The 114,605-nt window shown below is 43.8% G+C and overlaps 1 protein-coding gene across 1 annotated transcript; it reads left to right on the forward strand.

Annotated features, from left to right (window-relative positions):
- The first annotated feature begins 8,655 nt into the window (after positions 1–8,655).
- Positions 8,656–113,109, forward strand: KBTBD12 (kelch repeat and BTB domain containing 12). Its single transcript, XM_060180288.1, has 6 exons — positions 8,656–8,877; positions 26,577–27,747; positions 31,279–31,555; positions 34,371–34,521; positions 76,715–76,912; positions 112,632–113,109. The coding sequence occupies exons 2-6, from the start codon at positions 26,684–26,686 to the stop codon at positions 112,811–112,813; spliced, it is 1,872 nt and encodes a 623-aa protein (XP_060036271.1). The 5' UTR covers positions 8,656–8,877; positions 26,577–26,683; the 3' UTR covers positions 112,814–113,109.
- The last annotated feature ends 1,496 nt before the right edge of the window (positions 113,110–114,605 follow it).

Below are 114,605 nucleotides of genomic sequence, written 5' to 3' on the forward strand. Positions count from 1 at the left end.
TATATACTTGCCAAGTAAGGTGGAAACAGAATGTGACATAGAGAGGGTGGAGAGAAAAGTGACTGGTGAAAATCAGAGTGTGACAAGGAGGGGGCAGATTAGGCGAGAATCCTATCACTGAACCACAAATGCCCTGGAGAGAGGGTGGAACTTGTTAACAGTGGTTATGTAAATAGAATGAGGTGGTTATGTAAATAGAATAGTGTTAAGCAGGGGGGATTTAAACCAAATGAAACAGAAGGGGTCTCATGCTTACCAACACTCTGTGAGCACCATGTGATGGACTCAGCAGGCAACGGTGCTGAGTCCTTCAGATGAGAAGAGCCAGAATGGACAAAAATTAAAAGCACTGGGACTACTGAAATTCTCACCCTTCCACACCATGGGACATGCTTGTCCCCAGTGTTCTAACATCCAAGACTGATTCTGTGGCATCCCTAGAGCAGCCAGACTGAATCCTTCTGTCTGCAGCTGGCAACCCTGACCCACTCACTGATTCCTAAATTCAGTGCGTAACCTGGCCCTTACAGTGCACACAGCTGGGGTAAGAATGGAAGAGACCACATATAAAAAGATGTAAGACAGCATTTGACCCTGCGACATCACGGAGCCACTTATATGCAGACTTTTTTTTTTTTTTTTTTTTTTGTAATGCCAAGGAATGGACCGAGGGTCTGACACAAGCATGATACTGCCAAATGACTTCTCTGTATTATTACTGTTGTTATTATCATTATTATTTATTTAGTTATTCCCTTTTGTTGCTCTTGTTATTTTACTGTTGTTGTTATTGATGTCATCATTGTTGGATAGGACAGAGAGAAATGGAGAGAGGAGGGGAAGATAGAGAAGGGGAGAGAAAGATACCTGCAAACCTGCTTCAACACCTGTGAAGCAACTCCTCTGCAGGTAGGGAGCTGAGGCTCGAACCGGGATCCTTACGCTGGTCCTTGTGCTTCGCGCCACCTGTGCTTAAGCCGCTGCGCTACCACCCGACTCTGAAAGAGTGATGTCAATGGTGGGGGAGACATCAAAGCACCCTTCTACCATCCCTGGAGTTCCCTTTGATGCTGTCCACGGTGCTCACAGGTGATGCTGGGGATAGAACCTGAGGCCTCACGCATGGCAAAGCCAATGCTCTGCCTGCTTTACTAGATACAGACACAAAGTATAGCTATCTCCCCAGACCCGTGTTTTCTCCTTTGATGTCCATTCTTTAAATACAAATAACATCTACAGTGTCCTGTGTCACGTAAGACAATACTGGTATAGGTGCTGACACAGTTAATCTTGTAAAGATGACATAACTTAAAATATTAATACAATACAGTACCACTAGACAGATGTTTTCTTCCTTGTTATTTTAACAGCACTTCCTTTTCCCTGGCTTCCTTTACTGTAATAAACCCACATGTGGTACATGTAAAATACAAAATGGGTGTTCATTTTGCCTTTTGCTAAGGCCTTCTGGACAACAGAAGGTATGAAGAAGTCAAGTTTGGGGGAGTCAAAAATCAAATGTGAATCTCTGACTCCTCAGGAGGTAAGCTGGGTCCCTCACCCCACAGAATTCAAGGATAAACAGCTGTACAACAGAACATTTGGCTCCTGTTTCATATTTCTCTATTTCAACCTATTCCTTGTTGCCTTCTGAAAGTTGCCTTCTTCTTTTGGAAGAAAAGTCTCAACGTGCCCTGTCCCCCGTAGGGTGGCACACTGCTTCTGATACGGCTGGGATGTTGCGTTACGTCAGTCAAAGCACCCATCATTCGCAATCTCAAACTTCAGAGCTGTATCTGAGTCCTGGCAGAGGATGTGTTGCCAAGGCCCTGGAGTCTGGTGAAGGGGCCTTCTGATGAGCCGTGCTGGTCATCTGTGTACACTGATGCCCGCACAGGAGGAGCCCAAGGTCCCTAGGTCCTTGGTGTGGGGATTTCCCATGTACCTGTTTGTACCTGTCACCTGCTCGGTTACTCTTTCAGTTTTGGCCTTGGGGACATGCAAGTCTCTGAAATGCCAACTTGTAGCTCTCTCTGTCTACATGGCAGGGAGTCATTTCCCCTCTCTGGGTTCTGGCCGCCTCCCTGGGGTCCTTCCCATCTAGGAAGACATTCCTGGCATCCCCCACACCTCCCCGCACTTAGGCCAGCCATGTACAGCAGGAAATGCTCTTATTCCTCACTGCTTCTTCAGACACTCGTTCTCCAGAAAGAAACCTTATGGCTCTAACTTGGGTTTTCTCCCAAATAAAGATGTTACACAAGCTACTAATTCATTACTTTCCTGAGAGAGTCTAGGTTCTATAGCCAGAAAAGAACATTTCTTCCACTCTCCCATTTCCTGTTGTCCTGATCTCCCTCTGAGGCAATCAGAGGGAGTTTGCCTCGTTGAAATGGTGCAGAGGCACAAAATACCATACGGAAACCTGTGGTGAAGAGAGAGGGTGTGAAGAAACAGCTGACAGAACTGCAGCAGCATAGTAAGGATGAAGACATGAAAAGGAAAAGGGAGCAAGCTGACATGTGTCACTGGCAGGTGCCCATCACCACTTCGTGGCTGCTTCTGCGGAGGGGCTGAATAAACTTGGAAGTAATCAGGCTGCTTTTCCTAGTCAATGGACTGCTGAAACCAAGTTGTAGACACAACTCAAGATTCAGAACCCAGCTGTGCTGTCTCAGCAATGGCATTTCAGATGTGTGCCCTCTCCCTTTAAAAGGTGGGGATGACATGGGTGGGAGTGGATGTGTGTGTGTGTGTGGGGGGGGGGTGAATGATGGCCGTCTCAATGAAAAGATGCCTAGAGGCAAATCACAATAAAAGGGAGCCAGACATCGGAGACTGACTCCAAGGGAGCAGAATGAAGGAATAAATTAAACCAAAAATGGAAAAATCTGCCCAAAGGGATAGAAAAAAAAAAAAAAAACAACTCAATGCTGTAAGAAAGTGAGCGCTGAGAATGAAGCTTTGAGTAGAAAGAAAAGGGAAAAGGCCACAAAATGGGGGAGGGGGTGTAAAGCAAGAAGCAGCAGCAATAGAAAAAGATCAAGTAAGCTGCTGATGAGCAAAGACATGTCACACATAACATACTCAAGAAGCGTATGTCGCTTAAAACACATTTAACACAAGACAGCATATCTGATCAGCATTAACATTTCATTCATTATTTAGCAAATGGATATTTTGAGAATTGACTCAAGACATTTAGTAAGAGTGCAGATTATTACAACTCTGTCTTTGAATCCTAAACCCTAGCTCTTCACACTATGGCCCACTTCTTCCTAAAACAAATTAAAGAGTGAAATAAAGTAGTCCAACAGGAGATCAAAGCAAGTTGCTAGCCATTAGCTTCGCACAAACATCTTATAAACAGAGCTAGAAGCAGGAACAGAAGCATCTGAATGGAGCTGACAAGTCAACAAGTATTTGTGGGAAAGAGAGAAAGGAGTCTTTCCACAGAGCTGTAAATGCCTACATGTGTGTGTAAATGCTTTCTAGGTATGCATTACGGAACTGATACGGAGACCTATACTGTTTCAAGGGGGTTTACCTCCCAACAGGAAATGTGTTTTGTTCTAGATGTGTTGTGTACAGACACAATGGAATATCATTCAGTTTTTGAAAAGTAATGAAATATTGGCGGTGTGGATAAACATTGAAGACAGCATGCTGAGCAGGTAAGGCAAGGATCAAAGCAAAGACTGTATGACTCCTTTCTGTATTAGGTACCAAGAATAAGCAAATTCATATATAGAGGAGAAAGGAAGTCACCAGGGGATAGGGTTGTCTGGTGAGGGTGGGAGAAGACTGGAAAGCTATTATTCAACAGAGACAGTTTCTTTTGGAAAGTACTGAGAAAAAAAAAATCTGAAAATGGATTGTGGAAATAATTGCACACCACTGTGAATGTATTTAATATTACTGAATTGGATACTTAAGCACAATAAAGTAGTAGTTTTTTTTCTCCAGGGTTATCAATGGGGCTCGGTGCCTGCACTACAAATCCACTGCTCCTGGAGGCTACTTCTTCCCTTTTATTGCCCTTGTTGTTTATCATTGTTGTTGTTATTGCCGTTGTTGTTGTTGGGTAGGACAGAGAGAAATTGAGAGAGGAGGGGAAGACAGAGGGGGAGAGAAAGGCAGACACCTGCAGACCTGCTTCACCGCTTGTGAAGTGACACCCCTGCAGGTGGGGAGCCGGGGGCTCAAACACGGATACTTACGCTCGTCCTTGCGCTTTGTCCCATGTGCACTTAACCCGCTGCACTACTACCCCGCCCCCAAAGTGGTAGTTTAAAAAAAAAAAATAGAAATGGAAAGCAGAAAATAAGTTTCCAAATGAAGGAATGTGAGAAAAACTCAGCTCCATAGTTCTGGCTTTGAAGATGAAGGAAGGGGCTATGGGTTACAGAATAAGGACATTTAATAAAAGCTGTCAAAGGCAAGAAAACAAATTCTCTCTTGGTATCATGCTCCCTGACTTCAGTTTATACTACGAAATAATGATTGTTTAAACAGTGTGGTACGAGAACAAAATGGGCATTAGGACCAAGGAAACAAAACAGAGTGCCCAGAAATAGACCCACACATATATGGACACCAAATGTATGACCAAGGGGTCAAAATTATTCACTGGGGGAAAATATGATTTTCTCAATAAATGGTGCTACAAAAACTGGATAGTCACACGAAATAAAATTCCCTTAAGACTTAAAAAGGCAATCCAGCAAATGGGAGAAGATATTTTCACATTATATATCCACAAGATATTGATGCCAAACATAGATAAAGAAATAGTACCAAGGGGCCCGGTTATGCACACACACTGCAGTGCACAAGGACCCAAGTTCAAGTCCCTGATCTCCACTTACAGAGGGAAAAGTTTCACGAGTGGTGAAGCTGGGCTACAGGTGTCTCTATGTCTCCCTCCCTCTTCCTCCCCTCTCAATTTCTCTCAACAAGAATGGCCCAAAAAGTGGACAAAAGGTAGGAATAGACAGTTTTCAAAAGAAGATATACAGATGCCCCACAGACAAACAAAACAAAAATGTTCCACTTCACTTATCATTAAAGAAATGCAAATTAAAACCACAATAAAATACCAACTCACACCTGTAAGAATGGCCTACATTTACAAGACTGTGTCTGGTAAAATAACAATGATTATGCAAATTGTCTCTCTTTTTTATTTTCATTAGACACCAGAGCACTGTTCAGCTCTGGCTTGTGGTGATGTGGGGAATGAAACTGGGACCTCAGAGCCTGAGGCACGAGCGTCTTTTGCAGAATCATTAATTATGTTGTCTCCCCAGCTCTGAGAAAATATTCACATACCTGAGGTATCAAAGGTCCCAGGTCCATTCCCTGGCATCACCACAAGCCAGAGCTGAACAGAGCTATGGTAAAAACAAAAATAAATAAATAAATAAATAAATACCCCCCAAAAAAACACATAATAGGAAATGGAAATAATATGGGGGGGGGAGCTCTGTTACTTTAGGAATATAAATTGGTACAGCTCCTTTGGAAAATAATATGGTTATTAAACAAACAGAAATGGAAACATCTTATGATCTTGTAATACCATTCCTAGGCATATAAGGTCATGAAAACACTCGTGCAGAGTGGGGGACATAGCATAATGGTTATGCAAAATAAAAACAAAAACTGTCATGCCTAAGGCTTTAAAGTACCAACTTCAAACCCCCATACCACCATAAGCCAAAGATGTATAGTGCTCTGGTAAAACAAAACAAAGCCACTAACTCAAAGAGACATATGCACTCCTATGTTCATAGCTGTTTTATTCACAATTGCCCGAGAGTGGAAGCAACCTAAGTGCCCATCCACAGATGACTGGATGGAGAAATGATGGGACATACAACTAGTGGAACACTACTTTGCAACTGAAAAAAGATGTTTTTGCCCTGTAGGACAAAATAGATGAAACTAGAGGTGGTCATGCTTATTCGTGAAGTAAGGAAGTAGTTCTTTTGCTCATATGTGGAATAAAGAGAATTGAAACAATGAACTTGAAAAAAAAAAGTAGCCAAAATGTCTAAGATTGCATAAGAACTAAGGTGGTTAAAGGGGGAGGAGAAAGATAGAAAGATTATAGAACTTTGGTGGGGGGGGTAGGCATGGTGTAGAATGATAACCCGATCATTTTATAATCCTGTAAACCATTACTAAATCATCAAAAACAAGAAGATGATGATTATTATGATAATGATGTTATCTTTCTTAGAGCCTCCAGAAAGGAACTGAGCCCCACCAACACCTGGATTTTAAACAACAGAAATACATTTTATATTTCTCATCTCCAGACCCATAAGAAATAAACTTGTGGGGAGTCGGGCGGTAGTGCAGCAAGTTAAGCGCACATCGTGCAAAGCTCAAGGATCGGCATAAGGATCCCAGCCCCAGCTCCCCACCTGCAAGGGTGTCACTTCAGGGGGTGAAGCAGGTCTGCAGGTGTCTATCTTTCTCTCTCCCTCTGTGTCTTCCCCTCCTCTCTCCATTTCTCTCTGTCCTATCCAACAACAACATCAATAACAACAACAATAACTACAACAACAATAAAAAGGTAAACAAAAAGGGAAATAAATAAATAAAAAAATAAAGAAATCTGTGTAAGATAATAGATGTATTACTGACACCCAAAATATAGTTTTGAACTAGCTGGCCTAATACTACTGATTTATTCACAAAGTAGTCTGTTCCTTCAAGGGAACATTTTTCATGTCTGCTCCACTTCCAAACCTGAGCATGGCTGTCCATTCAGGCTCCTAAAAATATAGAATCAAATGGCAAGAAACAACAAAAGGCCTACTCCCCCACGCCAAATATGAATTGCCCACACAATTATTTGGATATGCTTACACCAAACATTAGTTATTTGCTGAAATTCACATTTAACTGGACATCAAACTTTCCATCTAGCAACCTTATTCCCAGATCATATTCAATGAAGCTACACAGGTATAATTTTCACAATTAAAAAGAAAAAAGTCAAATGGGTGGATTTATCATTTAAAATTTTTTTAAATATTTTTATTTATTTATTATTGAATAGGACAGAGAGAAATTAAGAGGAAGGATAGAGAGGGAGAGAGACACTGAGACACCTGCATCTCCTCTTCACCACTTATGAAGCTTCCCTCCTGCAGGTGGGGAGCAGGGGTTCAAATCTGGGTCTTTGCACACTGTAACATGTGTGCTCAACCAGGTGCGTCACTAGCCGGCCCCCTTAAAATTTTTTATCTTTATTTACTTATTGGATAGAGACAGCCAGAAATTTCAAGGGAAAATGGGGTGATAGAGAAGGGAGAGAGACAGAGCAACCCAGCTTCACCACCCACAAAGCTTTCCCCTTACAAGTGGGGATCAAGGGCTCAAGCCAGGGTCCCTGCACATTGTAACGTGTGCACTCAATCAGGTGTACCGCCACCCGGCCCGGATTTATTTATTTATTTTTTCAATCCAATTGCCAGATTCTGTTAAAAAAAAATCTATAAAGGGAGCATTGGTTTATACCATTATATGAATTTCAACTGTACAGCACTGTAGTTCAACTTCTGTAAACACTACTTTATAATTATTACCAAAATTCTAGTTTCCAACCACACTAACCATTGCCACTGGACTTCCTGGTCCCCTTTACTCATTTCATCCAAACCCCAAACTCATATCCCTTGGATAGGCACCAGCCTCATTTCTGGACATCAGAGCTCAGTTTCTGTTTTGTTTATTTTCATAGTCTCTCTATGAGCAAAGCAAAAATAAAGCGAGCAAGACGACATCGAATTAAAAAGCTTCTCCACAACAAAAACAAAGACAAAACACTATCAACAAAAAGGCGACACACCGAATGTGAACGGTATTCACAAATCCTACATCCCACGAGGAGTGAGTTAGCCCATCCAAACTATATTTAAAAAACAACACAGTGCAACACAAGATGACGATGTCAACAGCCAAGCAAAAACACACCTAGCGCTTTTTCTGTTTTGTTTTGTTTTTCTTACCAAAGCACTGTTGAGCTGTGGTTTACGGTGGTGCAAGGGATTAATGTGGGGCTGGGAGCCTCGGGCACCGCACTGTTTGCATAACCTTTCTATCTGCCCTGCCCTCAAGCTGGTGTCTGTCTGTCTGTCTGTCTGTCTGTCTCTCTTCCTGGGCAGAAGACCTGAGTCGACACTTCCGCAGGGGAGACACGCAGATGGTCCACTCGACACAAAGAGATGTTCATCCTCGCAGCGGAACGCAGGATCCACCCCCACCGCTGACGCCTCCGTCCTGCCCGTGACAATGGCCGCCGGGGAAGCAGGCCTGAGTGGCGGGGCGAGGTGGGGACAGAGGCGGGAAAGTAAACCGCCCCGGCCACTTTGGAGAAAAGGGATGCGGATTCCTCCCCCAAAATAAATTTAAAAGAGAGAGAGAGACAAGTGGTACCTGAGGCAGCTCCTGCACACCGGACTCCGGGCTGAAGCGCGACCTCGCCAGCTCCCGGGCGCCGCCATCACGCCCACAGCACGTGGGTCCTGCAAGGCCGCGCAGGCGCACTGCGGCCCCGGGGAAGGACCGCGCAGGCGCAGTGCGGCCCGGGGAAGGACCGCGCAGGCGCACTGCGGCCCGGGGAAGGACCGCGCAGGCGCACTGCGGTCCGGGCCGCCCCGGCACCTGTCAGGTCAGCCGGCCGCCTGCAGCTCCCGCCTCAAGCTCAGGCTTGGGCGCAGCTATTTATATCCTTCAGCCGGCACAGACCCATATTGGGTTGTGTGGGACAGTTTAGCCCTCTGGCGCGCCACCCAGCCTGGCCCTGCACCCTCCCCACGACGCCATGCCATCGCGGGCAGCCTCCAGCCGGACAGCTGCTCTGTAAGTAACGGGGCAAGGAAAACGGAAGCCCCCGCCGCCCGGAGTCTGCTTGTGGGTGCTGGAGAAGGGTGGCATGCATGGCATGCATGGGCAGGCAGCCTGCAGGGGCCCTGATCTGGGAGCTCCTCTGTGTTCGCGGAGGTTGCCATAGGGTCAGCTCCGGCTTCTGGGAGCAGCTGCCCGGAGCCGCGGTCTGGGTCACCTCTGCCCGGCCTGGGGTGGGGCTGGGGGGTCCCTTCCTCCTCCTGTCATGGGGTCTGGTTGACCAGGCTTCATGGTAAAATTCTCCAGCTTGCCTGACTGCCTCAGCACTCGCTTTCGGCTCTAGACGGGGGGGCCCCATAAAGAAAGGGACGGAGGGGCCCTTGTCGTTCTGTGCCCGGGTGCCTTCCCAGAGCCTCCATTGCTGCCTGACGCTTGAAATTAAGCTTCAGGAAACAGGGTGTGCCCACAGGCCACTCTCTGGACTTGCAAACGAAGGTTCTAATTGCCTTGCATTTTCCCCTACCTGCTTCTTAAGAGGAACTAATGAACTGTCATGCGTTTTGAAAGCTACTTGAGAAGTATAAGCCTAGGGTGAGTGCAAAAGCATTGTGCACTCCTGGAAAGAAAGGCCTCGTGCAGGGGGGGAATTAATGCTGTTAAGTGAATTCACTGATTTCCTGGCCCTGTGGGAGACCCAGTGCATTTAGGTTAGTGCAGGCGTGTCCTGAGCCATTGGCAAGGTGTGATGCTACAAGATAAGTGCATTTAGGTTAGTGCCATTGGCAAGGTGTGATGCTACAACAAGATAAGGTATAGGGAGCCCAGTGGTCAAAACTCGGTGTTGTAAGCTTAACCGACTGTATATTGATTCTAGGGCAGGGCTGGGCAAGGCCACTGCATAAGGGTTATAGATGCTGACTGAGACTCGGGGCTCAATTGGGGGGGAGGGGGGGATAGGGACCTGGGAACCCCAGGGTAGCTGCTCCCTCTGAAAGGTGGCACATGTCTACTCAGGGCCTGGACCTGTTGCCGCCGTGGTGACTAAGGACCCACCGTTGCCATATCTAATGGGTTTTTGTTTTTTACCAGCTGCTAGAATATTTCAGCTTGGCATGTTGACAACAGTTTTTCTGTGTGTGTGCGCGCGCACACACACACACACACAAAATGCCTTTGAGTTGCCAATTTGTAATTTTTGGCTTCAGCTCTCTAAGAATGGGGGGCTAAATTCCTGAGAGCACATGATGACTAGAAATTAATCTTGAGGGAAGCAGTGAGAAGGGGGTATCACAAATGAATGATTCTGAATGATTTACTGACTTGGACAAAAGGACAGCAATTGGAAGCAATAAGCAAGGCCTTTATATATAGAAAAAAACTGGAGGCCAGGCCTGGTTAAGTGCACACATTACAGTGTGCAAGGACCCAGATTCAAGCCCCCACCTGGTCCCCACCTGCAGGAGGAAAGCTTCACAGGTGGTAAAGCTGGGCTGCAGATTTCTCTCTGTCTCTCTCCCTCTCTACCTCCTCCTCTCCTCTCAATGGCTGTCTCTATCCAATAGTAAATAAATAAATAAATAAATAACATTAAAGAAAGATCTTAGGCTGGGGAATTAGCATAGTGGTTATGCAAAAAAGATTTTCATGCCTGGGGCACCAAAGGTCCTAAGTTCAGTTCCCACACCACCATAAACCAGAGCTGTGAATAGTGCTCGAAAAATAAGGAAGAAAGAGAAAAAGAAAAAGAAAACCTCAAGATAGTGGTTTCATTGTCATGTATAAAAGAAAACAAAAGATTATCACAAATTTGTAAGCTGGGACTAAGCAAAGCATTCATTTAATTGCAAACTCATATGAAATGATTCCTATGTGCTAGGAATTCTCACAGACAGATGGTAGAATTCAGAAATGACTGAAACTTGAATTCCCCTATCTCAAATGTGCTTATCAGGGAAAGGAGAGTTAACCATGTATATACGTGAATTACAGTAAAAGTGCAATAAAGACTAAGCTTAAGGTACAAGCAAGAAAGGGCAGGAAGGACTTGCTGAAGAGGTGATATCTGAGCTGAACTTTGAAGAGGCAATTACACCTTTTAGATGGGAGGGAGAGAAGCATATTCCAGACATGGAAAACAAGATGTGTAATCATATGTATGCATTAGAATTGTTAGTGATTAAATACTACTAAAAGGATGAAAAATACAAGGAAGGAAGGTCAGGAGATGAAACAGAAAAAAAAATGGAGATGTGCCAGATTGTGAAAGATGTTGTAATGCTTGAAAGAAGAGTAGTATAAGTGAAAATAGGCTCAGGATTTAAAAAAAAAAAAAAAAAGGAAGGAAGAATAATGTGGGACTGTGATATTAGGGATATTAGTCACCAAAGTTAGTGACTAACTTGAAACTGGGACAGCATTTTCTTGTTACAGTATTGACCCTCCCTAACTTACCAACCAAAGTCTATAGAAGTTTAAGGCAAATTTGAATTTAGGACTCTGTCCAAGTCACTTCTCAGGCATTCCTTTTTTTTTTTTTTCATAGATAAAACATAAGGTTTTAATGTCTTACTGTTTCATATGATTTACAACCTATTCACCATGCTGAACTTTTCTAAGAAAAAAAAAATAATAATAATACACGTGAATTCAGGAACCAAGTAACTTCTCTTCCCACCAAAGTAAGAATTAGAAGGAATTAGTCTGTCCTTCCCCTTCATATAGATTGATGCCAAAGAAATTGAGGAGGAGGAAAAGTGACAACCACAGGCTTTTAAAGCTGTTCTCACTCAGACTTAATAAATAAATCATAAGTATACATATTTTCTAAGCACTCATAAGCTGACCTGCCTACTCTTTGACAGGTTAAAGAAATCATACTGTGTCTGTGTATCTTTCTTTCTCTCTAAAAACATACATATACACATGAATATATACTGCCTTTGGAGTTTCTGATCTTAATCTTGATCTCTTTTGCATATTTAAATCATGAAAAGGCATCAAGAATAATGAAACATATATTTAATACCCGCCATACAGCTGATGAATTAAACACTAATTATATAGTTGAAAAGCTTGTCACCCTTCTCCAATTACATCCACCTTCCTCCACACCTCCAAAAGCAATCACCACCCTAAATTTAGTCTTGATAATTACCCTTCTGTTCTTTATACTCCATTCTAGCTGTATGTATCTTTAGAGGATATATCATTTCTCATGTTTAATTTTGACATAATTTCAAACTTACAGAAAAGTTCTAAGAACAGTATTTTTAAATGCTCCCATATACCTTTTACCAAATCCACCAATTGTTTCTATTTTACTTTGTCAGAAAATATAATTTACATGTCCTCTGTGAAAAATATATATTGTTTTGACTATCTAAAGCATGCTGCCTGCCATGTATGGGTGATAAATTTTCCTACAGTCATCTTCACGTGTGATTATGTCTGTGAAATTCAGCCGTGCTGACAAATGCAGCTCTGGTCCATTTCTTCATGTTATATGAAGTGAATGTGCTTTGGTCTCTCTCTTCTTTTATAAGTGGATTTCCAAGTTTTTGCTGTTTCAGACAATGATGCTGTCAATTTAAAGTGTAATAGTTGTGATTTCAAAACAGGGATAATTGTCAGAGAGTGAAGGCATGACATTTACCACTCACTTTTTAGAAAAAAAGGAACAACTTTAAAGATTATAAACTAAACATTATAGAAGTCAAATATTGGCAGTTTAAGCAAATTAACATTTTTATTTCACAGTTATAACAGCCCATTTCTCAAAACTAAATGTAATGGGTATAAATGCATTTTGGATTGGCAAAGTCATTAGGCTTTCTTCTTCAGATTTATATTTATCTTTGTACTCATTTTTTCTATTATAATTGGTACTGTTAATATGAATGCACCAGTTAAGCCTTCTATAAATTGAAGCAGAGAATAACTTCCCATTGATTTCATTGAGAACATCTATACAATTTTGTTTTGCTGATAAAATGAGCCTGTTGCCTGTGCCCTCATTATACTAGAGAAAGTTGCTGTCAGCTCTCTTATTTATGAGTTGTGTCTGTACCCACAGGCAACTTAAACCCTTGTCACCTTGTAGCATGGTTATTATATGAAAAATTATTTTTACAGGTGTACTTGCTCCCTACTAAGTACAATTTACCAAGCAAATTACATACTGTGCATGTCTGACCTTATTTAATTCTCCCATCTACTCTTACACGATTCTTCAAACTAATCCCAGGTACAAAACTCAGAAAGGGTAAGAAGCTTAAATCATGTTATTACATAGTAAAGTAAGGCTCCAAACCCAGGTTTTGCTAAGCCAAACCAAAGCCTTTTTTTTATTAAATTTTACTTATTTATTTGTTTGTTTATTTATTTATTTATTTTGGCTAGGAGCAGAGAGAAACTGAGAGGAAAGGGGAGCTAGGGATAGAGACAGAAAGGCATATGCGGCACTGCTTCGCCGCTCCTGAGTTTCCCCCATGCTGGTAGGACCAGGGGCTTGAACCCTGGTCCTTGTGCACTGTAATGTGTGCTGTACCAGTTAGACGCACCACTGCCTGATCATCCAAAGACTAACTTTTTTTTTTCTTTTTTGCCTCCAGGGTTATTGCTGGGGCTCGGTGCCTGCACCTCAATCCACTGCCCCTGGAGGCTATTTTTTCCCTTTTGTTGCCCTTGTTGTTTATCATTGTTGTTATTGTTGTTATTGATGTCATTATTATTGGATAGGACAGAGAGAAATCGAGAGAGGAAAGGAAGACAGAAAGGGGGAGAGAAAGATAATCTCCTACAGACCTGCTTTACGGGCTGTGAAGCGACCCCCCTGGAGGTAGGGAGCCAGGGGCTCAAACTGGAATGCTTAGGCCAGTCCTAGAGCTTTGTATCATGTGCGCTTAACCCGCTGCGCTACCACCCAGCCCCCAAGACTTTCTTCCTTTCTTCCTTTCTTTCTTTTTAAATATTTATTTATTCCCTTTTGTTGCCCTTGTTGTTTTATTGTTGTACTTATTATTATTGTTATTGATGTCGTCATTGTTGAATAGGACAGAGAGAAATGGAGAGAGGAGGGGAAGACAGAGAGAGGGAGAGAAAGACAGACACCTGCAGACCTGCTTCACCGCCTGTAAAGCGACTCCCCTGCAGGTGGAGCCGGGGGCTCCAACTAGGATCCATACGCTAGTACTTGCACCTGGAGCCACGTGCGTTTAACTTGCTGTGCTGCCGCCAGACTCCCAAGACTAACTTTTTGTTTTTATAAAAAAGAAACATTGACTAAACCATAGGATAAGAGGGGTACAATTCCACACAATTCCCACCACCAGATCTCCGTATCCCATCCCCTCCCCTGATAGCTTTCCTGTTCTTTAACCTTCTAGGAGTATGGACCCAGGGTCATTGTGGGATGCAGAAGGTGGGAGGTCTGGCTTCTGTAATTGCTTCCCCACTGAACATGGGCATAGACAGGTCTATCTATACTCCCAGCCTGTCTTTCTCTTTCCCTAGTGGGGCAGGGCTCTGGGGAATCGGAGCTCCAGGACACATTGGTGGGATTGTCTGTCCAGGGAAGTCTGATTGGCATCATGCTGGCATATGGAACCCGGTTGAAAAGAGAGTTAACATACAAAGCCAAACAAATTGTTGACCAGTCGTGGACCTAAAGGCTGGAATAGTGCAGATGAAGAGTTGGGGGGTCCTCCATTTTGTAGATAGCTAGTAGGCCTATTTTAGTTATATTCCAAAGGGCCTGTGGCTATACTAGTGATTGTTTGTTTTACTTTTGTTGTTGTTTTGCATGAGCCTGAAATCTGATATGCAGGTGGATCCTAATTATTGCCTGGAGAGGTGATGTCATGGCTGGCAGAAGGACCAGAAAGCTGGATCAGGGAAGAGAGAAGCTCCCTAATGTGGGAAAGGTGTATAAATAGTGTTGACTATAAACCCCATAGATTTGATGGGATCTGGGGCCCATATTCAGCTTAGGAGCCTATGTGACCTCTGCAATTCTGTAGATCTGAGCTCACATTCTGTGGTCATCAGTGAGAACATTCCAAGCTGCCCCAATATCAGGACCCATCTTCCTCAGATGTAGCATAAAGTATATTGTCCAGCCTCCCTTCGGAGGATGGAACATTCTCTACCTTTGTTGATCCAAGTTGAGGGCAAGGTCCTATGAGGGCCCAAATTCCTGATAGGAATGACTGGTAACAATGGAGAGAGGGATTCATTTGAGTTCTAGGCCCATCATGTCTGTTTGGGACTCTCAGGACTCCCTGATTAGGGCCCCAGCTAATGGGGTAGCCTGATAGTGACTAAAGAGTCATTGTTAAAGTCTGCCCTTACTCAGCTTTTGCAGTCCTTGCTTTGATGAGATTAGCCTTGGAGTGAGTGAGAGAACTGTAATAGGAAGTAGGTGAGGAGGGTATCTAAGTCTAAGTAGACACTATTTCATTATGAACTTGATACTGACACACTACAGACTGTTGTGTATTTCTGCTTTCAGGTATATATTTTGCCCTAATTTATGGATACATGTGAATATATGCTCTATCTTACAGGACCTGGTCTATATCTAGGTTTTGGGATTTTGTTAGGAAGTGAACCTCCTAGAATGGAATTTAAGGATACCAGGAAAGGGGGAGAAGGGCGGTAGTGCAGCAGGTGCAAAGCGCAAGGACCGGCGGAAGGATCCTGGTTTGAGCCCCTGGCTCCCCACCTGCAGGGGAGTCGCTTCACAGGCGGTGAAGCAGGTCTGCAGGTGTCTGTCTTTCTCTCCTCTTCTCTGTCTTCCCCTCCTCTCTCCATTTCTCTCTGTCCTATCCAACAATGACATCAGTAACAACAACAAGAACTACAACAATAAAACAAGGGCAACAAAAAGGAAATAAATATATATACATTACCATGAAAGGAAAGGAAGGTCTCACTCGAGTAATGAGGGTGAAGGGTTGACATTCCATGCCTGACCTCTCTGGACACAGTCTAAGTGAAGCATGCTGAGGTGGTGCTCTTTGCGTTGACTGGCGGATGGGATGTCATTTGGTATGAATTGAGAGAAGCATGCAGGAAAGTGCGCCCCACCTTAGAGGTTCCAGGACTGGGGGAAATATAGGCTCTAAAGAGGAAGAGGGAGGATCCTGCTGTCTTAGGGTTTAGGATGACAATAGATAGTTATTACTATAATCACAGTTGGGTTAACTTTGAAATATCCCTTTGTTAGGATTTGCTGTATCATACACAACATCACCATAATTTATGTCCTTTGGCATTATTTGCATATAGCGGTGCCACCGGTTGCTTCTGTTCTCCCTGGTCTAAGCTTTTAAGACAGTCAACATATCAAAGACTCGGCCTATGTATTGAAAAGACTCAGCCAAGACTAACTTCCTAACCTCTGAGCCACACTATGTGTTTACTGAATGGTTGAAAGCCAAGGCTAATCTAACTTACTTCATTTGTCTGTATTTATTTCCACCTCACAGATGAAGTAACCAAGATTCATGAGTTAAACAGCTAAACTAGGATTCAAACCCAGAGTTTATTTTTATTGTTTGTTTGGTTGGTTAGTTCATTCTGTTTCCACCAGGGTCATCTCTGGGGCTCGGTGGTAGCATAACTCCATTGTTTCTGGTGAACTTTTTCTTTCCTTTCCTCTCTCTCTCTCTCCTCCTTTCTTTTTCTTTGTCATTTAATAAAGGATGGGAGACAGAGAGAAATAGTCTGCTTCACCAGTTGTAATGCTCCCCGCACCTCCTGCCTGCAGATAGGAAGAGGGCCTTGAACCCAAGATCCTCAAACATGGTGACATGTATGCTCCACTGGGTGCACCACCACCCAGCCCCCAAACCCAGGGCTCTGTTATCCCAAAGCCTCCATCTGCAATGCCATTATATCCGGGGTGCTTTTTATGTGAAAGAAACAGTGCTGAGAATGTTCTTTGAAGCACAGTGTCTAGTTTAACTGACTAGGTATGTTTCAGAATTTCTGTCAGTAACTTCATTTGGTCTGACTTCACAGCAATTCGAGTAGCTTCCAGAAGTTGCATAAAAGCCAACTGGAAAGAATTAAAAGCCTTACATATATATGGATATGAAAAATAAATCATAATTGTTTCTTTCAGAATGCTTGAAAGTTCTTTCTGCTTTTAAAGTATTTTTGTTGTTGTTGAAGTCAATGTCTGTAGCTGAGAAAGTGCAACTAAATAAAACATTTTAAAAATAATTTTAATTAAAAAATTAGGAACCCTGGGGCCAACCAGATGATCATATAAAAACAAGACTGTAACTGTTTCCCTTCTTAAAACTTAAACCTGCAGGGGTATAAGTGGAGAAAAAGAGCTTAAAGTATCCGTACACTAGAATGTCCTACTCATAATCTGGAAAATGAACTTATTTCTAAAACAAGACCAGGAGTCAGTGACCTGCTTTTTTTATTTTGGATGAGCTAAAAGTTAATTTTACAATTGAAAATGGCTTCTTAAAAGAAAAAAAAAGTTTAGCTGAGCAGTTGTGCCCCTAGTATATATTACAGTGCTCCAGGACCTGGGTTCGAGCCCCCGGTCACCACCTGCAGGGGGAAAGCTTTGCGGATAGGGAAGCAGGGCTGCAGGTGTCTCTCCGTCTCTCTCCCTCTCTATCACCCCCTTCCCTCTCTATTTCTGGCTGTCTGTATCTAATGAATAAAGATAATAAAATAAATTTTTAAAGAAAAGAAAAAATGTATGACACACAAAGATATATGAAGTTCCAGTTTCAATAGCCATAAGACATTTATAGGAATATAGGCACATTCATTGGTTTACTTATTGGCTATAGCTGCTTTCATGCTACAATGGTAGAATTGAATCTAGTTGTTGTGACAGACACCAGATGGCCTACAAAGTCTAAGATATTTGTTCTCTGGCCCTAGTTTATAGTGCCTTAAGAATAGAGGCTTCAGGGAGTCGGGCGGTGGCGCAGCGGGTTAAGCGCACGTGGAGCAAAGCGCAGGGACCGGCGTAAGGATCCCGGTTCGAGCCCCCGGCTCCCCACCTGCAGGGGAGTCGCTTCACGGGCGGTGAAGCAGGTCTGCAGGTGTCTATCTTTCTCTCCCCTCTCTCTCTGTCTTCCCCTCCTCTCTCCATTTCTCTCTGTCCTATCCAACAACAAAGCAACGTCAACAATGGCAATAATAACCGCAACGAGGCTGCAACAACTAGGGCAACAAAAGGGGAAAAGTGGCCTCCAGGAGCGGTGGATTCATGGTGCAGGCACCGAGCCCAGCAATAACCCTGGAGGGGAAAAAAAAAAAGAATAGAGGCTTCGGCGTAGGTGGCGCAAAGCACAAGGACCAGCATAAGGATCCCGGTTCGAGCCCCTGGCTCCCCACCTGCAGGGGAGTCGCTTCACAGGCGGTGAAGCAGGTCTGCAGGTGTCTGTCTTTCTCTCCCCCTCTCTGTCTTCCCCTCCTCTCTCCATTTCTCTCTGTCCTATCCAACAACAATAATAATAATAACTACAACAATAAAACAACAAGGGCAACAAAAGGGAATAAATAAATAAAAATATTTTTTAAAAAAATCTATAAAAAAAAAAAGAATAGAGGCTTCGGAGTCAGATGAAACCAAATTTCAGCCTCAGCTCCTGCACCTGAGCAAAATGTTATTATCATTTAATGAGAAGAGGTAAACACAGAGAATGACTTATGATAATTGCCTTCTATCGAGAAGAAAAGAAGTAGACTTTTCTTTTTTAGTTCTGTCACTTAACAGCATAATAATAGAAAATATAAGAATTTGGCAGAAGTGAAATTTTATATAAAGTATTCCAATTAAACAGGCAGCTGTTTCTCAGCATTTTTAAAAATTTATTTATAAGATGTAAACATTGACAAGACCATAGGATATTTCTCAGCACTTTTTAATATACCATTTACGCTAGGAAGAACTGAAGTGTAAATAATAATAATTACAATTTAGACTATCTTTATCCCATTTTATTAGAAGAGTACTTGTATATAGCTCCATTACCCAGCTCTACACCATGGGTGTCTGCAAAATACTCTCACCTTCAACTCCCCCTTCAAACTCTCTTCCGATCCTTTCCCAGAGTTCCTTGCTTTGGTGAAGTACCCCACCTCCAGTCCAAGTTTCACCCCGTGCTCTCCCTTTCTGACTGTGTTCAAGTTTCAGCTATGAATGCAGTCAACCAGCATTCCTCCTCCTCTTCCTGACTCATTCCACCCAACACTTCTTCAGGTTCCAACCAAAGTGAGACAAAGATCTGGATTTTAGAGAAAAGAAGGAATGAGAAGGAAGGAAAGACCTTGAAGTCATTATGTAGGTGTTGAAGCCAAGAGATAAGTCTGGTAGTAAATATTAAGTTGCCTATAATGTGTTTACCAAAAAAAAAAAAAAAAAAAAAAACCTCATACTATACTAGTCATTCCATTTCCTGTCTGTCTTTTAGATTAACGCCACTTGTGTTTCCGTTAGATGAGCCCTGTGCCCAAAAGTTTTTTCTAAGTCATTTGGCTACTGCCATAAGGATACAACATCCTTTTTAAATTAAGTATGATGTTCTCACAGGTGTTAAGTATACCTCATCATTGTCTTTATTTGCATTTCTCTAAGAGTCCATGACTTTGAGCATATTTTTCTGTCTTTTGGTCATCTGGATCTCTTCTTCTTCTCCTTCTTCTTCTTCTTCTTCTTCTTCTTGTTTTTTTTTCTTTTTCGTTTTTTGCCTCGAGGGTAATTGCTGGGGCGTGGTGCCTGCTACAAATCCACTGCTGCTGTGGCCATTTTTTTCCTTTTTTTTGGATAGGACAGAAAGAAATTGAGAGGGGAGGGGAAGACAGAGAGGGAAATAGAGAGATAGACACCTGCAGCCTGCTTCACCACTGGTGAAGCAACCCCGCTGCAGGTAGAGAACCAGGGGCTCGAACCGGGATCCTTGAGCAGGTCTTTGCGCTTTGTACTACATGCGATTAACCTAGTGTGCCACTGCCGGGACCGTAGACCTCTTCTGTAATAAAAATTCTCCTCATGCCCTCTGTCCATTTTTAAATGAGAGGTTGTTTGATTGGTTTTGCTGAGTTTGGGATTTTTTTTTTTTTTTTTTTTGGATTTTGGTTGTCAGCCCCTCCATCCAATATGGTGTAAACAGATCTTAGAGAAATTCAGTTGGATGTCTTTCTGGTTTGGTGATAGTTCCTTTGACTATTCAGACAGAAACAAGTGCTGGCAAGGATGTGGGGAAAGAAGGGCGCTTCTTTCTTGTCTTTTCTATTTATGATTAACAGTGGCTACAGGATTGTAAAATTATAGGGTATAGTTCCACACCATACTGTCCCAAAGAGGACACTTCTGCATTCTTCATGGGAACGTAAATTGGTTCAACCCCATGAAAAAGTCTGGAGTTTCCTTAGAACATTAAAAATGGGTCCACCCCATGATTCAGCAGTGCCTCTCACAAAGATATATTCAAATATAAGGGCAAGAGACTGGCTCACTTAACAATGGCCTTTTTGGTCAGTATATCACACCACCCCATCATCTAAGGCCCTGGTTAGGGAACCCTTGAATTCCTACACATATATGATGGGCCTAGACCTCTGTGGATCCCTCTCTCCACCATCAATGGTCACTTCCAACAGGGACGTCATCATAAGCCCTATTGTGGGCCTTCCCTGGACTTTGCCCTCACCATACAGCAGCAAAGGTAAAGACTACCCCACTCTCCGAAGGGAGGCTGGGTCTCCTGCCCTGCCACTTGAGGAAGACTGGTCCTGAAATGAGTGCAGCCTGCAGTATTCCCAGATGTGGCCATGAACTGTGAGCTCAGACCAATAGGGACTCAGAGATTATACATGCTCTGTGTTAAATATATATGGGCCCTGGGTTGGGTGGATGGATTTTTTTTTTTTTAAGAATGGGAGCTATTCTCTGCCCTAATCCAACTTTCTAGTCCTTTTCTCTACTCTGACAAAATCTTCTCTGACAGTATTTTTATCCAAGTCCATGTTAGCTATCAAACTCAAGCAGAAAAAACAAAACAAACAAAAAAAAACTCTATAATAGTCCTGGGCCCCTAGGAACATGCCTAAAATGGACTTCCTAGCTGCTTTCCACCCTAAGACTCTTATTCTCACCTGCTCTACTCCTACTTTTTGTTTCATAGTCATTAATCATTTTGTCCCACTTGATATCTTGCCACCTTTCAACAACCAAGTTGCAGAGGCTATCTTGATTCCCCGGACAGATGACCTCACCAATGTGTCTTGGAACCTCACCTCTCTAGAGCCCTGTCCCACTAGGCAAAGACAGAAACAGGCTGGTGATATGGACTGACCTGCCAATGCCCATGTCCAGCAGAGAAGCAATTACAGAAGCCAGACCTTCCACCTTCTTCACGCCAAAAATAATTATGATCCATAATGGGGAGAAACGATAGGGGGATGATGATGAGAGGGCTCTGAACTCCCACTCCATCAGGGACTGGAGAGAGAGGAGAGAGAGGAGAAGGACATTTGGATGTAGTAGTAGGTGTATGAGTGGCTTGGGAAAGAAGACACGATAGGACCTTTAAAAAAGGTGGGCAAATCCCACCTGCAGGGGGTCGCTTCACAGGCGGTGAAGCAGGTCTGCAGGTGTCTGTCTTTCTCTCCCCCTCCTCTCTCCATTTCTCTCTGTCCTATACAACAACAGTTAAAACAATAACAAGGATAAACAACAAAAGGGGAAAAATAGCCTCCAGGAGAATTAGGTTCATAGTCCAGGCACCGAGCTCCAATGATAGCTCTGGAGGTAAAAAAATTTTTTAAAAGGGCAAATACATACAAATATAGAAAGATAGAAATAATAGCTGCACCCTAGGGAGAACTGATGCAGCTTACAATGAAGGGACTGGGGATCCAGTACTCTGGTGGTTCAGAGTTGTTCCCCGTTATCTTGTAATTTTGTAAATCAATATAAAATCACTGAGGGGGGGGGGTCCTGGGAGATGTTGCAGTGGCTAAGGCATTGCACTCTCAAGCAGAAGGTCCTGAGTTCAGTCCTGGGCAGCACATGCACCAGAGTGATGCCTGGTTCTTTCTCCTCCTATCTTCCTCATTAATAAATAAATAAAATCTTAAAAAGAGAGAGAGAGAGATTAAAAAATCACTCAGCCAAGGGAGTCAGGCGGTAGCGCAGCAGGTTAACTGCACGTGGCGCAAAGCACAAGGACCGGAAGAAGGATCCCAGTTCGAGCCCCCGACTCCCCACCTGCAGGGGAGTCGCTTCACAGGCAGTGAAGCAGGTCTGCAGGTGTCTGTCTTTCTCTCCCTCTCTGTCTTCCCCTCCTCTCTCCATTTCTCTCTGTCCTATCCAACAACAAGAATAGCAATAAGTACAATTTAAAAAAAAAGAAAGAAAGAAACAAGGACAACAAAGGGGAATAAATAAATATTTTTTAAAAATTAAAAAAAAAAAACACTCAGCCAAAACGATCTATGTACCTTATCTTCATAGCAGCACAGTTTGTAATAGCTCAAGCCTGTTAACAGGCCAGATGTCCAATGATGAATGAGTGGTTAAGAAAGTTGTGGATAAAAATGGATGACAGAGGACCTAGTGGGGGTTGTATTGTTATATGGAAAACTGGGAAATGTTATGCATGTACAAACTATTGTATTTACTGTCGAATGTAAAGCATTAACTCCCCAATAGAGAAATTTTTAAAACAGAAAGAAAAAAGAAAGTTGTGGATATATGCACACTATTCAGCTATAAGAAATGATGGAATCATCTCCTTTTCCATATCTTGGTGGAACTTGAAGAAATCATGATGAGTGAGATAAGCCAGAATGAGAAGGATGAATACTGGGTGATCTCATTTATAGGTGGCACCTAAGAGACAAAGCAAAGGTGAAGCTGGAATTGGGTGTGGCCGACTGCAGTAAATCAAAGGACTTTGGACTAGGGGAGGAAAAGGGGTGGTATGTAGAGTACCCTGGACACAGTGGTGAAAAGAGACTTGGGTTGGTGATGGAGTGGCATGCAGGCACCTGTCATGGGTGTAATCTTGTATCAACAACTGTCCTGTAAAACATTATGCCCCCACGGCCAGGCAGGCAATAGCTCAGTGGGTTAAGTGCACACGGCACTGAGCACAAGGACAATCCCAATTCGAGCCCCTGCTCCCCACCTGCAGGGGGGGTCGCTTCATAAGAAGTAAAACAGGTCTGCAGGTGTCTGTCTTTCTCTCCCCCTGTCTTTCCCTCCTCTCTTTATTTCTTTCTGTCCTATCCAGCAACAATGACAGCAATAACAACAATAATGACAACAACAATGATAAACAACAAGGGCAACAAAAGGGGAAACATGGCTTCCAGAAGCAGTGGATTTATAGTGCAGACACTGAGCCCCAGCAATAACCCTGGAGACAGAATAATAATAATAAATAAATAAATAAACATTATGTCCCCAATAAAATGTTTTGGGGGGGGAAATACAAAATCTAGAGTAGTGATTACAGTCTGTTAGCTTTGTCCTAGTATTATCAAGATCAATTTTTTCTAGAACTTGAGTCAGAACTACCTGTTTTAGATCTAGTCTGGAAACTTCATTTGTTCTTACTGCGTGCAACTTAGAGCCAAGTAGGATCCAGAAGGATGATAGAGACTTGAGATCCAGTCCTCACATTAATTAAGGCTTCTGACTCTAGGCATCAAATCAGCTAATTAACTTCCTTCAAACACCCGTTTGCGGTCCCCGAGGGAAAGGGAAGATGAGCCTTCTAACATTGTAAATATTAGTTTTCTTAGAGGAACTACTGTATATCAGTACAGATGGCATAGTAGAACTTTGAAAGACTCATTTTTCCTTATATGAACGCTTTTATGCTTCTCAGCTTAAAGTAACAGTTATCATCTATAAAATTGATTGATGTGTTTTGTATAAAGAAGCCTACATAATGATTTGGACTAGTCATAATGTGTTGTAGGAGAGTTCAGAAATATAACGACCTCTTAATTACCCATAATTGGGTCCCTTATAAAAGTTAAAAGCAAACAAAAAAGGTTTACCTCTGACCTGCAGACCCTCACAAAGAAAATCTTACGGCTTTATTGAAATAAAGCCAAATCATTAATGCCAGGAAATCCACCAAAGAGGATTTTATTCCTATTTCAACCTGTGGGTTCTAAGATTGGCATTCTTATTATGCCTCACACTGGTTCCTGAAATGAACTTTAATTTCACACACACACACACACACACACACATCTCATCACTACACATGAGATTTCTCATACTTTATAGAACTATAGAAATGCAGAAAATTTCTAATCTCTACAGCTAACAAATTTTGTCTTCATGTTCTTAAAATTGCCTCCTCTCCCTCATTTCTTTATTCGTAGCACTGACTTTTTACCATCATCATTTGTTCTTACTGCGTGCAACTGAGATCCAAGTAAGACCCACATGGATGACAGAGACTTGAGATCCAGGCCTCACATTCAGGCTTCTGGCTCTAGGCATCAAATCAGCTAATTAACTTCCTTGAAAGACCCGTTTGTGGTCCCCTGGGGAAAGGGAAGATGAACCAACTAGCTTAAGGAGACTTTTAATTAGTCGAGTGCCTTTTAAGGTGAGAAATTGTTTCATTTCTGCCTCTGTGAGAAAGTGAACAGAGAGAAGCTGAGGAAAGAGAAATAGGTGGGTTTTTTTTTATGCATTTGCTAAGTTTAGGATGAGTTAGTCTAAGTATTTGATTTCTTCTTCACCTTTTTCTTCTCCTTCTTCTCCTCCTCCTCCTCCTTCTCCTCCTTCTCCTCCTCCTCCTCCTCTTTCTTCTCCTTCTTCTTCTTTAGTTGGGGGGAATTAATGGTCTACAGTCAATAGTAAATACAGTTTTGGTAGATGTGTGAAATCTATCAATTTTCTGCAAAACACTGTCACCCCAGCCCAGGTCCTCCTCCACCATCATGCACCTGAAGCCCCTTTGCCCCCAGTCCTTTATGTTTCCCTTCTGTTCTTATGCCTCAGCTTCTGTCTATGAGTGAGATCATCCCATATTCTTCCTTCTGTTAATGGCTGATCTCACTTAACATAATTCCTTCAAGTCCCGTCCAAGATGAGGTGAAAAGGTGAAGTCATCATTCTTTGTCGCTGAAAGTATTTTATTTCGAGTATAGTGGATTCTCAGGATAGCAGACTTTGTGCTTTCCAAAGCCTAGGAGAAATAATCTTTGTATTAGCTACTGTCTTGAATTATTGACCCACAGCTCAATTTGAGTAGACTTTTTTGTGGACTTTTTCCCCAGCCATGATACATGATAGAGTTAGAGGTGCACATAACTTTGTGGGCGATGTAACTTCTGTTGGTATGCATCTGGGTTCTGCTTGTGAAGCCTTCTGTTTTTATCATCACATTGGGTTTTTTTTTATCATTCACTTTGTGTTGCTTGTGATGTGTTCTGTTTGTACGTCTGCTGTTGGCTGGCCACCCCCCTGCCTCCCAGATATTGGTTTGGTCCTCGCTCCCCCTGCCTCTGGGACATTTGGTTTAGTCCTCACTGGTTCTCGCTTTTTCCTTCTCCCTGCCCCTATAGTTTGTTCCTGACTCTTCTGCCTGAGGAGAGAGGTAGGAGAGATACAGGACAGAACTGTGTTGTGATTAGAAGAGATTAGATTGTTGGACTGCATCCCCACTCATGAATAAAGATTGAACTGCATCCTCAGCTCAGCCATGAGTCCCTGGTCATCTCTGTCTCCCGCCTGCGAAGCTAATCCGGCAAACTTCTAGTTGAGAACATTTACTTTCTCTGCCAGTGGGTCAGGTGTATTTTGTAACTGGGAATCAAATTGCAAGATCTGCCACATTGATTACTTTTCTCTTCACCTTAGAAATGAGGGCTTCCTAGAGAGGCCTCTGCTGCGGTTTACTGTATCAATAGTTAATGATTTAAGGTCTATATAGTCAATAACATTTTTGCCCTGACCAGCAGGGCGGTGAACAAGGGCTAGGAACCCAATGAGACCTGAAATGATAGGGACACGAGACACGAAGAATGACAGCAAGACAGGTTTCTGATCAAGCTGCAAAATTTTATTGTGAACACAGGCATTATAAGGCTTTAGGGAAGGAGAGGGAATGCTGGAGGAGGGGGGAGGGGGAGCAACTTCAAAGCAGAATGTTCCTTGCAACAAATGGCGGGAACCAAACTGTGTGTTGACTCACTTGTGTTGACTCACTTGATTACTGATAAATGGTTTACCTAAGGGGAAATGGCCTGCCCAGGGGGGGGGAATTAACCTTGTCTTGAGGGGTTCCGTTGTCTCAAAGCTTATCATCTATAAAGCAGAGAAATGGCTCCTGACACATTTTTAGTGGGAAAGTAATTGTCTTAAAGTTAATGACATAGGGCCTGGAATATAGCAAAAAGACTTTCATGCCTGAGGCTCCAAGATCCCAAGTTCAGTTCTTTTCGACACCATAAGCCAGAACTGTGTAAAAAACAAAACAGTGATAATTCAACCAGTAGAGTGTACATGTTATCACATCTAAGGAATTATAGGATTCTTTGTTTGGTTATTTGTTTGTCAGCTCTGGTTTATAATGGTGTAAAGGATTGAACCTGGGACCTCAGAGCCTCAGGCATAAGGACCTGTTTGCATATACATTATGCTATATCCCCATACCTGCTTTTTCTTCTTTAAAAAAAATGCTTTTTTTTCTTTCTTTCAGGACTATTACATAACACCTCTGTTACTTTGTGAGTAATCAGACATGCAAATAACCCCTCGTGGATTAAGTTAAACCTAAGAGAGTTAGAAACATTGGAGAGCATTATCATGGAGTACAAACTGGAAGGGAAAGGAAAATGCCAACATAGCATGAATTTACTTAATACAATCAAGAGTATGAAAGAGTTGGAGGAAATGATTGATGTGGTGCTCATAGCAGAAGGGGAAAAATTTCCTTGCCACAGACTGGTTCTGGCTGCGTTTAGTCCTTATTTCAAAGCTATGTTTACCTGCGGGCTACTCGAATGCACCCAGAGGGAAGTCATACTCTATGATATCACAGCAGAAAGCGTGTCAGTGATCTTAAATCACATGTACAGTGCAACTTTGGAGATTAACCATGCCAATGTACAGACTGTAGCTATGGCCGCCTATTTCATGCAAATGGAGGAAGTCTTTCAGGCGTGTCAGAAATACATGATGGACCATATGGATGCCTCCAACTGTGTTGGTGTCTATTACTTTGCCAAGCAGATTGGAGCTGAAGATTTGTCCGATCAGTCGAAGAAGTATTTATATCAGCATTTTGCAGAGGTGAGCTTGCATGAAGAAATACTAGAAACTGAAGTGCACCAATTCCTCACACTCATTAAATCGGACGACCTAAACATATCCAGAGAGGAGAACATTCTGGACTTAGTTCTGAGATGGGTAAATCATAACCAACAATCGCGCACAGAGCATCTTGTTGAGCTTTTGAAGCAAGTCAGATTGGAACTGGTCAATCCTTCTTTTTTAAGACAAGCTCTGAAAAGGAACACAATGCTGCTTTGTGATGCAGACTGCATTGACATAATTCAAAATGCATTCAAAGCCATCAAAACACCCCAGCAGCACCCTATGAATCTTCGTTATGGGATGGAAACTACTAGTCTTCTACTTTGCATTGGCAACAATTCTTCCGGAATCAGATCAAGGCGCAGGAACTATGGGGAGGCCAGTTTCTGTTATGACCCCGTATCACGGAAGACCTACTTCATCTCGTCTCCCAAATATGGAGAGGGTTTAGGAACTGTGTGTACTGGGGTTGTCATGGACAACAACACTATAGTTGTAGCTGGAGAAGCAAGTGCTTCTAAACTCTCCAGACAAAAGAGCAGGAACATTGAAATCTACAGGTTTGTATCTGGCACCATATTTGTACATTTGTTTTCTGCACTTTGCTTTGATGTTTGCAGTAATAGGAGAAATACTGATTAGAAAGTGGCCACGCCTTAATTTACAGTTAGACCAAATTACTCCATAAAGAATATGGAGTGGTCCGGGAGGTGGTGCAGTGGATAAAGCACTGGACGTTCAAACCTGAGGCTCCTGAGTTCAGTCCCTGGCAGCACATGTACCAGAGTGATGTCTGGTTCTCTCTCTCTCTCTCTCTCTTTCTCTCTTTCTCCTCCTATCTTTCTCATTAATAAATAAATAAAATCTTTATACGTTGAAGATACTTCTTTGTGCACAAAACCCTAAATGATGGTGAATATGTAGCACACATGAAAAATTCATAATGAAATCATCCACATTTCTAAGTGATTTTCTCTCCTTTTAATTAAGAAAATACAGTTGTATTTGCATAAGTTAGATATGCTTATATTAAGAGTCCATTATTAGTTTTCATTATTTATCCACTTGACAGCATCATACATTGTTTTGTTTTTAAGGAATTTCAGATCACTTTTAACAAGAAGGAAATTGTGTTAAGACAAGCTCCTTCAAACTAATTCTTAGCTCATAATCCAAAGCAATAAGTAATTTTTTTCTTGACCAAAACTTAGTAATCATCTGTCATTTTCCACTCTGTATTCTTATTTTATAGATCTTTGCTAAACTTCCAACAGTAAAATGTTTATAGTGTAAGACTACTTGGGAAGATGGAGTGGGTGGTGGCACATACATTACCACACACAAGGACCCAAGTTCAAACCCCTGGTCCCCACCTACAAGGAGGATGCTTCATGAGTGATGGAGCAGTGCTGTAGATGTGTCTCCTTATCTCACAGGGAAAAATGATTTCCAAGGGTAATGTTATCATACAGGCTTGGAGTCCCAGTGATAACCCTGGGGAGGGGGAGGGGAAGAGCTTTAGGGTTGGAGAGATAACTCAGCCTGTTAAAGCACCAACTTGGGCACCCGCAACCCCAAAGGACACAAATTCAATCCTGGATACCGTCTTATGCCAGAGATGAGTAGGGCATGGTGCTTACACTGAGGGCTCAAACCCAGGTCCTTGTACATAGTGAAGTGTGTGTTCCCCAGATGAGCTATCTTCTGGCCTCTCCATATTTGTTAAGATTAAATTTTTAAGTATTTATTTATTTTATTTCATAGGACAGAGAAATTGAGAGGGGAAGGAGAGAGAGGGAGAAAGAGAGACACATAAATCACTGCTTCAGCACTTGTGAAGCTTCCTCCCTGCAGGTGGGGACTGGGGGCTTGAACCTGGGTGTTTCTGCAGGGTATTTATTAGGTGCACTTGGCTGGGCACATCCCCTCCCAGCCCCCTCATAAGTTCTTTCTGGTTACTTTCTACGTTTTTTAGTTCAAAATATTAAAAACCAGATTAGCCAGTCTCCCAACAAGGACACATTTCTCATCTTTCCCAGAATATATTTTGTTCTTGGCCTATTTTCTTAAATTATGTCTCAGAAAACCAAAGCCTTTTTTTTTTTTTTTTAGTTCTAGTTGTCTATTTGTTAATTTGTTTTAATTTAACAGTCCCTAAATGTAGATACTTCTCCTCCTTTCTCTTCTAAAATTAAGTACAATTAAAAAGAGTGATGAGAATGTAGTCAGTGTCCCAAGGGTTTAGCTTTCCTAGCTAGAGTTACATAGAAAAAGACTGTCACAAAATTAAATGTCTGCACTCAGTTTGTGACAAGCCAGACCTGCCATCTAGTACAGGAGCAAGATCTTTCAACTCCCCTGTCAAGTCCGAAGTAAAATGCTATCTCTGGGGCAGAATGGAAGACTCAGCCCAGACTAATGGAGAAAGCTTCTGTAATAAGTTTAACTGTGAAATGTCTGATGCAGAATAAGAGTCTGTACTTAAAATTGTACCCTGGGTAAAACACACATACCATAATTTCTTCATTTATTCCAAAACAGAACCACTTTGTTTCTGATTTTTCCTGGCTTTTTGTATATATATTCTAGGCATTTTTCCTGGGTTTTCTGAAATAAATCTAATTTCATGTATTTTATCCCATTATTTCCGTAAGTACTTCTGTCTGCCTTAGACTAAGTGCTCCCAAGTCATCATTAGAGGAAACAGACTTACCATTATCATAACAGAAAACAAAAGAGAGTCCAAGTCTGGCCCAGTGGTGGTACAACCAGCTGAGTGCACATGTTACCATGTACAAGGACTTGGGCTGAAATTCCCGGCCCCTCTCAAGCAGTGAAGCAGGGCTGTAGGTTCTCTCTCTTTCTTTTCCTTTCTCTCCCTCTCTAGCTCCACCCTTTTCAATTCCTCTCTGTCTTATCAAAGAAAAAAATGAATGTCCACAGCAGTGGATTCAGGCACTGAGCCCTAGCAATAACCCTGGTGACAATAAAACAATAATTATAAAAGAGAGAGCCAGCGTTATAGTGACCATACACACACACACACGCCCCATTTAATGTGTTAGACTCTAAGGCCGTATATCCCGGGGTCCCTACCCGCCAGTACTTTTCTCAGACTAGCATACATATTCATGAAAGCAATTATTGAAATTACCACACTTAGTAGACTAAAAAAGATGCTAAATACCCAGTCGACACCTACAGGTGGCTTTTATACACCTACAGATACTCTTGACTCTATTTGAAGCTAGTCAGAACTAGAAGATTTTTTTTTAATTGCCAGCCCTTTGAGTCCACCGCTCTAGTGCCCATCTTTTCCTTTCTTTTGTCTTCCTATTATTATTATTATTATTGTTTTCTTTATTTGACTGGACAGAGAGGAATTGAGGGGAGAGGGGAAGACGGAAAGGGAGAGAGAAACACCTGCACCTGCAGTACTTGCTTCACTGCAAGCACCCCCTGCAGGTAGGGAGCAGAGGCTTGACTCCAGATCCTCGTTCCTGGCATCACATACACTCAGCCAGGTGTGCCAGCACCCAGCCCCATAATAGCAACTCTTAAAACTCCACATATCCTGTGCAATCCCATTAGAAGTCTGGTTTTTGTTTGTTTGTTTGTTTGTTTTAGAGTCTCGGCTCTAGTCGGATCAGCGTAGTGCCAAAGTCCTACTTCTGGTCCATTTAATGCAGCTTTTCTTCATTTTCATTTCCTTTCTTACGATAAAATGACAATTTTCTCAAAAACTTTCCTAATTGTTCTTCTCCTCCTCCCCCCCACAACCACCTCCTTTATTTTTCATCATTTGTCTTCCTACGACTCTAGGAAATAAAGACTAACTCTGAATCATCAGCATTTTTTCGTTTTTCCATGTTTGCTTTTCTAAACATTCTGTTGATATCTGGGGTCATTTCTGTGCACATTCATCAGTCCTTCAAGAAATGCACACCTGTACTATGTTTTTATATCAATGTTTTTTCCTCTCCATTTATAAAAATCCCAAACGTGTTATCTCAGTTGGAAAAGGAACTTAAGTGTGACTCTGGGCAAGTCAACTTCGTGTTAACTCTAGATTTCTCTCTGCTGACCTACAGGTACCATGATAGAGGAGGCCAGTTCTGGGAAAAGTTATGCACCACTGAATTTCGAGAGCTCTACGCTCTGGGCAGTATCTGTACTGACCTCTATGTTATAGGAGGACAGATGAAAATTAAAAACCAGTACCTTATTACGAACTGTGTTGATAAGTACTCTGTAGCACACGACAGCTGGCAAAGGGTGTCTCCACTTCCACTGCCATTGGCATGCCACGCCGTGGTGACGGTGAAGAGCAAGCTGTATGTGGTTGGCGGCTGGAGCCCTCAGGTTGACGCATTCCCTGTATACTTGGCGTGGCTGTGCTGGGTTTGGCTGATTTTTTTTTTTTTTTTAACGCGGTTGTGGAATACTAAAAGTGCATGGCTTGCATTCTGGTAAAATGCTTTCTCTATTATATACGGCAAAAGTTGAGGTTTTCAAGTCTTAAAGCAGTTTTAGGAGGATGAATGCTCAAGTGTGTGTCCATTCAGCGGCCGAGTTTCGTTCTCCATAATCCTCCCAGTTTTGCTAGTTATCAAAGACTCTTGTGTTGAGGGGTTACTTGCAGGGAGCGTGGAAATAAGTGGCAGAGAAGCTAGATTCTTTTTTTCTTTCTTTCTTTCTTTCTTTCTTTTTAGAACAATGTTCTCAGTTTATCGTCCTCTTCATTCTTTTTTTTTATTTTTTTAAAATAATTTTCATTTATAAATGGAAACACTGACAAGACCATAGGAGGTATCTTTTAAAAGGTACAATTCCACACAATTTCCATTCCCAGAACTCCGTATCCAATCCCCTCCCTTCATAGCTTCCCTGTTCTTTAACCCTTTGGGAGTATGGACCCAGGATCAGGATCATTATGGGCTGCAGAAGGTGGAAGGTCTGGCTTCTGTAATTGCTTCCCTGCTGAACATGAAGAAGCTGGAGTCTTATCCCAGCTCTGTTTGCTTAAATACTGTGTCGCCAGAGGCAAGTAACCCTTTCGTCTTTTCATATTTAAAATTCTTACTCTAAGTGGGCACATCAGAGTATTCACCCTGTACTGGCGCACTCTCTCTCCACATAAACAGACTGTGACTTTAAATATCTTAGGTCTTTTCTGAGCATCAGCAGATAGAGAAGCCAGAAGACTGCTTATAGCAAAACCTGGAAAAACGATAGCCAACCCATGACCCTTTCTCTTCTCTTAGGGTGGCCCTCCTGTGCCTTGGCACTCTCACTGTGTGTTTCCTGTCCCTGAATTCAGCCTTGCCCATCCAGTACTTCATATTAAAAAGTAGTCTTCCTAGCTCTGTCCATCCTGTAACATTAACTATTTATTTTTTTACCTGATTTTCTTCTGTTCTTCAAATTCGCTTCATGATAAAATTGATTTTGGGCTTTCATTTCATTGGCTTGGGCTTTTGGTGTTTATAGCATAGTAAGCCTTTATTTGAAATTTAAATAGCACAATGGTTATGCAAATTGTATGCAGAGATTCCCAATGGTTATGCAAAGAGACTCCCATGCCTGAGGCTCCAAATTCCCAGGTTCAATCCTGCCCCACACCACCATAAACCACAGCTGAGAAGTGTTCTGGTAAAAAATAAATAAACAAATTAAATTAAATATAAGTTAAACTTAAGCTTCACATTGAATACATTTAAACTTGTGTGCTGTTCTCAACTGACTCCCTTGCCTGAGGCACCAGAGCTCACAGGTTCAATGGCCAGCACCTTCATAATAAACCGGAGCTGAGCCCTGCTCTGGCTAAGAGGGAGATTATTATGTAAAATGTTATGCAATGCATCAAAAAGTATCACAGCTTTAATCACAGCTAGCTTGTAATTAAGCTTTCCCAGAACTATCCATTACATAATTTTGTATGAATAAATTCCAAAAACAACTTAGAAGCTCTTCTTTGCCTTTCTCCCCGTCAAATAGAGAAGTATTTAAACCAGAAGGAAAATTAAAACTATAAAGTTAACTGTGTTAATTTGTAAATGTCTATGAGCTGGTGGCACTTGAGTATTTATTGCATAAGAAAAGTATCAGTTTGAACCTGATAAGTGTGTGAGGTGGCAGGGTAACGCAGAGCTGTGTTAAGGAACTGTATTAAGCATACTCTTAATGCCTTGAAAGTTCACTCGAATTAATTGCATATAACCTGCAGCCAAAATAACAAACAAAAGATACCTAGGCACCCCTAGCATCAAGTCATTAAAGTTCCCAATGCATTGTGCACAGTAAAGCAATACTTCAAGTGTACGAATAGCGGAAGCCACACACGCCTGTGTCAGGCTGAGCAGTCATTCTATTTCTACCGTCTATTGTCATGAAATATATGTATGAGTACATAAGAAATACCATTTGCCTTAGAAGATATATCTGCAAGATCGAATTCAGACCATTCCTATAGAGGCTATAATTACAGTGTAGAAGCATTCTAACTACTAAAACACTAAAAACGTTTCTGTAATTTTGTTTCATTTGAATTAGAAAATATTATAAAGAAAAATACCTTCTACATTACTAAAATTAGTTTCCCCAAAATCTTATTAAAATCCACCATTATAAACCTAGGCAAAGTAAAATTACACTGTAAATCCTGTTCAAGAAAATGTGATTGAGAGCCAGGTGGTGGTGCTCAGTTAACTGCACATATTACAGTGCACAAGGACCCTGGTTCAAGCCCCTGGCCCCCATCTGCGGGGGGGGGGGGTGTCTCAAAAGTGGTGAAGCAGGGCTGCAGGTGTCTCTCTCCCTCCCTCTCTATCGCCTTCCATTTCAGTTTCTCTCAGTCTCTATCCAGTTAATGAATAAATAGATAGATAAATAATAAAAGAAAATACGGTTTTATTTTTAAGGTTTCGCAGTTGCTAAGATCACAGCTTGTTTGCTCTGACCCAACTCCTTAGCTTCATTACTACAGAATATAAATTTCTCTGCTGTCGGCAAGGTACTTATAACCTCAAGCCCTGGGATGTGGTGTGTCTCTGAATATGAGTTACAGCAGTTAACCCCTATTTATCTCTCTGACTGTCTGCTTTGATTAATTGCGCTTATAGCCTCATAAAGATCTCTAAGTGGTATGTCATCACATTGGCTGTCATATTTCCCCCAGATGGATCTCCCGGATGAAGAACCGGACCGATTAAGCAACAAACTGTTGCAGTATGACCCCAGCCAAGATCGATGGATGGAGCGGGCGCCCATGAAGTACTCTAAGTACCGATTCAGTACAGCTGTCGTCAACAGTGAGATTTATGTTTTGGGTAAGAAGCAGCAGATTGCTGAAAGAATATAACTACTTTGTTTTCCTCAGTGGTTTGCCTCAGTACAAACAAAATATTTCACCTTCATCTCGCATCCCAGTTCAGTATATGTATAACAAGACCGGTTTTCCCTTTTCTTTTCTAAAGCACTGTAAAATAAGATAAAATGAAAGTTCTACTTAACAAAAAGAAAGAAAGAAAGAAAATTACTTGTATGGACTCTTTAAATCTTTTGGGATGCAAAAACAATAGTGATACATCCTTATGTATATGCCACGCAAGTTATTTTGAAATAGGAATAAGCCTTGAACCACCTTTGGTTAATGCAACCTGGTGGCCTTTTGCAAGCAACTGTAATTTTCTGTGCTGATACTAGATAAACTCACCATGGGTAAGACATCACCAAGCATAGTGCCAATCCTCTCCAGTTTTTCTCATCCATCAGATTTCTCGGGGTGTTACTGATTTTCGTGAGTGCACTTTTCCTTATCTTTGGAATATGTCTGGTCTTAAACTAACCAGTGGGGAGCGGTGAAAGGCAGGGTTGTTTTCATTCAAGTGGGTCAAACAATTCCGACCTCCCCAATGTTTTCTTGTTTTTCCTCCTTTACTGTGTCCTTTGGTCTTCTAAGCACATTCCATTTTCCTAACATCACTGCCTATGACCTTGTCCTCTCCCCCATAAATATGGGAAGGAAGGAGGCTGGGATAAGGAGCTTGACTAACTGGACTCGTGAAGTGATAACTATGCCATTTTTCCCCATATGAGGCAATGAGTGAACTCAGTCTCACATATGCACAGTACTGGTGAGTGAGTGACCTCCCTGGCCAAGCCTTTATTCTTTAGTTCTCGGGCGGGCGAGGAGAGGCACCCCAGCACTGTGCCACCCATGGAGCTCCCCTGGTGTTGTCTGTGGTACTCCCGTGCGGTGCTAGGGCTCCGACTCAGCTGTTGTCTGTGGTACTCCCGTGCGGTGCTAGGGCTCGGACTCAGCTGTTGTCTGTGGTACTCCCGTGCGGTGCTAGGGCTCAGACTCAGCTGTTGTCTGTGGTACTCCCGTGCGGTGCTAGGGCTCAGACTCAGCACGGCATATAAAGAGAGGTGTATGCACTGCTAGGTGAGCTACTCCCCAGCATTTCCAACTATGTTGATTTTTTATTTCATTCCATCTGCATTAGTTTCTAACTGGCAAAAACACAGTGAAATGATGGAGAGCAGAGATGGCAAAAATACTGATATACTGGATGAAAGCAAACCAAGCATTCGAAGAGATTACTTTCTTTTTTTTTTCTGTTTTTTTGTTTTGTTTTAAGTTTTTTCTTAACTTTATTTATTAATTCCCTTTTGTTGCCCTTATTGTTTTATTGTTGTAGTTATTATTGTTGTTATTATTGATGTCATCATTGTTAGATAGGACAGAGAGGAGGAGAGAAAGACAGACACCTGCAGACCTGCTTCACCGCCTATGAAGCGACTCCCCTGCAGCTGGGGAGCCAGGGCTCAAACCGAGATTCTTGCTCTGGTCCTTGCGCTTTGCACCACCTGCACTTAACCTGCTGTGCTACCGCCCAACTCCCAGAGAGATTACTTTCTTTTACTAGAGGAGACTCATTATCACTTGGCTGTCTACATAGCATGAAATAATTAATGTACTCAAATATTAAAAGTGTTATGATTTTAAGAGCATGAACATTATGGAACATAATTTATGACAAGGTCAATTATGATAGTCACTCATAATCATAATTACTTTTTTCCTCTGGATATACATTTGTTACATTGTTATAACCATATGCTGTGTCACATGTCCAGAAGAGACATGGTGTGAACTAGGACAGATGTGTAACTCAAGGGGATGAAAGGCTCACCCACCAATAGAGTGAGAGCCAGTCAAAAGTGATGTGTCATTCGAACCAAAGACTAACATGTAGCCACACTAGATTAGAAGTGGAATAATACGGAGTTGGGTGGTAGTGCAGTGGGTTAAGCACACATGGGTAAGGATCCCGGTTCGAGCCCCCAGCTCCCCACCTGCAGGGGAGTCGCTTCACAGGCGGTGAAGCAGGTCTGCAGGTGTCTGTCTTTCTCTCCCCCTCTCTGTCTTCCCCTCCTCTCTCCATTTCTCTCTGTCCTATCCAACAACAATGACATCAATAACAACAACAATAATAATTACAACAACAATAAAAAAGGGCAACAAAAGGGAAAACAAATAAATAAAATTTAAAAAAGAAGTGGAATAATAATGGTGATTTAAAAAACATATTAGGTAGGGAAAGGCACCTTAGAGACATTCCTGGGAACTCCTATTTTGTGACGTGAACACGTGTCTACTGAATAAATGAAAGGAATATTTTAAAGAAGCTGTAAATTTTAGAGAGGTGCAATAAAGAAAGAGAGAAAAGAGGTAGGGTCAGGTGGGCAGGGAAGAAGAAATGAGGAGAATGACATAAAAAGGATGGGTGACAAGAGTGAAGTGGTGAGCGTAGAGGAGGAGAGGAGACTGAGCAGTTGGGCCATTGTTGGAGAGCATCGCGTTTTATAGACCTGCTGATGAATGACTACGAGACTCATAGGGATAGTGAGAAGCTACACAGAGGCAATCTTATTAAGCATTGTTTTAGGAAGACTGGTGAGGCTTCAGTTTCTTGGACTGTCTTGCAGAAGTTGCCACAAGAATAATGTAGAGGGAGTTGGGCGGTAGCGCAACGGGTTAAGCGCATGTGGCTCGAAGCGCAGGGACCAGCGTAAGGATCCTGGTTCGAGCCCCCAGCTCCCCACCTGAAGGGGAGTCACTTCACGAGTGGTGAAGCAGGTCTGCAGGTGTCTGTCTTTCTCTCCCCCTCTGTCTTCCCCTCCTCTCTCCATTTCTCTCTGTCCTATCCAACGACGACAAGAATAATAACTACAACAATAAAACAACAAGGGCAACAAATGGGAAAATAAATAAATAAAAAATTTTAAAAACCCTCATTTATTAAAAAAAAAAAAAAGAATAAGGTATGCCCAGAAAAGGCTAATATTAAGATTGGTGTGCCTACCTGAGTTAAGAGTAAATGAAACATTATGAAAAGCCGTGCATTGTAAGTGCTGGAACACTATTATAACTACTGCTTGTTAAGACCCTATGTGGTACAGGCACTTTGTTGAATTCTTTTCCACAAACAACTTTATGTAATGATCATAAAAAAAAAAAAAAAGTAATACTAAGGGAGTCGGGTGGTAGCGCAGTGGGTTAAGTGCACATGGCACCAAGCAGAAGGACCGGGCGTAAGGATCCCAGTTCAAGCCCCCAGATCCCCACCTGCAGGGGAGTCGCTTCACAGGCAGTGAAGCAGGTCTGCAGGTGTCTGTCTTTGTCTCCCCCTCTCTGTCTTCCCCTCCTTGCTCCATTTCTCTCTGTCCTAACAATGACGACATCAATAACAACAACAATAACTACAACAATAAAAAAAAGGGCAACAAAAGGGAAAATAAATAAAAATTAAAAAGTAATACTGGCAAAGTATTAATTCTCTTCTCTATGGCTGACTAGATACTTAGACTGTTTCTCCCAGTGAACACACACACACAAAGTTGGGTTAAATGTTTTTTTAAGGGTGGAGGAGATAGCATAATAATTATGCAAAAAAATTTTTTTTAAGTTCTAGAATATTTGTTATAGCAGTAAAAATTTAGCAAGCCAAAAGGCTAAGTAAAAACAGAAGACTTCCAACTAGGGAGAATTGGGGGGGGGGGGGGAATCAACATTCTTTCCCTAAAAAGTAACGATAAATTTGTATCTCTAGAAATCAACCAAAGACAAAAGACAAAATAAATTGAGAAGAGCTTTGTTTCTCAGAACTGATGAACTGGGAGTAAGTCTTCAGGCAATGGGTGACATTCTTGAGGTTACTTACATCTTGCTTCCTGGCCGAGCTGATTCAGCACGTAAGTGCTGCAGGAATGAGGCTAGCTATGAGAAGTCATAGCTTTATTTGCTAGTCGGTACAGCCACGTTTGAGAGTAGAAGCTAAAAACCACCCCCCAAGAACACACACACACACACCACTGACCAAAAAACAAACAGAAAAGATTGCATCACCTCTAGCCTGAGCCTCTAGTCCTAGTAGGGACAGCAGCAGGCCTAAGAATAAATCAGGAATTCAACTCAACAGACCAGGGAAATAAGTGTTGTAAAGGAGTTTGGTAAATTCTCCAGAGAGCCCCGGATGAAAAGTTGCAGCCACCCCCTGGCCAAGCCCCCGCTCTGAAAAAACATATCCAAGTACTTTGCACATTCCTGGTTGCTTGAGATGGTCGGACAGAAATTCAAAGTCATGGGAAACTTGAAAACTATGTGAACTTTGAATTTGCTCCCTAACCCACACAGAGATAGTGGAAACCTTTCTGATGTTTGAGTACAAATAGTCCTTGTCTAATCGCCGAACTATGAAGAAATAAAAGTAATCCCTGGACTGAAACATTTTTAATGAGAAGTTGTTTTGGTTTTTTGTTTTGTTTTTCCTGGAATGGGGGCACTGTACAAGAGCAGCTTCTCTGCTGGGTTGCGTTTTCCACACAGAGAAAGAGACACCACAGCTCCCCCGCCCCATGCTATGACACCTCCCATGTGGTGTCAGTACTCAGATTTGTGCCACACACAAAGCATGTGCCCTACCTGACAAACTATCTCTCTTGCCCAATAGTGTGTGTGTGTGTGTGTGTGTGTGTGTGTGTGTGTGTTTGGAGGGGGGAGTTGAGATTTATTTATTTGAGAGAGAGAAAGGAAAACAGAGCATTCCTCTGACACATACAATTTTGAGGATCAAACCTGGGACCTCATTATTGAGTGTCCAACACTTTATCCACAGCGACACTTCCTGGACCACCCTAAGATTTTTCTTAATGGAGAAGACAGCAGCAAGTGACAGGACAGAGAGAGAAAATCCAGGAAAGTTACTTAAAAACAAATAGCAACAGCAATCAGCTCCCCACCACCACCCAAAAAAAGTCTCCAGGGAAAAAAATTAGAATCAAAGTCAATATAATATATTTTTATGACAAGTCAATAAAAGCTGTCTTTGAGTGGACCCAGATGATGGACTTAATAGGCAAAGACTTCAAAGCAGCCATAAGATATATGTTCAAAACAGTAATAAAGTGAGTAAATTTGTTTAAAAAGTAAAGGATAGGGAGTCTGGTGGTAGTGCAACGGCTTAAGCGCACATGGTGCAAAGTGCAAGGACCGGCGTAAGGATCCCGGTTCCAGCCTCCGGCTCCCTATAAGGTAGTCCCTTCACAGGCGGTGAAGCAGGTCTGCAGGTGTCTATATTTCTCTCCCCCTCTCTGTCTTCCCTTCCTCTCTACATTTCTCTCTTGTCCTGTACAATAACAACAACAATAATAGCTACAACAATGGAAAACAAGGACAACAAAAGGGAAAATAAATATTAAAAATAATTTTTTAAGTAAAGGACAGTATTACAATGACTCCACAATTACATCAATAAATAAATAAAAATTATGTAAAAGAAAGGCACAAATGAAAAAATGTTCGAAGAAGAATGCTCACTGATTCTTTCAACATCTCTAATCTGCTTTTGAGCTCACTGAGTACATTTTTCATTTGTGCCTTTCTTAGAAATCATACAACCTGAAGAAAAAAGAGGAAATTAGAAAAATTAACAAGACCTCAGAGACATATGGAATAATACCAAGCCTACCAGCCTAGGTACAAAGAGAATCCCAAGACAGATGAGAAAAAGAGGCAAGAGATTTTCTTAAAAAATAAATAATGATCTTTCTCACACTGGTGAAAAACACTGCAGGTCCAAGAAACTCATCAAACCTCAAATATGGGAAAGTCACAGAAATCTTAGGAGAAAAAACGACACATGTGATAGAGGAACAACGGTGAGTTCCACAAGTTTATCATCATCAGAAAGAATGATGGTAAGAAGGTACTGAACTAAGACATTTAACATATTGCAAAGAGAAAAAAAAAAGTCAACAATTTTATGTGACAGGGGTACATAGAATAATGGTTATGCAAAGAAACTCTCATACCTGAGGCTCCAAAGTCCCAGGTTCAATCCCCCGCAACTTAATAAGCCAGAACTGAGCAGTGCTCTGGTAAAAAATAAGATAAGAAAATAATAATAATTGGGGGTCAGACAGTAGCGCAGCGGGTTAGGCGTATGTGGCGCAAAGCACAAGGACCCAAGTAAGAATCCAGGTTCGAGCCCCCAGCTCCCCACCTGCGGGGAGTCGCTTCACGGGCGGTGAAGCAGGTCTACAGGTGTCTGTCTTTCTCTCCCCCTCTCTGTCTTCCCCTCCTCTCTCCATTTCTCTGTCCTATCCAACCACGAACAACATCAACAGCAGCAATAATAACCACAACAAGGCTACATCAACAAGGACAACAAAAGGGGGGGAAATGACCTCTAGGAGCAGTGGATTCAGTGGTACAGGCACTGAGCCCAGCAATAACCCTGGAGGCAAAAATAATAATAATAATAATGACAATACAAAACATTTTAAAATTACTTTCAGGAAAAAAAAATCTTTTGAAAAATGAAGACAAGGGCTGGGGATATGCTGGTTGTTCGAAAAGACTTTCATGCATGAGGCACCAAAAGTCCCAAGCTTAATCTCCAGCACCACCATCAGCTAGAGCTGAACAGTGCTCTGGGATAAAAAAAAATAATAATAATGATGAAGATGAAGGCCAGATCAGAAGATGGTGGCAAGCAGACAGGTCTATCTTTGTTAGCTTCTAGACAGGTGTGATTATAACACAGGTAGAGTCGGATCTGAGCAAAAAACAGTCAGATCCAGAGGTGCAAGGATGGCAAAGGAATAAAAGCAGGGAATAACATGAGACAACCCTACAGTTTTTCTCGAGGAACAAAGATAAACATTTGGTTGAATAAAGGAAGAATACTAAATGCCATTCCTGTGTAGCTGGAAGTCCCTGAGTACCACCTAAATTTAGATACACAACGTTGCCAGTTTGCAGACTAAGAGAACTAGGGAGCAGGCGCAGAACACATTTGGAAGTAAGCCCCAAACTCACTCTGGGATCCCAGCAGAGACAGAGTCAGTACTTCTCCACATCAAGTGTCTGCGTGGGAGGTGTCAAAAAGATAGGAACAAAGCCTGGAGTCAATTCCCCACACTTGAAGAATCTCCCCAAACACACACGCACACGCACACTGCTGACCTACACACCCAAATTCATGAGTAAGTCTGTGCTTCCTGGGTAAAAAGGACTGAGTGTACACAGATCTTTTTGGATGGATGTGTTGGGTTCCTTAGGATCTATCCCCAGGAGGGGAATTGCAGGGTCATAGGGTAGGTCCATTTCTAGCCTTCTGAGAATTCTCCAGACTGTTCTCCACAGAGGTTGGATCCATTGACATTCCCACCAGCAGTGCAGGAGGGTTCCTTTGACCCCACACCCTCTCCAGCATTTGCTGCTGTTACCTTTTCTGATGTGTGACATTCTCACAGGAGTGAAGTGATATCTCACCAGCAGTGCAGGGATAACTGTGAGAGAGGTTGTTTTTTTTTTTCAAGAAATATTATTTATTTATTCCCTTTGTTGCTCTCATTTTTATTGTTGTAGTTTTATTGATGTCGTCGTTGTTGGATAGGACAGAGAGAAATGGAGAGAGGAGGGGAGGCAGAGAGAGAGAGAGAGAAAGACAGACATCTGCAGACCTGCTTCACCGCCTGTGAAGTGACTCGCCTTGCAGGTGGGGAGCCGGGGGCTCGAACTGGGATCCTTACACTGGTTCTTGCGCTTCGTGCCACGTGCCCTTAACCCGCTGCGCTACCGCCCCACTCCCGAGGTTGTTATTTTTACCCACATCTGCCAGCAGGGTAAACACACACTGGGACAATCTGACCTGCTCTGTGGAGGTGTTGTTTATGAGCAAGTAGGAGTATAGTTGTGCTTGTATGACCACAGCCTGTGATCCCCAGCTAAGGGGTCTGGAACCCCCTAACCAGCTTGGTTTGCCCGAGGCTAGGGACCCAGCCCTAATTCAGAAAGTCCAAGCCCTCTTCCAATACTCCAAGTCCAACATATTTTTTAAATAGTTTGTTAAACAGTTTGTTTATCCATTTGATTATTTATTTATTGAATAGGGACAGAGAGAAATTGAGAGAGAGAAGAGGAAAATAAAGAAAGAGAAGCACATGAAGCACTGGGCGCCACTCTCAGAGCTTCCCCCCACAGGTGAGGACTACGGGCTTGAACCCAGGCCCTCACATACTATGCCGTGTGCTCTCCACAGGGTGCGCCACTGCCCCCCCCCCCCCCAGCAATGTCTTCTAAGGAAGTCGTGTCCGTACCTCCTTGTCAGTCTCCTGGAGGGCAGAAAGATCAGTGTTCCCACAGCTGAAGTCACACATTCCTGGAATTAAAGAACCTCTATTTTCCCATGGAGCTTAAGACACAAACAACCTCTACTAAAGTTCTAACCATTCCATCTCTCTTCTATTTTTGGGGGGGAAAAATTCTGCCCGCTGCTAAGCTAGGCTCTTTGACCTTCTGCATCTTTTCCAATTAATGCTAAAGCTCATCTGGTGGGCAGCACCATGCATCCTGGATGTCTCTGGGATTCTCAGGGTCCCTCACTCATGCACCTCGTTCAACACTGACATCTCAAGTTACCTGACCCCCCAAAACCCGACCCTTTCAACATCTCATCTAATACTAACTGCACTACTCACCAACTGCCAGTCACAGCCACCATGTCCTCACCTCCACACTTGTGAGACATCTCCATACTTATCCAGCCACCACTAAGCCTGATCCAGGACAACTAACTCCAGTCACCAGAGATTAAAAGTCTAGAAATAACCAAACTCAATCCATTTGTAGCAGAAGAAATCTCACCCTTAAAGTGAGCTCATTTTGGCCCATGTACAACCAAGTTGAGGCCTCCACTAAAGAAAATTGGCAGTAACCAAAATACCACCCTCACTAGAGGCCAAAACAAGAACCCTAAAATAAAAAAAACCCAAATACATAGGAGATAGGTAAGACCCCTGAAGAAAACTATGCAGCAATAGTCCACATGCTATTCGCTGAGCTATTGAAATTAGTAGAAGTATTCACCAAGAATAACAGAGAAACAACATGTAATAATTCAAGAGAAATCCTAACACAGACCCAAGCAGAAAACAAAAAGCTAAAGGCCAACGTGACCAAACTAGAGGCCACAACAACTGAATAAAAATGATGAAATAGCTGCACTAAAGGCCGCAATGGAAGGACTTATAGGAGCAGGAGTACAAAGCAATGTACCCAAGGGTGAAGCAGTAGAAACTAAAAATAGGGGGCCAGGTGGTGGTGCAACTGGGTAAATGCACACATTACAGTGCACAAGGACCCAGGATCAAGTCCCTGGTCCCTACCTGCAGGAGGAAAAGCTTCATGAATGGTGAAGTAGGTCTGTAGGTGTCTCTCTCTCTCTCCCTCCCCTCTAAATTTCTGTCTCTATCTAATAAATAAATGAAATATTCTTTAAAAGAAACTAAGAATAAAGCAATAGGACAATTAAAGGGAATAAGAGATGATGAGGACAACACCGGAGACCTTTGGGGCAATGTCAAGCAGAACAATATTTGTATCATAGGTCTTCCAGAAAGAGAAGAGGGGCAATGGGGAAGACCACATTCTAGATCATATCAGACAGCTTTCCCACTCTGAGCAGCATCAGAGAGATGCAGATCCAAGAAGCACAGAGATTCCCCAATAAAATTATGACAAGGCGTGTCATAATTTAGCTAGCAAATATCAAGATAAAGAAAGGATCTTGACGCCAGAGAGAAAAAAACCAAAATGATCTACCAGAGAACATCCATGAGATTGTCAGCAGATTTCTCAGAAGACACTATAAAGGCCAGAAGAGACTGGTGAAATATTCAGTGTTTCCAACAAGAAAGGGTTCCAATAAGAAAATACTCTACTTTGTTACACTTTAATTTAGACTGGATGGAGGGATAAAGACCTCTTCAGACAAGAGGCAGCTGAAGGGATCTATCATCATTAAACCTGATAGTCAACAAGTACTAAAGGGACCCCTAAGAGAGTTGGGAGGGGGAGGTTCAGAACAGTTAATACCTGAATCATTTAATGACCCTGAAATATCTTAGTTCCATACGTTCACTGATGTCAATGGACGAAACTCATCCATCAAAAGGCACAGAGTAGACGTTCAGATCAGGAAATACAATACAGCCAGATGTGGTTTACAGGAGTCCCACCTAATTTGGCAAGACAGACACAGGTTCAAAGAGAAAGGCTGGAAAACGATCACACAAAGCTAGTGCACCTCACAAAAGGACAAGGACAATTATTCTCATATCTGACACAAGACTTTAAGATAAGTAAGATAATAAATGATGGGAATGGGCATTATATAATTCATCAGTCAAGAGAACCCAAGAATGATCAACATCTATCTAAAAAAATAAAGATGAAACAAAAAAAATTGCAGAAATTTGCTGAGAAGGCGTGTTTAGCAAACTTAGAACAAAACAATAAAGGAACCCTATAGAAATAGTAACATTCTTCAGATTAAAAGGAAATACTATCAGTCACTTGAATCCACAGGAAAAAAAATAAAGAGCACTGGATGTGGTGAACATGATGATAAATACAAAAGGCTATATAAATACATCTTCTTGTTAAATGCTCTTAATATATAAATCAGGGAGCTGGGCAGTAGCACATCGGGTTAAGCTCACATGTCACAAGTTGAGTAAGGATCCCAGTTCGAGCCCCCAGCTCCCCACCTGCGGGGTCGCTTCGCAAGCGGTGAAGCAGGTCTGCAGGTGTCTGTCTTTCTCTCCCCTTCTCTCTCTTCCCCTCCTCTCTCCATTTCTTTCTGTCCTATCCAGCAACAACAGCTATGACAATAACAACTACAATAAGGGCAACAAAATGGGAAAAATGGCCTCCAGGAGCAGTGGATTCCTAGCTCAGGAACGAGCCCCAGTGATAAACCTGGAGGTAAAAAAGAAAAAGAAAGGAAGGAAGGAAGGAAGGAAGGAAGGAAGGAGAAAGAAAGAGAAAGAAAGAAGAAAATATAAATCAATAATCATGAAACCAGGCTTCATAATTGCTAGGATATATGGCAGAACATAGAAGAGAAATTCTATAGGAACTCAATTACTATATTTCATCTTATTTATTTATTTACTTTTGCCTCCTCCATGGGGGTTCGGTTGCTGGGGTTCGGTGCCTGCACCACAAACCCACTGCTTCTGGAAGCCACTTTTTCCCTTTTGTTGCCCTTGTTGTTCTGGTTATTATTATTGATGTCGTTGGATAGGACAGAGAGAAATGGAGAAAGGAGGGGAAGACAGAGAGAGAGAGAGAGAGAAAGACACCTGCAGACCTGCTTCACCACCCATGAAGCAATACACCTGTAGGTGGGGGGTGGGGAGGGCTCGAACCGGGATCCTAAGCCAGTGCTTGCGCTTGGCGCCATGTGTGCTTAACCTGCTTCGCTACAGCCTGACCCCCAAATTACTATATTTTAATGAAATTAACTATTATAAACTTGAAGTAGTTTGTGACAAAGTAATATTTATATTGGAATTTCCAGAGCAATCACTAAGAAAAAAATGTTAAATAGCTTAAAATTAAAAGAACTGAAATGATGTATTTTTGAGTGTTAAATAGAAAAAAGACAGTGAAGCTGAAAATAAATAATATAAGGCAGAAAAGAAATAGCCAGATCATAGATCTCTAACCATATCAAAAATTGTATTAGGGCCACTGACAAGACACGTTTGCCAGTAATTAGTTATTCTGGCTTTTGATGGTCTGTAAGTGGCTTTATTTTATCTTCATTTTTAAATAATATTATTAAATAATAACTGGTTATAGAATTCCAACTTGTCAAGTTATTTTTCTTGTGACATTGAATATGTCAGTCTGTTGCATCTAGTTGTCATAGTTCCTGTCTAAAAAACAAATGTCGCTTTCATTGTGGTTCTTTTAAAGGAGACTTCCCCTGAGTTACTTCAAGATTCTCTCTTCACCTTTGCTGTTAGCATCTATGCACAGGGGTGACTGTGAGCTGCTTGAGTGTGATTTATTTATTGTTATTCTACTTGGAGTTCACTGAACTTTTGAAATTTACAAATGTAAGGAAATTTTAGGGCCTCTATCATTTTGAATGTTGTTTATATTTTATCCTCTCTCTTCTTTTTTTGGTTATTGTTGTTTTTATGAAATTCCAATTTGTTGTATGTGAGACCCTGAGACATAGAGAGAGAGAGAGAGAGAGACAGAGACAGAGGGGAAAGAGTGAGAGAGGGACCATTTCGTATAGTACTAAGAATCAAGCCAGGGGCCAGGCAGGTGGTGCACCTGTTTAAGGCACACACTACAGTGTGCAAGGACCCAGGTTCAAGCCCCTGGTCTCCACCTGCAGGGGGGAAGCTCTGAAAGTGGTGAAGCAGGGCTGCAGGCGTCTCTCTGTCTCTCTTCATCTCTATCTCCCTGCCCCCTCAATTTCTCTCTGTCTCTATCCAATAATAAATTTTAAAAAAATTTTAAAGAATCAAACCCATGATCTGATGCTGACTCACCTCCATGACCCCCTGATTCCTTTTTTATTAATTAATTAATTATTTTATTTATTTATTCCCTTTTGTTGCCCTTGTTGTATTGTTGTAGTTATTATTGTTGTTGGATAGGACAGAGAGAAATGGAGAGAGGAAGGGAAGACAGAGAGAGAGGGGGAGAGAAAGATAGACACCTGCAGACCTGCTTCACCGCCTGTGAAGCGACTCCCCTGCAGGTGGGGAGCCGGGGGCTCAAACTGGGATCCTTACCCCAGTCCTTATGCCAGTCCTTAAGCTTTGCTCAACGTGCACTTAACCCCCAGCACTACCGCTATCTTCAGGTTACTTATTCTGTATCCTACTGAGCCCAAACTGCTGTTAACTTTTCCTAGGAGTTCTTATTCTCAGGAGACTTTTCTTTTTCAATTCTAGAATATTTGTCTTATTCTCTTTCATAGATTCCAGTTCCCTGGTGAATTTCTTCATTTTTCTCCTGTCTTTTCTCCCACCTGTTCTTTGGCATTTTTAGTAGAAAACTGCCATATGTCAGAGATCACCCTTTTCAGAATCTCTATTTTACAAACTCATACCAACTATCCAAATTCTTCTGGCTTCTCTTTTCAATAATGTCCCTCTACTGTACCAAATCCAATTATTACCTTGTCAGGAATTAGCAAGTATACCAAAGGCAGAAAACATCTTAAGAAGGACTCTTCCTTCTCTTGAATTTTAGCTTATCTTATTGTTACCATACTTCTCTTCAACACTTTTTAATTTTTTTTATTAGTGATTTAGTAATGATTGACAAGATTGTGGGATAAGAGGGGTGTAATTCCCACCACCAGAGTTCCTTATCCCATCACCCCCATTGGAAGTTTCCCGATTCCTTCTCTCTCTACGAGCATGGACGCAGGATTGTTACGGGGAGCAGAAGGTGGAAGGTCTGGCTTCTGTCATTGCTTCTCTACTGGACATGGGCATTGGCAGGTCGATCCACACCCCCAGCCTGTTTCTATCTTTCCCTAGTGGGGTAGGGCTCTGGGAGGTGGAGTTCCCACTACCCAGTGTCTTTTAAAAGATTATCTTTTCAATTTGTTCACTTTTCTAGTTGCATTAGATTCATTAACCAACCATAACACCTTAGCAGGAAATGGAAAGACAATTCCTTACCAACTCTGTGGAGCTTTTTTGGACACAATTCTTTTTGTGTGATAAATTTATTTAATAATTTATAAAGGGAAAAGAGAAGAAAACAAAAATCTCAGGTTAAAATGCTTTATTCAAACTTTTATTAAGTGGCAGGCATTGTTGTTAAAATTTCGGAGGCTCTGGCCGGCTGGCTTGCTTCACGGGCGGGTAACAGAGACGCGGAGACAACGGCTGGGCAGGGAAGCTGTATTTCTTTATTCAGGAACAACGATTCATAAACTAAGACAAACTAATCACCAAACAGAACTCCGCTGTCTCTTTGCAGCGGCACAAGCACTCTCTCTTACTCTTGAACTCAGGAACTCTCCAACTCTGGAACTCTGGAACTCTACTCTGGAACTCAGGAATTCTCGAACTCTCGTACTCGGGAACCCTCTGAAACTCTGGCACACTGGAACTCTCTCTTACTCTGTAACCCTGAAACTCTCGAACTCAGGGACTCAGGAACTCTCTGACTCAGGAACCCTCTCTCCGGGTTTCTTGGGGCGGGGCCAAGCAGGCCCGCCAAATTAACAGGACTCATCCAATTCTCTTGGCGGGGGAGGGCTAGAACAAACCAATGTAAAGCATACGACAAGGCATCTCAGTAGTTAGAGCCAACCATCTGGCTTTTGTTCATATCACGGTTGCTGGCTTTTGTCCAACCAGCCATCCTAGGTGATGAATTAGAAGCCCCTAGGGAAATACCAAGGCATAAGTATTTACCTTGAGTTGTCTGAAGGTGGAAGAAATAACCCCAGTGAGACAGACATTGGATGATGTTACCCCTACACTCTGCCTTCAAGATGTGGGCTTCAGGGTTTCAATATTTTCTTATCTCTTGCCAAAGAGCATAAGCTAAAGACCTCTTCAAAGGGGCCTCCTGGGAGTCGGGTGGTAGCGCAGCAGGTTAAGCGCAGTGGCTCAAAGCGCAAGGATCTGCGTAAGGATCCCGGTTCGAGCCCCCAGCTCCCCACCTGTAGGGGAGTCGCTTCACAGGCGGTGAAGCAGATCTGCAGGTGTCTATCTTTCTCTCCCCGCCTCTGTCTCCCCTCCTCTCGTGATTTCTCTCAACAACGACATCAAGAACAATAACAATAACCACAACAAGGTTAAAACAACAAGGGAGACGAAAGAGGGAAAAAATAGCCTCCAGGAGCGGTGGACTCATGGTGCAGGCACCAAATCCCAGCAATAACTCTGGAAGCAAAAAAAAAGGGGGGTCTCCGCTGATTTGCAACTAAGGAAACATACAAAGTCTGTAATATTCTTCCATTATTACCGGAAAAGTAGGGTGCAGCACAAACTCACATAGCCCAGCCAAATGCACAGAGTTAATAGGATGTGTATGGCCCAGTGACAAAATCCAGCTGAGAAACAGAATGGAGGAAAATTGGAAGTTAGGCTTCTACCTGAGTCGTTAAGAAATTCTCACTCACAGAGGCCAAAGCTAGTGTGGTCTCTACTTCTTTCCATCACTTGCATTTTAGTCACTACGCTACTGATGTCTAAGCCAGATGGTGAGCCAGAGAAAGGAAAGAAGAAGAAAATCGAATTAGCTAATTCTGTCCTCTGACTTAACGACTTTCATAAATGGATTTTCAGCACAATTGCTAAGCTGCGGCTAGGGTGAAACATGGACTTTTATTATCTATGCTTTTCTTTGTTCTCTCTCTGCATGAGAATTTTTTAAAAAACTGACTTTATCATTTGACCCATTGGATTTGGATAAGAATGTAATATAATTTCTTTTGCCATTTTAAATTTTGTTTGTTATTATCTGGGCATGGCATAAGAAAATTTTCAATGTGTATGAATATGAAACTACAGACTACAGGTCCTTTACCAGCTGTGTGATTTGCAAATATTTTCTCCCATTGTGTGTATTTCCCTTTCACTCTAGGTTAGTTCCTCTGCTGTTTATAAGTTTTCAATTTAATGTAGTTCCACTTCTCCTTCTTATTTTTCTTTTCCTTATTGTGTATGTGTGTCGGATCCATAAAATAACTGCTAAGATCACTATCATGAGGCTTTTTTACTTATGTGTTCTTTTAGGAGCAGTACAATTTCAGTGTTTACATTTAAACACACCTAGTGTATTTAAATTGGATTTTTGTGCAAGGTATAATAAAATAACACTGAATTATCCTTCTTTTTTTTTTTTGCCTCCAGGGTTATGGTGCTGCTCATGGAAGCCATTTTTCCCATTTTTGTTGCCCTTGTTGTTTATCATTGTTGTTGTTATTATTGCTGTCATTGTTGTTGGATAGGACAGAGAGAATTTGAGAGAGGAGGGAAGACAGAGAGGGGAGAGAAAGACAGACACTGCAGACCTGCTTCACCCCTTGTGAAGAGACCCCCCTGCAGGTCGGGGAGCCGGGGGCTTCAACTAGGATCCTCACTCCAGTCCTTGCGCTTTGCACCATGTGCGCTTAACCCGCTGTGCTGCCACCCAGCCCCATTCTTCTTCTCCTTCTCCTTTTTACTTTTTTGCGTCTCAGTGGTAAGAATGTAGAGAAATTGGCATCCTTGCATGCTGTTGGTGGGAATGCAAAAAAAAAATGCAGTATAGTACAGTATAGTACAGTACCATTTAGTACAGGAAAACAGTACAGAAATCTCCCAAAATTTAAATATAGAAATACTATGTGGGGATGGGACGGTAATGTAGCGGGTTAAGTGCACATGGTGCAAAACGCAGGTACCAGCTTAAGCATCCCGGTTGGAGCCTCCGGCTCCCCACCTTCAGGGGGTTCCCTTCGCAAGCGGTGAAGCAGGTCTGCAGGTGTCTGTCTTTCTCTCCCCCCTCTCTGTCTTCCCCTCCTCTCTCCGTTTCTCTCTGTCCTATCCAACAAAAACGACATCAATAACAACAATAATAATAACCACAACAACGATAAAACAACAAGGGCAACAAAAGGGAAAAATAGCCTCCAGGAGCGGTGGACTTGTGGTGCAGGTACCAAGCCCCAAACAATAACCCTGGAGGGAAAAGCAAAGAAAGAGAGGAAAAAAGAGAGAAAGGAAGGAAGGAAGGAAGGAAGGAAGGAAGGAAGGAAGGAAGGAAGGAAGGAAGGAAGACTACGATCCTGCAAATTCACTGTCTGGGTATTTAGCCTAAAATATGAAGTTAGGGTCTCAAATAGATATTAGCAGGCCGGCATTTATTGCATGACTATTCAGAGGAGTAAAAAGAGGTAGAAATAGCTCAGGTGTACATCAGCAGATGCGTAGGGGGGAAAGTAGAGCATGTGTGTATAATGAAGCAGCATTCATCCTTAAAGAGAGCGACACAGAACTGGCAAAATAGCTCACTTGCTGCATGTGCGACCCAGGCTTGAGTCTGACTTGCGCCACATTGAAGGAAGGTTCAGGGCTGTTTCCTTTCACCCTCTCGGTCTCTCTAACTCTGTCTCTAGCTAACAAAAAAGCAAAATTAAAAGGCTATGTAGTAAACACTGGGTTGTCAGAGAAGTCACAGCAGATTTTTCTTTTCTTCTCTTTTTCTTTCTTCTTTTTTTTTTTTTTGCCTCTAGGGTTATCACTGGGACTCAGTGCCTGCACTATGAATCCCCCCCCAGCACTGCTCCTAGCAGCCATCTTTTTCCCATTGTTGTTGTTGCTGCTGTTGGATAGGACAGAGAGAAATTAAGAGAGGAGGGAAGACAGAGACAGAGAGGGGGAAATATAGACACCTGCAGACCTGCTTCACCCTTGTGAAGCAACTCCTGCTGCAGGTGGGGAGCCCGGGCCTCGAACTGGGATCCTTGCATGGATCCTTGCGCTTCATGCCATGTGAGCCCAGTGAGCCACTGCCTGGCCCCTGTCACAGCATATTTTTCTAGACAAAAAAAAAAAAAATGCATCGTGACTTTTCCAACCACCCAATAACAATATAGATGAACTTTCCGGATATTATGCTAAATTAAAAAAAACCAGTCACAGAAATATCAATGATTGATTACGTTATCTGAGATATCTAAGATAGCTTCATTGAATCAAGAGTGACATGATGGTTAGGACAGAGGGAAATTACTAGTACAATGAGCATGGCGTCTCAGTTGAACAAGATGAATCAGTTCGAGAGAGCTGCTGTATGTATACCTGTAGTCAGCTGTACACTGTATATTTTATTTTATTTTATTTTATTTTATTTTATTTGCCTCTAGGGTTATTGCTGGGCTCGGTGCCTGCACTATGAATCCATTGCTCCTAGAGGCCATTTTTCCCCATTTTTGTTGCCCTTGTTATTGTTATTATTGTTATTGATGTTGTTGTTGCTGGAAAGGACAGAGAGAAATGGATAGAGAAGGGGAAGACAGAGAGGGGGAGAGAAAGAGAGACACCTGCAGACCTGCTTCACCACCTGTGAAGCGACTCCCCTGTAGATGGGGAGCTGGGGGTTCGAACCGGGATCCTTGCACCAGGTCCTTGTGATTCGGGCCATGTGCACTTAACCCGCTGCGCTACCACCTGGCCCCCTCAGTTGTACACTGTATATTGAACCTATAGTCAATAATCATGTCGAAAACAAATGTCTAATACAAATCTCATCTTAGTGTTTCCACCATGATACATTTTTTTAAAAGTAAGTAAAATTATAAATAATAATTGCCCTGGTAATAATAAAATTACAAATAATAAATGCCCTAGTAATAATAATAAAAAAGATGTAAAGGTATAGAGGGAAGCACATATCCTAGGGAAAGAAAACATGGTATAGAAATTCAAAATTATTGGGAGTCAGGCGGTAGCACAGCAGGTTAAGCGCAGGTGGTACAAAGCGCAAGGACCGGCATAAGGATCCCGGTTCGAGCCCCCGGCTCCCCACCTGCAGGGGAGTCGCTTCACAAGCGGTGAAGCAGGTCTGCAGGTGTCTGTCTTTCTCTCCCCTCTCTGTCTTTCCCTCCTCTCTCCATTTCTCTCTGTCCTATCCAACAACGACGACAACAATAATAACTACAACAATAAAACAACAAGGGCAACAAAAGGGAATAAATAAATAAATAAATCTCTAAAAATGTTTTTTAAAAAAGAAATTCAAAAATTATTACAGTGAAGGAAGTGGATAGAAGGCAGTAGCAAGGGTCTTGAGCTCATAGAAAAGTAGTAGCATTAAAATTTTATTTATTTATTGGATGGAGACAGAGAAGTTCAGAGAAGGACAGAGACAGAGAACCCGCCACCCTGCTCCACCGCTCATGAAGTCATCGCCCCCCAGAGGGGCTGCAGGGGCTGGAACCTGAGTCCCTTACATGAGGACGGGTGCACTCAGCCAGGTGAGCCGCCACCCGGCCCTGAAAAAAGAAGACGTATTAAGAGATTTATAAATGGACACAGTGGCTAGAAGCTATTTGAATAAAAATGAGCAGAGTTTGGCTTCTCAGAATTGAGGTGGAAAATATTTTAGTGGAGGGGCTGGGTGGTGGTGCACCTGATTGAGCTCACGTGTTACAATGTGCAAAGACCCAGGTTCGAGTCCCCGGTCCCCACCTACTGGGGAAAGGCTTCACAAGTGGTGAAACAGTGTTGTAGGTGTCTGTCTGTCTCTCTTTCTCTCTATCCCACCCTCCCTTCTCGATTTCTGGCTGTCTCTAACCAATAAATAAAAATAAAGATAATAAAAATTTAAATAAAAGGAAAAATGTTTTTAGAAAATATTTCAGTGTAAATTAAGCTTTTTTAAAGAACAGGTAAAACTCAGTTGTCAGATTGACTAATAATTTATGTGAAAAACATACTGTATTTTCTTGTGCTGTAATTTGATTCAGCAAATACGTTAAGGGCCATATGATGTCAAAACATTGTATCAGATGATGTTAACACAGAAATGAAAGAAATATTCAGACTCAGAGAGTCTACAAAAGGCATACTCTAGACCTCACAGATCAGGACAAGATACAGTTAAGTGAACACTTATGAGGACATGGAGGAAGAGTCAGTGAACATGCTCTATGGGAATGAATTAATCAAATGAAGAAAAAGGAGAGGGTTTTAACAATTTAAGTCAAAACATGGTAGAGAAACTAGACTGAGTTATGTTAATAATTTAATATCTTTACCTCCCTCGTGAGAGCATAGTAATTTACTCTGTTTCCAAATTAAATATCAATGATTGATAGCTTGGATCAGGGCACTACTCATCTGAACTTTAAAAGATGAATTCCTTGTTTAAGGTACAAGAATTTTTTTTAGCAGAGCTATAATTGAACTAAGCCAGCTGATAATCTTATATAGGCAAGAGTTTATTTTGGATTAGTGCTGTTGACAAAGGCAGGCGTTGGTTGCCGTTAGCCTGAGCTGCAGTGACTTGTGTACATTCTAGAAGCCGGAGTGGGTCAAGTTGGTTTTTTCACAGGATTCAGTGGAGCGGGTGAGCTGCTGTCTGGCTGCCTTTCAAAGTCTGTGGCTCCTCCATTTGACTAATTGGCTCCTGAGGCACAGGCACATTCACTGAAGCAAGTTGCCACTGATGGTGTAAAACTAATTCTGATGTTGGCTATAGAACAGTTAGCCTTTTCCGAGGAGTGTGGGACTTTGGTCTGCTCTCACTTCCACTTTGGTCGCCCACCAGGGAAGAAGACCATGAAGTTATTCATTGTGGTTGATTCTTCTTGGAGACAGGTGTTTTTTTGTTGTTGTTGTTGTTGTTGTTTCTAATGGGTTTGGTTTTAAATTTACAGGTTGATCTGCAGGAGTTTATCCTACTTTTTTCTTTAAGTCATTTATTGAAATGTATTAAGACAGTGGTCTACATAGATGTAAGAGTCCAGATAAGCAACTCAAGCTGTGAAATGTACAAACAAGTCTAACAAAATCTTATGAGAAGAAGGTTCGAGGCTACTATGGTTGCATGATCTCGGTTTTCCCAGGTTTGACCCTGAACATAAGTCCCAGCAATGTCCCAGGCCTTTCTGAATCATCAGCTGGTCCTCTCTCTCTCTCTCTTTCTCTCTCTCTCTCTTTCTCTCTTTCTTTCTTTCTTTCTTTCTTTCTCTCTCTCTCTCTTTCTTTCTTTTTAATATTTATGTATTTCTTTTTTGTTGTTTTTTTATTGTTGTAGTCGTTGTTGGATAGGACAGAGAAATGGAGAGAGGAGGTGAGAAAGACACCTGCAGACCTGCTTCACCGCCTGTGAAGCGACTCCCCTTCAGGTGGGGAGCCGGGGGTTTGAACCGGGATCCTGACGCCGGTCCCTGCGCTTTGCGCCACGTGCGCTTAACCCGCTGGGCTACCGCCCGGCTCCCTGGTCCTTTCTTTTTACACAGACATAAATTGTTCTGCCTCATCTATGGTCTGAGTTCAGGCCCAGTGTTACCAATGCCACAGACTCTCTTTGGTTAGCCAAGAAAGACCTAAAGCCAGACTAATTGCTTTTTTAATTTTTCTAAGATTTTTTTCCTTAAATTTTCACTTATTTATTATTGGATAGATGCCCAACATCTGCAGGATGGAAGGAGTTCTGGACTTGATGCACTCAAGTCCTGTCCTCTGCCACTGTGCTACCCTTGACTTCCCCAGCCACTTCTCCTAACACTTGCTTGTACAATCTCCACTTAACCTATCTCTATTGTGTGTACAAATTTTGCGCGACTATTACTTACCCAGCACTGCCTAGGAAGAGGCCCCTGTCCACAAAAGCCTCATCATCTGACTTGTGGGGATAAAAGTAGGTGGACAATTCACCTTGATAGTCAGTTTTGAGTAGTTCAAAAACTATTTTCCTGACATTGGAAAATGAAAGCTTCTGTAGTTACAAGTAATCGATACCAATACCTGTCACTGCCAAAATCTAAGTCATATTTTTAACTAGAAAAAAAAAATTAAAGTTATCATTGTTATCTTCTCATTGTCTTGTGAAAGATCTCCTTGCAGGAAAAGAGTACTTGTTGAAGAACTAATACTGTGCTTTGTATACATTGTCTCACTTCTCGAATACTAAGCCTGGCAAGTCAATTACTGAGATTATTGTGCAGGGGTAGAGAGCATAATGTTTATGCAAAGAGACTCTCATGCCTGAGGCTCCAAAGTCCCAGGTTCAACCCCCGTACCATCATCAGCCAGAGCTGAGAAGTGCTCTGGTTAAAAATAATAATAATAAATAAATAAATAAATAAATAAATAAATAAAAAGATGAGATTATTAAGATATTGTATCATGTGGCTAACATCATCTCTGAGATGTCATATGACTTGTAAAGATTTTAGACTTTGGCCTCAGGAAATATTATATTTTGAAAAGTCTGTTTTTGTGATTAGCAGCAAGAATGTGAAGTGCAAACGGTTTCTGGGGCCATAGCAAAGCAGGCATGGGCATATTAGACAGCGGGTGATTTTGCCTGGGTGGCTATAAACTGCCTTCTGCACAGAAGACTGGGAGGGGAAAGGTTTGCCTGGTTTGTTTCTTTAAGTGACTCTACTGCCAGTGCAATTACATTGGGTATTTTTATCAGCTCTACACCACAACTGGCTTTTCCTGGTAAGCTTAAAGTTAAATTTAAGTAGATTGTATAAGTCCTATGAGTAAATGATACCTTTGTTAGAAACTTAGGTTTTTAAGACAGGCTGATTTTTCACTTTGACTTTTTCTTCCTTTCCCTCTTTCTTTCCAAGGGTTTCCTCAGGAACATGGCCATTCTGTTAAGTTCAGAAAGGAGTGGTGCCATGTTCTTAACGACAGAACCAACAGAAATTCTCTGGGAAGGAATCAAATAGAAGGGTGTTGTTTAAGGCCATGCATTTTTAAGATCATTTTTTTAAGGAAGATCTTTTGCCATTTGTACTTTGAAAGCTCACTAGAAGGGCTAGTTAAGCTATTTAGTCCAAAGTATGCTCTAATTGTCTAAGAGAAATATTAAAGAAGAGCTCAAAATTTAGGCTAATACGTCCTATTGCTGTGAGAAAATGCCAACTCCTTGTTTTCAAGGTTTTAAATTCCATTTTAATGAATAATAAAGAGGCAATAAAACAAATGCAGGCTCCCATTAGCAAAGTTTTGAGAATGAGAGGACCTTCTGGGCCTTACCTCATTAAAACCTAGTGAGTTCCTGGTGAGTGCTTCTATTATAAAATACTGATTTAAATAAGGTTCTCTCTTTGGAAGAGTTCTTTGTGAAATAAATTAGCAAGCATTCTAGATCTCATGCTCTTATTTATACTCTGATGTGAATTATGCTTGTTTTGGAAATGGCAATGTACATTCATAACTATAGTTTGGACTCTGAATAAAAAAAAAAATTCACCTGCACTCAGGGTTGCTTCGACCTGATGGGTCGAGTAAGATCAAATATAAAAAGCCAGAACCAGTTTCTACTTGTGGAAATGTCTAGAACATTCACAAACTGGCCTCAGCGAGCTTTATCAGCATCCAGCCCTCCGGTCTCTTCCCTCCTAGCCCACGAGACCTAAAGTCTGGCAGGAGAAGCGAGGACCAATTCAGGACATGCCTTCCTTCCAGGCCTTCGCTTTAACCACCTCCTCTTCTTTCCAGCTAACCCCTACACACCTTCAAAGGCCAGCCCAAATACCGTCTCTTTTTGGTTTGTGTGCTGCTTGGTCAGACTTAATTGCTGTGGTTCTCTGCAGTTTATTGAGCTGCCTCTCACTGCACTGGTCACATTACTCTCTGACCTGGCTGGGGTGAGACCTTGCCATTCATATCCATGTCTCCCCAAAAGGCAGCCTTGCATCCAGCTGATGGGATCGTCAGTAAATACTGGTTTACTGGATTAACTTTTTTTTAAAAAAAAAAGATTGTATTTATTTTTATTAATGAGAAAGATAGGAGGAGAAAGAGATAGAACCAGACATCACTCTGGTACAATGTGCTGCCAGGGATCAAACTCAGGACCTCATGCTTGAGAGTCCAACACTTTATCCACTGCGCCACCTCCCGGATCCCCTGGATTAACTTTTCTCGTTTCTTTAACCTGTCCCAGTCTTCAATCATGTTAAAAGAAACCACAAAAAATAAGGAGCTGGAGAGGTAGGCCAACCATATGTGAGGCCCTGGCTTCAATCCATGGCACCACAAAATGAGAGTACTAAGAACAGAGACAGGTGGCTCTCCATAGATGGTGAGGCAGTGCCTTGGTGTCTCTCCTTTTTGTGTTGTCCTTTTATTTATTTATTTTTATTGTTGTAGTAGTTATTATTGTTGTTGTCGTCGTTGTTGGATAGGACAGAGAGAAATGGAGAGAGGAGGGGAAGACAGAGAGGGGGAGAGAAAGATAGACACCTGCAGACCTGCTTCACCGCCTGTGAAGCGACTCCCCTGCAGGTGGGGAGCCAGGGCCTCAAACCCGGTTCCTTACGCTGGTCCTTGTGCTTTGCACCACGTGCGCTTAACCCACTGCCCTACTGCCCGACTCCCGGTGTCTCTCCTAAAAAGCTAAAATAAAAGTTGGTTTGGGGAGTCAGGCGGTAGCACAGCAGGTTAAGCGTAGGTGGTGCAAAGCACAAGGACCAGCACAAGGACCTGCGCAAGGATCCTGGTTCGAGCCCCCGGCTCTCCACCTGCAAGGGAGTCGCTTCACAAGCAGTGAAGCAGGTCTGTAGGTGTCTACCTTTCTCTCTGTCTCCCTTCCTCTTTCAATTTCTCTCTGTTCTATCCAACAACAATGACATCAATAACAACAATAACTATGACAATAAAACAAGGGCAACAAAAGGGAATAAATAAATATTTTTTTTAAAAAAGGTAAAAAAAAAAAAAGTTGGTCTGGGGAGGCGACTCAGCAGTAGAGCTCATGTGCGAGGTCCCAAATTCTATCCTTAGCATTGCATTAAAAAAAAATGGGGGCCAGAGTGGTAGTGCAGCAGGTTAAGTGCAAATGGTGGTGAAGCGCAAGGACTGGCAGAAGGATTCTGGTTCAAGCCCCCAGCTCCCCACCTGCAGGAAAGTCACCTCACAAGCAGAGAAGCAGGTCTGCAGGTGTCTATCTTCCTCTCCTCCTCCCTGCCTTCCCCTCCCCTCTCGCTTTCTCTCTGTCCTATCCAACAACAATATACAACAAGGACAACAAAAGGGAAAAATAGCCTCCGTCCGGGAGCAGTGGATTCGTCCCTGACACCAAGCCCCAGTAATAAGCCTGGAGGCAAAGAAAAAGAAAATTACAAAAACAATCAATTACAAGTTTTGTAGAGAATTTTTTCAAGTAGGGATTTTTCATTTCCCTCCCTGGCATACCAATTAATAGTAAGTCTTCCCACACGGCTAACGTTCCAAATTACAGGTGTTGTTTTCTCTGTGCCTCTCTGGCCTGCGGTGAGGCTAGCTCTCAGCTGGGGTGCTGTGCAGGGGAAGGAAGGTTCCAGTTACTACAGTAAGAGCATTTCAAAGATCACAGCACAGGTCAATCCTTTTATGAGATCAGAGGATCGAGTTTCACTGTGGCCAGATTTTGCCTTCTTTCTTTTAATAAAACTCCAGGCTATATTTAAAACCTAAGTGTTTCTCAAATTACCTGAGCTGTTAGTAAAATGGCAGATTCCCAGCTCTCACTCCTGAAAAATTCTGAGTCTGCACATCTGAAGCAGGACCCAGGAATCTGAATTGTAGATGTGAGTCATCATAGGACTGTGATTTGAGAAATAACAGATATGGTGAGAGAGAAGAGGAGGTGATGTCATGTTAAGGGAGATGTCATATGTTCCACAAGGCAGGATCTGGTGAGCTTTTTATTTGCTTTTTATCTTTATATTTTTTATTTGTTATTAATAGTATGTTACAAGATTGTAACACCACCCCTGCCGTCTGTATCCCCACCCTCCCAAAAATAACCACCTTAGTTCTCACAGAACTTAGAGTTTACTTCTGTTTTGTTTGGATTTTTTTTTGCAAGCTCGTGTAAATCAGATCTCTAGATTCCACGCATGAGTGAAACCATCTGGTAGTTGTGTTTCATCTCTTTACTGATTTCACTAAGCATCATCACCTTCAGTTCCATCTATTTTGTCCCAAAAGGACATAATATCACCTTTTGATTGCAGAGTAGTATTCCATGGAACATATATCCTGTAACTTCCTTAGCCAGTCATCTGTTGGTGGGCATTTAGAATGCTTCCTCTCTTTGGCTATTGCGAATAATGCAGCTATGAACATAGGAGGGTATATGTACCTTTGAATTAGTGTTTGAATGTCTGCGGGATAAATGCCCAATGTGGTATTTCTGGATCATAAGGTACTTCCAGTTTTATTTGTTTAAGGACTGTCCAGACAGTCTTCCAAAGGAGTGTTCCCACCAGCAATGTAGCAGAGTTCGCTTTTCTCCACAACCTCTCCAATACCTGTCATTTCCTGGTTTGTTGATGTAAGCCGTTCTCTTGGGTATGAGATAGGACCTCAGTGTAGTTTTCATTTGTATTTCTCTAATAATAGATAAGTGGAGCATTTCTCCATATGGACCCTGTGTTATCTTTCGTTAGAAAACTTTCTGTATAGTTTTTTGGCCCACGTTTTTATTGGTCACTTTAGCTTCTTGTCTAGATCTGTTCCAGTCCTGTATGGAAGTCTGACACCAGCAGCTTGTGTGCAGTGTGATGGGCAGCTATCTCGTCCCACTTACTGGGGCCCCTGCCTAGCCCAGTGCAGCAGCTTCAGGTGTGTAGAAGCTCTTGTGTCATCCCATTAGTTTGTTCTGTTTTCATTTCCCCTGCCCAGGGCGTTGAGTCTCCAAATGTATCTCTAATGAGGAGTTCCTGCAAAGTTTCACCCACATTTTCTTCCATAAACTTTAGAGTTTCTGGTCTGGTATCTCGATCTTTAATCTGTTTTGTCTTGACCTTGATATCTGGTGCTAAGTTGTGGTCTAGTGTCACTTTTCTGTATGTGGCTGTACAATTTTCTCACTGGGTGAGCTTTTGAACCTGATAGACACCTGCAGATGGGTGAGGGAGTCGGGCGGTAGCACAGCGGGTTGAGCACAGGTGGCGCTAAGCACAAGGACCGGCGTAAGGATCCCGGTTCGAGCCCCCGGCTCCCCACCTGCAGGGGAATCGCTTCACAGGTGGTGAAGCAGGTCTGCAGGTGTGTCTGTCTTTCTCTCCCCCTCTCTGTCTTCCCCTCCTCTCTCCATTTCTCTCTGTCCTATCCAACAACAACAAGATCAACAACAACTACAACAATAAAACAACAAGGGCAACAAAAGGGAATAAATAAATAAATAAATAAACATTTTTTTAAAAAAAAGAAAGAAAGATGGGTGAGACGCTGTGCTTCCCCCTGGACAGCACAGTGTGCTAGGAAGACAGATAAGGTGATTTGGTCAAAGTACCATAGCATTCATTCACAAGTCATTAAATTAGGCTGTCAGATGTGTTCTGATATAATTCCAAGAGTGTTCTGGGCTTAGAGTAACTTTTTCTTCCCCCAACCAAGGTTATTACTGGGGCTCGGTGCTGGTACTACAAATCCGTGGCTCCTGGTGGCCCTTTTCTTTTCTTTTTTAATTTTTTTCTTTATTTGATAGGCAGAGAGAGAGAAATTGAGAGACAGAGAGGATTGAGAGACTGCCCAACGCTTGACGTCTCGTCACCCAATCTGGTCCCCTACACTGAACTTCTCTGTTCCAGACTCTTGGAAACAGAGCTGGCAGTCAGCTGAGGTAAAGAACAAATACCTCATCACAGACCCCTGCAAGCGTCAACCCGGCTCTGACCTAGCACGTTATGATTGGGCCCTCCTCAATCGCTATCGAACAGGCCATGGCCGGTGCACCGCTATGTTCCATCACTGGGGAGCCAGAGACGACCCGAACTGCCCCTGCGGCCACAGACAGACTATGACCCACATAGTCAACGACTGCCACCTCTCCAGATTCAAAGGAGGTCTCGAAATTTGACATCAGGCTCAACCTGACGCTGTTGACTGGCTACGGAAGAAGGGCAAACGCTAGAAGAAGAAGAAGAGAGACTCCTGAAGTACTTCCTTCCACTGGTCCTGAAGCTTTCTTTGTGTAGGCTTGAACCCAGGTCCTTGCACATGCTAATGTGTGAGCTTAACCAAGCTCGCCACCACCTGGCATTGAAGATACACTTTTTTTCTATAGGACAGATAGAAATGGAGATAGGAGGGGAAGACAGAGAAGGGGAGAGAAAGACAGACACCTGCAGACCTGCTTCACCGCCTGTGAAGCGACTCCCCTGCAGGTGGGGAGCCAGGGGCTTGAACTGGGATCCTTCCGCAGGTCCTTGTGCTTACCGCCACCTGTGCTTAACCCGCTGTGCCACTGCCCGACTCCCCAAGATACACATTTCTGAAGCTCCTGATAAGCAAGGAAAGAAAGATACTTTCCTAATGGCCAAAGAAATCAGGCAGGGTATTCCCTAGAACTTTCTTTCTTTATCTGGAAAAGCACTTGGATTTGTAGATTCAATCACAAAAGAGGCTTTTAGAGTGAACTCGTCACCATATTCTACTGTAAATATTCATAAACACATTTCCAGTTCATCATAAGAGGGATTTTAACCTTAATCGAGAAGTGACATAAGAGGCAAGTTGACCTCAGACTCCAAAGTTGCAACATCATCATAGTGATTTTTTATAGTTGACATTCTAAAAATTCACAGTTCCACATTTTATTGTGACAATTAGTTAGTAATTATACTTTGTCCAGTCAATGTGTAATTATAACTCTGCTTTATAATGAATTTGTATTTGCCTTTGATTTCCCAGAAGACTATCATAATGACAAAAAAAATCTTGAATTTGATACTGTATGACACCCAGCACAAATATAAAATGGATACCAAAAAATATGCTTGTGGACTAGTTAAAATTAACTAGAAGTTTGGGTGTTGGGCGGTGGTGCAGTGGGTTAAGCACACGTGGAGCAAAGCACAAGGACTGGCGTAAGGATCCCAATTCAAGCCCCCAGTTCCCCACCTGCAGGGGAGTCGCTTCACAGGCGGTGAAGCAGGTCTGCAGGTGTCTGTCTTTCTCTTCCCCTCTCTGTCTTCTCCTCCTCTCTCCATTTCTCTCTGTCCTATCCAGCAATGAACGACATCAATAAAACAACAAGGGCAAAAAAGGGGGGGGAAATTGGCCTCCAGGAGCGGTGGATTCATGGTGTAGGCACTGAGCCCCAGCAATAACCCTGGAGGCAAAATAAAATAAAATAAAAAATTAACTAGAAGTTTAAAGTGATTTTGGTGCTGCAGTCAGAGAACAGTTGAATTATCCTAGAGTGTGGGAGCCCCTGATGAGCAGTGATAATGTCATTAAGAACAGATGAGGAATATTCTAGAAGAATGTGCTGTCTCTGCCCCTCATCTAGTGATGCATGTTCGCAGAAGTGCAATGTTTCAAAGCCAAAGGCTTGTGCAACTACACATCTATGCTTTGCTTATGATTTAGTTTATTTATTGCGTGAGGTAGAGAGAGCTGGGGAGAGGCATGAAAAAGACCAGAGCAGCTCTCTGGCATGCGTAATGCCTGACATCAAACTCAGGACCTCATGCTTGCTGGTTCAAAGCTCTACCATCATACCACCTCTCAGGCCACTTTGCTTTTATGAAAAAATAGATCAATTGTTTAAAAAGTCACATCAGTATTAAGGACTTACTAAAAAAAAAAAAAAAGCAAATCTTAGGGATAGCTTGATGACATTTAGTGTACAAAGCCACCTATATCTGTGGCATATTACAAGAACAGATTGTATTGTTACCTTTTTTTTTTTGTCTCCAGGGTTATTTCTAGGGCTTGGTACCTACCTGCACTACAAATCCACTACTCCTGGAGGCCATTTTTCCCATTTTGTTGCCCTTGTTGTTGTTGTTATTGTTGTCATTGCTGCTGTTGTTGTTGGATAGGACAGAGAGAAATTGAGAGAAGAGGGAAAGACAGAGAAGGGAAAAGAAAGATAGACACCGGCAGACCTGCTTCACTGCAGTGAGGTAACCCTGCAGGTGTGGAGCCGGGGGCTTAAACCAGGATCCTTACTCTGGTCCTTGTGCTTTGTGCTGTGTGCTTAAGTTGCTGCGCTACTGCCGGGCCCCCATATTGTTATTCTTGAATCCTTAAAAAAAATATATTAGGGGCTGGGTGGTGTCACACCTGGTTGATTGCACACGTTACCAACTGCAAGGACCCAGGCTCAAGAGGCTCCCCATTTGCAGGGGGAAAACTTCATGAATGGTGAAGCAGGTCTGCAGGTGTCTATGTTTCTCTCTTCCTCTCCATTTCTCCCTCCCCACTCAATTTCTCTCTATCCTATCAAATTAATAGGAAGGAAGGAAGGAAGGGAGGGAGGGAGGGAGGGAGGGAGGGGGGGGGAGGGAGGGGGGAGGAAGGAGTGGCCACCTGGAGCCCCGGATGTGTACTGCCAGCACCAAGCCCCAACAGTCACCCTGGTGACATTAAAAAAAAAAAAGTTAAATTATATTTGGCATCTTCAGTTCCCTAAAGTAGGGAATGGTGAAAGCCACGTTCGTTTTTAAAGATCTCTGTGTTTAGTTATTGCATATAAAGGAGTTTCCCATGAGGCCGAGCATCACTCCAGCACATGAGGGCCAGGGATCAAACCAGGGACGTCAGGCGTGAGACTTAGAGACTCTGCTAGCTGAGCTGTTTCCCCAAACACTGGAATATATGTCTTAAAACATCGAAGAAGAGGGGCGCGGGTGGTGGCACACCTTGTTGAGCGTACATGTTACATACAGTACACAAGGACCCAGGTTTGAGCCCCTGCTCCCCACCTGCAGGGGAAAAGCTTTGCAAGTGGTGAAGCAGGTCTGCAGGTGTCTGTCTTCCTCTCTATCACCCCCTTCCCTCTCAATTTCTGGCGGTCTCTATCTTATAAATAAAAATAATAATTAAAAAACTTAAAAAAATCAAAGAAGACATTCACACCCAAGGCTCTGAGATCCCAAGTTTAATCTCCAGCACCACCATAAGCCAAAGCTGAGCGGTGCTCTGGTTAAAATAATAATAATAACAACAACAGCAATAGTAGTAAACATTAATAGGAAGAAAAATAATTGCATTTAGGACTTTATCATATAATCATTTGATTTGGTTTCATTATCATTTTTTTTTTAAAAATAGCTAAAACAAAAATTTGATTGCTTAGAGATGAAAAAAATCCAAGGGCCAGGTGGTGGCCTATCTGGTAGAGCACACATTCATCATGTGTGAGGACCCCTGTTCAAGCCCCCCAGCTCCCAACTGCAGGGGAAGCTTCACAAATGGTGGAGCAGCGCTGCAAGTGCCCTTCTCTCTCCTTCTCTCTCTCCCTTTCCTCTCTGACTTTATTTAAAAAAGGGAAAAATGAGGGTCGGGTGATAGCGCAGCGGGTTAAGTGCAGGTGGCGCAAAGCACAAGGACCAGCTTAAGGATCCCAGTTCAAGCCCCCCACCTGCAGGGGATTCACTTCACAGGCGGTGAAGCAGGTCTGCAAGTGTCTGTCTTTCTCTCCCCCTCTCTGTCTCCCCTCCTTGTGGGCTGCCACTCTGGGTCCCCTGCCCCACCTCCCAGCCACTGGTGGCAAAGGTCAGAGCAGCCCCCTGGGAGTCCTGGAGTGGCTCCTCGTGATGAGGGCAGTCAGAGACATCAGCAGCAGGCTCTGGGAGAGCCTCACTGGGCAAGTCGTTTATTGAGAGACAAAGCAAGCAGATATACCCATCGCACAGGGAGAAGGTTAAGGTCAGCATCAGCCCAAACACAGTGCATAGTCACGTTTGACCTACAAACTGATCACAAGTAAAGAGTTACCGGCCTTTCAGAGCAGGGGGATGAGGGGGGCAGTTGAGTAACAGGAGTTTGCGGTGGTTTTCAAGTTTGGCCAGACACAATACACAGTAATTCATGGCCTTTGTTTTAAGGGGAGAGGAGGCGCATGTGCAGAAAGGTAGCCCCATCCGGAGAAGCCATCCATCACTAGTTCACGAGGCCGGGGGAACCGCCATTGTCTTGACCTGGAGAGGGGAGAGCCTGGGGTTCACGGACAGTGGGCTCACTCTCCAACACCTCCTCTCTCCATATCTCTCTGTCCTATCCAACAGCGTCATCAACAACAATAATAATAACCACAACAACGCTAAAACAACAAGAGCAACAAAAGGGGAAAAAATGGCCTCCAGGAGCAGTGGACTCATGGCACAAGCACCAAGCCCCAGCAATAACCCTGGAGGAAAAAAAAAAAAAAAGGGAAAAATGACTACTGGGAACAGCCCAATATAGCTTTAAAAAAAAAAAAAAAAAAAAAAAACTCAACTCTAGCTTATGGTGGTTCAAGGAATTGAACCTGGACCTCATAGCCTCAGGCATGAGTTTGTTCTGCATTGCCATTATGCCATCTCGCCTAGCCTAGTCCAGTCTAATAGGGAGACATACTACACAGAGATAAAGAAATCCAAGTTTTCTTTAGAGGACAGTGGGAACCAAAGGCAGGAATGAGCAATTCAGTGCAGAAAGATTTCTTGAAAGGGTGGCCACTGAATTGAGCTCTGAGAAAGAAGTAGGAGTGCGTCACGTTGAGGGAAGGAGGAGGGGTCGTTCGCCTGGTGATAATCTCCGCTCTAGGGAACAGCAAGTACCCAGGTGTCTCTGGAGAGAATGTGGGGGGAGATAGAAGGTGAAAAGTGAGGACAGTAGCTGGGTCATAGAAGCTCTGGGTCTGAGAATATTGAAGAGGCCCAGTCAGCAGAATGAGGTGGCTGATGGGGTGCATGTGGAGATTAGAATGTAGAGATTAGAAACTGTTACTTCTTAGAGACTGTTACACTGAAATCAACTGTTACTTGTTAGAGACTTTTACATAGAAACCCAACAGTTCTGTTGCGGTGTCGTCGGCAGCAGACTCTCCCCTTGTGTGGAAGGGTGTCGGGGGCCCAAGCTTAAGCTTGCTAATAAAGGCTCTTGCTATTGCATGTGATGCTGGTCTTCCTTGTGTGAGATGGTGTCGTATGCTTTACATTGGTTTGTTCTAGCCCTCCCCCCGCCAAGAGAATTGGATCAGTCCTGTTAATTTCGCGGGCCTGCTTGGCCCCACCCCAAGGAACCCCGAGAGAGGGTTCCTGAGTCCGAGAGTTCCTGAGTTCCTGAGTTCGAGAGTTTCAGGGTGACAGAGTAAGAGAGAGTTCCAGTGTGCCAGAGTTTCAGAGGGCTCTCAAGTACGAGAGTTCCAGAGTGCCAGAGTTGGAGAGTTCCTGAGTTCCAGAGTAAGAGAGAGAGTGCTTGCGCCGCCACAAAGAGACAGCCAAGTTCTGTTTGGTGATTAGTTTGTCTTAGTCTGTGAATCGTTGTTCCTGAATAAAGAAATACAGCTTCCCTGCCCAGCCGTGTGTCCGCGAGTCTCTGTCTACCGCCGCGATGCTAGCCCGGCCAGCTGGACCCTCCGAATTATAACAACAAGATGGAGACTTCTGGGCACAACATGCAAAGTAATGAATCCCCATGAATGGTGATAGCTGAGATAGAGCCGTATCAGCTCTGTGCTCTTGCGGCTTCACTAACCACTGGTCCCATTCTCTGCCTTGGCTTCACTAACCACTGGTCCCATTCTCTGCCTCTAGACTCAGCCTTCAGGCCTCCTGGGACCTGAAGGACAAACTGGTGAAAAGCATAGGGGGAGAAACAAGAAGTAGGCAGGCCCAGGATTTGAAGAATAGGGAGGGGAAGCCCTGACTGGATTCACACGTTGAAACCCACTGAGGCCCAGGACTGCACTCCAACATACAGCCCAGGGGCTGTTCCAAATCAAATGGGACAGAAATATTGCCACCGTCAGCTTTTTTGAGCATTCAGGCGTCAGCACCAGGAATTTCTACTCAGCTGTCTACTTTCCCACTTGGAGAAACACTTGGGTTGTTTTTTTTTTGTTTTTTTTTCCCCTTTTAAATCAAGCAAAGTCCAACCTCCAACAAACAGAACTGGTCTTTCCTCTAAATCCCTTGTTATCGTTGTTGATGTTTTGTTAATATATTTTGAAGAGCAAACAAATGACTGTTTTCTCAGCCTGGGAAGAAAACTTTGGCAAAGGGCTGTGAAGGTTTAGCCTCTGCAGAAACAGTCTTTAGTAGTGGTGAGTACTATCAGGCATGTTCTGTGAGAGCAAGACACACTGTGATTGGCACTGCCTGGCATAACTCAGCACCATGTGAAAGGCAAGACTGCTTTCACCGTGTCCTTAAAACTATTTGAAGAAAGTACCCAAATACCCCTGTGTTAGACCACAGAAAGAACGGGAGGTAGGTTCATGTTCTCCGGGATTTTAGGCTCCAAATCTGGAACTCTAAAGTAACAGTAGGAAAAAAAAAACAACAAAAACTGGGGTAGATAGCATAATAGCTATGCAAAAAGACTCTCATGCCTGAGACTCCAAAAGTCCCAGGTTCAATCCCATGCACCACCATAAGCCAGAGCTGAGTAGTGCTCTGGTAAAAATAATAACAATAAACAATTAATAAAATTGGAGACAGACAACTGAGTGAGAAGGACATTGTTACAAACAAGCTCTGTAGCATCAGTGACTAAGATGGTACCCAGCACCTGAGTCAGAAACTCACCCCTCCACTCAGGTGTGGGAGCCAGCTTCACTCCTTGGGAGGCTGCACCTGCAAAAGCCCTTTCTGTCTTTTATGATGTCTGCCTGATGCCCCACCCCTCTGAAGTATTTCTGACAAGTGAAGGTTGGAGACTTTTTTTTTTTTAACAGCTCTACAGCCTCTTGTGAGTACTATTTCACCACCCCGCGTCTACTTTAGCATTCAGTTAGAGAGACAAAGAGAAAGAGAGAAGAAGTCATCACAGCAGCAGAGCTTCCCTCCATGCCATGGCACATTCCATGTGGTAGCCAGGGTTCAAACCTGGGCCATGTGCAAAGCAAGGCATGCACTCTACCCCATGAGTGACCTCTTCAGCCAAGAAGACTGAGCTTATTACTCAGCCCTTTGATCTAATTCTTCCTAACCAATCTCAAAAGAAAATTTGAGGGGGCCAGGCGGTAGCACAGCAGGTTAAGCGCACATGGCGCAAAGCGCAAGGACCGGCGTAAGGATCCTGGTTCGAGCCCCCGGCTCCCCACCTGCAGAGGAGTCGCTTCACAAGCGGTGAAGCAGGTCTGCAGGTCTGTCTTTCTCTCCCCTTCTCTGTATTCCCCTCCTCTCTCCATTCCTCTCTGTCCTATCTAACAGCAATAACAACAACAAGGACAATAAAATGGAAAAAATGGCCTCCAGGAGCAGTGGATTCATAACGCAGGCACCAAGCCCCAGCGATAACCCTGGAGGCAAAATAATAATAATAATAATAATAATCAATTTAAAAATAAAAAGAAATCACAATTACCTGAAGACTCTGGGTCCAGTTTCAGAAGCCCAGTGGGAGACTGTGGACTCAATGGTGCCTTCTTAGAAATTCCCCTGAGGGCGTCAGGCAGTAACGCAGCAGGTTAAGCGCACATGGCAAAGCACAAGGACTGGTGTAAGAATCCCAGTTCGAGCCCCCGGCTCCCCTACCTTCAGGGGAGTCGCTTCACAGGCGGTGAAGCAGGTCTGCAGGTGTCTATCTTTCTCTCCCCTCCTCTCTCTGTCTTCCCCTCCTCTCTCCATTTCTCTCTGTCCTAGCCAACAACGACGACATCAGTAACAACAACAATAAAAACAATAAGGGCAGCAAGAAGGAAATAAATAATTATTTTTTAAATCTTTAAAAAAAAAAGAAATTCCCCAGAAAGAAGCACCCCCTCCTCCCTCCCTCTCCCCAAAACAGAAGGACAGAATTCATGCCTTCCTTTGGGAAGGGAAAGGCAGTGATGTTTGGATTCTTGCATCATGGGCAACAAAATGGGAAAAATGGCCTCCAGGAGCAGTGGATACCCAGCCCCAGTGATAACCCTGGAGGCAAGAAGAAAAGAAAAGAAAAAAGAAGCTTTGAGAGACTGTAGTCAATAAGGTATAAATTTTAGATGTAACTTTGAGAGTAACCAAATATAATCTCAGTCAACACTGAACTTAAATAACAACACGAAGCCTGAAGGAGAAGTAATTAAACATTTGCCAAGAATCTATGACATACTAGCCATGTTTGCATGTGTACATGACAATAAATAAAATTTTGACAGTAAAACTTGGGAATAGTTATACAGCAAATGTGAGTCCCTTTAAGGATGGTCTCCTTTTATTCCCAGGTTTTACTGTCAAGTTTTTATTTATTGTCATGTTCCTAATTCTTTCTAGTCAGCCTCAAAAGAAACCTTAAGAGACTGTAGTCAGTAAGGTATAAATTGTAGACATAAGTTACTCTTCTCAACAGTTTATGAAGCTGGTATCATTAACTGCTTTTGTTTGTTTGCTTGCTTTTTTTTTTTTTTTTTTTTTGCCAGGACTTCGTCGCTCTATGCTAACTTTTCCGGATAGAACAAAAGGCAGAGAGGGGGAAAGAGACACCATGGCACTGAAGCTTTTCACCAGTGGGGTAGGAAGGGGAGGCAGCCTTGATTCAGGGTCACATGACATGGCGAAACAGACACCCTCCCAGGAGAATTGTCTTTCCAGCCCAGTATTATCATCCTTAATTTACAGATGAGAAAAATGGAGGTGTGGAGAAAGTATATGACATAAGGTTTCCAGCTGATAAGAGCTGACATGATTTTGTCTGTTTCCAGAAACCTATATGAGCCCCCAGCAGTAGGTATTTTATCTCAGCTTGCTGAACAATGCACGCAACTTTGGGAGGTTAACAGAATGGTTACTGAGCCTCCTCCTCTTTGGGGTCCAGTCCAGGGAAGAACAAAATAAGCCAGATCCCTCGCCTCCCCCCCACTCTGCCCCCTGAAACAACCTTACAGACAGAAAACACTGTGAGCAAACAGGGCCAAGGCACCACAGGTCACAAGGAGTGGAGGGTGTCAGAGAAGTCCCAGTGCCCTCTGCCCTCAGCCAGCTCCCTGCCAGGGTTGGTGTGGGGGAAGGTACCTCCCACAGCCCATAGGACAGAAAGAGTCCTAACGGTTAGATAGAAGGCAAGCAGAGCTGCATCTTTGTAGACATGAAAAGAGAGAGAAGTATTCATTTCCCTTTTCTTTTTTTAAATTTTTTTCCCTTTTGTTGCCCTTAGCATTGTTGTTGTTATTGTTGTTGTTGCTACTGCTGTTGTTGTTGGATAGGACAGAGAGAAATCGAGAAAGGAGGGGAAGACAGAGAGGGGGAGAGATAGACACCTGCAGATCTGCTTCACCGCCTGTGAAGCGACCCCCCCCACCCCGCAGGTGGGGAGCCAGGGCTTGAACCGGGATCCTTACGCTGGTCCTTGTGCTTTGCGCCATGTGCGCTTAACCTGCTGTGCCACCACACAACTCCCTCATTTCCCTTTTCTTTTTTTTTTAATTTTTTTTATTATCTTTATTTATTGGATAGAGACAGCCAGAAATCAAGAGGGAAGGGGGGTGATAGATAAGGAGAGAGACAGAGAGACACCTGCAGCCCTGCTTCACCACTCGTAAAACTTTCCCCCTGCAGGTGGGAACCAGGGGCTCAAACCCAGGTCCTTGCGCATTGTAGTACATGCTCTTAACCAGGTGCGCCACCACCTAGCTCCTCGTTTCCCTTTTCTAAGACTTCCCTCTCAGCCCAAAAAACTGAAGGATAGATTTCGCATTTGAGGCTCACTTAGTATGACTCACACCAGTAACTTTTATTCATGTGTCTGTTGTTGAATCAAAGGAAGTCAGCCTTGGAGGTTGGGATCGTATATAAATTAAAGCTATGAAGGTACCTCATTGAAATTCTAAAGACATGCCCCTCTTACCCTAGGATTTCTCTCATCAAAAGAGTTCTCTTGAAGGGCTGGTGCTGACTTATTAATAATGATCGTGCTTCTATTTGATTATTTATCTAATCAGGACTCACCTTCAGTTTAAGCTCATTAAGTCTGCTCTTAACAGAGTAATGGTACCAGTGCGGGATTACATCCAAGTGAGACCGAGACTGTTGAGGAGTTAATGGGCAGAAACAAAGAGCGCCCTGTAAGCCCCTGTCAGCCACGAGCTAGCGGAGCCTGCAAACTGTCTGCCAACCAAGTAGCAAGGGCACGTATTTAAAAGGTTAGCTTTGTAGAGTTAGGGCTGCATGTTACAATTAAATACACTTGCTAACAGAGAACTGAAAATGACAAGCACTCTAATTACTCCAAACGTGAAGTGAATAATACCCATTCTTTGCATGTGTTGTGTTGGGAACGCTTTTCTAATAGGTATTAAAGTGAAACTCCGGAGATCTGGGGGCATCGGTTTCCCGTGTGCCCCAACCTGACTTCCATTTCATATGCTTACTTCTACTTCCTGGATTATTTTTTTAAATTTTTTTTAAAAATTATTTATTTATTTATTTGCCTCCAGGGTTATTGCTGGGGCTCCGGTAACTGCACTACGAATCCACTGCTGCTAGAAGCCATTTTTCTCATTTTATTACCCTGGTTGTTGTTGTTAATGTTATCGTTGCCATTGCTATTGTTGTTGTTGGACAGGACAGAAGAGAAATCGAGAGAGGAGGGGAGACGGGAGGGAGAGAAAGATAGACGCCTGCAGACCTGCTTCACCGCTGGTGAAGTGACCCCCCCCAGCAGGTGGGGAGCCGGGGGCTCGAACGGGATCTTTACATCAGTCCTTGTGCTTTGCGCCATGTACGCTTAACCCGATAAGCTACCACCCAGCCCCCTTTCCTTCACTTTTTTGAAATGAAATCTTTTTATAGAGGGGGTTGATGCTTTCACTGACCACTGACCATTGGCACATAGGTACAGTTTCCTTATGCGCCAGGACCCCAGAGTTCTCTCCTGACCCTCCCTCCCCGAATCCTTTGCCACAATGCCACACATGCCCAGTCCAGGTGGTATATGCAGACAAGGTGATACTTCTTATTAAGTGAGATAAGCTGAAAGAAGGGCGGATACTGGATGATCTCACTTACAAGCAGGACTTCCTGACTTCCTAAGGTGGTTCTGATACAAACCAAGTGAATGACATCTCTCCTGGGTCTTGCAAGAACAGAGAGCTAAATCTTACCTGGTGGTCGTTGCCAGGTTCAACCACTGTGGGTCAGTCCTCTTCTTGAAGCTTGTCTTGCTCCACAAATTGGTAATTCCACTTTTTAGTAAACTAAGAAGCCTCTGTCTACCTCAGTGCCACACTGAAAGGAGACCCAGGGACAGCAGAGCTGTTAAGTTAACTGAGGCCAGCATGTGCCCTCCTTAGAAATGCTGCAGCTCAAACTTGGCACTGGAATGGGCTAAATTATTTATCCAGTCGGATAAGAGAGGAGCAGCAAAGAGCTTCCTGAGTTTAGCGCCTCGGTCCCTGGATTCATTCTGAATTATTACTGACTTGTACTGAGCAAGGAAAGAGGCCAGACTCCATCAGCAAAAAGGGAATAAAAGGTTTGTCCTTCTAAGTCCTCTCCAGTCACTTCTTATTCCTGGCATAAATCCCAAGCATGAAGAAAATAGGCTGCTTTCATCAATCTTCTCTGACTTGCAGAGTACTGAGTGGCAAGCTATGAATACCAGATGTGGGAAGGCCGCCTTTGCCCTCAGTGCGCTTACAGTACATCCATCTGGACAGAGAAAGTGCAGGAAAGTTCACTTACGTGTGTAGTCATTCCAGACACAAGGCGTCAGAGACTGTGCTAGGTGCTGGGGGAGCAGGGCTGAGGACTACAGCTCAGTGAAATGCTGGGAACACAGCCATGATGAAAAGACCTTCTGGGGGCCGAGTGGTGGTGCACCTGGGTCAGCACACATTACCATGTGCAAGGACCCGAGTTCAAGCCCCCAGCCCCCACCTGAAGGGGGAAAGTTTGTGAGTGGCACAGCAGGGCAGGTGTCTCTCTGTTTCTCTCCCTCTCTATCACCCCCTTCCCTCTGGAATTCTGGTTGTCTTTATCCAATAAATAAAGATAATGAAAAAAATTAGAGAAAGAAAGGGATAAAGGAAGGAAGGAAGGAAGGAAGGAAGGAAGGGAGAGAATGAATGCCCTCTGGCTAGTGTATTAAAGGGCAAAAGTTGTCTAGTAACAGTGAAAAAAATGTCATAAGAGGGTGTATGATTATTTTCTCTGTCAATAACACCTTGGGTCAGTGCTGTGAGTTAGAGAAGGGTTTAGCTTTGGTTTTCGCATTGATAGGAACAATGCAATCAAATCCCAGCCAACATTGACAAGTGCAGTGATTCTTCCAGGACCCTACCTCGAGCAGAGAGAGTTGGCATTGGCCTGAAGTTCCCACTTTAAAGTTATTTCAGGTCAGAAAGATATCGCATGGGGTCAGGCATGTGTCTTACCATGCGCTTGGACCAGGTTCAAACCCTGACACCACATAGAGCACCATGGCCCCAAGGGAAACTCTGAGCCTTTGTTGTCTCTCCCTCTCTTTCTGTCTTTCTATCTGAATGAAAAAGTGGCCTGGAAGTGGTCAAAATGCAGGTTCATGAGGCCCCAACAATGCAAAAAAAAATCATAAAATACATAGTCTTAGGGGGCCGGGCGGTAGCGCAATGGGTTAGCACATGGCACAAAGCGCAAGGAGCAGCCTGGTTCGAGCCCCCGGCTCCCCATCTGTAGGGGGATCGCTTAACAAGCGGTGAAGCAGGTCTGCAGGTGTCTGTCTTTCTCTCCTCCTCTCTGTCTTCCCCTCCTCTCTCCATTTCTCTCTGTCCTATCCAACAACAACAACAGCAATAACAATAACGACAAGGGCAACAAAAGGGAAAAAAATGGCCTCCAGGAGCAGTGGATTCGTAGTGCAGGCACCGAGCCCAGCAATAACCCTGGAGGCAAAAAAATGGGGGGAGGATGGGGTCCATACTGCCAGAGGGAGAAAGAATAGGAAGCTTTCAAGGGACGGATTGGATGCAGAGTTCTGGTGGTGGGAATTGTGTGGAATTGTACCCCTCTTATCCTATGGCCTTGTCAATATTTCCATCTTATAAATAAAAATTAAAAAGAAAGGGGGTCGGGCAGTAGCGCAGTGGGTTAAGCGCATGTGGCGCAAAGCGCAGGGACCGGCGTAAGGATCCCAGTTCGAGCCCCCGGCTCCCCACCTGCAGGGGAGTCGCTTCACAGGCAGTGAAGCAGGTCTGCAGGTGTCTGTCTTTCTCTCCCCTTATCTGTCTTCCCCTCCTCTCTCCATTTCTCTCTGTCCTATCCAACAACAAATTGCATCAACAAGGGCAATAATAATAACCACAACGAAGCTACAACAAGAGCAACAAAAGGGGGGAAAAATGGCCTCCAGGAGCGGTGGATTCATGGTGCAGGCACCGAGCCCAGCAATAACCCTGGAGGAGGAAAAAAAAAATTAAAAAGAAGAAGGAGGAGGAGAAGGGAAGGATGGGCGTGCAGCTCTGAAGAGCAGAAGAGGTGCCCCTAGCAAGTCAGATCAACAAGATCACCACTGACCATGAAGAGGGCAGGAGTCAGATGTCAGAGCGGGGTTTCCTGAGGTGATGCTCAGGGTGAGAGCCAATGCTGGATTACCTGCACTATCAAGCCTCAGTAGTATCAGCCTTGTAGATAAGTACAAACAGAACAATAAAAACAAAAGTAAAGATGACACTAAATTTTGCTATTGATAGGGTTTACAGTCAACAATATTTATACCCCTTTCCCATATTAGGAAACTACTCTCTTCCCTGATCCAGCTTTCTGGTCCTTTTTCCAGCCATGACATCATCTCCCCAGACAATAACTAGGATCCATCTGCATATCAGATTTCAGACTCAGGGGAAAGCAAAAAAAAAAAAAACTAGTATAGCCACAGGCCCTTTGGAATATAAATAAAATATGCCTACTAGCTATCTACAAAATGGAGGACCCCCCAACTCTTCATCTGCACTATTCCAGCCTTTAGGTCCAGGATTGGTCAACAATTTGTTTGGCTTTATATGTTAACTCTCTTTTCAGCCACCAGGTTCCAGATGCTAGCATGATGCCAACCAGACTTCCCTAGACAGACAACCCCACCAATGTGTCCTGGAGCTCTGCTTCCCCAGAGCCCTGCCCCACTAGGGAAAGAGAGAGACAGGCTGGGAGTATGGATCTACCTGTCAACGCCCGTGTTCAGCGGGGAAGCAATTACAGAAACCAGACCTTCCACCTTCTGCATCCCACAATGACCCTGGGTCCATACTCCTAGAGGAATAAAGAATAGGAAAGCTATCAGGGGAGGGGAGGGGATACGGAGATCTGGTGGTGGGAATTGTGTGGAGTTGTACCCCTCTTATCCTATGGTCTTGACAGTGTTTCCTTTTTATAAATACAGTAAATAAATAACTTTTTGCTATCAGGTACAAGAAAGAGAAAGGCCAAAGGCCATAGACTGACAACACAAGCCAGAGCAGTGTGTGCGTGTGTGTGTGTGTGTGTGTGTGTGTGTGTGTGTGTGTGTGTGTGTGAAGCTTCAGTTCTTGATTATTTTGTTTCTGTGTTTCATTCTCTGTAGGTGGAATTGGCTGCACAGGTAGAGACAAGGGCCAGGTTCGAAAGTGCCTGGATGTGGTGGAAATCTACAATCCTGATGGGGACTTCTGGAGAGAGGGCCCACCTATGCCAAGTCCCCTGCTCTCACTCCGAACCAACTCTACGAATACAGGAGCAGTGGATGGGAAGCTCTATGTCTGCGGGGGATTCCATGGAGCAGGTAGTGATCTTACTGTAAATATTTTGTAGCTTTTTTTGAGTTGATTTTCACTAGCCTTGACTTGCCTACTCATCAGTGAACAATACCAAGAGCAATTTGACAACCGGCAAGAAGAAAAATTATGTATATGTAAATATAATACACATATATATATTTGGTTTTTTATTTATAAAATAAGCATTTATTTATTTATTTATTTATTTATTTTACCAGAGCACTGCTCAGCTCTGGCTTATGGTGGTAGGGGGATTGAACCTGGGACTCTGGAGTCTCAGGCACGAGAGTCTCTTTGCATAACCATTATGCTATCTACCCCCACCTTTTATTTATAAAATGGGAACACTGACAAAAACCATAGGATAAGAGGGGTACAATTCCCACCACCAGAACTCTATATCCCATCCCCTCCCCTGATAGCTTTCCTATTCTTTATCCCTCTGGGAGTATGGACCCAGGGTCATTATGGGATGCAGAAGGTGGAAGGTCTGGCTTCTGTAATTGCTTCCCCGCTAAAAGTGGGTGTTGACATATGTTTGGTTTTTAAGAGTTGTATGACCCTAAAAAACTCACCCAGCTGGGAAGACAGCATAATAGTTCTGCAAAAAGACTCAAGTGGCAGAGGCTCTGAGGGCTCAGGTTCAATCCGCAGCACCACCATAACCCTGACCTGAGCAGTGTTCTAGTACATCTCCCTCATTAAAATAAATGTAATGTAATTTAATTTTTTAAAAACCACCAAACTTCTAAACTTGAATTTTCTACAAAATACTGGGTTTTCCGAAAAGTCATGATGCATTTCTGTGTAGAAAAACATAGTAAAGGGACCAGGTGGTGGTGTACCTGATGAGCACACATGTTACAGTGCTCAAGAACCCATATTTGAGCCTCCGGTCCCTACCTGCAGACGGAAAGCTTTACAAGTGGTGAAGCAGGGCTTCAGGTCTCTCTATCTGTCTGTCTGTCTGTCTGTCTATCTATCTATCTATCTAATCTATCTATCTCCCCTACCCTCTTCTCTATCCAGTAAATAAGGATTTTAATTAACCATAAAAGGGAGCTGAGTGGTAGCGCAGTGGGTTAAGCACACATGGTGCAAAGCTCAAGGACCAGCATAAGGGTCCTGGTTTGAGTCCCCGGCTTCCTACCTGCAGAGGGGTCGCTTCACAAGTGGTGACACAGGTCTGCAGGTGTCTGTCTTTCTCTCCTCCTCCCTGTCTCCCCTCCTCTCTCCATTTCTCTCTGTCCTAGCCAACAACAAAGGCATCAGTGGCAACAATAACAACAACGACAACAACAGGGGCAACAAAATGGGGGGAAATGGCCTCCAGGAGCGGTGGATTCATGGTGCAGGCACCGAGCCCAGCAGTAACCCTGGAGGAGAAAAAACAAAAAAAAGGAAAAACATAGTAAAATATGTCATGACTTTCCTGACAACCCACTAGAACCACCACTCCCACTGTTAAGACTCAAATGAGATCTAGTTTCTAATGTATCTGGCTCATAGCGAGCATTCAATAAGCATCAGTTGATTATGACTATAGTCTTAACTGTAAGACTAAAAGAAGATTTGATTTTACTGATTAATTTATTTTGTAATGGAGTGCCTGAAACCAAACCCACAGCCTCACACATGGCTGCCATGTGCTCTACTGCTGAGCCTCCTCCTCAATCCAAATATTTTTTGACATATAGATACATAGATGGGTGGGTGGATAGATAGATAGATAGATAGATAGATAGATAGATAGATAGGTGGTGGATGGATAGGTGGATGGATGGATAGATAGATAGATAGATAGATGGATGGATAGGTGGATGGATGGATGGATAGATAGATAGATAGATAGATAGATAGATAGATAGATAGATAGATAGATAGATGACAGGTCAAAGCACTGTTGTCTTCCATAGAGTCCCACCTGTTTTGTGTTTTTACTGCTCTGACGTGATGCTGGAGATCTTTCTCAGGGTCTGACCTTTAATGCTTCTCTACCAGTGAGCTATCTCCACCACCACCACCACAAAAAAGATTTTAAAATAATAAGAACTATGAGAGCCGGGCGGTAGCATAGTGGGTTAAGCGCATGTGGTGCAAAGCGCAAGGACCAGCGTAAGAATCCCAGTTCGGCTCCCCACCTGCAGGGGGTCGCTTCACAGGCGGTGAAGCAGGTCTGCAGGTGTCTGTCTTTCTCTCCCCCTCTCTGTCTTCCCCTCCTCTCTCTATTTCTCTCTGTCCTATCCAACAACAATGACATCAGTAACAACAACAATAATAACTAGAACAATAAAACAAGGGCAGCAAAAGGGAAAATAAATAAATATAAAAATAATAAGAAGAAGAAGAACTGCTAAAAGAATTATTTGGAGTATTTTTTCCCTCTCTGTTTTCATTGCTCGAGATACCCTACCACCAGCATACCCTCTCACTCCCCCTCTAGTACCACCACTCGAAATAAATTGCCTGCAAGCATCTCTGAACTAATACCTAGTGCATATACTTATTGCCAGACTTAGTTTTCTTCCTTCTTTTCTCCCTCTCTCTCTCTCTCTCTCTCTCTCTCTTTTTGCCTCCAGGGTTATCACTGGGGCTGGGGTGCCTGCACTATGAATCCACTGCTCCTGGAGGCTATTTTTTCCCTTGTGTTGCCCTTGTTGTTTATCATTGTTGTGGTTATTATTGTTGTTGTTATTGATGTCGTTGTTGGATAGGACAGAGAGACATGGAGAGAGGAGGGGAAGACAGAGAGGGGGAGGGAAAGATAGAAACCTGCAGACCTGCTTCATTGCCTGAGAAGCGACCCCCCTGCAGGTGCAAAGCTGGGGGCTCAAACTGAGCTCCTTCTGCCAGTCCTTGCACTTTGTGCCACGTGCGCTTAACTTGCTGCGCTACTGCCTGGGCCTCCAAACTTAGTTTTCATATATGTACTTGGACCATCATTATTCTGCATGGTGGATTCATAATGTTTAAATGTTACAGGGAGTCTTTAAAAATATGCACAAGTATAATAAGCCACTGTCTCCAAAATGTTGATTAGTTGCATGAGTAAATAAGGCTGTTGTAGTTAAATCAGAAATGACAAACTGTTTAATTCTAACCTCACTAATAGAAGCACTAGGTCAGTTCAGACCCGGGATAAACATGCCTCCAAAGCTCTTCACATTTTGGAAGCCTGCCAGGCGAGAGCCAAGCCGACTGTGCAGAAGAGCAGGGCCTTGTGCAAGGCGGCTTCTGTTTTGAAACAGAACTGCGCTTAAGTCACAGAATGCAGTTGACATTGTTTTTTTATTTAAATTAAGGGCAAACGCTAGAAGAAGAAGAGATAGGTCATTTATATGAGCTATATAGGGAGAGTGGGACTTATTTGGCGCTAGATTCAAACAAATCTTCTCTTCAAGGAAAAGATGCTTTATAGATAATCTGGGAAATCTGGACATTGACAGGGGTGGGGGGTAGTGTTCATTTTGTCAGGTTATGATAATAGTGCCATTGTGATTTTATATAAAATTGAAAGAAAAAAGGCAGGGGTAGGTAGTATAATGGTATACAAACAGACTCTCATGCCTGAGGCTCTGAGGTCCCAGGTTCAATTCCCTGCACCGCCATTAGCCAGAGCTGAGCAGTGCTCTGGTAAAATTAAAAAAATTAAAATTAAAAAAAATTTAAAGGAAAAAAAACATTCTGAACAATTCCAAGTTGTTTCGAAGTATTTATGGGTGCGTGTTTTACAGCCTGAATTTGACATCACCTGGACCGAGGGTGGGGGAGAGGTGTTGGAGGAGATAGATCTTATCATATTGGTAAAAAGTGGAATACTGTTACAGCTGGATAATGAGGTGGGCAGGAAAGACAGCTCACCTAGAAAGGTGCCTGCTTGTTCTGTGCACGGCTCAGGCTCAAGCCTGGCCCCACCACACTGGAGGAAGCTCTGATTCTGTAGTTTCTCTCCCTCTCCCTCTCCCTCTCCCTCCCCCTCCCCCTCCCCCTCCCCCTCCCCCTCCCCCTTCCTCCCCCCTTTCTCTCTCTCCCCTTCCTGTGTGTGTGTGTGTGTGTGTGTGTGTGTGTGTGTGTGTGTGCGTGTGTGTGCGTGCGTGTGTGCGTGTGTGTGCGTGTGTGTGTGCGTGTATTTATGGGGGAGGGAACCAGAGCACCTATGTGCCAATGTGATAATGGGAGTGGGACTCAGATCCCCATGCTTGTAAATCCAGCTCTAGCCACTGTACCACCTCCTGGACTACCCAAAAAGGGTTTTTAAAAAATTTTTTTTAATGTTTCTATATTAGATATCACATCCTTACACAAAAGGGGTAATATATTATAGTAGCAAGAAAGCTGGCTCATCAAGGACATCTAGTAAGTCCTACTTGTTGGAACTCTGTAAGGTGTGATGCATGGAGAGAGAGAGAGAGAGAGAACCAGCCCAGGGGCCGGGCCCACTCACCCACCTGGGCGCTCCTCCAGCTGTGGTCATCAGCCCTCTCTGCCTTCAGGCCTTCAGCGCCTTGTCCAGACAAGGGCAGAGGACACAGGGCAGTGCTGCCTCATGGGTTTCACAGAAGGATGGTGGGTCGTCAGTGTCTAAGGATCTAGAGATATTCTATCCTGTCCCATTTCTTTAGCTTATCTTTTTTGATATAATGTTGAATTCAAGAATTGATATGCTCCGGTTTTTCATACTTGTCTAAACTCATACTATGAGCCAACCTCTTTCCTTGGTGCTATTATGGATTGATACTACTTCCAGCCAGAGGGAAAGGGATTACAAATGAGCTCTTCATGTCCATTTTGATTATTTGGTTCTAAGTTGGTAGATTGTCTGAGCTTAACTGACTGAGTCATCACTGGAGTTTGATGGAAAATAGGGCAATTGAGTAACACTGTGCCCACTGTGAACGAGAGGAGCTCGGCATCAGATCTGAGAATGGGCACTGGCATTGCTCTCCTTGGATGACACAGACCTAGTCATTACATCTTCTTTATTCAGAAAGTTGCCATCAAGAAATGAGCCTCTTTTAATCTATTTAGTTAATCCACTTAAACATGTTTTAAAATGTGCTGCTTGTGACCCAAATCAAGAGACCCCTCACAGAATGGGAGAAGATCTTTACATGCCGTATACCAGACAAGAGGCTAATAACCAGAATATATAAAGAGCTTGCCAAACTCAACAACAAGAAAACATAACCCCATCCAAAAATGGGGAGAGGACACGGACAGAATAGTCACCACAGAAGAGATCCAAAAGGCCAAGAAACACATGAAAAAATGTTCCAAGTCTCTGATTGTCAGAGAAATGCAAATAAAGACAACAATGAGATACCATTTCACTCCTGTGAGAATGTCATACATCAGAAAATGTACCAGAAGCAAATGCTGGAGAGGGTGTGGGGTCAAAGGAACCCTCCTACACTGCTGGTGGGAATGTCAATTGGTCCAACCTCTGTGGAGAATAGTCTGGAGAACTCTCAGAAGGCTAGGAATGGACCTACCCTATGATCCTGCAATTCCTCTCCTGGGGATATATCCTAAGGAACCCAACACACCCATCCAAAAAGATCTGTGTACACATATGTTCTTGGCAGCACAATTTATAATAGCCAAAACCTGGAAGCAACCCAGGTGTCCAACAACAGATGAGTGGCTGAGCAAGTTGTGGTCTATATACACAGTGGAATACTACTCAGCTGTAAAAAATGGTGACTTCACCGTTTTCAGCCGATCTTGGATGGACCTTGAAAAATTCATGTTATGTGAAATAAGTCAGAAACAGAAGGATGAATATGGGATGATGTCACTCTCAGGCAGAAGTTGAAAAACAAGATCAGAAGAGAAAACACAAGTAGAACCTGAACTGGAGTTAGCGTATTGCACCAAAGTAAAAGACTCTGGGGTAGGGGTAGGGGGGGATACAGATCCAAGAAGGATGACAGAGGACCTAGTGGGAGTTATATTGTCATATGGAAAACTGAGAAATGTTATGCATGTACAAACTATTGTATTTACTCTTGAATGTAAAATATTAAGTCCCCAATAAAGAAATTTAAAAAATTCCCCCAATAGAAAAAAACAAAAAACAAAACAAAAACAAACAAACAAAAAAACTGCTAAGGCCTCTTAGGACAGATTCAAGGTAGTAATTTTTACATTCCCCCCCCTTTTTTTTTGATAGTACAGAAACTGAGAGAGATGGGGAGAGAAAAGAAATTGAGAGGAGGGAGAGATAGGGAGGAAAGGTGACAGAGTGACACCTGCAACACTGATTCACCACTTGTGAAGGTTTCACCTTGCAGGTAGAGATCGGGGGCTTGAACCTGGGTCCTTGCACATGGTAACGTGTTCTCAACCAAGTGTGCCATTTTCTAGCCCCCCAAGGTGGTAATATCTCTCTCTCTCTCTCTCTCTCTCTCTCTCTCTCTCTTTCTCTCTCTCTCACACACACACGCAAAAATAAATAAATAATAAATACTATGGTGCTCGTGGGCATTGGGCATGTAACCTTGCCGTGCTCACCGTGTGACGGCAGAGATGAGCATGGACATGTGACAAACAGCAGTCTGGCTCCGGTCTGCATAGCAGCTTCTCTCCAGCTCCCACTAACATGACAGTCGGTGGAATCACCTGAGTCAGAGAGAAGAGGAAGGGGGAAAACAACAATCAAAACTCTTGGGCCATAGGCAACAGATGAATGAGTAGCAGTTACATAGACTTGGGAAAGCTCTGCCTCTGTTAGCGACGGGAAGGGTCAACAGCAGTCATGCCGTTGTATCACAGAAAGGATCTGCTGACCAGAGAGAACTCTGGAAGAAGTCATGGAGGTGAGGCCAAAAGCGTGAAGATTTCTTGAAGACAGTAAGACCTCTCTCAACAGGTAAAGACCTTCTTCTAGAGGACTGGCAAGGGGCTCACCTGATTTAAGTGCACAAATGACCGTGCACAGGACCCGGGTTCAAACCCCAGGCTGCCACATGGGAGAAACTGCAGGAAAAAAGTTTCCCCAGTGCTGGAATGTTGCTGAGGTCTCTCCCTCTCCATCTAGATCTCCCTCTCCTTCTCTCCCTATCTCTCACCCTCTACAGAGAGGAAAGAGGAGAGAGAGGGAGGTGGAGGAAGGGTCATCAGGAGCCCAGAAATAGCCCTGGTGGCAAGCAAAACCCAACGTCCCTACTACAACATCGAGTTGAGTTGAGGGCAGGAGTCTAAATCAGGAGGGTAAGTGGAAAACTCCACACTGAATATTGAGATTCCCAGCTTTTTTGTGACCAACTTCCGAATATGGCAAAGCTAAGTCACTATAAAGAAAGAGCCTTATTTAAAAAGCTTCTCATGAAGATGACAGATTGGAGACACCTGGTGTGAGCTCTGCAAGGAAGCTACTTTCAACCTGAGGATCTTGGGTGAGGCCACCAGGTTCCAGATGCTACTGTGATGCCAACCTGACTACCCTGGGCAGACGAATGTGTCTTGGAGCCCCACCTCCCCAGAGCCCTGCCCCACTAGGGAAAGAGAGAGACACTGGGAGTATGAATCGACCTGCCAAAGGCCGCATTCACCAGAGGAACAGTAACAGAAGCCAGACCTTCCACCTTCTGCACCCCATAATGATCCTGGACAGGATCCTGAATAGGAAAGCTATCAAGGAAGGGGATTGGATATGGAGCTCTGGGGGTGGGCATTGTATGGAAATGTACCCTTCTTATCCTGCAGTCTTGTCAATATTTCCATTTTATAAATAGAAATGTAAACAAATAAATAAAACAGGCCGGGTGGTGGCACACCTGGTTGAGCGCACACGTTACAATGCGCAAGGACCCGGGTTTGAGCCTCCAGTCCCAACCTGCAGGGGGAAAGCTTCACAAGTGGTGAAGCAGGGCTGCAGGCGTCTGTCTCTCTCCCTATCACCCCCTTCCCTCTTGATTTCTGGCTATCTCTAGCCAATAAAATGAAGATAATTTTAAAAAATCTTTTAAAAATTTTAAAAAATAAAGAAAAGAACATTATGGCACCAAAATAATAGAAAATTTGGATAGTATAGTGAGAAAGGCTTCTCAGAAATCAGAACAAAAAGAAATTTGGTGGAAAATGGAAAAAAAAAAGTAAAAATAAATCCAAGAAGTCTAGTGTTTAACAATAAAAGTTCCACTACTTTAAAAAAAAAAAAGGCAGAAACTGGGGGAGAAGTAAGTCATTGGTTAACTGGTTAAACTGAAGTCACCAGATTGGCATGATACTGAGTGCCTGGCACAGTGGATAAAAACAAACCCAACGCTTTTTATAAATAAATTAAAAAAAAAATGGAGTCGGGCAGTAGCACAGCGGGTTAAGCACATGTGGTGCAAAGCACAAGGACCGGCATAAGGACCCAGGTTCGAGCCCTGGCTCCCCACCTGCAGGGGAGTTGCTCCCCCTCTCTGTCTTCCCCTCCTCTCTCCATTTCTCTCTGTCCTATCCAACAATGACGACATCAGTAACAGCAACATTAATAACTACAACAACAATAAAGACAACAAGGGCAACAAAAGGGAAAATAAATAAATAAGTAAAAATAAAAAAACAAAACCCACGGGGGCCGGGCAGAGGGCAGCGGGTTAAGCGCACGTGGCGCAAAGCGCAAGGACTGGCGCAGGGATCCCGGTCCGAGCCTCCGGCTCCCCACCTGCAGCAGTGAAGCAGGTCTGCAGGTGTCTGTCTTTCTCTCCTCCTCTCTGTCTTCCTCTCCTCTCTCGATCTTTCTCTGTCCTATCCAACAACAACAGCTATGACAACAAAAACAATAACAACTACAACAAGTGCAACAACAAGGGCAACAAAAATGAAAAAAAATGGCCTCCAGTAACAGTGGATTTGAAGTGCAGACACTGAGCCCCAGCAATAATCCTGGAGGCAAATATATATATATATATATATATATATATATATATATATATATATATATATATATATATGAAACACGTCATTGTGACATTACAGAATACTGGAGGCAAATAAAAGATTTTATTTTAATACTTCTAGAGGAAAAAGAGTTTCACACAAAGTGTCAAGAATGAAAAAAGCATGAGACTTCTGAACCATGGCACTGGAATCTAGAAGAAATAAAAACTGAAGGCCCATTTTCATATGACATCCCAAAAATGCATCCCCTCCTGAACAAAGGAGAGATATATGTTGTTAAAATTCGGCGGCTCCTGCAGGGTTAGCTTCACGGGCGGGTAACAGAGACGACCAGAGACAACGGCTGGGCAGGGAAGCTGTATTTCTTTATTCAGGAGCAACGATTCATAAACTAAGACAAACTAATCACCAAACAGAACTCTGCTGTCTCTTTGCGTCGGCGCAAGCACTCTCTCTTACTCTGGAACTCAGGAACCCTCTCCAACTCTGCAACTCTCCAACTCTTCCACTCTCGAACTCTGGAACTCTGGAACTCTGGAACTCTGGAACTCTGGCGGGGGTTCCTTGGGGCGGGGCCAAGCGGCTGCAAAACTAACAGGACTGATCCAATTCTCTTGGCGGGGGAGAACTAGAACCCAATGTAAAGCATACAACAGATATACATGGCCCACAGACACATGAAGAAAATCCTCCATCTCACTCATCATTAGAGAAATGCAAATTAAAACCACACTGAGATTCCACATCACACCTGTGAGAATGGAAGCGGCAGGTGTTGGTCAGGATGAAGCAGAAGGGACTCTACTACACCGCTGGTGGGAAGGCACACTGGGCCAGCCCTACGGGAAGCAGTGTGGAGAGTCCTTAGACAAATAAAAGTGGAAAGTGGTCTAGATAAAGCAGTGGATAAAGCGCTAGACTCTCAAGCATGAGGTCCCGAGTTCAATCCCTGGCAGCACATGTACCAGAGTGATGCCTGGTTCTTTCTCTCTCTCCTCCTGTCTTTGTCATTAATAAATAAATAGAATCTTAGAAATAAATAAATCAACAAAAAAAAAGTGGAAATGTCTTCTGATTCAGCAATACTTCCCCTACATATATATGCAAGTGACATGAAAAAAATAATTTTAATATATTTATATTATATTATATTATATTATATTATATTATATTATATTATATTATATTATATTATATTATATTATATTATATTATATTATATTATATTATAATATATATGCACCCCTATGTTTATAGCTGCATTACTCACAAGAGCTAAAACATGACTTGGTAAAGAAGTCGTGGGGTATCTATTCAATGGAATACTACTCTTCAGTTATGATACTGTGACCATCGGGACTAAACAGAGAATCAGAGGTGATTATGCTTAATGAAGTCACTAAGGAAGTGGAAGACAGTTACTGCATGGCTTCACTCATATGAGATACAGAGAACTGAAACACATGAACATGCAAACTGCAAAAAAAAGAAGCACCTAAGCTGTCTCTAAGACGTGTAAGGACTATCGTGCTTAGTGTTGGGGGCGGGGGCAGAGAACTTCGGTGCTGGGTGCAGTGTGGAACTCTACCCCAGTGATCTTAGAATCTTGTAAACCACTCTTGAATCACTCATAAAAATGAGCCCCTGGGGGTCAGGCGGTAGCGCAGTGGGTTAAGCGCACATGGCACGAAGCGCAAGGACCGGCGTAAGGATCCTGGTTCGAGCCCCCAGCTCCCCACCTGCAAGGGGGGGGGGGTTGCTTCACAGGTGGTGAAGCAGGTCTGCAGGTGTCTGTCTTTCTCTCCCCCTCTGTTTTCCCTTCCTCTCTCCATTTCTCTCTGTCCTATCCAACAATGACGACATCAGTAACAACAACAATAATAACTACTACAACAAAAAAAAAGGGCAACAAAAGGGAAAATAAATAAATATAAAAAAACTTTAAAAAAGACAACTACCATATGATTATATATATATATATATATAGAGAGAGAGAGAGAGAGAGAGAGAGAGGGAGAGAGTTGCAAAGAGAGTAGCCAATCTGTCTGTTAGAACGACGATGGTCACTTAGGAGGCCGGCACAGAAGTTGAGTGCTTTGTGTGGTGTGGAGCTATATCCCTCTTTTATTATAATCTTGCAACTCACTGTGAAATAATAAAAATATCAGAAAAGGTTATTTAGAGATATAGTACTCAGTGCTGGAAGAATCCGTTGGAGAGGAAAGGCAGACAGTATGTGGAGAGTAGAGCAGAGAACCACTGTTTTTAAGGAATAAGTCTCTGACTCTTTAAAACATGTGCATAAAAATGAACCCTGTGCATGGATAACTAAATTAAAAATATAAAGTCCATGCATTATAAGAATATAGTGAAAATACTAAGGGAAAACATTAATAGGTAAGTCTGTTGGGAGCTGGCTCTTCAGAGGGCTCAGGCATGTTTGGGGAGCAGAATCAGTATCTTTGCTCTGGGCTGTTTTAAGCTTTGCAGCAGTCTTAGAAAAGATAGTGTCTCCCTCCACAGCAAAGAGCAGGCATGTTTTCTGCCCTTTAGAGAACTTGAGAGTCCTGACATTTAGGGGCCCTCCTATATAGTGAAACCCACTGACCGTACACATGTATCTGAGTGTTCTTTATGTTGCCATAAAGGAACCAAAACTCAGGTAGCAATGATTTTTTTTTTCCTCCAGGGTTATTGCTGGGTTCGGTGCCTGCACCATGAATCCACTGCTCCTGGAGGCCATTTTTCCCCCTTTTTGTTGCCCTTGTTGTTGTAGCCTTGTTGTGGTTATTATTATTGTCATTGTTGATATTGTTCGTTGTTGGATAGGACAGAGAGAAATGGAGAGAGGAGGGGAAGACAGAGAGGGGGAGAGAAAGACAGACACCTGCAGACCTGCTTCACCGCCTGTGAAGCGACTCCCCTGCAGGTGAGGAGCCGGGGGCTCGAACCGGGATCCTTACGCTGGTCTCTGCACTTTGCGCCACATGCGCTTAACCCACTGCGCCACCGCCCAACCCCCGGTAGCAATGATTTTTAAGTGCTGATACACGGGCTGCTACTTTGGCTGAGTGACACTGTCTTTCATTGCTAACCTAGGCATTGAATGTCATCTCTCCCTATCTGTGAAACTGTTGCAAACAAACTTGTAATTTTTTTTTCTTTTGCCTCCAGGATTATTGCTGGGGCTCTGGTACCTACACTGCAGATCCACTACTCCTGGAGGCTATTTTTTCCCCTTTTGTGGCCCTTGCTTTTTTATTGTTGTTGTGGTTATTGTTGTTGTTATTAATGTAGTTGTTGGATAGGACAGAGAGAAATCGAGAAAGGAGGGGAAGACAAAGAGGGAGAGAAAAAGACACCTGCAGACCTGCTTCACCGCCTGTGAAGCAACCTCCCTGCAGGTGGGGAGTCGGGGCCTCAAACCGAGATCCTTGCTGCCTGTCCTTGCACTTCGTGCCATGTGCACTTAACCCACTGTGCCACCACCCAGCCCCTGCAAACTTGCAAAATCTTACTTAGCCTCTCTTCAGTTCTTGAGAAGTCGTGTGTGACTAACCAGGTGAGAAGAAAAGAAAAAAAAAAAAGGAATGCTGTGAGGAAGTTAGTATTAGATTGTAAACACTTAACAAAGCTTTTTGCAAATGTATAAAATATACATTATATAGAATATACCCCAGAATAATTCTAAGAAGTTAATATTTATTCCCCTGATACAAAAACTTGACAAAGAAACTGCAACAACAACAAAGTACAGAAATAAGGATGTCAAAATCCTCAGCATACTATCAGGTGACTGAATCCAAAAAGTATGCACTGTGACCAACAATATATCTCAGGAGTGCAAATTTGACTTACCAAATGAAAATTGATAAGTGTAATATACCATATTGGTAGAATAAGGAACAAAAACGAGTTGAGCAGATACACAAAAGGGAATGGACAAGATCTGACACCCTTTCAGGAGACCTACAACAACCTGACTAACTGGAAACTAAAGGGAATTTGTTTGATCTGTTACAGGACATCTTGAAAAGTCCACAGTTAACTTCTCGTTCAGTGATCTGTCAAAGACTGAAAGCTTTTCCCCTAAAATCAGGAGCAAGACAAGAATGTTGACCTTTGCCACTCCCACTCACCATTATCCTGGAGGTTCCAATCAGGGCAACTAGGCAAGGAAAAAGAAAGAAGAGGCATCCAAGTTAGAGAAGAATAAGGAATTGTATATGCTATGAGCTTTATTTGCTGCACACAAAAATTGACAAGCTGGTCCTAAAATGTACATGAAAGGGGGCTGGGAAGTAGGTAGCGCAGTGGGTTCAGCGCACATGGCGCAAGGACTAGAGCAAGGATTCCAGTTCGAGCCCCCGGCTCCCCACCAGCAGGGGGGTTGCTTCACAGGTTATGAAGCAGGTCTGCAGGTGTCTCTCCTTCTCTTCCCCTCTCTGTCTTCCCTTCCTCTCTCAATATCTCTCAGTCCTATCCAACAACAACAGCAATGGCAACAATAACAAGGCAACAAAATGGATTCGTAGTGCAGGCACTGGGCCCCAGTGATAACCCTGGAGGCAAAAAAAAAAAAATGTATATGAAAATACAGAAGACCTAGAATATCCAAAAACAATTTTATTTTTTAAAAAGGACAAGCAGACTTCCTAATTTCAGAGCCCAGGCTATGGCACATCTGGTTAAGTGCATATGTGGCAATGCACAAAGACTCAAGTTCAAGCCCTGGGTCCCCACTCGCAGGAGGAAAGCTTCATGAGCTGTGAGGCAGTGCTGCAGGTGGCTCTCTCTCTCTCTCTCTGTGTATATCTTCCCTCTCATTTTCTCTCTCCTATTAAGTAAAAGAAATAATGAAAAAAAATTAAAAATTACCTCAAAGCTATGATCATCAAGATTGTGTGATACTGGAATATAATAGACATAGAGATCCCTGAAATATACTTGGGAGTTCAGAAATTGTCTCTTATGTTTGTGGTCAGTTGATTTTCTATAAGGTACCAAAACAAAGTGGACAGGATCCCTTTAAAAAAAATGGTGCAGGATTGCAAATGTACGAAATTGGACTCCTTCCTCTACACACAAAAAAGAGCTCAAATAGTCGTAAACCTAAATGTAAAAGCTAATACTGAAGACTGAGGAGTTAGCACAGCGATTATGCAAAAAGACTTTCATGCCTGAGGCTCCTCCATCTCAGGCTTAATCACCCCTCCAGGCACCATTGTAAATTAGAATGGTTGTGCTCTCTGCTGGTGGGAATGTAAATTAGTCCAATCCCTGTGGAGAACAGTCTGGAGAACTCTCAGAAGGCTAGAAGTGGACCTACCCTATGACCCTGCAATTCCTCTCCTGGGGAGATATGGTAAAGAACCCAATAAACCCACCCCAAAAGATTTGTATACACATCTGTTCTTAGCAGCACAGTTTGTAGTAGCCAAAAGCTGCAAGCAACCCAGGTGTCCAACAACAGATGAGTGGCTGAGCTAATTGTGGTCTGTATACACAGTGGAATACTACTCAGCTCTTAAAAACGGTGACTTCATCTTTATCGGTCCATCTTGAATGGAGCTTGAAGGAATCATGTTAAGTGAGATCAGCCAGAAAGAGAAGGATGAATATGGGATGATCTCACTCATGGACAGAAGTTGGAAAACAAGATCAGCATGGAAAAAAAACACTGAGCAGAACCTGAACTGGAGCTGGTGTCCTGCACCAAAGGAAAAGACTCTGGGGCTGGGGGCAGGGCTCAGGTCCTGGAACGTGATGGCAGAGGAGGACCTAGTGGGGGATGAATTGTTATGTGGGAAACTGGGAGATGTTACACATGTCCAAACCATTGTATTTTACTGCTTCACAAGTGGTAAAGCAGTGCTACAGGTGTCTCTCTCCCTCTCTATTTCCTCCTTCCCTCTCAATTTCTCTCTGTCCTGTCTTATAAAATGGAAAAAAATTAACTGCCAGGAGAAATGGATTTGTAGTGCTGGTACTGAGCCCCAGCAATAACCCTGGAGGAAAAAAAAAAAAGATAAAAAATAGAGACAGAAAAAAAATAGAGACAGTGAAAAGAGACCACAGCACCAAAACTTCCTTCCTTTCATGAGGGATCCCAACTCAAACCATTGTAAACCATTAATCCCATTAATCCCCCAATAAAGAAATTTTTAAAAGTAGACGAAGAAGGAAGAGGAGGAGGGGAATGGTTGTGCTCTGATAAAAAATAAATACTACAAAGCTTTAAGAAGAAAACATAGGCATGAATCTTCACCATCCTGAAGTAGGAAATAGTTTCTTAGATCTAAAATACACTCACAAAAAGAAGAAAAGTAGATAAATTATACATCAAACTTAAAACTTTAGGGCAGGGCTGGCAAAATAACTCACTTGGCTAGAGGCTGCTTTGTCATGTGCATGACCCAGGTTTGAGTTAGGGTTAAATGCACATGGTGCAAACCTCAAAGACGGGTGTAAGGATCCCGGTTCGAGCCCCCGGCTCCCCACCTGCAGGGGAATCTCGCTTCACAAGCAGTGAAGCAGTCTGCAGGTGTCTGTCTTTCTCTCCCCTCTCTGTCTTCCCCTCCTCTCTCCATTTCTCTCTGTGCTATTGAACAACAACAGCTATAACAACAATAACAAGGGCAACAAAAACGGGGGAAATGGCCTCCAGGAATAGTGGATTCATAATGCAGGCACTGAGCCTGCAGTGATAACTCTGGAGGCAAAAGAAAGAAAGAAAGAAAGAAAGAAAGAAAGAAAGAAAGAAAGAAAGAAAGAAAGAAAGAAAGAAAGAGAGAAAGAAAGAAAGAAAGAAAGCACCTTCATACAATGGTCTATTACTTGAAAATAAAAAGAAATGAAATACTAATAAACTTTGGAAATGTTATTCTAGGTGAAAGAAGATGGTCCTAAAATATCTGTATGATCCCATATGTATGTGAAATATGCAGAAAAGACAAGTGCAGAAGCACCAACTACTTGGTTGTGTGGTTTTAAGGAAAGGATGCACTAAAAAGTAGTCTAAGGGATCTAGGGTTTCTGTGTGGAGGTGACAGAATATTCTGAATCGGGAGTCGGGCGGTAGAATAGCAGGCTAAGCGCAGGTGGTGCAAAGTGCAAGGACTGCTGTAAAGATCCCGGTTTAAGCCCCCGGCTCCCCACCTGCAGGGGAGTCTCTTCACAGGCGGTGAAGCAGGTCTGCAGGTGTCTGTCTTTCTCTCCCCCTCTCTGTCTTCCCCTCCTCTCTCCATTTCTCTCTGTCCTGTCCAACAACGACGACATCAGTAACTACAACAACAATAAGAAAACAACAAGGGCAACAAAAGGGAATAAACAAATAAATAAATATGAAAAAAGAATATTCTGAATCAGATGGTGGTGATGGTTACACAGCTTGTGAACATACTAAAGCCTACTGAATTATACACTTTCAAAGGTGAATTTTAGGGGGAGGCGGTACTGCACCAAGATGGGCACACACATCACCATGCACAAGGACCTGGGTTCAAGCCCCTGGTCCCCACCGCTAGGAGAGAAGCTTCATGAGGAGTAAAGCGGTGCTGTAGGTTTCTCTCTTTCTCTCGCCCTCTCTGTCTCCCCCTTTCTCTCTTGATTTATCTCTGTCTCTGTCCAATAAAATATAAATATTTTTATTATTGATTTTATTATTTATTTATTTATTTATTTATTTTGGATAGAGACAAAGAAAAATTAAGAGAATAGGGGAAGTAGAGAGAGGAGAAAAGAGAGAGACCTGCAGCATTGTCTCGCCACTTGGGAAGCTTCCCCCTTGCAGGTGGGGACCAGAGACTTGGACATGGGTCCTTTGCACATTGTAACGTGCTCAACCGGGTGCCCTCCACCTAGCCCCCAAAAGATTAATTTTACAGTATGTGGATTATATCACAATTAAACTGTCATCAAGAAAAAAGTTACTACTGTTGAATGTAAAACATTAATTCCCCAATAAAGAAATTTAAAAAAAGAAAAAAGTTAAGGCCAGGTGGTGATGCATCTGCTTGAGTACACATGTTACCATGCATAAGAACCTGAGTTCAAGCCTCCAGTGCCCATCTTCTTGGAGGGAATCTTCACAGGTGGTAAATCACTGTTGCAAGTGATTCTCCCTCTCCCCCATTTCCCATTCAATTTCTCTCTTTCTCTAGTAAATAAATAAATAAATGTCAGAATTCTTCCTCTACTCTTCCCCCAAAGTAGTCAGCTTTTGTGTTTGACACTAATGAGAATTAAGCTGAGATGCCCATAGGGAGAAAGCACAGAGGCTGGTTCTTTGAGTGAAAAAGAAATGACTCACTCTAAGGACAGAAATTTAGGTTTCCAGATCCAAAGAGAGAAGACAGATGACCCCTAGTGGCAGGAACCTATTCCCAGCACAGAAGCATTTCTGAGAGCTCGCAGACAAGGAAGGAATCCTTATGTGTTTCCAGTGTCCATGCACGACACACAGCAATCCTGCCTTTCAAGAAACCAGGTAGGCTAGCAGACATGCTGGAAGTAATTGTAATAAAACTCACAGTATCAAGAACTTGCTACCCACCTGCAGGGGAAGACGCTTCACAAGCCGTGAACCACGTCTGCAGGTGGCTCCCTCTGTAATTTCCCCTCCCCTCTCAATTACTCTCTGATGTATCTAATTTAAAAAAGAAAGAAAGAGGGGGCTGGGCGGTAGCATACCGGATGAAGCACAAGGACCTGCTCAAGGATCCCGGTTAGAGCCCTGGCTCCCCACCTGCAGAGCGGTTGCCTCACAAGAGGTGAAGCAGGTCTGCAGGTGTCTGTCTTTCTCTCCCCCTCTCTGTCTTCCCCTCCTCTCTCCATTTCTCTCTGTCCTATCCAACAACAACAACAACAATAATAACAAAATGGAAAAAATGGCCACCAGGAGCAGTGGATTCATAGTGCAGAGACTGAGTCCCAGTGATAACCTTGGAGGGAAAGAAAGAAAGAGGAAGGGAGGAAGGAAGGAAGGAAGGAAGGAAGGAAGGAAGGAAGGAAGGAAGGAGACTATAATAAACTGAAAGCACAGACCCATTCCTAGCACCAGGCAGGTAGTGCAGAGGTCAGCATAGGACTTGCATGTGGTTGTCTGTCTCAGGTTCCATTTTGGATACGACCAATAGCCAGATGCAAGTAGTGGTCTGGTCCAATAAGCAAAGACCCACCGCTGTGTTTCCTCACTTTGGTGTGCCCCTAGGAACTGTATTTACCCCTCGAGGAGGGGGTGATCCAGGAGCTTGAGCCCGCTCCCCACTGGCAATGCCCCTGCACCGCTGATGGCTCTTTGAGACATGGCTGCACCTTCTTTTCAGCCTCTGGTTTTAGTCTGCTTTCCCTCACTTGTGGGTGCAGGGTGCTTCCCCCTGCCCCCATAACAACCAGTTGGTATTATGAGGAGTCTGTGGCTCCTCTTTCCTTCCTCCCAGGGAAACTCAGGGTGGAGGGAAGAAGCCTGCTGTGACTTGTTTCCAGTTCTAAAGTAATGGCCAGATGGGCCAGGGCCTGGACAGAGAGCTCCCCTACCCCTAGAATCCAGTCCTAAATCTCTTCTGCTTTTAGTCTCTCTCAACCCATCTGAGACTAACTTCCTGGCTGACTTCTAAGGAAAACAATTTCTCAGCTGGGAGTCCTCCTATCCAAGTCTGTCCCATCTCAGCCTGGTTCAGAAAGCCCCCTGCCTCCCCTCTGCCCTACAGGAACATCCCCCAAACCACTCTGCCTTCTCTCGTCCCATCTATGGCAGAAAGGCAGCAGTGGACAGACCTGAAATATCAAGAAGAGAAAATTCAGACCAGGAAGTTCCCCTGAGAGAGCACATGCTTCACCATGCCTGAGGACCTGGGTTTGAGCTCTGACACCACATGGGAGCACCACACATGACAAGTCCTGTGACGTCTCATTTTGTCTGTCTATCTAAAACTGCAAAAGAAAGCGGATCTGCCAGGAGCTGTGGAGTAGCACAGGAATAAAACTCTGGGGCAGGGGGGTGAGGGAAAGAGAGAGAAGCCCTTGGGCATCATTTTTTTAAAAGAATTTATTTATTTATTCATGAGAAAGATAGGAGGAGAGAGAGAACCAGACATCACTCTGGTACAGGTGCTGCCGGGGATCGAACTCGGGACCTCATGGTTGAGAATTCAATGCTTTATCCACTGTGCCACCTACCGGACCCCTCATATTTTAGAGTATGTGATCTCATTAGCAAATGTAGAATGAAATGGACATCTAACAATTTGTTGACTTTGCTAGGCGCTGTCCTAAGCACTTTGCATCTGTTCTCCATATGTTAATTTCCTGGTTGCTGTTAGCTAGCCAACTATTGTTATCCTTAGTTTATGGACATAGAAACTGAAGTTGCCTAGGGGTTGGGCAGTGGTGCACCTGGTTACAGTGCACAAGGACTTCTGTCTGTGCCCCATCCCCAGCTGGAGGGGAACTTTGAGAGCAGTCAAGCAGGCCTGCAGGTGTCTTTCTCTCTCCCTCTCTGTCTCACCCTCCTCTCTCTATTTCTCTCTGCCTCTACCCAATGAATAAATACATCAGTAAAACTGAAGTTGCCTAGAGAAGTCACATGGAGGGGCCATGTGGTGGCCAACCTCATTAAGCACACACATTACAGAGCACAAGGACCCAGGTTCAAACCCCCTAACCTGCAGGGGGAAAACTTCACAAATGGTGAAGCAGGACTGCAGGTGTCTCTCTATCTCTCTCCCTCTCTACCTCCTCCTCCTCTCTCAATTTCTCTCCATCTCTATTTAGTAATAATGAATGAATAAATAAATAAGAAATTTAAGGAAAAAAATCTTAAAAACAAGAAGTCACATAGAGAATAAATTTTGAACTTGGCTTTCAGTCCTTGATAGTCTGATCCCAAAACCTTTTTTTTTAACTTTTATTTATTTACTTTCCCTTTTATTGCCCTTGTTGTCTTTTTATTGTTGTAGTTATTGTTGTTGTTATTGATGTCATCGTTGTTGGATAGGACAGAGAGAAATGGAGAGAGGAAGGGAAGACAGAGAGGGGGAGAGAAAGACACCTGCAGACCTGCTTTACCACCTGTGAAGTGACTCCCCTGCAGGTGGGGAGATGGAGGTTCGAACTGGGATCCTTACGGTCCTTGCGCTTTGTGCCACGTGCGCTAAACCCGCTGCGCTACCACCCGACTCCGACCTTTTTTTTTGTAAGCTAGTGAGCTAAACGGTTTCTCCTCGTCCAACAAGGTAAAGCAGAATATTCAGATATGAACCTGAAAAGCTCTTGAAATTTCTCTAACACTCATTCGCAGTGGAGGAGTGGTGCAAGTGTTCTGGCTGGTGGCTGTGGCTCCCTTTATTGAATACCTTCTAGGTAATCAACTTGTGTTGAGCCCCGGAGACTCAGATATAAATGTCTGCGGCCCCAGCCCTAGAGCAGCGCAGCGAAGGCGAAATAAAGCCATCGCTACATTAGAGGGATAATGGACTCAGCCAGCTGCTTAGCAAAACTCCTTAGAGAAAAAGCTGATTCCAGGCTCAGAGCATGGAAACCACCAGATGAACTTAGAAGTCTTGCCCCTCCCCCAGAAAGCAAGTGAGCTGTCAAAGACTTACAGGAATCCTGTCACGAGACAGAGAAGTCAGCCATCACCAACCATGTGTGGAATAATTTAAACAGCAAAAGTCTTGACTGTGATTGACTGAAATGCACTGAATAAAAGCCAACTGGAAAAAAAATGCAGAAGGAAGGGTGGGAGGCACAAATGATCATTTTTCGATTCGTAATGTAGTCATCTAATCAGCAGTGGAGGGCACATTCGGGTGGTGTCCTTGGCTTGTCATATTCAGGAACCAGGTCTGAGCACAGCCCCCACTTCTCTGAAGGAAACATCAGTGCTGTGGTGTCTTTCTCTTTGTCTATCTCTGTCTGTATTTCTGTCTGAAAAACTGGGTCTGGAGTGAGAAAGGTCCAGTGAAAACCAAAAAAAAAAAACCACACACAAGGGAATGTAGACTTTTTTTCACCAGAAAAAGTGGACAGTCACCATTGTAACAACCATCAACAGTGGGGCAATTCAGGGCTGAATGGTGACTCACTCAGGAGTGCACACACATCATCTTGCGTGAGGACCCTGGTTCAGGCCCCCTGACCTACCTGGGCAGTGGTGGAGTTTCATGAGCAGTGGGACAGTGCTGCAGGTGTCTCTCCTTCTCTCCTCTCTTTCTCTCTGTTTCTCATCCTCTATCAAAAAGAAAGAAAAAAATGTTGCCAGTAGTGGTGGAGTCATGCAGGCGCCTCATCCCAGCAATTCCTCCAGTGACAAAAAAGAAAGAAAAAAATATAGTTTTTAAATATTTATTTATGTATTCCCTTTTGTTGTCCTTGTTTTAATGCTGAAGTTACTGCTGTTGTTGATGTCGTTGTTGTTGGATAGGACAGAGAGAAATGGAGAGAGGAGGGGAAGACAGAGGGGGGGAGAGAAAGACAGACACCTGCAGACCTGCTTCACCACCTGTGAAGTGACTCCCCTGCAAGTGGGGAGCCGGGGGCTCGAACTGGGATCCTTATGCTGGTCCTTGCACTTTTAGCCACCTGAGCTTAACCCACTGCGCTACCGCCCGACTCCCAGAAAAAAAAAAAAATTCTATAGTATGCCAAATGAATCTTATTTCCTAACAACTAGGTAAGAGAAATACTTAAATCTCTTTAAGCCTTTAGATGGTCAACTTAAAACACACACACACACACACACACACACACACACACACACACACACACACACACACGAGCTAAAGGTGTGAGGGCGAGCTGAGCTGAGCTGTGACACCTGTCACCCCACTGGTCACTTGGGTTTATCTGGCTGGCTAGGCAGGTGTCCTCTTCCTCCCTCACTGCTCCATGTGAGTCCCTCTCCAAGCTGTGCACTCAGCTTAGCCAAAGAGGACGGCCTTCTCCGAACAGAGGCAGACGGGTCTTCGGTCGAGGGGATACAGGTGGCTGCGCTCCCTTGCTGGAACCTGATTATAATGCTGTGAGGAAATACGTAAATAATTTAGGATTATATAATAATATTCAATAATAACAAAAAAACCTGGCCCATAATGTCATGGGAAATAGAAAAACCAAGATAAATACTATCCTAAAATGAAAAGAGACTGAACATACAGAGAAGCGGAGATAATGTGTGATGTTTATTGGATTCTGGTTTGCAAAGTATAGCTATGGAAGACATCGATGAGACACCTGGGGAGACTAGGTGTGGAGGGACATGACTGATGGCATGGGATCATTACTTTTTGTAGGAAAGGTCAGGTATCATGCACAGGAATATCTTTATTCTGCTTTTTTTTTTTTTTTGTAGTTGCCACCAGGGTTATCAGTGAGTCTCGGTGCTAGTACACAAATCCACAACTCCTGGCAGCCATTTTTTCCCTCTTTTATTTAGATAGGACAGAGAAAACCTGAGAATGGAGAGGGAGATAGGAAGAGAGAAAGATAGACACACGCAGACTTGCTTCACCGCTCGTGAAGCGTCCCCCTGATGGTGAAGAGCAGGGGCTCCAAGCCAGGTTTTTGCGTATGGTGACCACTGCCCAACCCCACGTTGCGTAGTACCACTGCCCAACCCCGCGCTGCTGACTTTAGGAGAAGCGCGCTGAGTATCCAGGGCTGAAGTGCCCTGCCTCTGATCTTGTCTTCTTGTATGGTTGGGTGGAGGCTCTTACACAGGTAAGATGTCAATGCTGCAAGTTCAACCCTTTTCATTCTTTGCATTTTACATAGAAAAAAGGATAAGGGATGAGGCCGGGTGCTGGCACACCTGGTTGAGCACGCAGGTGACAGTGCGCAAGGATCCAGGTTTGAACCCCCGGTCCCCACTTGCAAAGGGAAAGCTTTGTGAGTGGTGAAGCTGTGCTGCAGGTGTTTCTCTGTCTCTCTCCCTCCAGGGTTATTGCTGTGGCTCGGCGCCTGCACAACAAATCCACTGCTCCTGGAGGCCATTTGCCCCTTTTGTTGCCCTTGTTGTTGATAATTATTTTTATTACTGTTGTTGTTATTGCTGTCATTGTTGTTAGATAGGACATTGTTGTTAGATAGAAAGAAATGGAGAGAGGAGAGGAAGACAGAGAGGGGGAGAGAAAGACAGACACCTGCAGACCTGCTTCACCACCTGTGAAGCGACTCCCCTGCAGGTGGGGAGCCGGGGCTCAAACCGGGATCCTTATGCCGGTCCTTGCGTTTCGCGTCATGTGCACTTAACCCGCTGTGCTACCACCAGGCCCTTCTATCCCTATCACCCCTTCCCCTCTCAATTTCTGTCTGTTTCTATCCAATAAAGAAATAAAGATAACTTTAAAAATTAGGAAAGAGAGGAAGGAAGGAAGGAAGGAAGGAAGGAAGGAAGGGAAAGAAAGGAGAAGAAAAGAGGATGGGGGAGAGAGAGAAAGAAAGAAGAGAGAGAAAGGAAGAGAAATCACAGCACCACCTCACCATCCATAGACCCTCCTTTATTCCTTTATTTTATTTTATTTTTTTTACCAGAGCACTGCTCAGCTCTGATTTACGGTGGTTGAACCTGGGACTCTGGTAGCTCAGACATAAGAGACTCTTTGCATGACCATTATGCTTTCTCCCCCGCCCCATAGACTTTTACCTGCTGCCAGGCTGCTTCCATGTGGTGCCAAGGCTCAAGCCCAAGGCCTCGCACATAGTGAGGCACGCACGCCAGCAGGTGAGCAGGCTCACGACCCTGAGAATAAGTTTTGAAAGATTCAAGTAGAAATAGGAAAATACTGACTATTGTTGAATCTAAATGCAGAATATTCAGATACTCAGGCATTGTTCTTTCAACTTCTCTGTCTCTAATTTGAGAAAGTTTTTCTTTTTTCACATTGACTCAAATCATAATTTGTGTTAGTGACTTAATATCGATCTACAGAGTGATAAGGCAATAGGGTGTAACCCCACAACATTCCCATTCCTTCCGCTGGAAGCTGCAGTAGCCCTCCCAAGATCACAGATAGGGGTTGACTATTATTTCTGTAAATATATATGTTCCCATTTTCATTGCTTTTTAAAATTTTCTTTATTGGGGGATCAATGATTTACAGTCAACAGTAAAATACAGTAATTTGTACATGTGTAACATGTCTCAGTTTTCCACATAACAATTTAAGCCCCACTAGGTCCTCCTCTGCCATCCTGTTCCAGGACCTGAACTCTCCCCCACCCCCCACCCCAGAGTCTTTTACTTTGGTGCAGGACACCAACTCCAGTCCAAGTTCTGCTTTCTTTTCTTTCATTATTGGGGAATTAATGTTTTACCTTCAACAGTAAATACAATAGTTTGTACATGCATAACATTCCCCAGATTCCCATATAACAATACAACCCCCACTAGGTCCTCTGAATCCTTCTTGGACCTGTATTCTACCCACCCACCCACCCACCCCAGAGTCTTTTACTTTGGTGCGATATGCCAATTCCATTTCAGGTTCTACTTCTGTTTTCTTTTCTTATCTTGTTTTTCAACTTCTGCCCGAGAGTGACATCATCCCATATTCATCCTTCCGTTTCTGACTTATTTCACTCAACATGATTTTTTCAAGGTCCATCCAAGATCGGCTGAAAACGGTGAAGTCACCATTTTTTACAGCTGAGTAGTATTCCATTGTGTATATAGACCACAACTTGCTCAGCCACTCATCTGTTGTTGGACACCTGGGTTGCTTCCAGGTTTTGGCTATTACAAATTGTGCTGCCAACAACATATGTGTACACAGATCTTTTTGGATGGGTGTGTTGGGTTCCTTAGGATATATCCCCAGGAGAGGAATTGCAGGATCATAGGGTAGGTCCATTCCTAGCCTTCTGAGAGTTCTCCAGACTGTTCTCCACAGAGGTTGGACCAATTGACATTCCCACCAGCAGTGCAGGAGGGTTCCTTTGACTCCACACCCTCTCCAGCATTTGCTGCTGTTACCTTTTCTGATGTATGACATTCTCACAGGAGTGAAATGGTATCTCATTGTTGTCTTTATTTGCATTTCTCTGACAATCAGAGACTTGGAGCATTTTTTCATGTGTTTCTCAGCCTTTTGTATCTCTTCTGTGGTGAATAGTCTGTCCATGTCCTCTCCCCATTTTTGGATGGGGTTATTTGTTGTCTTGTTGTTGAGTTTGGCATGCTCTTTATATATGTTGGTTATTAAACTCTTGTCTGATGTATGGCATGTAAAGATCTTCTCCCATTCTGTGAGGGGTCTCTTGGTTTGGGTAGTGGTTTCTTTTGCTGTGAAGAAGCTTTTTAATTTGATGTAGTCCCATAGGTTTATACTTGCCTTAGTCGTCTTTGTAATTGGATTCGTTTCATGGAAGATGTCTTTAAAATGTATGCGGAAAAGAGTTCTGCCAATATTTTCCTCTAAGTATCTGATACTTTCTGGTCTAACATCCAAGTCCTTGATCCACTTGGAATTTACTTTTGTATTTGGTGAAATATAGTGGTTCAGTTTCATTCTTCTGCATGTTTCAACCCATTGTTTCCAACACCATTTGTTGAAGAGACTCTGCTTTCCCCATTTAATAGTCTGGGCACCTTTGTCAAAGATTAGATGTCCATAGGTGTGGGGGCTCCAAGTTCTGCTTTCGGTTTTCCCTTCTGATTTTGTTTTTCAGCTTCTGTCTATGAGTAAGATAATCCCATATTCATCCTTCTCTGTCTGACTTAGTTTACTTAACATGATTCCTTCAAGCTCCATCCAAGATGAGGTGAAGAAGGTGAAGTCACCATTTTTTTTTTTTTGCCTCCAGGCTTACTGCTGGGGCTCAGTGCCTGCACCACGAATCCACTGCTACTGGAGGCCATTTTTTCCCCTTTTGTTGCCCTTGTTGTTGTAGCCTTGTTGTGGTTATTATTGTTGTTGTTGATGTCGTTCGTTGTTGGATAGGACAGAGAGAAATGGAGAGAGGAGGGGAAGACAGAGAGAGGGAGAGAAAGACAGACACCTGCAGACCTGCTTCACCACCTGTGAAGCGACTCCCCTGCAGGTGGGGGGCCAGGGACTCGAACCGGGATCCTTATGCCAGTCCTTGCGCTTTGCGCCACCTGTGCTTAACCCGCTCCGCTGCGCCACCGCCCGACCCCTAATTCTCCATTTTTAATAGCTGAGTAGTCGTCTTTGCCCATTTCCTACGGCCCTGCCTTCTTTTCCTTTCTAAGTCACACCTACACGTATTAATACTTCTGAGTGTCCTTCCTTTCTTTCCTCTTCTCTCTCTGGGTCCTGATGGAATTGGGGTTCAGAGAGCTCTGGTCATCTTGCCCTAACACTGAGAGAGAAAGTTTTGGTGGTCATTGCACTATCAACTTCTATCTTACATTAGGACTATTGACTGTATAGGAGGACGGGTCTGTCTACTTTCCCCATGGATTTTGGTCGCTGCTGGAGAGATTGTACTGAGATTGTGATAAGCTAACAGAGATCTGCTGCCTTGTTTCCAGCTTTACATGTAGCATATACTTAGGTGTTGTATACACCATTCTGTTTTTGGGAAGAATGGAGTCTCTAGAGTAAGCATAGTTTTTGTAAGAACAGGATATGCTTAATAGTCAATAGAAGGGGTGATGTAATCAGAAAATCTATACAAACAGAGGTTTCCAGAATTGAGCTCAGTTTCCTACCCTCCAAAGAAGGAGAAATAATGGGTTCCAAAGCTTGTTGTGAGAGCATGTGAGCGTCTATTTCTGCCATGTCTTAGCCCAGGTCTGCCGTTCCTTTCTTTCTCTGCCCTCTGGGCTCCTCTTGGAGACTTTCCATGATATGGAGCAAAACAGCTCAATTGCAATGCTCTGCACCGTCTGCCACTCTGGTCTTGCGCCCTGCTCTCTCTGCTGAGGGTGGGCTAGTGTGGGCCAGCACGGAGAGACTGTTCTCCAACTGACAGGCTGAAATGCTGTCCTGAGATCCCGTGGCCTTGCCGCATCAGCGCAGGTCCTGACTGCCGAGGCACTGACTTCCTGCTCCACACCACTGGGCCCTTTTCTCCCCCTCCACAACATCTGGCCTCCTCTTCCAACCAAGCTTCTGATAAATAAGAGCAATCTGCCCTGAGATCTGCCTTGAGCTTCACTAGAAGCAGACACTGAAACAAGGGTTTGAGTGCAGGTGAACAGTTCCTTTTCTACATATTTCATTTTTAGTGTTTCTATTTATTTTAGATAGAGAGAGAGACATTGAAAGGGAGAGAGACACATGCAGCACTGCTTCACTGTTTATGAAGCTTCACCCCATGCAGATAGTTTCAAGAAGCCCTAGAGAAGAAGAAGAATGAGACGTGAAAGAATGGGCAGGGCAGGGCAGGGCCACCAGGAACTGTCAGTCATAATGTGGGCCACTGAGGCCCAGGCCCTCTGGGAACTCTGGGAGCACCCCTCCCAAAAGAGGAGGTGTCAGAGGTATTTTCCCTCTCCGTGTTTCCTTCTGATCCCTCTTTTCCCCAATCCCTCTAGAACTAAGAGAAAATCCCCAGGCCAGGAAAAAGCAAATGGATGTCGTGTTCTGGAACCGTGATCACGGAGGCCATGCGCTGACAGCTGGTGTTAGTGGAAGTCCCTTCTACTCCTCCTCACCACTCACCTTTACACAAGGAACATTATTACTAGTCACTGAAAAGCTGCCTCTGACCAGAGTCAGCATATGATATTTCCAGCCGACTTACTGTCTCATTTTGTACCAGCTTCTCACCGTATCATCACTGCTTTCATCATCTTTTTTTTTTTTTTAGAACACATTCAAGAATTGCAGTTCAGGGCCCATGCTCTGTGCTGAGCTAACATCCACGTGTACATATGTTTTACAAGACTCTGCTGATCTGAAAGGTTTGACAGTGATCTGTAAGCATGAGAGAGGGTTTGCTCTCCAGCCTCTGGCAAGTGAAGGCAGGCTGAAGCCGTCTGCTATTGGCTGCACTTTGGGTGACAGAAAAGCTTGTGATTGGTCACCACAGTTTGCATATAAACATCACAAGGGACATGAGAGAATAGAAATTTTAAAATTTTATTTTTATTTATTTTGGATAGAGACAGAGAGAACTTGAGAGGGGAGGGGAGACAGAGAGGGAAAGAGAGACATCTGCAGCCCTGCTTCACCGCTCGTGAAGCTTCCCCCCTGCAGGTGGGGGCCAGGGGCCATAATATGTGCGCTCAGCCAGGTGTGCCATCACCCAGTCCTGAGAGAAGAGAATTTAAGGGACTCTGATCCTTATCAAGCTTGTTTCGAAATACTTTTAAACTTACAAACAAGTTGCAAAGCTAAATAAAAGTGGTATACTGGACACAAAGACTCGCCTGCTAACACTTCCCACCCTTTGCTTCATTTACTGTTTCCTCACTCTGGTTACATGTAAGAACACATTCGTGCAGATACATGATTTTGCTCTGTGTGCAAGTAAGCTGCACATATCATGTCCTTTGCCCTAAATCCTTGAGTGTGCAGAAACAGACTATCTCTTACATAGACACAGCACAGCCAATCATTTGAGGAATTTTAACACTGATTCAATACTTTTATTTATTCAATGCTTACTATTCTTACTTTGTCAGGTGACCTAATAACATTGTTTGCAGTCTCTCTCTCTCTCTCTCTCTTTCTGTCTTTCTCTCTCTCTCTCTCTTTCTCCATGCCAGATTAGGACAAGGGTATGGTATTTTGTTGATTTATTTCTTCAGTTTCTTTAAATCTGGAATCTGTTTATATACTTCTTTTTTGCCTTTTGCAGTACTTTTAGAATAATTCAACCTTGCCATGGTGTGAGTGAACTCATCCCCTTTTGACCCCTCCTGGGAATTTAAACACATGTTTTGTTTTCCTGGCTGGAATATAACATGACTGCTATGTCCTGCTCTTGGCATCACACCTAGTGGCAAACTGCCCATCTGCTCCAATTGACAATGTTAATTTTCTTTCCTGATCCAGCTATTGTCAGAGTCCACCGCTGTCTAGTTACTGTTTGGACCTTGCAACTTAACAAGCAATGTGTGGAGAGAACTATTAAAATTATACAGTTCAGAGGGGCCGGGCGGTAGCACAGCAGGTTAAGCGCACATGGCATGAAGCACAAGGACAGGAGTAAAGATCCATGTTCGAGCCCCCAGCGGGGTGGGGGAAGGTTTGGGGTCTCCATTAACCCAAACACAGAGCAAGACAATCCAGTTACATTTTTACCGACAGACTGTTTGATCATAAGCTTTACAATGTACATTTTTCTGGAAGTACATTGCAGACACTTTAGAGTAGTAAGAGAGGGGACAAGATGAACAATGTTTGCTGGAGTTTTAAAGTTAACACAGTAATCCATGGCTTTTAATTAAAGAAGGAAAGGGGGGATGTGGCATGTGTAAAAAGGTGCCCATGTCTGATTGGTCCAGCCGTCATAAATTCCACAGACCTGGAGGAACCAGCCCTTCTCTGAACCTGTAGGGAGAGTTGGGGGTCAACTCACTTGGATCTCATGGAAACAATGGCCTGGACTTTCCGGGACAGTGGGCCCATCCTCCAACGCAGTTTGCTTTCTTCACTTAACTACATCATGTTATTATCTTGCTCATTCCGGTAGCTGTGTGACATTCTGTCATATGTCTATGCCATAAGAACTCTGTGCTTTGCAGTTGGCTAACACAATTCCTCAACAGCTCTTTGGACTATCTCCCTGGTTTGAGAACAGACTAGAACACTCAGTTACAGTTAGGTCGGAGTGGGCACTTCTCTCCACGTGAATGGCCTCACACCAACAAGGTGACTATTTTTAAAAATCACCCAACTGTCTGTAACAAATGCGGCAGGCGTTAACTGCACAAATGACACAGCACAGGAAGGTCAAGGGCCTCTGTCTGTGCAGAGAGCATGGCATGATGACAGAAAGAGTGGCCACAGTGGGCGGGCAAAAGCAGTTGTCCAGAAAAGAGTATAAGGACAAAGGAAATGGTGCTGAGGCTTGAGTGTAGACAGCCAACTCACAAATCCCAGAGAGAGCTGGGTATTAAGAGAAGCCAGCAAACATTCTGCACGGGGAGGAGACGAGGAGAGAAGGGCTGGGGGCCAGGAGGTGGGGGCGCACCTGGTTAAGTGCACTCATAACAGTGTGCAGAGACCCAGGTTCAAACCCTTGTCCCCACCTGCAGTGGGAAAAACTGCGAATGGTAAAGCAGGGCTGCAGCTGTCTCTCTGTCTCTCTTCTTTTTTATCTCTCCCTTCCCTCTTGATTTCTTACTGTTTCTATCCAATAAATAAAGAAAGATTTTTTTTTTTTGCCTCCGGGGTTATTGCTGGGGCTGGGTGCCTGCACTACAAATCCACTGCTCCTGGGGGCCATTTTTTTTCCCATTTTGTTGCCCTTGTTGAAATTGCTGTTGTTGTTGGATAGGACAGAAAGGAATCAAGAGAGGAGGGGAAGACAGAGAGGGGAGAGAAAGATAAGACACCTGCAGACCTGCTTCACCGCCTGTGAAGTGACCCGCCTGCCGGTGGGGAGCCGGGGCTCGATTTAGGATCCTTGAGCCGGTCCTTGGGCTTTGCGCCACCTGCGCTTAACCTGCTGCGCTACAGCCCGGCCCCCATAAAGATAATTTTTAGTTACAGAGAAAGAGAAGAGAAAGGGCCAACTAATCCAGTTCTAATTTCGTTTTTTGTTTATTGTGGAGACAATTGAATCTTGAGAATATGTACAGATGGGGTAAGTAATACAGACATAGATAGATGGAGTACAGCATTTTCAGCTTATCCTTCCCCTCAGTGCAAGAAGAAAAAATAGCCACGCCTACAAGTTCACAGAATTAAAAGACCGATAACATTCACAACCTCAGCACTGCCACAAGCATCCTTCTGTCTTGTGTAACATTCAATAAGCCTGATAGAGAATCTCGATTATTTCACACACTGAGAAAATACAGACATCTTGCAAGGGTGAATGCAAGTCAGTCAATGGATCTCAGATCCAGAGAGCACTGCCTTTTACGTAACTACAGACACCTTAAAGCAGACATTAGAGTGACCTGCATCAGTACAGCACAGGACCTGCAAGCCCGGGCTCTGAATTCAGGTACCACACAAGCCAAAGCACTGCTCCAGCACATGTAGACTCCATCCCTCTCTCTCTCTCTCTCTCTCTCCTCCCTTCTCTCTCTCTCTCTCATAAATAAATTTCTTTTAAAATAAAAAATAAAGCAGTCATAATGGTGTATCCAAAAAGTAAGTGGCTGTTTTTGAGAAGTATATCAAGATAGTAGTGCACTAGGTAGAGTGCACAAGGACTGTGCTCAGGGACCCAGTTTCAAGCCTTCGGACCCCACCACAGAGGGGAAGCTTCACAAGTGGTAAAGCAGTGCTACAGGTATCTCTCCATCTCTCTCTCTCTCTCTCTCCCTCCCTCCCGTCTTTCTCATTCTCTATCAAAAATAAATAAAGGAAGGAAGGAAGGGAGGGAGGAAGGAAGGAAGGGAGGAAGGAGGGAGGGAGGAAAGAATGGAGGGAGGGAAAGAAAATGACTTGCAGTAGCAGAGTCTTTGTGCAGGCGCCAAGTCCCAGTGATAACCCTGTAGTGAAAGAAAGAAAGAAAGAAAGAAAGAAAGAAAGAAAGAAAGAAAGAAAGGAAGGAAGGAAGGATTTTAAAAAAACTGTAGTAAAGAAATAGAAATTACTTTTAAATAACCAAATAAAAACGTTTGAGCTGAAAAATAAAATAGCTATGGAATTATTGAATAGGTTCAATATTACAATGAAAATGAAAGAAAGGGTGACTATATTTGAAGACAGATTAATGAAAAGTATCCAATCTGAGGAACAAGGTGAAAGAATTTAAAGCGAACAGAGTTTTTAAAGATATACAGGACAATATTAAACGGTGTATGATTTAGAGTCAGGGAGATAGCATAATGGTAATGCAAATGACTTTCATGCCTGAGGGATCAACAGGTCCCAGGTTCAATCCCCTGTACCACCATAAGCCAAAACTGAGTAGTATTTTAGTAAACAGTAAACAAATGCATAAATGGTGTAAGATTCATGGCATTAAATCCCAGGAGAGAGGGAGGAGTGTGAGTAAAGAGAACATATTTGGGGGGGGGGGTGGCTGAAAACTTACTAAATCTGATCTCAGCCGCTCGTTTGGGACCCTACTTGAATGGGCCACTGGCTTCCTCTGCTGGGTGAAGCCTTCGGTTGCTGTCATGCCTGTTTGTGACACTCATGCCCTTCTTCTTGTTCAAATCAAGCGACATTAAACCACCCCTTTCACTGACAGGGGACTCTTACCACTAGAGACACCCCCCGCCTCCCACCCCCCAAACACACCCGAGGACAAGGCAGCTTAACCTGGGAGGACTTACTCACTTCATGATCTTCACAATGAAGTGGAATTGGAGATGAGGTGTAGAGACACTCACAGCGTTCTGAGGAAGTTAGGAAACAAATCAACAGGGGCCAGGCTCGCTCTCTCCACACTCCCATCTCCCCCTCCTTTCTCACTTTTTCTCAGTCCTGTCAAATAAGAATAAAGGGAAAAATCAGGTGGAATGAAAGAGAACATAGGAAATGAAACCAAGTGAGGCAGAGGCAAGGTTGCTGCACCAATGAGCCCACAGCTCTGGCGCTCTGACTGCACGTGGCCCGCAGTGTCTCTCAGTTCTCGGTAGAGGCCAGAGTGGAGAGGGGAAGAGGCTGGCTGGCTGTAGGCGTTTGGTGTCCTGGGGGGGCGGGGAAGAGACCAAACCACTGCAGAGAAGGTGGATTTATATCTCTTAAGCATAAGGAAAATTTCTCCCATGGCCTCATACAGGGTATTGGGGAAAATCCTTAGTAGTATTCCTACAACAGATAAAGTGGCAAGGTAGCATTTCACTAAAGAGCAAGTAAAAATAAAATAAAAGAGAGTCGGGCGGTAGCGCAGCGGGTTAAATGCTGGTGGCGCAAAGCACAAGGACTGGTATAAGGATCCCGGTTCGAGCCTCCCGGCTCCCCACCTGCAGGGGAGTCGCTTCACAGGTGGTGAAACAGGTCTGCAGGTGTCTATCTTTCTCTCCCTCTCTCTGTCTTCCCTTCCTCTCTCCACTTCTCTCTGCCCTATCTAACAACAACACCAATAACAACAACAATAATAACTACAACAATAAAACAATAAGAGCAACAAAAGGGAATAATTAAATAATTATTTTAAAAATAAAATAAATAAAATGAAATATACAATTCCACAGGGGACTAAATAAAACCTGAGTTTTCATGTCCTTTTTGTTGTGGAACCAAGGCCTTGCACAGACTCAATTGCATAATTCTGGGCCACTTTTTTAGATAGAAAGAGAAAGGAGAGACACCACAGCACTGGGACTTCCTCCAGTGGCACTGCAGGCACCCTACCCAATGAGCTATGTCTCTGGACCTACTTTTTCTGAGAGTCTAAATTCAAAGATGAAAATTAGACGGTGGGTGCGGGTGGGAGTGGAGGTGGGGCTGAGGATGGGGCTGGATAGCATAATGGCTATGCAAAAAAGACTTTCAAGCCTGAGGCTGCAGAGTACCAAGTTCAGTCACCACCACCATAAGTCGGAGCTGAGCTATGACCTGGTAAATAAATAAATATTAAAAATAAAAATAAAAGTGAAAAAAGGAGGAGAAAAAGAAAAGGAAATTAAACCAGGGGGCGGTGGTGACACACCTGGTTAAATGCATGTATTACCCTGCACAAGGACCCAGATCAAGCCCCCATTCCCACCAGCAGGGGGAAAGCATCACGAGTGGTGAAGCAGTGCTGCAGGTATCTCTCTGCCTCTCTTTCTCATATTCATCCTTCTGTTTCTGACTTGCTTCACTTAACATGATTTCTTCAGGCTCCATCCAAGATGGGCTGAAAACAGTGAAGTCACCATTTTTAATAGCTGAGTAGTATTCCATTGTGTATCTAGACCACAAAGGATGATAGTATTTCCAAAACCCCAACTCACAGAAATAAGTAGGCACAAATGCCAGTCACCATGCCCTTGCTGTGCGAGTCCTGTTGGAGGTGACTCTCTGTGCAGGGCACCCAGAATGCCCTCAAATGTGTGCAGAAGTTGGGAGATGACAGACAAGACTTTGGGCCAGTCTGCTGCTCCCCGGGTGCAAGTCCTGGGTCACTCAGGAGGCCTGGTGAAGCTGTCTCCCTTGCTGAATAGCATGTTCGTTTCTGTAGCACTAATTTGGTCATTTCCCCTTCACGTAAACAGATTAGCAATTTCTAGAGAAGATGGTGATATTCATACATGGTTTGTTTTTAAAGTCCCTCCAGACATTATCTCATCTAATCAAATTGTGAAATAGACGTCTGGGCCAGAACGCTTCCACCTGTCCCTTCTCATTCTTCCTGGTCCCTCTTCCCTCCTTCTGTGTCCTGCGAGGCCGACCTGCAGGTGCAGCATCCGTGGACCCCTTTGCTCTCTGACGTCTGGTCAGGTTCAGCCAGCAGGAGGGGAGAGCAGGGCCAGGTGTCTGTTCTCCCTGCCACTCCTGACGGGGGTGTGGAGAAGTGCTGTGCCAAGTCCCAGTGTCCATCCCTTCTTCCCCTGCTGCCTTTCACGTCCAGCAGTAGCCAAAGGCCCTGCTAGCCGTTAGTCCCGGCTCAGGGTGCCATCCACCCTTGTGGGTCTCCCTTACCCCCACCTTGCCACAGACCCTTTGCTAAACTTTCTGTGTGAACCAGTTAGAGTGAGCACCCTGCTTCCTCTAAGGATCAGGCAGCCTGTGTGCTACCATCTGTCTCTGCAGTTAAGGAAACACAAGCTGACACAGGTCAATGACTTGCACCAGCTCTCAGGATTCCGGCTGTGCCTTCTTCCATAGGTGTGAAAAAGGATGGTTTCAAGCACACATGATGCGAAGCCCAAAGATCGGAGGAAGGATCCCGGTTCGAGCCCCCGGCTCCCCACCTGCAGGGGAGTCGCTTCACAGGCGGTGAAGCAGGTCTGCAGGTGTCTATCTTTTTCTCCCCTCTCTCTCTGTCTTCCCCTCCTCTCTCCATTTCTCTCTGTCCTATCCAACAATAAAGCAACGTCAACAATGGCAATAATAACCGCAACAAGGCTGCAACAACTAGGGCAACAAAAAGGGGGGAAAATGGCCTCCAGGAGCGGTGGATTCATGGTGCAGGCACCAAGCCCAGCAATAACCCTGGAGGAAAAAAAATTAAAAAATAAAAAAATAAATCATTAGTGTAGCATTGGGACAACTGGGACAGTCTTTCAGCTTTCGGCAGCAGCAGAGCCTGTCAGTATGTCTTGAAGATCTGTGCGCACACGCATCTTATATTGTGTGTCTATGTCACGTTATTAACATAGATGAATATATAGTAATGTATAACAAACTATACATTAAGATACGTAGTTTTATTTTTTGTTACATAACTGGGACCCAGATCCATCTGGTGTTATTTCAGTCCTCTGGGCCACGTTTTCACTCAGACAGAGAGACAGACAGAGGGAGAAGACACCACAGCACCATTCTCGCTCAGTGCTATAGCAGCTCCCACACAGTGCCAGGGCTTAGACCTGGGCCACACACATGGCAAGGTATGCACCCCACCTGGCGGGCACCCTCTGCAAGCCCTTGAACAGTTTTTGAAGGTGAGTTGGAACTTGGCCTCTCTTAACTCCTTAAATGCCAGGAACACTGCCTCTTCTCTACGACAACTTTCTCCCGCTGTTTGTGGGTCCATGTGGGGCACACAGTGCCTCTGGGAGGGGTTACCCAGAGCAGGGATGATGGCCTCTGTATGTGCTGCCTCCGTGATGTTTTCTCTCCCTGCTCTGCTCTTCTTCAGATCGCCATGAGGTTATCTCCAAAGAAATCCTGGAGCTGGACCCCTGGGAAAACCAGTGGAATGTCATCGCCGTCGATGTCCTCATGCACGACAGCTACGATGTCTGCCTGGTGGCCCGGTTGAACCCCCGGGACCTCATCCCCCCACCTTCGGATCTGGTGGAAGACAGCAATGAGCACTGAGTCAGGCGCTGCCCTGGCATCTCCCAGCATGTCTATGAAGGTGGCAGTGGGGTGACGGGGTTTAGTGGCCGCAGAGCAGCGAGGGCTGAGTGTGGTGAGGGGACACATGCAGTCAGCCCTGGGAACCTCCAGCTGGCTGCTGGGGACAAGGCACTGCAAGGCCAGACGTGGTCGAAGCACAGAGCAGGGCAGGTGCAGGGAATGGAGAGACTTCAGACTGCTGGTAACAGCACCAGGCTGTGATGAGGAAGAATTAGTCCCGTGGGGCAAGGCAGGGGTGGGGCAAGGGCAGAGGAGGGCAGGGGCAAGTCAGGGCAGGGCAGGGGTAGATCAAGGCAGGGGCGGGGCAGGGGAAGGGCTGGGACAAGGCAGGGCAGGGATAGGGCAGGGGCGGGGCAGGGGCGGGGCAAGGGCAGGTCAGGGCAGGGGCAAGTCAGGGCAGGGCAGGGGTAGGTCAAGGCAGGGACAGGGCAGGTCAGGGGCAGGGCTGGGGCAGGGCTGGGGCAGGGCAGTGGTGTGCCTGGTAGAGCACACATATCACTGTAGCAGAGAACCTGAGTTCCAGCCCCCCTTTGTGACCTGCATGGGGGAAGCTTCAGAAGTGCTGAAGCAGTGCTGCAGATGTCTCTATATATCTTTATCTCTCTGTCTCGATCTTCCCTTCCCCTCTCAATTTCTCTCTGTCCTATCAAGTATTAAAAAGACGAAGAAAGAGAAGGAAAAGAAGCCAGAAAGTAAAGGTCACCAAGAGCAGAAGATTCTTCGTGCGAACACTTTGCCCCTTATGATAATACCAGTGGCAACAGAAAGTTTAAATTAAGAAAACGGGGGTCTGATGGTGGCGCAGCTGGCTAAGTGCACATGCTACCAAGTGCAAGGGCCAGGGTTCAAGCCCCGAGTTCTCCACCTTCGCGGGGAGGCTTCATTAATGGTGAAGTAGAGCTGCTGGTGTCTCTCTCCCCCATCCTGTCCCTTAATGTCTCTCTGTCCCATCAAATAATATATATATATATATATATATATATATATATATATATATCAAATAAAGCATTTTTAAATAAAATAGAGAGAGAGAGAGAGGTCCTGAAGGGTCCTGCACCCAGTGGTGCAGATTGCCTGGGCCACAGGCTTCACTGCCAGTCTGGAAGAGGAAGTTGTGTTAAATTGCCAACACCTAAGAGATGGGATCTGGAGTCTCGCCTCTGAGCTGGGGAAGTCTCTTCCTGCTCAGGTATGAACCACAACACATACGCTATCTTTTTTCTCATTCCACTGAAACAGGCTGGCAATGGACCACAAGGTCCTTCCAGCCCACCCACCTGGGTGGAGTCTGTGTCCGTGGCAGAGATGACGGTTTCCAAAGCCGGGGTCTGCTCTGGGGTTGGAGCAGAGTGCCCTGAACTGGACTCTGCCCTGCCACCCTTAGCCAACCCTCAGGCACACACGACCTTCTGCCCAGGGTCTGGCTGAGAGCCACTGACCTGACTCTGTCCAGAGACAGAGGAAGGAAAAAGCAGCTCCCCTTGGTTGGTCCCTGGGACCCCAGCCTCTGCAGTGCCTCTCCCCGCGGTCTGGAGACAAAGCATAGCGCACCTTGCTTTAGTCCACAGCTGAGCATAATAGGAATAACCACCCCTGAAATACCAGTTTAGGGACACTATTGAAGCAACACGTGGGAAAGTCTTCCATCCTAATTTGATCTGTACTTCCAGAAGTCTGGTGGCTTTCCAGGGTACATTTTAAGCCGCTCCCCTATGGCTTCTTTCTTCATATTTATTTTTATATGTTTTTT

This window comes from Erinaceus europaeus, chromosome 21, assembly GCF_950295315.1.
Source record: "Erinaceus europaeus chromosome 21, mEriEur2.1, whole genome shotgun sequence".
Classification (NCBI taxonomy): Eukaryota; Metazoa; Chordata; class Mammalia; order Eulipotyphla; family Erinaceidae; genus Erinaceus; species Erinaceus europaeus.

Excerpts from the sequence above, each read along its gene's own strand:
- KBTBD12 (XM_060180288.1), top strand. The coding sequence starts at position 26,684 with ATGGAGTACAAACTGGAAGGGAAAGGAAAATGCCAACATAGCATGAAT. Across the intron at positions 34,522-76,714 it reads CAGTGAGATTTATGTTTTGG|GTGGAATTGGCTGCACAGGT; the intron begins GTAAGAAGCAGC and ends CATTCTCTGTAG. Across the intron at positions 76,913-112,631 it reads CGGGGGATTCCATGGAGCAG|ATCGCCATGAGGTTATCTCC; the intron begins GTAGTGATCTTA and ends GCTCTTCTTCAG.